Genomic DNA, 144,179 nt, shown 5'->3' on the forward strand with positions numbered 1-144,179 from the left:
CAGAATTTAGGAAATGCTAAATAGCAAAACTAAGGGATGGCTTACAAGTTTAGATGAGCCACTAGGCAACTGAATTTAGAGGTGCCAAATTTTTAGAATTTAGAACATCAGGCGGCAAAATGTGCAATGTCGGCCCCTTCCCACAACACTCGAAAGTGTGATTCTGGCAAATAGCAGTATAAAGTCAATTAATGCATTGTTACTGGCCATAGTGTGACCGTCTAGCTATTAGGCATTTGAAACTGACAACAGGAATCTCAGACCAGAAAAAAATCCCATTTTACTGCACATCTGCTTCCTTTTGCTTATTATATTCTCCATTCCTAAATTTGTAAGGGCAGTTTTTATTATTATTTTATTTGCAGTTGGTTCAGAGGTTTGGACACCACATGTCTGGATTTTGAACTCTGTACTGTATTATTTTTAAATAATTTTGGATGTTGTATTGTATTATTTATACTGCATTTATTTTTTTAATATTATGTAGATTTCCAAATACTCAAACTCTTTTTTCATATAAATCAATTGTAGCTGCTTTTCTTCTTTATACCATTTTAGTTTATGCAGGTTTCAGAGGAGCTTCCACTTTCATAAAGCAGAGCATTCACTAAAACAAGTATTTTAAGAAGCTCAGAAGACAGGGGCGTAGCTAGAGGGGGGGCATCTGTCCCCGGTCGCAGAATCCAAGGGGCGCCAAACTGATGTTACGACATTTTAGAATTAAATGTTTTCCATTCTTGGCAAGCAGTAGGGGGCACGAAACCTTTAGTTGTCCCTGGGCGCTGAAAACCCTAGCTATGACTCTGTCAGCAGAATTTACAATCTTAAGGAAACCAAAACGTAACAACGAAATTTCAATATTAACATCGATTATCTTTCATTAAATTTTTTCAAACACATAAAATGAACTTGCTTAAACAATTTCCTTCATGTATTAATACTTTTTCTTTAATCTTATAGAGAGAGATAATTTGTTGTTCAGTTCTGATTATTTAAGTCCTGTAATAAATCCATCTAGTAATCAATTGAAATCTTTTCAATAATTTCTCTATAATTCTATTCACAATCACTGCTGATATTTTCTGGACTAAAAACAAAACTGCAGGTTTTGCTGACCATTGACTAACTGATGACTGGAAGTGTCATGGCAATAAAGACTCCAGTTCAGTGGCGTAGCTAGGATGGAGCAAGGGGGGAACATCTGTCCCCGAGCGCAGCATCCAAGAGGCGCCAAATTGATGCTACAAATTTTAGAATGAAATGTTTCCCATTCTTGTAACACAGAAAGGGGGGCAAAATCTTTAGTTGTCCACGGGCATTAAAAACCTTAGCTACGCCTCTGCTCCAGTTACATCATCTCCATTTAATATATCTTCCTACATTATATCAACTGAAAAATTATACTGTTAGAAACACCTTTAGCACCTTTCCAAAAATTTTACGCCTTTAACCCTTCACACTGACAAGTGTTCCACAGGCATGAAACATAAGAACTTTAATTTATCTGTCATGCAACCTAATCGTTCGGTAGTGATTAAGAGTTTCCGACAGGAGGCGCTGCTAGTGCGTTATACTCTCGACCTACGTAATTTGAATTGAGTATTCTTTTGTTTTGTGTACTTGCTGTAACGGATCTTACAGCTTTGTGACTGAGAATTTGAAATGTGTTGGAGCCAGATCGCTCCTCTACAACAACAAAATGATTAATAAATACATAATAAAGTAAATATCTTTGTGATGATAATATATGTTATTAAATTATTAACTGTACTCAGGAGTCAACCAGCTTCTGAGTACAGTTCAAGTGGTCCGTCGTAGTCGCAGGTGAGCTCTCCCATTTTAATCTCTATCAGATTTGAAGAGTATAACTGTAATAAATATGGAAGCTCTAAAAACTAGAAAAAGAGTATTAAAAAGTTCACTGACGCGGCGTAAAGATAAAGTTGTTTCGTCATTAGATGTTTCAGATTCAGTTGCGTTGCAGCTGTTTGAAACCAAAACTAATGAAATTTCGAACAAACTTTAATCTGTATTTTATTCAATTTTCGAAACATGTAAACCCAACGAATTGGATAACTTTATTAAGGATAAAGAAGATACAGATGATATCGTTGATGAGTCGCTATTGATGATTAAACATAAATTAGTACAGTCAAAAGTCGTTAATCCGGACTCGTCGGGACTTCGGCGATTCCGGATTATCGATTTTTCCGGATTATAGATCATCAGTTTAAATCTCGTAAGATGGCATGCAGAAATTCTAAAATTAAAAATATGAAACCTTAATTTATGAAATAAAGAACAATTATGATCTAAAGGGTATCAAAATTTACAAAAAAAGAAGCTCAATATTAATTTGTTTACTTTATTAAACATTTCTTTCAATGTAAGTTGTTTCGTTTTATGTGATAATACTTTCTTCTTTAATTCTATAAACAGACACGATTTCTTGTTCAGTTACAAAGTTCCGCTGTTCAAGTCCCGTTAATTGCTGTGCCGAGAATACCGACTAACTTGTCAATCAAAATTTTTTCGTTTTCACTAACCTCTCTGTCACATTCTTCATGTCTTTATCCATTTTTTGCAGCAATTCCACTTTTTGTGTGATGGACATTGAAACAGACTTTCGTTTTGTACGATCCTTTGGGAGCTCCAGAAACGGAAATTCTATTTGACATAATCGAAAGTTCAAGTTTACTTTTATAAAATTGCTCTTACAGTCTGCAAAAAATAATAAACCGGATCCAATTCGAAGATTAAGTAACAATGCAATCATCAACATTAACTGAAATAGATAATTAGATAATTTTAGATTATACCATCCGTTATACATAAAACGCGCACGCGAAAACGTATTCTGCGTTTGCGCAAACGCATATGCGCAGTGGTAAAAAGTCTTACGTGCACGCGTAAACGCCTATGCGCATGTGTCAACGCGGCGCATGCGCAGAAAGTTTTTAGCTTTGAGGTCCGAATTATAGATCATTCCGGATTATGGGTGTCCGAATTAACGACTTTTGACTGTAGTAGTCAAAAATAGGATGAACTCTGAACATTCTGTTTCTTCTGTGCCGAGTAATAATAATTCAAATGTGTTTTCAGATGTTAAGTTACCGACGCTATCGGTACCGACATTCAATGGTAAAATAGAGAATTGGATAATGTTTAAAGCTAGAGTAATAGAAAACAAACCTATTTCGAGTAATGCAATGAGATTGCAATATTTAAAAGCTAGTTGTAAGGACGAAGCTCTGAGAGTAATACAATCTATTTCTATTTCGGATACAAATTTCAATATAGCATGAAAACTTTTAGAAGATAGGTATTGGAATAAACGCGAGCTTTTAAATGATGCTATAATAAAAATTTTTGAATCAGCTGAGTATTAGCGAGACATCTAGTTCTATTCTAAATTTAATTGATGTAACGAACGAATGTATTCGAACTTTAAATTAGAAAACTTATCGGAAATAATGATAGTAGTATATTTAATTAAGTTTGATAAGTTTGATAAATCGACTCGATACTGGTGGGAGAAGGAATTAAAAAACTCAGAAGAATTCGGTACGATTGAACAATTACTTTCGTTTTTACAAAATCAAGCGAGAACGCTTTAAAATAGTAAAATAAAGGAGGTAAAAAAAGAGTAATAATTCTCCACATAAACTTACGAGTATGATATCCACTTCTAATACGAAAAACATAAATTTTGAAATGCATCAAGTGCCGTGGTGAAGAATTCCATTCATTATATAGTAAGTGCCCAGTATTTATAAATCTTTCTGTCAATAACAGGTGTGAATTCGTGAAAAGAAATAAGTTTTGCTTTAATTGTTTGAAAAACCATTTTGTTCAAAAGTGTTCGTCTAATTATCGATGTCAAAAATGCTCACGAACGCATTCAACACTGTTAAATTTCGAAAATGAAAAACGAAATAAATCCGAAAGTGCTCATATTTCAAAGCCGGAAGTAGGGAAGGGGAGAAGACGACAGTCAGTCTTAATCCGAATGCTGAAAAATTTTTTTATGACTCTTCTACCAATAAAGAAAGTATTTTCTCCGGCACAGCTGTAAACGGAATGCGTCAGACCAAGAATGTTTTACTTTCTACTACGAATATTCTAATCTGAGATTGTTATGGTGAATTAAAATCAATTCACGCTTTGTGTGATGTAGGTTCGATGACATCATTCTTAACGATTTAATGTGCTAATTCGTTAAAGATTAAAAGAGAAAAAATATCTGTTGCGGTTTCTGGATGAAATAACACGAGAATAAATATTAATTCTACAGTATATGCATGCTTCTATTTCAAATAGTATTGACTTTGAAATGAGTTTAGAATTTTTGTGCGTGCGTAAAATCTCGGACTTTATACCAATACAGTCAAAAGTTGTTAATCCGAACCTCAAAACTACAAACTTTCTGCGCATGTGTCAATGCATAATGCATCCACTCATGTGCGTAATACTTTTACGCATGCGCATAATACGTTTACGCATACGCGTTTAATGCATAACGGATGGTATAAGCTAAGCTAAAATTATCTAATTTTCTATTTCAGTTAATGTTGCAGATTGCGTTGTTCTGTAATCTTCGAATTGGATCCGGCTTATTTTTTTTCAGACTGTTAGAGCAATTTTATAAAAGTAAGCTTGAATTTTCGGTTATGTGTGATTAAATGTGGAAAATTATTTAGTGACAATGCAAAGAATTATGTGGATGCAAGCATTGAGCTCAGAAAACTGCATTAATTGGTTAAACACCCAGATGAAACACTGACTAAATACCTGCTAACTGAAAACATCGAGTGGAGGTTTATCCCTCCTAAATCACCAAATCACTCCTAATAAAAAAAAAAAAAAAAAAAAAAAAAAAAAGGCGGCTTTTGGGAAGCCGGAATGAAATCTTTTAAGTTTCATTTGAAACGAATTATTGGCAATGCTCATCTGTTTCTTGAAGAACTTCTCACTGAAATTGAAAGCGTATTAAATTCTAGACCCCTTACTCCCTTATCATCCGAGTTTGATCATTTTGAAACCTTGTTTAACTTCTATAGCTGAACCCGAACTTATTGAGATACCAGAAAATAGGCTCTCAAAATGGCAAAAAATAATGAAATATAGTCAACAAATTTGGAAGTTATGGAAGAGAGACTATTTAAATAACCTTCAACAACGTAGTAAATGGATGTTTGCTAAAGATAATGTTAAGGTGGGTTCGCTTGTATTAGTCAAGGATGAGCATATGCCCAGTATAAAATGGTTAACAAGTAGAATTGCAAAAATAATTTTTGGATAAGATAAAAAGGTTCGAGTGATTAACATAGTATTACCAGGTGGGAAAATGTTAAAAAGAAATGTCCAAGACATTTGTGTTCTTCCTGTGAATTGTAATTAGATTTATATATTGTAATGTGTTTCTTTCCAGTGTTTATATTGCATTTATAATTTAATGTGTATTTTAAAATTTAACCATTGTATTGCTTACAATTATTTGTTATTATATTGTGCTTTAAAATAGTGTATACTAATTGTAATATTATTTTGAAACCCGTGAGGTTTCAAGGTCGGGAGTATGTTCAGTAGTGATTAAGAGTTGCTGACAGGAGGCGCTGCTAGTGCGTTATACTCTTGACCTACATAATTTGAATTGAGTATTCTTTTATTTTGTGTACTTGCTGTAACAGATCTTACAGCTTTGTGATTGAGAATTTGAAATGTGTTGGAGCCAGATCGCTCCTCTACAACAACAAAATGATTAATAAATACATAATAAAGTAAATATCTTTGTGATGATAATCTTTGTTATTAAATTATTAACTGTACTCAGAAGTCAATCAGCTTCTGAGTACAGTTCAAGTGGTCCGTCGTAGTTGCAGGTATGCTCTCTCATTTTAATCTCTATCAGATTTGAAGAGTATAACTGTAATAAATATAATCTAATTTAAATTAGTAAGAGAATTAAGCTGAATGAATGTAAGACAATTGCATGCTTCATCACAGAGAATGTCAGTAACTGCAGATGATTCAGAAAGACAGACACTTTAAACATAATGCATAAAATCAAATACAGCTTTCCTTTTTAATATAAAGTTATTTACAAAATTAATTACATAAAATTTATTATCAATTTACTACTTCTTTCTTGAAAAAGGATTCAATCTTGAAAGCCTAGACAAGTAGCCTTCCCTAAAAAATAAATAAAGTGTTTATTTTTAACACAAATTTAAAATATCAACATGGTATTTAAGATTTTTGTTAACTCCATTTTTATTAATTTCAGATTTAGAAGTGTCATTCTATAGTCTTATTTTAATATGCAACAAATTATTAAATAATTTGGTTTCATAATACAATCACCAAAATCTACAATACAGCTATTTTCATTGATGAAATATTTTCACTGCACAGATCTTAATGAAATACAAACCTTTTCATAGTGAACAGTTTTTTTTTTTTAAATAACAAAACAAAAATTAATTATATACACATAAATAATTACAAAATCGCAGAATTTTTTAGATTAAATTTTGAATAAGAGGAGAATGAATTAACTGAATCATCCTAATTCATCAACTCTTGAAAATATGATTTTTTTTAATAAAAAGTAACATATTCTTTGATTACATACAAAAACTAGCAGATCTGTTGAAAATATTCCATGGCAACTATCTGGTTGTAATAAAAGTCTTCTGCCCAAAAATGTGCTTAATAAAGTTAGAAAAGAACATGAAAGCAGTGTCTTTAAGTGCGGGTAGTAATCACCACCCAAATCTGTGATTTTATGCCAACGTTTTGGTAGCTTTTTAAAGCTTTCAGCCCAGAAACTTGGTACAACTAAGTCCAAAAACAGATCAACCTCATTTTGGATGTCCTGTGCAGAATGGAAGATAGTACCAGCAAGACGTAGCTGCACGTGTGAAAAAAGGCAGAAGTCCGAAGGGAGTGATGTTAGGGCTATATCATGGGTGTGTCAAAACATCCTAATTGTCTGTACAGAGACCAGTCAATGTATGCAGACACATGTGGTTTTGCATTATCTTGATGTCTTTATTTTTGCGCCAGAACTTAGTCCGATGCTTTACCTTGATAGCAGCGTCAACACGGACTAACATCTCGCTGTACAGCTTACTGTTGAGGGTTTTACTTTTCTGCAGATACTCTTTATGGATAATATTACAGCAATCCCACCAGATATAAAGTACGATTTTTTTGTTAGTCAAATTGCGCTTTGCAACTCTGCTGACAGGCTCACTCGGTGCAGACTAACCCCCTTTTCAACCTGTGTTGTTGAAGTAAATTCTCTTTTCATTACGAGTGAGGATCCAGTCCACAATTTTGTCATTGCATTGATATTCGAACAGATTAGTGTAGGCCCAAACACGTCTGTCCTTTATCTGCTTGAGTCAGCTCATGCAGCACCCAGCGATTGAACTTGTGCGTCAAGTTTTTGCGATGCATAGCACGACTAGCATACATGGCACTAACGTTTAACTCCTTAGCAAGCTCTTGAGTGGTTGCATACTGATCTTCTTCCATAAGTTCTCACAGGGTGGCCTCATCAACATGTGCAGGCTGGTCAGAGTGTTCTGCTTCTTGAATCAAACCATCACAATGTTATATGATACAACATTATATAATATAAAGCTATTCACATGATTTGGTGACCTTCTGTAGCTGACTTTTTGCAACAGAACTGGAAATAAATAATGGTTCTAATATGGTAGTGTGAAAGTTCCCTTTCAAAAAGTGAAAGTAGTGTTAAAGTGTGAAAGTTCCCTTTCACACAACTTGTACTTAATGACAACGATATTTTTTTACAAATTTCATAACACAGTGTTCTAAAGCAAGTCTCTTTCAAATGGTAAAAATCGTTTTTACAGATATGATTAAACATGAACTGTTTGCGCAGGCGATATTTGTGGTGGTGAGAAACTTTCATTAAAACCCGATATTTATGCAAGATTATACAAGGGCATTCAAATATAAATATGATAACCAACGAAAGCTGAATGGTTACATACTTGATAACGAAGCCATTATTCAATGTAATTTAATGAAATCTATTCATAGAAGGTAATTGCTAGGGTCTATATCCCCTCTCAAACTTTGATGACATTGGGAAGTAATAATACACTAGAATTCCCATAATCTGCCAAACTCAGGATCAAGGTTGTGCAGATTAGTGAACTTGCAGATTATAGGTCGTGTTTCTCTGAATTTTTTTTTTTTTTTTTTTTTTTTTTACATTTTCAAATTTTGCAGATTATGTGATTTTTTAAAATTTTGTTCCCATTTTCCCCCATCTAATTTTTACGTTAAATTCGGATTATTTGTATATAAACAGCTAACCTATTCATACTTACTCAGAAATTTATTGAATAAAAAACTACTATATTTTAAAAATACATTTATATACAAAAAAGTATGTAATAAGGAAAACAGTTAGAGAAAAGGATATAAATGAAGGGAATTCCTTTTGAGGAATTGAATAACTCTTTTGTAAAAACATCAGAATATATCATGTAAAAATATTACAATCCACCAGTGAAATCGCCTCTTTTATACTCTTAAATGAAAGAATAAATAAATAAATATCTAAATACATTGTTTGCAAAAATCTGAGCAGTATGGTTCCTAAACTGAATTCCTGTATTATTTACAACTACATTACGCATCTGTGCTGCTGAATTAATAACAACATGAACAGCTAATGAGAAATTTAAGCAGTCGTAAATTATCAGAACTCTACTATAATTACATTAGGAATGTGATAATATGCCCTATTTGCCTATACATAACAGGTGTTCTCCATGATATCTGGGAAGCCTGGTCAAAATTTGGTAGCTAGTGATCCTTTTCTTCACTAAAAACTCAGCAATAATCTTTTTTTAAGGTGGCACTAATCACTATCATAAGTGTCACATGCAAGTTTAAAATTTGACTGTATTACAGGTGATATGTGAAAGTAGGAACAGTCAAGTTCACTTGCTGTGCTTTGGGAATTACCACATTAAAAACTAACAGTCAGGTCATATATGAATGCCCTAATATTAAAATTACCAAATCTATAGCTTTAATCATATTTTTTCACACAAAAAAGTATTTTAAAAATGTTCACAGAGAAAGCAAAATTTTTTTTCCCCAGTGCCTCTAACATGATAACATAAATAAACCAATTCTAGAAGGGTAAGCCAGAGCTATATTATGAAATATTAATACAGGTTATTTGACAAAAGTGCTTACACACTTAATTTCTTTAAACAGTAGCCTCGACAAGCACTTTGAATTGCAAAGCTCCTCAAAATAAAATACAGGATTTTATAAAAATAATTTTATATAGTGAAGCTAGAAGACTTCAGGAAACACCAAATTTAACTATTTATATCATCCCTTATGATTAATAAAAAGTCCACTTAATAAATATTTATTTCAAAGTTCCCATAAACAATATGCTTAACGGACAAAATGTAATTAATGATTTAATAAATTAAACACAAAAAATTCCATACACTGATATGAAAAATCTACAGTGATACCAGTAATTTCAAAGAGCCAGCTATAAAATTATTAATACACATTATTTTACCCAATCTGAAAGTATTAATAGGTAAAATGAGCAATTTGTGTTTCTCCTTAAATCTGACCAAAATCTTAAGGAAACTGTTTAATAAATTAGAGATTAAAAAATACATATCAGCAATAAATCCATGCTTGAATATCTCCATAGATTTACTATTTAAAGAATCCTTTGATCACAAATACTGCTTTCACAAAATTCTTTATCTTACTTTGAGAAACTTTGCAACTGGAAATACATATCTAAGACCAACTGTATAAGAAAATAAAGCTCGAAGCCATCTTTTCTAAGCATTCTGAATAATGGTCAAAATTTGTAGTATTATCATATAAGGAGTGAAATTTTTGCATTCAAATTAGATTGAGGAAACATTGTACAATAGTTTTTCGTAATAAATATACCTTAAAAAAAAGTAACTCAGTACGTCAATATATAAAAATTAAAATCTTAGGAATTTTAGAAAACGATACACAGTACCCACCACTTATTAAACTCACTAGTTAATAAACTCAGCTATTTAATAAGTTCAAATTTCTAGGAACTTAAAACAAATATATATTATTTTAATAAAAAAACTACTATTTATTACACTTATCTGCACTACTTATTAAACTCAAATTGGCAAAAGACTGATTCTTCAATGCCAGAATATCCTATTTGTACCTATCAAAGCTTTTCACAGTTCATTCATTTAACGTATTGTGGGCCAAGGCTTTATATCATTCAGGTAAGTAGTGCTTTAATACAATGGGTTTGGCTGAAATATTCCTACTTTCCGGACCCTGTACCTGTGAGACACAGTTTTCCTCAGTCCCTGTACCTGTGAGACACAGTTTTCCTCAGTCCCTGTACCTGTGAGACACAGTTTTCCTCAGTCCCTGTACCTGTGAGACACTGTTGTCCCTGTACCTGTACCTGTAAGACACTATTTCCTGTGAGTTCTTAGTCAGCACTGAATTTTACAGTGCTAGAATTCCTAATCTTAAGGTCAATAAAAACAATATTCTAGAGCAGGGCATTGTGTTTTCTTTAACTGACAGGAGATGCAAGTTCAACTTTTGTATTCCATCTTTTAAGATTTCTGCATTCAAAACCTTGCCTTTGGGGTAGGCACATTATGTTCACAAACAGTTATAAAAAAATTAATGAAATGTTTCTAAGCATTAACATACATTAAGAGTATTAGATTGAAATAAAAGCAAAGAAAGTGTCAAGAATGCTTGCAATCATGAAGTGACAAATTGACTTGATAAACAAAATACAATCTCAGCTGATTAGAAATGCGAGTTTTGAAATTGTATAATGACTAGAAGAAGCATTCTTTTAATTTGTTGTGTGCTTGGTCTATAATGTGTTGAAAATGACTAAGAAAAAAGACCTAAGCCTGAAATTAAAGGAAAAATTTTAAAAAGATCTTGATGCTTTTCGTAAGCACAACTTCCCAAAAAGCTGTATTTTAAACTAAAAATTTCCTCAGAGCACTGTGCAATTTACTTAAACAAAGAAGTGCAATTGATGAAGAACTAATAAATAATGCAAATGTCTCAAGAAAATGTTAAAATGACGGAAAATCAATAAATGCTGAAATGGCTTTTCTAAAATAGTTTAAAGCTATAAAGCTCATTGCTTCTATTTCTAGAGATGTTTTTCATTAATTTGCTAAATGCTAATACAGAATTTTATATCAACTGATATATACTGACCACAAAATGGATGAAAATAAAATCAATATTGTTCAGCAGAAATTGCATTGTGAGAAGGAAGGAGATCTTAATGCAGCTGATAACTGGATAAAAGATACTTTGCTTGGGCTACTAAACGTGTAAATGTGAAACAGCAGTTGGTTTAAGAAACTAAAGGAATAAGTTATTGTGTTATTAACATATAATATGGACCCAACAATTAAGAAGACAATACTGGTTATTAGCAAAAGTAGAAACCTCAGTATTTGAAAGGAACTAAGAATTTACTTCTAACTTGCCACAGCAGTAAAAACTCATGGATGACAAATAGTATATGGTGCCCTCAAAGTTCCTGAACAAATTTAGCCTATTATTCTGTAAGAAATACTGCTGCTAATAGTGAAATAATGCTCTGTAAGAAACAGTGCTATTGTTATGTGCCTTTTAAAGAGACACAGTAACACACTAGAATTAATAAGCCAAATAAAAGAATATAACCAAACTTGTTGTGTAGCTCAAATTTTGAATAATTACAAATTAAAATTTTGATTTTTATGAATCAATTATATTAAATTCACTACACAACATTTCCTCCTATGATCGGGGAAAATTTTTTTGGCATTCAGACCCACAGACAATGGAAAAGGTTTACATAAGTAACTAAATACGAAGAGGAAAAAAAAAATCATAGTAAGTGTTGGTACCACATGTTAATCACAAAGAGGGATACATGTACCTATTTACAATTAATCCTACCATGAGTCATGGTTAGCAAATACAAATCCTACCAAAATCAATGGTTAGCAAATCTAAAGTCCTACCAAAATCAATGGCTAACAAATCCAAAGTCCTACCATAATAATTCGTTAGCAAATCAAATCCTACCATAATAAGTGGTTAGCAAAATCAAAGTCCTACCATAATAATTGGTTAGCAAATATCTATTCGTGAATCGAGCAAGAGGGTCAAGAAGTGTCCCTGGCACACAACTAAGCATACATCAAAACAAAAATAAAAGTGTTGTCAAACAACACGTGACACGCCCTAAATTAAAACGTAAAATCACGATACCCCCGAAGGCAAATCCAGAGAAAAGTGTGTAAACAAACCAAAATATATGTAAATAAACAAACACCACTGAGTATATACGAGTGTTCAAAGCAAAACAATTCAAGAGCTACTGGCGCTTGACACAAAATGTAAACAAACTAAGTTCTTGCAATCACCAATTGAAGTGACAATACCAACTCAAAAGTACGTTTAATGAAATGTCTACTGTATAAATCATAATTTTCCCTAACACACATAATTTCACTTCCCTAAGAACTGACACCCCACCAATACGAGAGGGCAACGAGTAAACACTGCGACTGTATAGCGCGTTGCACTAATATGAACAGAAGGCAATCACCACGAAGTGTTGGCAAGAGAACTATCTAGTCAAAATTCTAGCCGAAACAAATCCCGACTACCATGGCTAAGGGATTTCAAGAAGAGAGCAAAAAAAATTTTTGAACTTAAGAAAGTGGAGAAAAGGTGGGGACCAGCCTAGCAAAACAAAACAAAACAAAAAAAAAAAAAAAAAAAAAAAACAGGCTATTGAGACTAGAAAGTTCCAAACCAAGACAACTTGATCACAACTTCACATGCCAAAACATGTAAAATCCAAATGCAACACTCGACCAAGGATAAGCCAAGAAGACTACACAACTATACTAATTGATTACAAAATTTAGCTACATAGAATACGATTACCAGAAACAAATAACTTAACCAAAATTGTATACAAAACACATTACATATTCTCAAAATATACTGGTGTGCAAAAATTAAGGGCGAGACGGTTTTTTCAATATAACTTTGTACAAAAGCTTTCCAAATCAACACAATACCGTAAGATCCCCAATACGTAAGGACATGAGTAATGTAAGCAACACTTACTAAAAGAGAAATCAGAGGGATAAAAAGAAGCTTTATTGAAAAAGTAGCATGGAGCGCAATGCGACTGAAGGCCGAAACATCCCTGTGATGGGTGTCCAGCAAGAAACATCCGGTCTTTAATAGGGGATATGATCTCTCCTGACTGCTAGGCAGGTTTCACAGCGTCTGCCCATGCTGAGAATGAGGGTGTCAATGAGTTGTTGAGGCATTGCTGCTCATTCGTCTTGCAGTGCCAATCGAAGCTCTGGAATCGTTACTGGTGGTAAGGTACGAGCTGCCAAGCGTCTGCCTAGAAAATCCCATACATGCTCGATGGGATTGAGATCCGGAGATCGTGCCGGCCAATTCATACATTCAATATCCTCACTCTCTAAGAGCTGTTCGGCAGCTACTGTGCGATGACATGGTGCATTGTCGTCCATGAAAAGGAACTGCGGACCCATAACGCCTCTAAAAAGACGCACATATGGAAGAAGAATCTCGTTACAATAACGGGTCCCGTTGACTGAACCTGCATCGAAGATGTGAAGGTCTGTACGATTACCAAGCATGATGCATCACTGAACGAGAACACCGCCACCTCCATACCTGTCCCTTTCAATGATGTTCGAGGGATGATTGCGGCTTCCCCGTTCTCTCCAGATGAGTATGCGATAAAAATCGCTACTCAGACTGAATCTGCTCTCATCTGTAAAGAGTACTCGTCCCCATTCATTGTCTCTCCAATTCCGGTGTTCCCGGCACCACAGAGAACGCCTTCTCCGATGGGCAGGCGTTAGAGGTACACACCGTACAGAGCGTCGTGCAAACAGACCACCACCATGCAGTCTTCAGGCCACGGTAAAACGCGATATCGGTCGTCCAGTCGCCTGTGTCGTGTGTCTAGCGATTTCTCCCGCTGTCTGCCGCCTGTTTCTTCTGGCCTGTAAGACAATATACCAGTCATCTGCGGGTGTGGTTCTCGTGGACGACCACTACTAAACCCCCGGATAGCTGTTCCTGTAGTTTGAAATTGTCTCCAAAGTTGTAAAACGATGCTGTGAGCAATTCCGAACTCTGCAGCCACACTTGTCACACTGCGGCCTTCCTCCAACTTCCCAATGATTCGACCTCGGGTAAAAGCATCCAGATGTCATCACAGATTGATTATTCGCCATTTCTCGCTGAGGCAGCAACTCGGTGTGATTTTAACTGCTATACGGCGTGCAATCTCTTTGCCAGAAATACTGATCTTACACCGACAACATGCTTTATACTACTCGACACTCCCCCATTACGTCTACCTGCATATCTGCGCATGTGCTACCGTACATCACCTTACTTAATCTCCTGATTGGTTTTTCTGTCCGCTCTGCCTCTTCATTCAGCTGATATGCCAATTTTTCGACTTCGTCCTTTATTTTTGCGCACCAGTGTATTTCAATTCACTTTTTAGACACAAAACAATGTGTATCTCTAGGCCTTAGATGGTAAGGTGAATTGTGTGACGAGTTCTGTACATTATCTGTCAAAATTAAGTCATTCTTTTGAAGTGTGGGAAAAGTAATTCTCTCTGGTACCTTCGTGAGTCTGTCCACGTGTATCGTCTGAATCCGGTCAGGATTTGTAATTGAAGAAATTTTATAGTTGACTTTAGTCACTTGCTCAATAACCCTGAATGGTCCCTGATTCAATTTAGAGAGTTTTCTAGCCATACCTGGCTGAACTACTGGAGTGTATAAATACACCAGATCTCCCACTTTTATGTCCTTATCATGAGAATTCTTTGCACTGGAATTTTCTTGCTTATCAGCAGCCTCCATTAAATTCTGATTGACTAATTTAAAAGCCTTTTGTAATCTCAAAACCAAATCTTTAGAATAGTTGTTTGTGTCATCATAAGTTCTAAAATTGGTTTGCAATATTAAATCAATTGGTAAACACAAATCCCTGCCATATAAAATAAAAGCTGGACATTCCTGAAGTGCACTATGACGACCAGTTCTGTGTGCCAATAAGGCAAAAGGCAGATGTCTATCCCAATCCTCCTGAGTTTGAGAAACTAAGTGGCTAAGTGAATTAATTTAAAGTGGCGTTTAATCTTTCACAGACACCATCAGACTGTGGATGATAACTTGTAGTAGTATGTTTAGTAACCCCCAATTTCTTATAAACTTCCATTATAGCTTGAGAAATAAAATTAGTACCTTTATCTGTAACAGTGTGCTGAGGTATACCATGAGTTGAAATAAATTGTTCTAATTTCTCAATTATTGGATATGGATGTGGTGTCCTGCAAAGGATAAGCCTCAGGCCATCATGAAAAATAGTCAGTTACGACCAAAATATATTTGTTGCCTGCCAAAGTAACTGGAAGGGGACCCACTATATTCCTCGCAATTCGCTCAATGGGACGGGTAGCCATAGGCATTCTTATAAGGGGAGCCTTATGAGCAGGTCTATGACCCCTCCTCTGGATACAGGAGTGACAGGACTTAAATGTAATTGTGTACCTGTTTATGCATACCCTTCCAGAAAAAAGACTTTTGAACCCTATGAAGTGTTCTGGGATAGCCTGAGTGTGCAGCAGTAGGAGAATCATGATGTTCCTGCAAAATTCTTAATACTAGTGTTTTAGGAACAACTAGCCTATCTTGTTTCTGCCAACGTGACTTGGGTTTCTTGTATTTGCAATATAAAACATCTTCCTTTACAAAAAATATCTGAGAATTAGGTGTAGGAGACTTATTATTCTTAAGATCCTTTACAATCTGCTGGCAAGAAGGATCAGAAGCTTGTTCTTTTTTGAATAATTCTAACAATTCAGGAGTAATGGAAGTTTGAATTAACTGTGTAACATTTACTGCTCTAGATAAATAGTCTGCTGTTAAATTTAATCTACCAGGTTTGTGAACAATCTTATAATCAAACTGGGATAAACCCATAATCCAACGTACAATTCTAGAAGTGGGATCTTTAAGTTTTAAAACAGGAGATAATGAAGTTTGATCAGAATAAACTGTAAATGGTTTACCAAAAAGATATTGTCTAAAATGAGCAGTGGCCCAAACAACTGCCAAAATTTCTCTCTCTACAGCACTGTAACGTGTTTCAGGACCTTTTAATTTTCTACTAATCTATCTAATTGGATGTTGGAAACCGTTAGAATCTTCCTGACACAAGACAGCACCCAGTGCATAATTAGAAGCATCAGTACACAAGGAAAAAGGTTTAAGAAAATTAGGTAAAGCCAAAATACGTTCATTCAGAAGTTCAGCTTTTAGAATATCAAAGGCCTGCTGAGCTTCTTGTGACCAATAAAATGGAACTTTATCTTTAGTTAGCTGAGTTAAAGGAAGTGCCTTTTGGGCAAAATTTGGAATGAACCTTCTGCAAAAGCCAATAAGGCCTCAAAATCGCCTAACTTCCTTCCTATTTTTAGGTGGAATAAAACTCTGAATGGTCTTTAAATTTTTATCGCCAGGCTGTATAATACCTTTGGTAACTTTACATCCCAAATACGTAATTTGTTCTTTCAGAAAATGACATTTAGAAGGCTTAAGTTTTAAATTATGCTGTTTTAGTCTATCACAAACTAACTTCAATTTTTCCAAATGTTCCTCAAAAGTTTTAGAAGCAATGACAATATCATCAATGTAAATTCCTATTTTTAATGGTGAAAGATTGGCCAAAACTATAGACATCAACCTTTGAAAGGAACTAGGAGCATTTCGCATGCCAAAAGATGTTCGTAACCACTCATAGTGCCCAGAAAGAGTCGAGAAATCACTTTTGAAAGTGTCATCAGGATGAATTTTCATCTGGAAAAACCCTGAAGTTAAATTAAGTGTGGAAAAATAATTCGAATCTCCTAACTGTTCTATCAACTCAATCATGGAAGGCAGATGAAAACTGTCTTCTATCGTTTTCTCATTCAACTTGCGGAAGTCGGTGACTAAACGGTAGGTGTTATCCGCTTTCTTAACAAATAAAACAGGAACACAGTAAGGGCTGTCACTTTCTTGAATGATGTTGGCTTCAAGCAGCTCTGCCACCTGTCTATCTAGTTCATCCCTGAGATGATAAGGTACTTTATAAGGCTCTTGCTTAACAGGAATATTATCACGCAAGTTGATGTTGTGTAAGATGGTGTCACACCCTGTTAACTCAGTGACTGAGGCAGCAAAGATGTTACTATACTGATTGAGAAGGTGTGATAATTGCTGTTGTTGCTGCTCAGGTAAATGTGTAAGATCAAATTCACCACCCCAAGACTCGAAATCCTCACCTGTTTCTATGGTGGTATTGTTTACGAGTTCAGAGTTATGTGTGATGACATTCACAGGTTGGGCACTGGCCAATTTCATTCCTTTATTGAGATGTAGTGTATTCGGTGAAAAATTTGCAATTTTGACATAAAATTCCTTAGATGAAAGGGAACGGCACCAATTTTGTTATGTGCCTTTTAAAGAGACACAGTAACACACTAGAATTAATAAGCCAAATAAAAGAATATAACCAAACTTGTTGTGTAGCTCAAATTTTGAATAATTACAAATTAAAATTTTGATTTTTATGAATCACTTAATTATATTAAATTCACTACACAACACTATGAATTTTAGTGGTATTATTACATAACTGACCTGGCTATGGAAAATTTACTTTGAGCATGTTCTATTAAAGTTTCAATCAAAACAGTATTAGTAGTAAAATTTGCAGAACGAGCAGTGAGCTTAATGATATTTTCAGAAAAAGGTGGTAATTTATGTTTGGTTACAGAGTAACAAAATGACTGAGAAACTGAAGTAGAGAAAACATTACTATTCATAGCACTAGGCTGACTTAGATTCCATTTAAGAATTACATTTGATCCTAACAGTTGAGAAGCAGAGAAATCCAAATGCATATTATTGTCTGCAAGAAATTTAGTTCCTAATAAAGCACCATACTGAGATGAAAGAGGTGTGTCAGTAATCAAAAATTCTGTTTCAAAATAATGTTGTTGAAATTCTACTATTAAATTCATTTTCTTAGTTATTTTTACTTTTTCTGCAGCTATACCCTTTAAATATATATTACATGAGTCCAATGAGATTTTACTTCCAAAACATTTAATGTATTTAGCTTCTATGATGTTTACAGTTGCCCCTGAGTCCAATAAAAACTTTACTTTATTCCCCCAAATAGATCCCTCTACAATAGGCAAAGACGCCTCACTAGTGGATACTGTAAAAACCGATGGCACCTCCAAAAGGGTTTTAGGAGACGAAACGGAGACTAGTTTCTCCCCACCCTGAATTTAAATTAAAACTTGGTGCTTGGGGATTCAAAGCATTTGTAGCCACACTTGTGGTATTTGGAGTACCCGAAACAGCTGGTGTGGTGTTATTAAGATGTCTCCTGGCTGTTTGGTTATTTCTAAATCTCTGTTGACCCTGTCTAGAGCGCTGATTAGGCACAATATTTGCATAACAGTCTCTGCTAACATGCCTTATTCTGTTGCATCTGTAACAACGAGGCTGTATGGGTTTTGAGACAGTACTTTGTGATATTAAACTCTGCACCTGTGTTTGAAGAGAACCCATCATTTTAGTAAGCTGAGCTATATTTTCTTGTTGCATTTTAATAGCTGTAGTGAACACTGAGTTGGTTACTGATGGTGTTGTAACTGACTTTTCGTTTGCTGGCTTAGCAGCATTCACCGCTCTAACCTCAGCTGTTGCAAAATCACTACTAGCATGGCTCTTAGCCCACATGTCTTCCTCAATAATTGCATGCTGTTTAGCAGATGCAAAAGTTTTGTGATTCTGTGGCAGCAACAAGCGTCGCAAATGCAATCCTTCGATAAACACTGACAGAAGTAAATCCTGCCTCTGTGCTTCTGCTGCAGGGTCACTGCTTCTTTCCACTGGTACAATTTTGTACGAAAGAGCCTCTATACGTGCTGCAAATTGGAGCACTGACTCGTGTGGTTTCTGAAAAGCCTGAATAAGAGCACGGATGTTAGAGTGCAAATTGTGCAATGAACTGAACCTCTCCTTCAATGCTTTCACGACATACTCAAGACTGGCTTCTTTCTTTAACCTAGGATTATTCCTAATTAATTCAGCAGCCTCACCTGCCACCTTAACTCTGATCACTGTTAACTTGTCTTCATCTGACCAACCCACATGAGTGGCAATGAGATCAATACTATCTAAGAAGTCATTCAGACTAATTCCTTTGTCTGCACCTGAGAACAGAGGAAGAGAATCCAGAGGATCAGAACCAAAAACTGATAGAGCCATGACTTCTTGACTCTCCTCCCAGTCTATCAAAATATTACTAGCCGCTCTGGCTGCTCATTTTGACACTTTCTTTGGCATTTTAAAACTGCAATCAGCAATTGCCAGCACATAAAAGTAGGGATGTATCCCAATGTGTGATTAACAAGCATGCCTTCTAACCTTATGTTGTAAACATACAGTTGCAAAAATGTGAACAGTAATCTTCAAACTCAATATGTAAGAATGCAATACAAAATTTTTGCACATAAAGAAAAATACTTAACTAAACAAATTAAGGTACTGCGTGAAAATGTTTGTGTTTGGATACAATAGTTTCAAAGTCCATAAGTGTATCCGTAGCATACTGTTATGCTCCCTCAAATAATAAGTATAAAATAAGCACAGTAACACGACCACTGTGTAGGCCTGTCACTGTAACCCACTAACGAGTAGGGTTTCAGTAAAAAGCCTAGACATGTGGAAGAAAGCTTTCACATAAATATGCAATACTACACATGACAATCACCAGTCACAAGTCAAAATTAAGTTCAATTATAAGTGCAAGCCAAAAGGTGGTGCAAAAATCCGAGCACAAAAAAAATTGTTAAGTGCTAAGTTGGTTCGAAAGGGAACGGCACCAATTTTGTTATGTGCCTTTTAAAGAGACACAGTAACACACTAGAATTAATAAGCCAAATAAAAGAATATAACCAAACTTGTTGTGTAGCTCAAATTTTGAATAATTACAAATTAAAATTTTGATTTTTATGAATAATTTAATTATATTAAATTCACTACACAACACTATGAATTTTAGTGGTATTATTACACATACAACAGAGTTTTCTTTTCCAACAATTTGTTTTGGTTTAATATACACATAATGTTAGGGTTTGGGGATCCCCAAATCCCCATGCCACAAGGAAGTGGCAGACAGACAGCCGAAAGTGAATGTTTGGCATGGAATGCTACATAAAAAGAATTTAGAACTATTTATCTTTAATGAAATAACAATGACAGCCAGAGTTTACTTCGATTAATTAAATTTGTCTATAGCTGGAGGACCGTCATTCAGAGGTCACTTTGTCACATGCCAAAGTTGTATAACTTATGGCACTTTTCACAAAAATTTTAAACTTTGCTTGTAAAAGTGACCTGTGTCAAAGATATACATTGTTCCATTGCGAAGCAACAAGCTGTTAAAGATCTTCAAGAACTTGGTGAACACTCTGCATTTTTACCGAATTTTTTTTTTAAATGGGATAGCAAACTGAAAAATGAAATAATAGCTTTACTAATTAGATAACTGCACAGCACAGTCCTTTCTGAAAACATTAGCGGCTCTTTCTGCAAATATATAGTCTACCATTTAAGCTTTAGTTTTAGATTATAAAAACTTTCTAATTTCATTACAAAAAAAAAAAAAAAAAAAAAAAAAAAAAAAAAAAAAAAAGAGCTCAGTTAATGATTAACAGAATTGAATTTTGTGAAAATGCAAGTGCTTTGAAGGAGATAAATCAATATCTCAGTTAGAAGACATGCATATTATAGTAAGTGCAAGTGTTAATCTCTTAAAATCTGTTAAAAACTGTTTTAGAAAATATGGATTTATGTAGAAGAAGCCTTGAAGGAATTAGAAACTATAGCTAATGTTTCAGACATTAGTGAGGGAAGTTGTGAGGGTTCATATTTAGAATATGCGTCAGTTCATGACAATAGTAAAACAATATTTATAAAAAATGATTATGTAAATGATTATTGTATGTATTATATATACAAGGAGAACTGTGTTAACAAACTGCAAAAACTGACTACAAAAATGATACATGAAAAAGTGATGACATGCACTCATTAATCAAATCTAGAAAAGCACAGTAAGTTCTAAGAAAAATTCTTGAACTGAGAGCTGCTGATCTAAAGAGCTATCAGCAATTTTACAAAACTGAAAATAAAATTGAAAAACTGTTGATGAACAATATGAAATGCATATACACAGAATAATTTTTTGTAAAAGATAAAATTTCATCAAAAATGTAATTATAAAAAATGAATTTAAATATTGTGCAAATAATTGAATTTTAGTATTAGCTCTTAGTTATTGTTTTACAAGATAGGTTTAAAACTCATAACAAAGTCCGTAGTACATGAATTGCAGTTTATTTGAATTCAGCTGCATAATAAACTCAAGCATTTGGAATGGAAGTGATTTTTATAAGTGGTAGGTACTGTATATCTTATTTTTTTCCCATAAATAAAATACATCAGCCCAATTATTTATACTGTCAATAGTAAAACTATTATCAAAAATTCGATATGAGATGTAATTTTTACATCTTTTGATTAAATTTTTTATGGATGATTTTCAAAAGCCGGCTTACTTTTCTTCCACAGACTCTTCAGTTTGTCCCGCTTCTTCTTTTTGATAACCAGACTCGCTCTTTGCTATAAGACAGAGCAATAAGCAATACAGATACAGTTCAATGTGTAATATTTATTTTATTTTAATGTTTCATATAATAATAAATCTCTTTCATCATATACTTTACAAGAACAAAATACCGCACTATCAAATATCAATGTTAACAAAATCAAATAGCAAAGATCTGAACATAATCCTCCCCCCCCCCTCCTCAACTAACTTAACATACATTAATTTACCATTACATGTAGCCTTTTTCAATTACAGAGAATTTCTACACTGAAGAAATGTGAATATAAAGAGGGACAAAATCGAATGAGTGACAAAGCTAAAATAATTACTCTCAAATTCTGATAATTTATGTATATGGCAAGAAAAATTTTGTAAAACAATAATCACAACTGTAATGAATTAAAAAAAAATAGGATTAAGCAGAGTGAATATATCTGACCTGTATAATAATGGAGTATTTAGCATAGTCTAGAGATTATGAGTTTATCCACAAGAATACATAACGCAGTTCTATACTCTTTATTTCATATAAATAAATTTTTATTTTATTAACTACTTTGGACAAGGAAAAACTATTTAATGCTATCCTGGTTTCCTTGTGATAAATTCTATTAGGTGATGATATTATATAAGAGTCAACATCTAGAAGAACAACGAATATTATTAACAATTTTATTTATATTTTGAATTTTCTTAAAACAGGGCAACTTTGAAAATGTTATAACTCAAACTCAATAATTCAGTTTGATTACTATTAGTATCCAATGGTATCAATTACAATCCTTAAGAATGTTCTAAATACACAAAAGAGTACAGAAAAACATGAGTTTTTTAAAATTCATCTTGAGTTGATCAAAAATTTTAGTTTTATCACCTTCAGAGTGAACATCTTCATAATGAGGGGTAGTCATATGATTGGTAATATAGAATTAGATACATACAGGTACATATTTATTATTAATTTGTAAAAATTTTGTTTCATTTAGTTTGGATTTCATAAAGATGGAAACAATTCAAATTAATGAGATGGATGAATTTGCTTTTGCTGAACAAGTAAATCGATATCAGGTTCAATAGACAAGGTTGCAATTCTTAACCCTCTAAGCAGCAAGGCCATATATATATATATATATGTGGCCTAGAATATTTTTTGTGATATCTGTAAGAATGTATATATACGTGCATATTAAAATATGTCAAAAAAATTAAGGCAATATATCAAAAGTACACAAATACAGGTATGAAATGACAGCAGCGTTTTTACATTAAAATAAAAATAATAATTTGTTCTCATAGTAGTTTTGGGAAATTTGCGCTTTCTTAGCGAAAACCCTGGCCGCTCAAACGTTTAATGCATTTTCAAGATGTTTGTCAGTTATCTTTGTCCTATTTTTGTTTTTTGTATGCTTCATTCTTGAAAATAATTGTTAAAAAATATAGGTACTGCCAAAAGCTGAAGATATTATTAAAGCATGATTGTGAAAATTAGGATATTTATCACGAGGTAGGTAATCTTTATAAAACTTTTGTAAAGAAACATTTTCAAATTTTTCTTTCAGTTGAGTGTCACTTTGCAGTTCAATGCATTCCATTTGAAGATAATTTACTAATTTCCAGAGAGAATGGGGTAGAAAATATGTTGAAATACTCTTCATTTTTTTGAAAATCTTGAAATCTACTTTCAAACTCTTGAATTAAATCAAAAATTAATGCAGCACATTTTGTGCAAATTACAGGTTTATATGCAGCCAAAGTACTGAAATGTGTCAAATCTTTTATTATTATTTGATTTTGCCAAAATTTTAACTTTCTTTCAAACACTGTTATTGTTTGGAAAATATTAGTAATAACTTAATTTTTTTCTTTGAAGTCTCAAATTTAAATCATTCAAATGTTCTGTTAAGTCTACAAAAAAGCTAAATCTAAAACTCAATCTTCGTCTTCAAATTCAGTCACAGGTTCCCCTTTTGTTTCTATACATATTTTTATTTCAGTTCTTAAATCATAAAATCTTTTGAGCATTTTCCCCTTACCGAGCCATCTCACTTCTGTATAATAAATAGCATCTGCAAATTCAGTGCCCTTTACCAGAAGAAATTGTCTATGATTAAGTCCTTTTGCTCTTATAAAGTTAGCAGTTTTTATAACAATGCTAAATACACTTTCCATTTAAAAAAAATTTTCCACATTAATTGCCCTGATGTACAATACAATAATATGCCATTAATTGCCAGCAGCAACGGCTTCATTATTAACCATTTTAACGAGTCCCCCATTTTTACCAATTTTGGCAGGGGCTCCATCGGTTATGATAACTGATAAATTTTTCATAGGTAAGGAAAACCTTTTCATTGTCATTTTTAATGCATCGAATAAATCTACAGACTTGGTTCTGCCCTTTAACGATACTAAAGCAATCATTTCTTCCGATTGCCAATTGTGCCATATCAGAAGCATCAGTGCTTTCGTCCATGGCTAATGAATAAAATATAAAATTGATACATTTGCTTTTTAAAGACTTTTCAACTGAATTCCCCAACTCTTCAATTCTTGTTGCTATAGTTTGGTGTGATAAACTGATTTTAGAAAAATCCAACTTTTTTTCAGGGCAAATTATGTTTGCTATGCTTTCCATACATTTTTTTAATAAATTCGCTATCAATAAAGGATTTTGAATTTTTTGCTGTTAAATTTGCTATGACATAACTTGCTTTTGCAATGTTATTATTTTAAGTAGCTGTCTTTAAAAAAAAAAAATTGTTCAGATGACAGCCCTTTTTTTAGTTCTGTTATTTTACCTTTATGGCAAATGGTGAGATATAAATCATATTTTGCGGCATGCTTTTGACTATATAATGTCGTTTCACATTGTAGTCTTTAAAAACTACCACAAAGTCCCCTACACATTAAGCAAAGCGCTTTACTATTCTCCTCAATAAAAAAGTATTTCTCCGTCCAGTTTTCATTAATCTTTTTTATATTTTCATTTTCAATTTTTTTTCTCTTGTTTTTTTAATGACATGAAGGCTGTCTAAAAAAAATTATATATCTTTATTTTATAAGCAAATATCTATAATGAATACGAATTAATCATACCTTTTAAAGAATTTCATACAAGAATTAGGAACTTAAAATACAATGCAATATACTGCATACAAATATTGTAATTCATCGAAAATTTGTATACATATTTAAAATTTTTAAAAGTTTAACGAGGGTAAAAAGACATTGACAATTAACAGTTGATTATTTTTGGAAATACAAAATCGAGTGGATACACACATAATTCAAAACATATTCTGATAAATTCTGATGTGTGGTAAAACATACCACATGGAACGGCTTTAGAATGTAGTTAAATATTTTACAAGTTGTGAACTTTTGTGAATTGCAAAAGTATAAATTGAACTACAAGCTAACTAATTTGTACAGCTAATAATATTACTTCTAATTATGTATTTTTATTATTTATAAACCTGAAATTCTGGTCCCGCAAATGACAAAGACAGTTCCCGCCAAGAATAAAAGAAGCAACAGTACTCAGGGCCCAACTTAGCCTAATTGGGTCCTGAGCAGAAACTTCTTTGGGGCTCCCCCTCTGTTTCACTACTTCAGTAATAAAGAACCAAATTTTATGGAGGTATTTAAATTTTTCACCTCATTATAGATATATAACAAAAAAATTGACTAGAACCTAAAATAGCTATAAAGCTGCCCCCCCCCCCCCAGCGGTCAGGACGAAATATCGTTCTATCCATTTTATTGATTATTTGGCAATTCTATGTCCATCATTAAAAGGATATAGCACATCTGAAGAGCCAAAATTTGACAAAAATACTATATTTAAATTTATAATTAGAAAATGTAAAGACTTTTTTAGCAGTTTAAATTAATTAACGAAAAATACCGTACACAAGTCCTATGCACTTAGAGAATAGGCTAAAAAGCTTTCTCAATGCTTTCTGCATCGTCTTCATAACATAAATGCATCTGGTTCTGCCTCTTGTTAGTCATAGTATGACATATTTTTTATCTGATATTTTATTTAAAAAAGTTCATTACAGAAGGAAACATAAAATAAACTTTCTGTTTGATTTGGGGGCCCTTTTCTGATGGTGGGGGCTTGGGACAACTGTCCCGTATGCCCCTGCCTTAGTCATACTCTTATAGTACTTCTTTACAATCATATAAACCTGTAGCGCCATCTAGGTGCAACGAGACATGAAATATGAATATTACAATATTCTTAGCCTACATGGAGAAAAAGCGGGCTATGTATTGAAAATAAGAGAAATTAACTTACGCACACCATTTTCACATAACACGTATTACGAGACAGATTTCACATCCTGTGGAATAGCGGGAGCTGTATGCAGAGGGTTTTAATACATCATGACATACTAAGATATTTTTATTTTAAAATAAATGTCAACAAATCGAATATATATGAATCAAATCCAAACATTTATTTTTTTAATAAAAATGTGTGAATTTAAATACTTTCATTATTTGCGTATTATGCCGCGCTTTTGACACCCATGCTTTAAAGTATCATCTCCACATTAGTAAATTTAATTTCTTCACCTGATTCTTGCATATTCTTTTATAGTTAGTTAAAATAATTAAAAAAAAAAAAAAAAAAAAGAAAGAAAGAAAGAAAGAACTTTCCACAATAGAGATAAGCAAATTTCCTTATAACAAGAATTTGCAGTAAAATATAAAACTCCTCCTTAAAGGATTCCTTTTAAAAGGAAACTGCTCTCGTAACAACTTTTATATGTAGATACTAACACTAAGCTTTGAATTTCACTATCATGAGATAAACTATGATCCTAATCAGTAAGTTTCAAAAATTAAATCCACAAAATTATCTAATGCCATTCTGCTTTCTTAGGCTATTTCTATCTTAGCCATGCCTGCCATATTACCGATTCTCTTTCATTCTACTTTTCCAACTCAAAGTGCACATATTTGTATCAAATCATTGTTTTAAGCTATAACAGTTGTATCTATCATTAGTTGCTCTTTTTCACAGAATTTAATTGATGTTAGCTACTTACACAAGCAAAAGATGCAGTGTATGGTTTTTGTATCAATTGCATGATTTCTTTGGAATGAATTTCCAATACATATTCTCATGATTCATCTATATGTAGAGATATTGCACTATATAACACCACTTTTCATGATGCATAGTTTTATTTGAAGAAAATTATTGTATTCTCAAAATACCTGGTAGTGTTCCAATTATAGAAAATCATATGGTTTCAGTTTTATTACTAAGTTAATTCACATTAACTTAGTAATAAAAGTTATAATAAGTTATAATAACACAACAAATGCCATAAAAACTTAAATGCAAATATGTTATTGGCATGCTGTGGTTTTTACAAAAGTTAATTCACAAAAGTTATAATAACACAACAAATGCCATAAAAACTTAAATGCAAATATGTTATTGGCATGCTGTGGTTTTTACAGAACAGGACTAAGCATGAAGAAAAATTTAAATACTCTCTAAGATGACTACGCATGAATGAAGATAGTGGTCATCTTAGAGAGGTGAAATTCAGTACTAATGTTTATTTATGTTCTTGGAAATAATGGTCATTTTGAGAGGTGGTCGTAATAGCAGTGCTTATTGTATTCTGAATACAAAGATTAACGAGTACAATAATAATTTATGTGCTTTAAAAAATTTAAGAAAATCAGATAAAGAGGTGAAGTCAATGTGATCATACCATAATAAATAAACCATTTTTTTTAATCTGACAGGTGTTAAAATAACAATTAGTTAAAGCTTTTTTTTTATCAAAAAGAGGATGAGGTCAGCAAAACAGATTATTTCTTAATTTTATTACTGATCACTTTGAAATTATACAATATTCCACTTTGGAATGATGGGTATAATGTTTCATGCTTGTATGCACAAAGACATGCAGAGTAGATATCATTATTATTTCTTAGTCTTTTGAAAATAAATTAGTCCGAAGAATATGGCAGACAATCAAGATCACAGGGTTGGGATACTGGCAGCTAATGAGCATGTTGATCTGAAAAGCTTCAGAAGCTGCTTGTGCATGCTTTTTAATAATCTTTTGAATGAGGAGCAGTTTTTCTGTATCATTTCCCCCTTTCTAGCTTAAACTTCAAATTATTGTACTGATATATTTTACTCTAAATTTGTTCACATATCAAAGAACATCCTAATGAAGAAAAACTAAAATACAGCATTAAAAGTTAAATTAATTTTAATTATAAATAGCATGAGAAAAATAAAATATCTTAAATGACTTATCTTAATTTGTGACCTATTGCCAGCAGTAAACAATTTATCTACAATAGCTAGGGGAACAAGTGACCTAGTTCTTCCTGTATAAAGCCAACACAATTTGAGCTCCTTCTGACTACTCAAATGATAGACAGTCCCAAAAGCAGTAAAATGGTGTTCCTTTTAATAGTTTTTAATGCTATGTAAAAATATACATGAAAGTGTTCATGCATTAAATGTTAGGGGTATCTAATGTGCCTAGTCTCTCTAGTCCATTGACCACATGCTACTGAAATATGTATTACCTGCAACATGTTAAATAATTATCATTTGTTCTATTCTACTGAAAATTGAACAAGTGTTATAAGAACAAATCCAAAAAGGCAAAAATACACAGCAAGAATAAAAGTACACGGTTATACAAAACTGGTGATAATAAATACTGACAAGTTATTTGACAATCTAAGACACGTCTGCATACGAAAATTAACTACTTTTAAGGACCTTTAAGGACCACCAATGGAAAAAAAAATTAAGGACCTATCAGCAAATTGGAATTGAATAAATTAATGATATTATCTAGGCCCGAACTTCACTTTTGTAATACTATCCCAAGCATAAAACAAATCTGTAAGTAGGATGCACTATTATTAAACATAATTATAAAATACATTTGGGAATAAAATAAACTTTGTAAAATTTATCAAGCAGCATTAAATATTTTACACTTGTAATAGTTGGATATATTTTAAAGAAAATTAATGGCATTTTATTTACATTTACTAATAGTTAGCTTTATGTCTATTTTTTCTTTTATGTCTTATTTTGTGACGCACTTGCTCAATCTAGAGATTTAGTAAACAGCAGCTTGATGTTACGTCAAACAGAATAAGTTAAAATGAGAAGTAAAACTACAATCAGCAAGATTCGTAACAGAAGATTGGCCTCTGTTGCTGCTAGTCTAGAGAGAGACCTGATGATTCTGATGCAGTTACTGTGGCAGTTAGTTCCTGGAATTGTAACCCAGTTAATATAAAGGTTCCAATAAGCTAATAAAGAACCAGAGGTGATAAGTCGCTTTGTATTATTTTATGTCTCATTAGCTGTAAGGAATAACTTTTACATTAATTTTTATATTTTTGTGTTGCATTTTGTGATCAAAGTAAGGATTAACGAAAGGCAATAACTGGTTTTAACATACAGAGATAACTTTTAAGGGTGAACAATTACTTACCAACAATTAAATTAGGTAGTTAGATACTCTTAGTCATCATAGATTTACATGGTCACTATTAAATTTTATTTATTTAAAAAAAAATATTTGACAAAAAAGCACTATTAAAATTGCAATCTAATAACATTTTATAGTTTAAAACACATGTAATTTATGCCATTGATTGTTAAATGATATTAGGATAATTATACACTAAAAGCTACACATTAAAGCAACAACACATAAAATAGTTATGCGTCTTTTTAATTTGAAACCCAGAAATGTTGGCTAATTTATATCAATTTTCTTCTCTTTAAGCATCTTTTTTAACAATAAGAAGAAATTTGTTCCAATACACAATGAAATGATCCCACTAATTTCTGCTTTATCTCTTAACTTGTCAATTTCTCAACAATGTATCTATAAGGTTTTATGTGAGCTGGTAAAAATTAAATAGTCCCAAACTGCTGACAGACGTGAACCAAATTATTGCTATGTCAGAAAGTAACTACAAAGTCAGATAAAGGTTTAAGTAAACCTCTTATTTAAAAAGACCTTAGAACCTCTTTATTTAAACAGAATTCAGAATAAAAGGGCACTCTATGAATACAGAGACTTTGCCAGAGCATATAACAATGTACCTATAAGGTTTTATATCAGCTGGTAAAAATTAAATAGTTCCAAACCGCAGACAGACATGAACCAAATTATTGCCATGTCAGAAAGTAACTACAAAGTTGGATAAAGGTTTAAATAAACCTCTTATTTAAAAAGACCTTAGAACCTCTTTATTTAAACAGAATTTAGAATAAAACGGCACTGTATGAATACAGAGACTTTGCCAGAGCATATATTGATGACATCACAATTTTTTCAAAGGACTGGAAATTTCATATGGTTCATTTGGATATGATGTTTAATAAGTTGGAAGGGGTTTGCTTTACAGTCAATATCAGTAAGTCTGATTTCGCCAAACCGCAAATCAAATATTTGGGTCATGTAATGGGATCTGCAAAACATCAAGTGCATCCTGAGAAGATAAAAGCGATTTCCAGATTGTTAAAACCAACCGAAGACCAAGAAACAACATAGAAGTTTACTAGGCCTATGTAACTATTATAGAGACTATATTTTAAAATATTCTGAATTAGTATATCCACTTGCTGAACTTACAAAGAAGATACCTGAGAAAATATTATGGAAAGAAGAGCATGACATCGTTTTTGAGGAACTCAAGAATGCTCTGATTAAAGTTCCATCACTGTATACACCAGTTTTGGGGCAACCATTCATTACACATTGCGATGCCTCACAAATAAGAGTTGCAGCATGTTTATCACAAAATTTCAATCAACCCAATTATCCCAGTCAGAAGTTAACTCGAGCTCAGCAATCGTGGTCTACTATTGAAACAGAAGCATATGCTACTGTGTGGAATTTGAAACCTGGATTTTTGGATCCAAAGTTGAACTTTATAACCTACCATAATCCTTTACCTTACCTGACAAAACATGCACCGCAATCATCTAGATTACGGCACTGGGCTTTTGCGTTGCAAAAATACGAAATAGACATGAAACATTTACCAGGAGTCAAAATGGGTAATGCAGATGCTTTATCCAGACTGATAGAATAATGCAATTATTTTTATTTATTTATTTATTTTTTTATGGACCAGAAAACATTTATGGACATTTCATAAATATGAGCACCAGGCTTTGTTACCAGAATGCGTTTTTAAAATATTGTTAAAAATGAAAAAGTGTTAAAATTAGTAAACCCACTGAACCACCATCATCTGATTTGGAGATGCACAAAATTATTAAATGGTGCATCGGCGTAAGGAATTAAGGCTTTGTGAAGATTTTAGGTGTTCGATCCAAGTGTTTCGATTTCAATGGATATTTCATATTCAAGTGACAATGGAATTCCAAATAAAGGTAGGGAAATCTTAAATTAATTATTTAGTGATTATTTGTAGTACATTAGTAAGTATTTATTATTGCCGTCGTGGGTGTATTTAAATTAAATAAAATGGAAGAGAAGTTAGATAGATTGAAACGTAAACGTTCCACATTGAGATTGTCTGTTACTAGGTTAATTAAAGTGATTGAAGATAAATTAAAAATTGAAGGAGAGGAAAATTTGATTAAAGAATTACAAGAATTCTTTGAATTATTAACCGAAAAGAAAAATAATTTGAGAACGCTTGATGATGAAATACAAGAGTTAATTGATGTTAACTTAATTGAAGAAGATTGTAGTATAAGCGAAGAATACAATGACAAATGTATAATTGCTTGTAGTCAAATTAAGCAGTTTCTAGGTACGGTTACCGCAGTACCGCCAGCGAGGAATCCCCAAAGTTCTGATTTAAACCAGTCTAGTGGTAATGGAATTTTGCATGTAAGTTCCAGTTCTAGTGGGAGTAGTACGCTGAAATTACCAAAATTAATGATTGATAAATTTTGGGGAGACCCCAAACAATGGAATGAATTTTGGAATAGTTTCGAAAATTCGATACATAAAAACGAAACGCTTCCAAAAATACAAAAATTTGTATACTTAAAAACATTCTTAACGGGACAAGCTTCGAATGTTGTGTCAGGCTTTGAGTTAACAGAAAGTAATTATGATAGTTGTGTAGCATTACTAAAGGACAGATATGGTTGAAAACACCTGATCATTAATTCATTCATGAATAAAATTCTCAATTTAGAAGCCGTTAAAAATTCTGCTAATGTAAAGGCTTTACGTAAATTATATGACGAATTAGAAGTTTCGATTCGTAATTTGGAAACTTTAGAAGTAACTTCTGGCTCATATGGACATTTATTAATTCCAATATTATTAAAATTAATTCCGGACGATTTAGTTTTGGAATTTAATCGGCAAAGAGGATCGAAAGATAAAGTTGAAGTTTCGGAATTAACACAATTTATTAAAACGGAAATAGAATGCAGGGAAGTTTCAAATCTAGTATTAAGCGAAAGGAAAAATCCTGTGCCTCTGCGAGTCGATCAATCAAAATATGAAACTAGAAAATATGTAAAAAATACACCCACGGCAGTTAACCGAAAATGCATCTTTTGTGATAATTTGCACGAGTCATTTAAATGCAAAGCGAATGTTTCTGATAAATTAAAGAAACTAAGATCCGAAAACCGCTGCTTTTCTTGTTTTAAAAAATTCCATACATCAGAAAGGTGCAGAAATAAAACTAAATGTAATAAATGTGGCGGTATGTATCACAATGAATCGATTTGTACTAATAAATCCCTTGTAAACAAAAGGTCGGAACAAGGTTATTCCAAAAATGAAACTGAATCTCTGACTTTGAATTCTGAGGAAAGAAATAAAGTTCAAAACTTAAAATTGATTGCTTCTGTTCCTCAAGATGATAATAATAATGACTGTAATGCCAGGGAAATATTATTACAAACTTGTACAGTTTATGCTTGTTCTAAGTATAAATCAAAATTAACTAGATTAATTCTTGATCAAGGCAGTCACAGATCCTTTATAACGAAAAAATTGGCCGACCATTTAAAACTTACTCCAATCCGTTATGAAAGACTTTCTGTTTATTCATTTGGTGCAACGAAGGCAATGAATCATTCCTATCCGGTCGTTGAAATCGAAATTCAGAATTGGAAACAAAATAATAAAATAAAAATTGAATGTTTGATCTCGGATGTTATTTCCTCGGCGTCCATCAGTGTGCCTAGTAAGCAAATTGCACACTTCATGGAGCATATGGGGTTGCAGATCGCCGATTGCGCAAGAAAAAATAACATAGATGTTGAGATATTAATTGGAGGGGATGAATTCTGGAATGTAGTTTATTCTGAAAGAATTAAAATATCTGAAGAGTTGCACGCAGTCAGTTCCATGTTTGGTTGGGTTGCCACAGGAATCGAGAAAAATAAAACAAACAAAAATTGTTCTGAAAATTTAGCGGTAATGACAAACACTGTTGTGTTGAAAGATTTAAAAGGTTTTTGGGAATTAGAACATATGGGAATTAATGATTCTGATGATTATTCCGATATTGACTGCGAAATAGTAGACCAGCTTGAAAGAAATTTGCAGTTTAAAAACGGAAGATATGAGGCAAATTTAATCTGGAAATACAGTCCGAATAATTTAGGAAATAATTTTGAGGTAGCTAAGAAACGATTCGCAAACCTTCACAATAAACTCAGTAAAACTCCGGAGATTTTTCGGGAATATAAAAATATAATTGAGAACCAGATATTAGAAGGAATTGTGGAGGAATGTCCAAATAATGATACAAATTTGGGATATTTTATGCCGCACCGAGCAGTGATACGACCTAGTGAAACTACTAAGGTAAGAATTGTGTACGATGCTAGCTCAAGGACAGAGGACACGAATTCGTTAAATGACTGCCTTGAATCGGGACCTAATCTAAATCCAAATATACTAGACATTATGTTAAATTTTCGTAAGTTTAAGATAGCGTTTTGTGGAGACGTTGAAAAAGCCTTTTTGATGATAGGAATTGCTGAAGGTGATAGAAAATTTCTAAAATTTCTTTGGTTTAATGAAAATAATGACTCCTTTAAGATTATGCAAATGTGTCGGGTAGCTTTCGGTTTGACTATATCTCCTTTCATTTTGGCTGCCACTATAAAATATCACATTCGAAAATATAAAGATAAAATGCCGGACAGTTTCCAAATGTTAAATTCTTCTGTCTATGTCAATGACCTATATTTTGGAGCAGGAACGGTTGAAGATGCATATTGGTTATCTGTAGATGCGGTTAATATATTTAAGGATGCTGGGATGAATTTCAGAAAATTAAGAACTAATTCTAAAGCATTAAACAATTTATGGGTCTCAGATGGGATTAAGGAATCAGACAACAAATTAACTAGTGAATCGAATTTCTTAGGCATGATTTGGAATTCCATTGAAGACGATATAAAGTTAAATTTAAAAAATTTAATTGACTTTTTTACTGGAAACGATTTTGCTACAAAAAGGAAACTTTTGCAAAGCATCGCCCAAATATACGATACATTTGGATTTATTGCACCCTTTGTTATTCGGGCAAAAATTATTATGCAAGAAATCTGGTGTTCCGGTTCTGACTGGGATGAGGTCCTTCCTGCAGAGATTAAGGACAAATTCAACATTTGGCGGGAGGAACTTAATGATTTAACTGAAATATCGATACAGAGAAATTTCTTTGATGACGATCCAATGAATATAAGCCTTCACCTATTTTCGGACGCTAGTCCTAAAGCATATGGGGCCATCTCATATTTCAGATATTGTACGAGTGATTCTAAAATTAAAACTTCCTTTATCATGTCGAAATGCAGAGTTGCACCTTTAAGAGCAATCACGCTTCCTCGTTTAGAGTTAATGGGAGCACTTATGGCTGCTCGAATGTATAAATATTTGAAAAAATTGTTTGGTGATTTAATTGAGGATGTTTATTTTTGGAGTGATTCCGAAATCGCCATTACTTGGATTAAAGGTTCGTCAAATAATTGGAAACCATTTATCGCCAATCGTGTTACAGAAATACAGAGTATATGCAACAAAAAATTGTGGAACCATTGCGAAGGAAAACAAAATCCTTCCGATTTACTAACTCGAGGAATTAGTGCTCAGTCACTAATTAAGAATGATTTGTGGTGGCATGGGCCACACTGGTTACGTTTTCCTATTGAAAACTTTCCAAAACAAAAGAAATTAAAACCAAATTCAGAATCGTTGGAGTTAAGAAAAAGTATTATTTTGACTGCACCTGTAATTAACAATGAATCCCCAATTTTGCATATAGAAAAATTCAGTTCTTTAGGAAAATTACTTCGAATTACTGCCTATGTATTTAGATTTATTGGGAGGCTTCGGAAAAGGTCTACAGGGAATGGACCTTTAAGTGCTTTTGAGATTAAAGCAGCTGAACATTATTGGGTAAAAATTACGCAACGAGAATCGTATCAAACGGAAATAATTAAGTTATCAAATAAAAAATCAATTCTCGATTCTTCCATCTACTCCCTTAATCCAAGGCTTGATGAGGAGGGAATTCTTCGGTTGAAAGGTCGCATTCAATTTGCAGACTGTCACGAGAATTTAAAACATCCTATTCTATTACCCTCAAAATGCAAGTTTACCGAGTTGATCATCATGGATTCGCACGAAAGGGTATTCCATGCTGGAGTTAATTCAACACTAACTCAGATCAGAGACAAATATTGGATCATTAAGGGAAGACAGCGTGTTAAGACTATCATCAGAAAATGTGTGATATGCAAACGATATAGTGCTCGTCCTGGGGTACAGGATATCGCTCCACTTCCTCCAGACAGAATCCAAGAGTCGCCTCCATTTGCTGCGACCGGGTTGGACTTCGCCGGTCCATTTTTTACGAAAGACAGGCAAGGTAAAGTTTACATGCTGTTGTTAACGTGTGCGGTCACTCGTGCCTTACATATAGAGACAGTAACTGATCTCAGCACTGAAAGTTTTTTGCTAGCTTTCCGAAGATTTTTAGCTCGCCGAGGACTGTGTACCACTGTGTACTCCGATAATGCCAAGACTTTTAAAAGAGCTGATAAAGAACTAAAACATATTTTTAAAACTTTGAGTGACTCATCTGTGAAAGAATTACTTTCTGTTAGAGGCATAAATTGGAAATTTATTATGGAGAGGGGTCCATGGTGGGGAGGGTTTTGGGAGCGTATGGTACGAACCATAAAATCCAGCTTGCGAAAAATTATTGGTCGATCATCCCTTACTGTGAAAGAGCTTGAAACAGTGCTCATTGAAATCGAGGCAATGATTAATTGTAGACCAATTACCTACGTGTTTACCAATCCCAATGAACCTTCTCCACTAACACCCTCTCATTTTCTGGTTGGTAGACGATTGCTATCTCTGCCTGCTAATAAAATAACATCAAATAATTTGATTGGGTCAAGAAATTCAATTATTAAACAATATAAATACCATCAAGATATTTTAAATCATTTTTGGAAGCGTTGGAGATCAGAGTATCTTTTTAATCTGAGATCTGCCAATATTTGTCGTCCACACTCTAACGCATCTCAGTTTAAAATCAACGATATTGTCTTCATTCATGACGACAAACATCCCAGAAATCTTTGGACAATAGGTAAAATTTTGGAATTAATGCCAGGCAGAGATGGTAAAATAAGATCTTGCATAATTAAAACACCTACTGGTACCTTAAAAAGGCCTATACAATTGTTATATAATATGGAACTTAACTAATGTTTGTATTTGTATTTTTAGGTTTGATTCTCCTGACCTTGCTGATAGGTATCATTTAATGTTTTGTAAAATTTTTTGTGCTTATAATTATGTATGCATGTGTGTTATATTTAACCATTTCTCCAGGATTTATTGTCGAAATATTAATTGAATATTCTAGAATATATTATTGAAAGATGAACTCTCCACCGAGTTCAGGTGGGGAGTGTTGTGTAATTTGAAGAAAAAGGCTAGAGGGCGCTGTTGCTCGCTTAGTTGAAAGAGAATAAAGTTTGTTCATGTTGAAGGCGGCGGCCTAAGAATACGCTCTGTATATAGTAATTAAAATATTGTTAAAAATGAAAAAGTGTTAAAATTAATAAACCCACTGAACCACCATCATCTGATTTGGAGATGCACAAAATTATTAGAATCGTGCCCAACCACAATCTTAGAGGGAAGGTGTAGTGCCTGGTCCTTCAAAACTGTAGCCCTGAAAATGGTTAGCGCCCTCTAGGCGGAAAAAAGGGTAAGTTGGACACTGGCTTTCGGTGGAAGAGGCCGAATGCTCAGTGTGGTAATTTTATAAATTTAATAATTCTATTAACTGGTATATTTCTGTTTGTACAAAGTGTATATAATTTACATTGATTGTGTGAATAAATTAATAAGGTAAATCTGTGTCTATTAATTGCGTATAAGACTGCACACCGGCCACGGATGGATCTTACAAAAACACTAATAAGCTTTTTAACCAAATTACTGGAAAAAGTGAATACTCCAAAAATTATTCAGTTATAAACAATGGAAAAATATTTTAGAATAGATGGTTGAAGTAATCAAATTAATCAAAAAAGGCTTTAGAGGAGACAACCAAATTATTTACGATAAATACAATGGAAATTATTTACACTGCATAAAACTTTTAGTGAAATTTGACCCCATTTTACAATAATATATATTTAATTTTGCAATACTGCATTGGGTAAATCTCTTATTTATTAGCAAATATTTCTAATGAGTTTGTCAAAATATTGGTTAGGAAAGTTCAAAGTTTAATTATCTAGGAATTAAAAGAAGCAAAGTATTACTCCGTTATAGTAGATTTGATACCTAATATTTCTCATATGGATCAATTAACTATTACTGTTAGATACATTAACAAAACTGGAATAACCACTGAAAGGTTTTCAAAAATTTTAGAAATTACTGGCCAGTGCAGAAATGGAAGATTGTATTTTAAAGCTGTTATCTGATCTAAACATTAATTTGCAAGACTGTGATCAGAGTTGCCACTCAAACAGGAGAATGAAATTCCCTCGCTTTTCCAGGTGTACTTAAAGAAAATTCTATCTATCCATGTAGTACGTGTTGGCTGTGCTGAGAGGTAAATTAATTATGGAACCACTTGAAAACACACAAATTTGCCAATTACATATGACTTATGATTATACATATATAATCCCAAAGCATTACTATTATAACTATAATAGGAGTTGTTTTCTGCACTGAAGATTGAGATTAGAACCTGCCCAATTTGGATTAAAAAATGTATTTTTTTGCAGTAGAAAGAAATCTATTTAATGATATTTTAAAATAAATTCAGGTATTTTATATTTATTTAGCAGCATACATAAGCAAAAAATATGTGCATTAAATTTCGTGATAGTATGTCATTATACTGCTAGAATTATTTTCAGGATTATGCAAGAGAAAATAGCCTGAAGTTTGAAAGCGTTATTAACTAATAATAAATCAATTTAGAGGGAAAAAGCAACATTAAAAAATATGAATAACATTAAAATAAAGTTAATTACTTAACAATTAAATTACAATAATCAACAATTTTTTGGCGAATATAGTTATACTAAATAGTTAGCCTAGATGACTAATTACTATTTTTTTTATTTTACTGCAAAATGACAATTAAGGCAGTTATTAAAAAGGAAAAAAAAAAAAAAAAAAAGGTTTAAAAGGTTTTGCGATAAAATTCTTGTATATGCTACAGCCCAATTTCAAAAATTCTCACCAATACCAAAATGACCCGTTTACTGTTCCGCACAATGGCACCAAATCCCATGTACTGGGATTAAACTGATTTTGTTTTATACCAGAATGGAAAGGTATTTTCTTTTGTTCAACACGTACTGCACATGCGCATCTCTCGATTCTCGAGGTTACTGTAATTTCGCTTTGCCTTTCTAACAGACAATCTAGAGCTGCGAAAATTGGCTTTAGGCCAGCTGCTTGAATAATAAGTTCAGGAGACACAATTCACAAAAAAGTGGTTGCTTCCAATGTTGGCGCAAAACTCACATTTTGGGGGATCACTGTATGAAATTCCCTGACTTTTCTGGTCAATTTTCAAATTCTCTGACTTTTTCCAGTCTTCCAGGTAGTGTAGCAACCCTGTGTGATAAATAATCTTATGATAATGCCTCTAATATGTTGCATATATACAACAGTCTCTAAGCAAGCATTAAATATAAAAACAACCTTGCCATTTACGTATGGTGTGCAGAGCATTCTTTAAATTTAATTAGAGAAAGAGTGGCAGAATGCTGCCTACAAGCAAGCAAATTATTTTTATTCCTACATAATAACATATATCATTTCTTTGCCACATCAACATCAAGATGGGACATTTTGAAATACACACTAGTACCAAAAAACAAATTTCCCCAAAATTTAAGTAATACTCCTTGATCAGCAAGAGCAGTGGTTTTTGGTTTTGAAAATTTTAAATATGCTTTGAATAAAATTTGTGAAGATAAATTTTAAAAGCCTGTTACGAAAGTTAAACCTCAGGTGTTGTTAAATGAACTGAACGCACTTGACTACCACTATGTCTCCAAAGCAGACTTGACGGATTCATTCATATGCCTCGCTGAGATATTTTCAGTGGGTAGGTGTTGATCTCGCGTTTACCATGTTATCAAGGGGAATTACATAGAATATTTGTTATTTATGTAAACAGAATTTTGAACTTCCTTTTACATTCTGTGTAATTCTTATTGATAAATTATTTTCAATTAAATAGTTATAGCCATTTGTAATCGCTATATTCATTTTAAATCACCCTCTACTGTACTGCTTTTCTACTCGCACTGTTTGCAATAGAACTATCATGCACTCAACTATTAGCATTAATGATTACTTAATTCCTTGGAATTTATAGATTCCATAGTATGGAATCTGTTGCCATATTTCTGTATGCCAGTATCTCTACTGTCATGCCTCAGTATAATTCTACAGTAAAAAATTCTAGGTTACTGCAAATGCTAGATTCTTATTTTTCCCAAGCACACTATTTCAGAAATGGAGCGATTTACACATGAACATAGAATATACACATATAATACATAACATTCTCTCTAATATAAAACTTTTAAATTGTTGCATGTAAATTATATCCATTTATGGTGTTATGTAACAAAAATAATAAAAGTAATTACCCTACTATACTTACATTAATCTATTTAACATTATAATTTTATAAACCAGGAAGATTTTTGCAATCGCTCTGTAGTACAAAATATATCATTGATTCAAGACAAATCAAATGCAATAAATCCTGCTTAAATGACACTCATGAGTATCATACACTTTCATAGTGTGAGCATTCTTCCCAAATTATAAAATCAGTGTTAAAAACTATCCCTAATATTTTTCCTTTCACAACATATCTCAAAAATATATTTCTGCCACACCTTTTTATCAATCTCATATTCATATTTATAGCTTTCTTCCCATTTAATGAATATAAAACACTATATCTTACTGATATGTTCATTTCAATTACCTTGCTAAATTTTTTTGAAACAATAACTTTCTGACATCAGTTTTATGTTTCAACAAATACACAAGACATTATTAACAAAGTTCTATGTCTTCAGAATCTCAATCAACCTCAAACACTGCCAGTTCCATAATTTTTCAATTATACTAAATCCTTTTAGACATTGCATTTAATAATAATAATAAATTCTGTTGGCTTTCTGGTTAAAAATAGTCTGCAATATTTATTGCCTCCATACCAAGACCCTACAGAAAAACATTACACAATCAAATACATCAAAATGCAATTAAAAAAAAAATAATGATAAAAATCAGAAATAATCCGAAAACAAAGACAGTAAGTAAAATATTTTTAAACACTATAAAAAGTAAATGAAGAGAAAATCACATTAAAGTCATCGTCCTCCCCACCAAAAATCTATCTAATTTTCATATACAATTCATAAACGGTATATCATGCTTCACATCATTTAACTTGATTAGACTTACCATAATATTCTTTTGGTGGAACTGGGACAATTTTTAGAAAATACAATAAAAATTAAACCACCCAACTGGTACAGTGGTTAGCACCACTGACTGCTGAGCCGAATGGCACGGGTTTGAATCCCAGAGAAGGGATGCATATTTGTAAATGTATAGTGTCGGTGCAGCATGGTGGCACTCTAAATATGTGGCAAGCTGCAAGTCCTCTCGTGTGGTTTGGTAAAAGGGGAGATGGATGGGAGACCCTTGGACCTATCTCCCACCAGGTGCTGTCCATCAAAACTGGTGGCTGAATTGAGCTAAATCGCACTGTCACTTGAAACGTGCTCAAGGCTGTGTAATCTAGCACTTCTTGCCACGAGGAATTTTGTGTCTTGGGCTGACTACGTCAGACAAGTGAGCATAAGCAATGAATAAATAAACCTACAGGAATAAGTACCTATGATTGAAAAGGCTAAATAAAGAAGTTGTTAACAAAAAAAAAAAAAAAAAAAAAAAAGAGAGAGTTAAAAGAAAATTTTAGTAACTTAAATTAACATACCTCAGAGAGTTATTAGCATTTATTGCTAGATTTAACTTTCTTTAAAGTGTGTGTGTGATTATGGCAAAGCCTCGAGGGCTATCTGCCTAAGGGGAGGGATGCCTTCGTGGAGGACTTTCTAAGGGAAACTGGCTCGTATACACGTTACACGTGGGGAAAACCACGAAAAAGCCCATGCAGCCAGCCCATTCGCGGGATTCAAACCTCGGACCGAACTACCAGTGTTCAGCGACTTTTACCGCTCGGCCGCTGGTGGGCCCCAACTTTCTTTAAAGAGTCTTTCTTCTTTTTAACAGCATTGCAAATCATGTTCATTAGTTAATTGTTTTAATTTTGCAGCTTAATAAAGCTTTTAGGGTTGATTCAGCCATTCTACCTCTTTCTTCAGACCATATGATATTCATTATTAAGAATGCTCTTTTGACTAGTTCCTGGCTTGCTGAAAATGTATTCTATTATTTAAACAGGACTGGGCATTGAAATCCCACCTCCTTTTGAAATGACTGAAAAGCTGTACCCATTTTTCTTCAAAACTGTTTTCCCAAGTTACATAATTAGCTGACCAAATAGCTTTTGAAATCACTGTTTCATAAAAAGGTTTGTTAATGTTTATTGTATTATTTACAACAGTTTCATTAATACTTTCAGGTGCAGCTTTAATTTCAGACCATGTATATTCACCATTGTTTAACCAAATAAAAAATTCTATTACAACACAACTGTTCTCCTATAGCTCAATGTAAGAATCAATGCTATGTAATCTCGAACTGATATTAATAGTTTCATTGCTTTCTACTATTCTAAAGGTCCGCCTACACGTAGCGATTTTCTCGGCAGACTTTGCCTTACCACGATATCCGAGATAGCTCGCCTGTCCACAAGGAACAATTTTCTCAGTAGTACAGGAATTCACTCAACCAATCACTGTGAAAGGAAGAATTTCTGCCCTCTACAGTGTCACACTGTCAACAATTGTGTAAACAAAGCTTACAGTGTTGTCAAATAGTCAAAATAATGGATGAAAATTTCCCTTTAATTGCTGTTTTAGCAACATCTGCAAATTTTGATCTTTGCTGCTGGCACAGAAGAAGAAAAAAAAGACTGGTTTGAACCAGAAATTGGTTCAAATGAGAAAAAATTCATGGTACACATAATTCCCTGTTCCAGAGTTGCATATTGAAGATACGGTAGAATTAAAAAGGTATTTACAGATTATGTCATGTGATTTTGATTTTTTGTTAAATTTAAATTGCAGCAAAATTGAAAAAACTGATACAATTGTGCGTTTCTTAATTTCGCCATCTGAGAGGCTGCACGTTACTCTATGCATTCTAGCTGGTGATAAGTTAATTTTTATAGTATTAGAAATTAACTAGTTGATTTTATTAAAATTGGTATGTCCCAGTCACTAAAACTAAACTATATGTGTAAACAACAGTTTTAATCATTATTATTTTCGTTTCGAGAAATTTTCAATGAATTTTATAAGTATTTCATTGCATCATTTTTAATGAAGTCATGTTAATCTTCTTTATTATTATGTTACAGGATGTTTCTATTCACATTATTACTATTAAATAACTAATACAGTCTGAAAACTATAATCATATGGTTATATCGGTTAATCAGCTAATGAAATTGAGCAATATTATTTTTAATTGTGCTGTAATTTGTTTACATCTATTAACACAAAACTGGTTTTTCTGCAAATTTTAACTTTTGAAAAGATAATATACATAAATACATAAAATAATTTTCACCATAAATGCAAAATATTTGTATATATAAAGTAACAGGGAAAATAAAACTTATCAATATAAAAGAATCTTTTTAATTTTTTATTGGTACTTACGTATTAATGCAACCAGGCCAAAATTCGCATAAATCGCCAAATTTGGCGACCCTACTTACGGCAACCCTACGTGTGTGAAAATAGACGAAAGTTTATTTGTAAAAAGAAAAAATAACACTGGGCGTGTACTACCACAGCAATGGGTTTTTGGCGGAATTTGCCGAGAAAAGAGACTTTTTTTGTTACTGTACCTAACAGAAGCGCCGTTACCCTCATGGAAAAAATTTGCGAAAATATCAAGGAAGGAAGCATCATTTATTCGGATTGCTGGAAAGGATACAATACAAGTGAGTTCGAAAATGCTGGATTTCTGCATGGAACTGTTAATCACAAATATAACTTTGTGGATCCCAACACAGGCGTTCACACACAACATGTAGAGCGCATGTGAGGCTCAGCCAAATGGCGCAACAAAAAACAGAGAGGAACAGCCCGTCATCATCTTGACTCATACCTTATCGAATTTATATGGCGCCAAGCTCAAGCTGTTAATGGCGAAGACGGTTTTCAATCAGTGCTAAAAGCAATAGCCAAAAGATTTCCGCCGAAAAAATAATTCTGCAACTTATTCAAATTCAAAACCGGAAGGGTTTAATTGCTATTTTATATTTTAAAACAAAATAATATAAAAAACTGTATTAAAAATTATCTGTAATTAATAAATGTACATTTTCTTTCTATTCATACTTTTTTACTCAAACTTACAAATCACGCCAACCTGGTTGCGATAATACGTAAGTACCTTTTTATTTTTAAAATTTACATTACTCGCGTCCCACAGCACAACATTTTCCCTATAAATATCTACCAATTGAAAAATTTGAGTTTCGCTCCAACGAAACAGCGGCATGTCTATTATTTATTCCAAAATGAGGAAAAAAGCAAGTGATCGCTCAAAGCAATCTTATTGGCTAGAAACAATGATTTTATCGTATGCAAGTGAGCAGTGAACACTGGATCAGAAATCGTGGGAGAGAACGTAACCGATTTTTGGCACATGTGCAGATCCTTAAAATTGTTGCTCTACGAGAAAGTCGGCCGGGAAAATCACTACGTGTAAACAGGCCTTAAAACTTTTTTTTTTTTTTGCTTCTTGAAGCATAAATTTATTATCATGCCTTTCCTCAAGGCTTGTTTCTAATTTCACGGATATATCAATTACACTTGTTTTTGTACTTTTCATAATCAAGATAGCTTTACTAAATAATTTAAGCCAACCTTCCACAAATACAAGTCAATTGCCAAATCACCATTGACCAAGACTGTACTATTTTTATTTCTTGCACAGTGGCACTTTTAAAACTTTACCAAATCACTGGGAGAAAATGACAAACTGGTTCGGATGCAGGGACAACATCATATCATAAAACCAGGATAAGCTCAGCCAAAGCAGGATACGTAGTAAACCTAAATCAAACTTTAGATAAAATAACTCTTAAACTTCTAAATTGCATTTAAAGAAGCCAATATTGCCTTTACAAAGCCTTAGTTACATGCAATTGTAAAATTCTTAGGGACAAATATTACTGGATTACTACATACAACCGACTCTAAAGTTAATGTTTAAGATGTTAAAAATAAATAAATAATTTTAAAATAAACAAAAAGTATGAAAGCTTTCAGATTTTATATGGATAGAGGGGCTTTTTTTTTCATTTACACATATATAGTACATGTTTCGAGAGCATTTGGGCTACAGCCCCTTTCGGCTAAAAATATTTAAAACTAGCATGCTTTAGAATTCCCAACAGAGGATCTCGTATGCTGGAAATAAAAATGTTTTATTCTGTATAGTGTTACCACCGCTTGCCATTGAAATCATTTGAGTTTTTTAATCAAACCTTCATTAAAATTTTACAAAATAAGAAACAGATAATAAAACAAATTTGAAATTCAAAATTCAGGCTCGCGGGTGCCCATGTTCAGGTGATAGACAACATTATGCAAAATTTGATGGCTCTAGTTATTGCCGTTTTTTCACAATGCAAGAAACATATATACATTCATGCAGATTATTCATTATTTAATTTCTTTAAATATCATACAGGGCAATTATATTCAATGACAACTATTTGCAAATAAAGCTTTTAGTGATTTGACATAAAATGCTGTATCGAGGCTAAAAGCCTTTCTAAAGAAAGCGAATAATAATAATTTTATGAGGGGGGGGGACGTTTTGGATGCGGTCATAAAAAGAGTCCCTTATAGTGTAACAATAATTTATTAACAGGCTTGAGTTACACACGGACATTACACTTTAAGAAAATTACATAACTAAGAACTAACTTTAAGAAAATTACAGAACAAGAGTCTGATGCAACCTATCAGGTTAATCACTTGGCTTTTATTGAAATATTTCTCTGGATGCTCACCATAGGTCATCCTCATTGCTACATATGTAGCAATGAGGGTCCAACAGTTTATATTAGCAGCAGAGTTTGCATTAAAGGATTGGTTACAATTTATAATTTAGTTAATAAACAAAAGTGAATGTAGTTGTCTTCTAACAACAACATCCACTGGCAACAGTGAATGTTGATGTTATTAGAAGATAACATTCTGCAATGCTGTTATTCTGAATATGTAATTCTAATTTAGTTCATAATTTCAATTAAAACTTCCTATTTCTCTTCTTTTTTATTCTTTTTCCATTTTAGCTCTAAAAACACTTTTTTAGATAATGGGTCAAGCAAGCTCACATACTGTGTCAAGTGCTTTTTATTGATAAAAACAGAATGAAACTTGTTAAGCCTAAACTAGCAAATGTTTGCTTTTCATCATAGCAATCAACAGCGGTTTAAAAATCAAAGGATGGAATTACCTACGACCCAAGTAAAGGCTTTAGCAGGCAAAAGTCTTTTGCTTATATGGAAATATAAAATAGAATTTATTTTAAACTATCATCCTGGCACTTTAGAAATTGTGGAAGGAACTTTTGACAGACCAGAAAATATTCCAGCAGATGTTTCAATTGCTCAACAAGAGAAATATAATAAAGCTGTTAAGCCAAACGTAAAGTGCTATGATGGCATTAACGAATTCTATGTCAGAAGAAATTCTTCAAAAGGTATGAGATTTTAGACTGCTAGAGAAGCATATTTGGAGTTATTTGAATCATTGTTGAAAAATCAACTGTATAATATGTGCATGCCATTTTTTAAATTCAAATGGAATGAGAATGATAATATGGCAGCTCATTCTTCCAAATTAAAAAAAAAAAAAAATTCTGGAAAGAGTTGAATTTAAGACTTGAAAAACGCAAATAAGTTACCTGTCATGCTACTCAACTACAAGATATTTTATGTCTTGCCCAAACAATACCATTCATTTAAATCAAATTCTTACTCTTAGGTGAAGACAAGTGAACATGAGTAACATGATGAGTTAACAGAACAGCTTTGCACTCATGAAACAGACTTTAAAAGTCAAGAGAAAGGTAATAGAATAGAGCAATTGGCATTATTAATCAAGTGAACAAGTGACAAAATCTGAAAAACAAAAGCAATATAAAAAAGATAAATTCAGAAGAAAATCAAGAAAAGATGCTTCTTGCAGTAGCCCCAGGCAAGAAACAATGTTAGTGATCCTGACTTCCATACCGAAGGGCCTACGTTTGAATCCCAGAGAAGGCATGATTATAAATTGTCTGTCTCTTCGTAGGAGGCAATGGTGACCCACCTATTAGGTACCTCCATAATAACAAAACCACCGCTTCCAACATTAGTAGTGTCCAACGGCTGTGACAACTAATGTCCGCCATAGGAATTTGCAGTTACTGCAAGCAGAAAGAACACTGGGTAAAAGAGTTCAAACAGTGGATAGTTGATGGAAGACCACCCAAAAATAAGCCAATAAAAAGCACTCAAGAAAATACAGACAGCGTAATTCATGAAGAAACCTGTACAGCTGAGACTGATCCAACATCATTTCGGATTGACAGTGGAATTACAAAGGAACCTATGATAAACAGAAATTTATTTTCTTTATTTGCTGCTCATTGATAAGAATAGTAAATTTATCACAACAGCTACAGAATACTGGTTAAAAGTCAAGTAGTGCTGTTTGGAACTCAAAGTGTAACATGGTACTTTATATGAGGCAGCTATTGAACCAATTATGTCTAACAAAATTATAGAAGAGTATGCTGCCATAGCTGACAATTCTTTGTTACAGTTATATTATCCAAGTTGAGGACACTAAAAGATCAACGTCATATTAAGGACATAAAGAAAGAAATTGTGTGAACTATGCATTTTTGGCAAAGCACATCGTTTATCATTTGGCATAGGAAAGAAAGCCAGCAAGCCTAATGAATTAATTTCAGTTGATTTCTTTGCAGAAGAAAAGATAGTTAGCTGTGTTTAAAAGCTCCAAAGGCTTATTGGGTATGATGGAGACAAAAGACACCACATACGGATCAAAGAAACCAACAGCGTGATCTGTTCATGTGATGTTACATTAAAAGAGGAGCTCACAAATTGCAAAGAAAGGGTGCAGCTGCCTATTCAAGATGAAGATAGATTCATTTCTGGCTCTGAGTACTGAGAAGATTAAAAAAAAGTGAAGTCAAAAGAATTTGTTAGTGAAGAATATAATTCAAAAAAAAAAAAAAAAAAAAAAGAAGAAATATATATATAAAAAATCTGAAAATTTTCAGATTTTAAATTATGTCCAAAGTTTTTTTTTTTTTTTAACTTTCTGTGTGTAAATATCATGTTCTTTCCACTTAAACCATAAAATTCAGTTCAATAGCAATGTCGAAAAATAATTTTAAAATGAGCATATCTTTAGAATTTCCGATACACAGTTCTGCGCGCTGGAGATAAAAAGACTCCTTCCCCGTAGAGTGTTGCCAAATTCAAGGCTAAAATGTTGTCAAAAGGTTTACTCAACATTTCAGAGTTCATTATGATCAAGCTCTAGTCCAGTAACAGTGTTATGAACTGTTCATTCAATTATCAATATTGCAGCCAACGAGGAAATGCGTCTTTCTCAGTCTGATGTTTATTCAACAATTTTATATGGAATACTTAAAGAATCCATATACATGCAGCAATCAGAAAGATATAGTCATGGTTCTGCCAAAGACTGCAAGCTGAAACACAGTACATATGGATTAAAACATGCATCCTGCTGTTGGAATAAGTATTTTGGAGACTTTGTGTCAAAACTTGGCTTTAAGAGAAATAAAGCAGATATATAAGAACAAAAATGGCAAGAAGCTAAATCTATACTTATATGTAGATGATGGCTTGGTGGCATGAATAGATCTACAGGAATCTGAAAATCTCTCAGAGAATTAAGTCACTTAGAATCACAACTAAACCAGTAGTACACTTTCTTGGACTTGAAATTAAGCATCTTGATGGAATTATTAAGACAGAAGTGTTAAGATGGAAGTATCAAAATAAATCAGCAAGCTTATGCAAGAAAATTTTTTCAAAAATCTGGGATAGAAGATTGCAAACCAGTGTCAACTCCTATCCTGAAGGAAAGTTTAATTGATAAGAAAAAGGAAGATTAGCCAAACAGAGAAATTTTCTATTACACAGAAGCTGGAGGAGCAATGTATCTCATGTTAGGCACGAGACAAGATTTAGCTAACTGCATCAGCATTCCTTCAAGTCACCTTGAAAGTCCTTCGAAAGACACTGGAGCAAAGTGAAACATATATTCAGACTCATAGCAGGTTCTCTTACTAAAGCTGTTACTTACAAGAATAAATGCAATACTGGAGTGTCATAGTGACACAGATTTCGAAGGATGCCAAGAAACTAGGAAATCTACAAGTGGAGTAGTGCTATTATATAGTGGTGAAGCTATATCATGGATTAGCCAAAGATAGTCAACTGTTTCAAATTCTTCAACTGATGCAGAGATAATTGCAGCTAGTGGATGTTCTAGAGAAGAAATCTGGTTAAAGTGACTACTCAGTGTTGTTACCGAGTTATATGAAGTTCCAGTAATTCAAGTAGATAACATTGCTACTGTGAGACTGTCACAACATCCAGAGTCTCATCACTGTAAAAAACACATTGATATCAAGCACTTTTTTATGCATGATAAAATTCTAGATAAGCAAATCATTGTGCAGCAGATACCTACAGAGAAGCAAGTTTCTGACATGAGTAAACCTCTATTTAAACTGAGACTTAATTCTGCATTGTAAGGTTTATCCTAAGTTTTTAACAGTTACTTTTAGTTAAAGCTACTTTTCCTGTCCATCCTAATTTCAACTTACAATTTTCTACCAGAATGTGTTTTTAGAATCGCATTTAACGCAAATCAGTAACAGTAGTGCTCATGTCAAAGTTCAACTGACTTCAAGAGAGAGAATCAGAGTTTCTGACTAGCACGTGTTTGCCTTTTGGCTACGATTCTCTAAGCTGTTACTATGCTCAGCTGTATTACAGGCCCTTGATAGCTATGCTAGCTTATTCAATATTTAGGGGCCAACTACTTGGAATTTTGATAGCTTCGGCTATATCTCTTTATTAAGCATTAGTTAAATCTTATTTTTTATTATTTTGAGTTCAAGCCCAAGTGGAGGCTTTGCTGTATGCCCTGAGAAAGGGGCCATCTGTTAAACTCTTATTTTGAGCAATAAAGGGTGTTAACCCTTCTCGAGTTTTCGTCTCAATTCCTGAACTACAGCGATTATTTGCTTAGCTGTTCACTAGGTTCCTCCATGTTTAGTTGTTAGATAAAAGGGTGGAACCCTACAGCATGATAAGATGGGACACTTAGACTTTCTCTTCTAGTTTATTATTATTATTATTGTTCTTTTAATTGACAAGAACAGCTACACCATGTTAAAAAAAAGTGAATAATAATATAGAATTTACTTAATAAATTCTGGCGTCAGTGAGTGTTGTTATTAGGAGATCATGTTTCATGATGTTGTTGTTGTTGTAAAGATGTACATCTACTTTAAGTTATTAATTCCAAATAAAACTTCTTATGTTTTGCTCTGCTATTTATATTCTGTTTTAGTTCTAGAAACACTTTTTAGAAAAAACCTTACTGAATCACACAGTATTAAATGTGGATATTTAATACTAGTACATTAGCTACATGAAAATTATTTTAAATGCTTAGAAACAAGAAATGTGATGAAACACACTAAGTATGACACTCTTGTTAAAATAAGTAAGAAACTAGGATGCAATATATGTGGCCAACAATTGATATCACATTTATGAAACTGAGCTTATAACTGATTCTGATATTTTCAAATGTACTTGCTTCTAACAACATTGTGCAGATTTCCAAGAATCTGAATACATATAAACAATTTGTTATATGGAAAAAAATTTTCTTATTAATTTTTTAGCAGATACTGTTGTGAAATAAACAGGTATTTTAATTTTTACTCAAACACATTTTGAACAACTTCTATAATCAAACACAAACCGTTATTTTTATTTATTTTGTTTCATTCTTTAATGACAAAGCATAGACTTCACACAAATTAGTTCAGGCTACTAAGGTGCACTTATTATTTTTCACATTATTTATGTTTAATTTGAAGTTACTAAGCTCTTACGATTACTTTTGACCTCTCATCAACCTGAGTGCATCATCTGCATCCAGCTAATAAACAAGCATACCGCAGCATGCAAAAAAAATGGGCCTATTTACCTGGCATGAACCTCCACTATTGCAATTCTTTGTTGAAAACTATACTTAGCTTCTTCATATGTGTTAATGGCTTTTGTACTGGCATTTATAGATACAGGTTAAAGCAAGGCTGGCAGCTGTGCATTACCATAGGTATAATAGGTACTGCCAGGCATTGCTGTTAAGTACACCCTAATTTTGATGGAGAATATCAGAGAGAGAGGTCTCAGAGTCTCTCACTTCTCTTCCCCTATCACCAATCACTCAAGAGGACTTTTGGTTTGCCACATATTTTGAATGCTCTGTTACTACACAGACACTTATAAGCATCCATGCCTCTTTTGGTATTCGAATTTGAAGAAGAAATGGTATGGGTGTCAGTGTCACTAACCACTATACCGGTTGGGTGACACGGTGTACAGCAATCGCAACAGTGAAGCAGAAGAAATGAATCAGCATTTGTACACGCACACTAACCAATTTTTTTTAGCACCTCACAGTATAATTTCTTATAATAATATCTTTCAAAAAAAGTGAAAGAACAGAAAAATTTTCATACTTTTAAGTTGTTCAATAAATTTCAGACGAAGCTCATGCTTTAAAGGAATAGGCTTAATATCTTCTTCAATTAACCTTTGTTTCTGGATTGCCTGACGAAGAGTTAAACCAAACCACTCAGCTTCTTCTTTCTGCACAAGGAAATTATTTCATACATATAGCATGAGAATATAAACGAAAAATTTAATATTAACACATATAGAAGCATAAATTAAGCAAATGCACATCAATATGTAACTGATTATAAGCACTTGAATATAAGGTAAATATACAAATTATTCATAAACATATAATTATTAATAAATTAAATAATTAAAAAGTTATAATAATTTTATTAATAAAATAAAAATGTGTACAGCAATGTATTATCTACAGAAAATTTTATTCACTTCACTCTCTCAACCCAATTAATCAACGTTTAATGCTGATTTAACCCTTCGCTTACTACTGCTCGATTTTGATACAGGAATATGAGGAGGCCGCCCCCTTTTTAAAAACTTTCTCTAGTTTAATATATTACTATTCACATCTCCCTACACAAAATTAAATTAATATAATGGAGGAATTGAAATAGTTTAATTTTTAAAAACCATATAATATGACTCACGCGATTTTAGCATGCATGGAATAAAAATACAGAGGAATATTTTGATAAATATACATACTAACTAATTTGTAGAGCTAATAATATTACTTGTACTCACTAATTATTATACGAGGGCTATCCAGAAAGTAGATTACGTTTTGGAATAAAAAAATAAACAAAGTATAGGAAACAAATTTTATTATATACAGATGAAAGCCACACTCAAATACTACTTTTCTACATAGTCACCATACAAATTAAGGCATTTATCGTAGCGATGTACGAGCTTGGAAATTCCTTCGTCGAAAAATTCGGCCGCCTGCGCCTTCAACCACTTCGTTACCTCTTCTTGCCTTCCATCTTGCACAAAACTTGTGGTAACCAAGCTTTTCGCTGATGATTTCGTGCAACAAACTTCGCGAAATTTGTGGAAAACTCAAAGAAAGTTCCGTTATTGTGAAATTTCGATTTTCACGGACTTTAGCATCGACTTTTTCGAGAAGTTCGGCGGTCACTATGCTGGGTCTCCCACTTCGATCTTCGTCGTGAACATTGGTTCGGCCATTTTGAAATCTTATGACCCACTGACGCACTCCACCTTCAGTGATAATGTTGTCCCCATACACTTCACGAAGCTGCCGATAGATTTCTATCGGTTTACAGTTTTTTGCAGTCAGAAACCTTATTACTGAGCGCACCTCGCGGGATTTTCAATTAACGCAGACATTTCAAACCGTCACAGTATCTGAACGGAGCACAGCACGAACCTCTCACTAGCACGGCTAGATGCAGACTGAGCTGCGCAACGCTCTGACCCCAAGATGGCCGCGCTAGCCCCGCCCCTAGCGGACACAGACGGAAACGTAATCTACTTCCTGGATGGCCCTCGTATAAAATTTTTTTAATGTGGTCAACTTTGAAACATGGCTCTAACAACATAATCCAACTTTACATTCTTCACACCAAATATGAATCTCTTTACACATTTTTCCCTATTGTCTTTTTTGGAGCGATACACAGCACATTGCCTTCTAGGTTCCTTTTTTATATAATTTGGTGGAATGTCTGCTTAATTTCTAACTAACTTTAAATAATATTTAACTTATAAATTATTACAAATTGGTGGCCAGAAGGGAAAGTGATTTGTGACCCTGACTGCCATACGGAAAAACCCAGATTCAAAGCCCGGATAAGGCATGGTGGAGGTGCTGGCCCGCCTATCAGGTGCCTCCATAAAAACGTGGCCACAGCTTCTGGCTTTAGTAATGGCCAATGTCTAAAATGGCTAGCACCCATCATTGAAAAAAAAATATTGAAAACTAGTCTTTTATTAACATAACACATACTTTCAAAAAATAATTAAATGCATTATTTACTTAGAAGTGAAAGTACTTGCATGAACTATTTTCCGCAGTTCCAGTTAAAAACAAATAAAAGTATACTTTTCTTTTGCATCTGTTAATGTTATATTATTTGAATTATTGTAAAGCAACCTCCAGATGCTTCTGTGGAGGACATTCTAAAGAAAACTGTTTCCTATTCGCCTCACTAATGAGGAAAAGCAGAAAAATGTCTTTATTTAATTGAATGAGGCAAATTTAAGCAGAATAATGAAGAAGCATTTAAGAAGAATGATGCATCCGTGGAGAATTTTCAAGAGGAAACTTGTCTGCATTCATGTTACACACAAGGAAACCCAAGGAGATGTCCAAACATTTAGATTGTTTGCTGGAATTCGAATCCAATTTGAACTACCACTATTCAAAAGACGTTTTATTTACTCAATTACTGCTGAGACAAAAATCTAATTGTTTTTGCAGTTATATTGTAATTCAAACAGTCACTGTATTAAAAATACAGTTATAGCTATGTTAGTTGTAGTTTTAATGATAAATTAACTAAAGGGAATTACCAATGTTTGTAAGTCAACAACAGATAGCCTCCTGTATTTATTGAAGCCCAATACTGAATATTTTAATATCTTTGGCATGGAAAAGATGTTTCACTACTCTCTTAAAATGTATATTTGATAATATATGTGGTAATGCGCTCCTACAACTCAACCTTCCTCCTTCCTAAATCTGGCAACAGCGACAGCAGTGAGATACTTCTTCAAGCTGCGTGAGGAAATGGACAGACTTGCATTCCGATGATGATATAACATGGCGTTGGATGGAGCTGAACTATGCCGCTCGAAAACATTGATTGATGATGTGATTCTGTTTCATGATGAACTTTTTATCTTACTTCCTTTCACACTGTAAATACCATAATCATGTTTATTCTTTCATCATTAAATACCCTTAAAATGCTACTGCCTTCCTCTATTTTAATCCTAACCTCATCCTACATGGGGGCTCGGCCCCACGAACTCTCTCGACTCCTTGAACTAAAATCTGTTCTTCTCTTCAACTTTTTAAACCCCCTAGACTACCATATCAGATAACAAGTATAATTATACATGATGGAATACTTTGGAAATGGAATAATATCACAAGATTCCCGTTGTTGTGATTCGTCAGCACGTTAAGTACAGCTAATTTTATTTGATGAAGTAATGCTAATCAGGAAGTAATATTCTTTCAAATTATGAATATTTGAAGACGCCTTTTTATGAAATTTATTTGAAGAAGCGAAAGGCATTTAATTTTGATGAAAATTCATTTATTTTTGAATGATTTTTACTTTGAAGAATTAACACTTCCGTTTTCGAATTTGATGCTGATGATAATTAATTAAACAGTTTTGATGAAGTTTAATTGAATAAACTAAAGGTATTTGATTTTGATGGAAATACATTACTGACTATTTACAGAATTGTGATATATTAAAGTTACTTTGAAGAATTACTTTCGTTTTCGAATTTGGTGCATAAATTTCTTATTTCTTGTGATGCCTATATTTTACAAGGACTGTAGAATACTATTTTAAGTTTATAATTTTTATATCATATCTTAACGTGAAATTCTATTTTCCATTCTTAACATAGTCTTATATGAAGATTTGTTTGATGATATATTTTACCATTTGTTTGAATCATATGTTCACAACTTCATTTATGATTTTTGAGTGTTTTAACATCATAGTTATTGTGTAATATACTAAGAAGAATTAATATTATTGTGAAGAATATGAAAAATTAAGAGTATATTTTGGTATACTAATTTCTGAAACCAGATGAATAACATTTGATGAAATCGAAACATACATATTTTATGAATTTCATATTTGGTAAGAACAAAACTGATAAATAATGGCTACACTTAACGACTATCCCAACATTGTACAGTCATTAAACACTCCCAGTACAAAGCATATCAAGCTTTTACATCATTTAGTTTTTGGCTCAGATGGTGATCGGCAGAATCGTGCTAGGTTATTCAATTTTTCTGGTTTTCCCAAACCATTTAACTTTGAAGAAACGAAACAAAAAATTATAAAAGAATTTTCTCTCACAGATTTAATTGCCATATGTAACGTACTGCATTTAAAATTTTCCACCGATATTGAAAATTGTGCTAATAATATTCTTAGGAATCTAACTGATGTATCCTTATTAAAATCAGATTCCGCTGACCACAGCGACCTTGAAGAAGATGCTTTGGTGCAAAGTTCACCCTCATGCATAGCGTCACCCAAACAGCCATTAATCACACTCCAGATGACTCTTTATGTAAACAAATAGAGGCAAAAATCTCTCTTGAACGTGCGCCTGGAAATTTATTGCTTTCACAAATACAGAGTGTTCCGTTTCAATGTTTTGGCTTAACCCTAGAACACTAGCGTGTTTATATATGCCGCTATCACTAGCGATACGTACGTGCTCGTTTAAAATTCATTTTTTTACTTATATTACATTAATGATGTTTCTAAATATGTTTTTATTTGCTGTTTTACCCAATATTACTAAATTTTAACTTGATAATTAATTGTATTTAAAAATATAATTGAAAACTATAAAAATGTATACTGATAGATAAAATATAAATAAAATATAGTTTAGCACATTTTATTTTAAATAACACATATTAAAATATCAATTAATAATAGACTTAAAAACCACGAAAACAACAACAAAAAAACTATAATAAAAGTTGTTCGCCTTTTAAATTTAATATAATTGACACAATTAAAAAATAAATTTACATAATAATTAGTTACCAATACAATTATGTCTACACACAAGAAGGACATGACTTCATCTGGTGCTCTCCACATATAGCTTTTCCACATTTGCAGTAGGTGGTTGTCATTCTCTTTTTTTTTTTTTTTTTTTTTTTTTTTTTATAGTCACAAAAGCTGCAATAGGTTCGAAGACCTTGCTGATTTTGGGGAAGTTCTAAAATCTGTGGTTCCTGTCCTAACGCTTTTGTGATTATATCTTTCAATTCTCTTGACAGATTTGGAACATTTAGACTTGAAGTTGTCATTTTTCACATAATTGTTGATGAAGTTTCAACATGAAGTTCAATCTTGATAATGGCATTCCATTTCCAGTTCGATCTCTGTAAAAATTATGCAGATAAATTATGTATGCATTTATTCCTGCTATATTTATAATATTATAGAAAAAAGCCATTGGCCATCTTTTGGTTTTTCTGCCACAGTTCATATGATTACACAATTGATCAAAACAGTCAACTCCACCTTTTGTAGAATTGTATGTCATAACTATTTCTGGTTTTCCGGTTGACTGGTTAACTTCTGAGTTAGAATGCATCATTGATATTAAAGTCACAAGTTTTTTCTTTGCTTTGTAAGATACTGCAATGACTTCATCGTGAAATAAAAACAAACTAGAACCATTCTTTCGCTCTTGATACTTTACATCAGTAAATTCCGGAGGAAACTCCCTTTTATTTTTCTTTATCGTGCCAACCACTGTTAGTTTGTCTTCTTTTAGCATCTTTTCAGCAAGAGGCACGTTCGAGAACCAATTGTCCATTGTTACGTTTCTGTTACTGTTCTTGATAGTTTCGGTCAGTTTGTTTACAAAATAGTCTGCTGCAACCATTCCTCTAGGTACACTTCCGCTTCCTAAATATGGAACCGCATTCATCATGTATTTAGTGCTGTTGTCGCATATCATTATCACTTTTATCCCGTACTTGTTGGGTTTTGACGGAATGTACATGCGAAAAGGACACCTTCCCCGAAATCCAATCAACTGCTCGTCTATAGTCGTGTATGAACTGGGTTTGTAATATTTTTTACAATTTTCAATAAGAATTTCCCATATTTGGCGAATAGCAGCTAATTTATCAGTTTTCCCTTGTGTCTTTTTCATCAAATCTTAAGCAATCCAAAAGAAATGAAAAGCGTCTCTCAGAAAATGTTGCTCTATACCTTCCACCAGAAAAAGTTACATCAAACATAACTTTTGTTGACAAATGGTTATCTTTTAAAGCTGCAGAAAGTATTAATATTCCAAACAAGGCATTCAGTTCATCATAATTTAAATTATTTAGGGAACCATCCGTAGCATTGGCATAACCTATCTTCTTTCTGTTTATCTCTGCGTTTGTGTGAGTAAGTATTTCTTCCTTTACTACATCAGAAATAAGCAAATTAAAACAATCAATTGGTTCCTTAGCAAATCGAGCCTCAGCAACTGGACCTGGTCTCTAATATGAACTATATTTTTTGCGCTGGTTTTCTGTTTAGTGGTGTCATTAATTTTCGTACACCACTCATAACCATTTATTCCTTTTACTAAGTCAGCATCCAGAAATATAATATGTCCTTGTTCATTTGTATCTTCAATACTTGTAGTCTTTCTATTTTTCTTTTCAACATTTAATTCAACTTTCCTTTTCTTACTTTCGTCCATATCACTACTGCACTCAATATCTTGTATCGGGTAATCAATCATTAAATCAGGATCAATCTCTATTCTATCATCAGGAATATAATCCGGATCAGCATCACTGTCATCAATATCTTCATCAAATTCAACATTATCACCACTTTCACTTTCATCAGATTCCAAAAGCATTGCTTGAATTTCTTCATTCGCTAAATATTTGCGGCGTTTCGCCATTTTTTCAACACAGTATGAAATAAGATTTGAAACACATTTATATATGCCGCTCACAAATTTAAAAATAACAGGCACTATCACTAGGACTACGTTAAAATTACATATTTAAAAAGTCGTGTATTACTAGTGACACGAAAAATTTACGTGTTCAAAACTTCAGGTATTACTAGCGACACGTAAAATTCACGTCTGAGCTCTAGCTCATGTAACGAGACAAATGAACCGCAGACGAAAAAATCAAACCACGTGGCATGCAGCCAACTACATGACCCCTCGAAGCACTTAAGGTCAAACAAGTGTATAAGGTGAAAAGGAAAGGGCAGAAAGGAACCAATAAAGGATGACAGCACGTAAAATTTACGTACACTAGTGTTCTAGGGTTAAAGGACATTGTTGATTTGATCAAACCCTTTTCCTCTCGGGATAATTACAGCATTGAAACTTTTATTTCAGACATTGATGACATTTTTAATCTCTATGAAATCACGAATCCTGTACACCAAGTACTTTTTGTGAAAAAATGTCTTACAGGTCCAGCTTTAACATTAATTAGATCAATTCGTGGAATTACTAATTGGGAACAACTAAAACACCATTTATTAGATGAATTTTCGAATAAAATTAATAGCCTTCAATTACATAAAATAATGGAATCTCGTTACATGAAACCATCTGAAACCTTACAAGAATATTTTTTAGCTATGAGAGACCTCGCACACAAAGGTTCTATGGATGATTCTTCTTTGATTGATTATATTATCAACGGTATTCCTGATTCATCAAACAACAAAATAATTTTATACGGTTGTAAATCCATTCCTGAATTTAAAGAAAAACTAAAGATTTATGAAAAACTCTTTAACAATTCAAAACATTTGAAGTAAAATACTCCAAAGAAATTTACAAATTCCTTTCCCAATGTTAAAATTGATGCTAAACGTACATCAGACACTCAACCAGTATGTTCTTCTTGTGGTTTAAAAGATCACAAAAGCAGTACTTGTCCTAATAAATCTAATGGCAAATTCTGTTATGGCTGCCAAAATTATGGCCACGTTCATTCCAACTGTCCCAAACGTTCTGGTTGTTCGACCACGGAATCTGCTCCTAATTGTTCTACATCTGATAGTACTGTAAATGCACTTTCCACTCAAAATTTTTCTAAACATCCGATGCATATTGATATTCAACTTAAAGGAACTCAGTTAACTGCTCTCTATGACACTGGTTCACAAGCAACACTTATTACGGAGAAAACATACCGCAAAATTGGTTCTCCACCATTACATCCTTCCAGAATTACATTCTCAGGACTTGGCTGAGACACAGTTCACATTATTTTACCTGCTAAAATCCATGTAGTAAAAGAGTATATAATTCCTCTTGATGCCATTATCGGAATAGACTTTTTGCAACAAACTCGATTTACATTTGATAAAGATGGTATTCATTTATGCAGCAATAATAATGATCCAATTTTTGTTAATGTTGCTAATGTAACTCATGATCACACATTTCCACCTGATCTTTCACACATCTCAAAATCGGAAATTTTCCAAGAAGTTCAACATATCATTACTCCTCACAACCCACACGAAGTTAACTGCTATGGAAGATTTTCAGAAAATAACAGAAAATGAAATTCAGTTACAGTTAAGGAAAATGATAATGATGCTGCACATGACAATTTAGAATTGGATTTAGATAATGAAAATTTGCATTTGGATGATCACGATGACAAAGATGATGCTGATACCAATCATGGAGCTCATGACGATGATATTGATGAAGACAGTGATGACGCAGACGACGACATGGATCAAGATCATGATATTGATGATGACGACAATCATAACGCTAATGGTGCTGATGATGGCACTCATGGAGCTAATGAAGATGATGTTAATCATGTTGATCAAGATGACGTTGCTGTTGTTGATGAAGATCATGTCAATATAGATGATGATGACAGTCATGAAGCTAATGATGATGATGATGTCGATAATGATCCAACCATGCAGAATACTGAAGAAACTGCGAAAAATCAGCTGAATCAATTTGAACAAGCATGTGCTGATCAAGCAAACGAGAAAATACCTTCTAAAAGTGCAGAAATTCCCAAAGAACAGAAAAATAATCTAAGGAAACAATTTGTCTCTGACATTCCAGTTGAAGCTTTTGAGGCAAAAAAAAATTACTATTTCATACACTTTATCCGCTTCACACCCAAAGATAGGCAAGAAGAGAGCCTGGAAGTATAAACGAAAAATATTTAAACAAACTTCAAAGACAATGAAATTGCAGACACAGCATGAGGATGAAAAGGCTGCATTATACATTGAAGCTCAACGGAACTTCCTCCGTTTACAGCAAGCACATATACGACAGTATAAGAAACGTCGCAAACCTGCCTGCAAATACAAACTTGGACAACAAATGCCAATCCAGCCTGAACTGAAACTTCCACTTCAACTGAATCTTGGACTTAAACTTCATCCCAAATTCTTCGGTCCTTATGAGACAGTACATCCCTCTGATTGTTACGAAGTACGAAAGATACGCCATGAACACACCATTATGATGTCCACCTGTGCTGATAAGACGAACTGGTGGTGCACAAAACTAACATTCGCCACCTGGACATTGATTTTTTTTCCACTTTCTCTGCTTTTTGTTTTTTCCTTTCTTTTCAGATCAACCCCCAGGCGAGGACGCCCGGCAAGGCAGAATGGCCGTGTGGTAATGCGCTCCTACAACTCAACCTTCCTCCTTCCTAAATCTGGCAACAGCGACAGCAGCGAGATACTTCTTCAAGCTGTGTGAGGAAATGGACAGACTTGCATTCCAATGATGATATAACATGGCGTTGGATGGAGCTGAACTATGCTGCTCGAAAACATTGATTGATGATGTGATTCTGTTTCATGATGAACTTTTTATCTTACTTCCTTTCACACTGTAAATACCATAATCATGTTTATTCTTTCATCATCAAATACCCTTAAAATGCTACTGCCTTCCTCTATTTTAATCCTAACCTCATTCTACATATATTCTTATTGTTGTACATATTACGAGGCGTATTCGGAAACTAAGTACCATTTTGAAAAAAAAAAAAAAAGTAAAACAATTTTTTCGAATCCAATTTTATTTTTACATGAAAATACATGCCTAAACTATTTTTCAACATAGTTTCCACCAATGATCAAACACTTGTCATAGCGGGTGACCAGTTTTTGTATACCATCGTCAAAGAAACTTCCCGCCAGTTTCGATACACGACTCCACAGCACTTTTCGTGTTATCGTCAGATCCAAAGCGCTTGCCACCAAGCTCGCGCTTCATGTGCAGGAACAAGTGATAGTCGAACGGTGCCAAGTCTGGGCTGTACGGCGGGTGATCGAACTGTTCCCAATGAAACTGTCGAATTAACGATTGAGTGACACCAGCAGTATGGGGCCGAGCATTGTCATGGAGCAACACAATTCCTTTACCGAGCATTCCTCTTCGTTTGTTTTGAATGGCACGCCTTAGTTTTGTTAAAGTCTCACAATATCGTGCCGCATTAATGGTTTCACCTCTGAGAAGAAATTCAGTAAGCAAAACGCCTTTCCTATCCCAGAAGACAGTGCACATGATTTTTTGTGATGACATTGTCACTTTGAACTTTTGTTTTTTCGGAGAATGAGTGTGTCTCCCTCCATCCATTGTTTCGATTCTGGTGTGAAATGACACACCCAAGTTTCATCACCTGTCACAATTTGGTTTAAAAAGTTTTCTCCCTCTGTACCGCGTGAGAAATGTCAGGGCACTACCAAGTCGCTTTGTTTTGTGAACATCAGTGAGCATTTTTGGAACCCATCGGGAACACAGTTTGCAATAATTCAAGCGGTCAGACACAATTTCGAACAAAACAGTACGTGAAATTTGTGGAAATGCCTCTGAAAGAGTTGTCATTGTGAAGCGTCTGTTCTCATGAATTGCTTCATCAACTTTCCTTACCAAATCATCGGTGACAACAGAAGGCCGACCACTCCGAGCCTCGGCGTGGACATTTGTTCGACCTGCATTAAACATTCTTACCCACTTTCTCACCATTCCATCACTTATCGCATATTCAACGTAAACTTCTGTCACTTGATGATAAATTTTGGCTGGTTTAACATTCATCGAGTTCAGAAATTTAATCACGGCATGAATCTCACAGTCAGCAGGAGAACTAATTGTCTTAAACATTTTGAATGTGCACAGCAAACTGAAAACACAACATAGAGCAACGAAAATGGCGACAATTGAAAGTCAGTGAACAAGAAAAACTAGTGCGCATGCATGGGACGCCTACCACAGCGCTGCGATGGCGCTAGTATTATTTTCCGAATACGCTACGTATTATACATTTTCCTGCCCAATTCATAAAGCTCTACAGTGGGAATACCAGGGTTCGTACGCATTTCTGCACACAGAAGTTAAGTACTTCTAAAGACTTTTAAGGACAATTAATGAAAAAAATTAAGGACCCATCAACAAATGGGAAACTGAATAAGTTCAATTAAAGATATCAGTTATGCCTGAACTTCACTTGTGCGACACTATCCTAATAATAAAATAGATCCACAAGTAGAATGCATTATTATTAAACATAATTTAATAAATATAATTATAAAAAAAATTTGAGAATAAAATCAACTTCATAAAATTTATCAGATAGCATTAAATATTTTACCCTTATAATAGTTGGACATACTTGAAAGAAGATTAGTGATATTTTATTTACGTTTTACTAACAGTTAGCTTCATGTTGATTTTTTCTTTTATGTCTCATTCTTGCTCAGTCAAGAGGTACTGTAAATAGCAGGCAGATGGTATATCAAACGACATAGGTTAAAATGAAAAGTAAAATCATAATCAGCATAATCCATAACAGGAGACTGGCTGTTGTTGTCACTGCTGCTGCTTGCCTAGAGAAAGGCCTGCTGATCAGAACAGACCTGAATCCCTGATGCTGGCAGGGTTAGCAAGTTTTTGAAAGTTTGTTATGCTCTGTCTGATGCAGTTAAGTGTTGTAGCTTCATGTAAAGTTCTTGGAGTTGTAACCCAGTTAATATACTTTAAGGTTCCAGTAAGCCACTAAAGCACCAGATGTGATAAGTTATTTTGTATTATTTTAAATCTCACCAGACGCAAAGAAAAAGTTTTACATTGATTTGTACATTTTTGTATTGTATCTTATCACCATGCAAGAATTAATGAAAGGCAATAACTTGCTTTAATATGCAGAGATAAATTTTAAGGCAGTTAGTTACAAATAATTAAATTAGGTAATCAGATACTCTTGTTCATTAAAGATTTACATGGCCACTATTAAATTTTATTTACTTTTTAAAAGTATTTGTTTAACTACGTATTAAAAGCTACAAAACATTTACATTTTGTAGCAACAATACTCAACAAAATATTTACGCATCTTTTTAATTTGAAGCCTTTCCAGACATTCTGGCTAATTTATATTTATTTTTAATAATTAATTTATTTAATTTATATCAAACATTTTCTTTAAGAATCAGACATTTGTTTCAATTATGCAAACCAATATTCCCATTAGTTTCTGCATGTTTTATCTAATATTCTATCAATCTCTCAACTATGTAACTATGAAGTTTTATTTGATGTGTTAACCCTTTAACTGTCAAGTTATCTTGAAGATTTGGGTGCTCAAATTTTTTTATTGCAAAAATCAAATGTTTAGTACAAAATAAAATATACTTAGTAGTTAAAAATTGATATTTTGAAGCACATGGGTAAAATATTTAAAGTTTTGTAGACACTGCATATTTGCTTGAGGCGGCTGCCACTCAACATGGCAGTTGTAAAGTTCGCTTCTAGTGAAGCATTATTTTCTAAAAATAAAAAAAAAATTAATTATTTTCTAAAAATAAATAAATGAAAAAAAATTAAATAAATAAAAGTGAATACCTTTCAGTAATTCAGTCTTGTATGGTATAACTGGAAACACTTTTCCAAGCACAAACCAACTCCACAATCACTACACCAGAATCGTGTTTCCTTCCTTATCTTTTTCCCATTTTTATCCTTTTTCGAACAACACACTTTGCACTGTCTTGTAGGCTCACATTTCGCTGGAGTAGGAGGAATATGGGATATAAAATGTCGTTCAGTAAGACGGGCAGGGTTATCTATTGTAGGTGCTCTGCCAACTTTCTTTTGTCCAGAAACTGCATCATCATATTTATGTAAAAGCTCTTCTACAACTTGGATTCGAAATTCTAAAAACGTAATACGTTTCCCAACTACATTTTTATAGAGCAAATATGAGTTCCAGAGTACCTTGTCTAGTAAATGTAAAAATATCTTTTTATAATATTTTTTCTGACGTTTTTGGATTGTTGGATGAAAGGATATTTCCTGATCACAGCGATCTACACCACCAATAGTTAGATTGTAGTCAGAAACAATCTTCGGCTTGAGTATTTCTTCATTTTTTTTTATTTTTGAGGCTGACCATGGAAGTATCATGAATACTGCTCATGAAACACACATCCTTCTTATTTTTCGCCATAATCTTACCTCTTTGAAAAGCCATGATTTGACCTTTTTGCAATTTTCTTTTAGCGAATTCTGTAGGTAAATCTCGTCTGTTTATCCTTACTGTGCCATAAATATCTGTTTTTCGGGCTATAAGTAAATCTGCAAGCTAGGGTGACATGCAATAGTTATCTACAGTCACACAATAACCATTTCCAAGAAAGCGATGCAATAGGTGCATCACGACTTTTGTAGAAAGTCCATAATTTGTATACAATTGATTGAAAACAGTACTATTTCCCGTATAGATAATGAAGTCACAAATATACCCTGTTTCCGCTCACAAAGCATAAAAAATTTGATTCCAAATCTTGCACGTTTGATAGGAATATATTGTTTCCACGATAACCTTCCTTTATAAGGTATCAAGCTTTCATCAACCGATACATCTCTTTCCGGTATGTAAAAATTACAAAATTTTTCCCGTAAATTTTCTATCAGATTATACAACTTCCAAAGTTTTGGATTTGGAAAATCATCTTTTTTTTTTCAGCTTCATTATTGCAAAAATGTAAATATCGAAAAAGCAAAATAAAACGATTTACGGGCATTACTTTTGAGTAAACTGGAGTATGCAAAATCCTTCAATGAGACCAGTACATAGCCTGATTTGGTTTTCGGACAATACCTTGAAGAATTATTAGCCCAAAGAATAGCTTCATTTCTCTGTCATTTGTAGGGATCCATTTTTTACTGTGAGAGCACCTTGATATCTTTGCCCTATTTGCTTTTCTTTCTTGTTCTGCATAGTTGTTTGTTTCTTTGACAATTATATCCATTAGATTTGAATCCAGAAACATTTCTAAAATATCTAAGGGAGTGTAGTTTATGTTTACAGGAAAAGTTACACCTGTAGTACCTGTAAAAGGGAACCTAGGGGGTCCTGATCGGCCAGAAGCAGTTATTTCACACCAGTCTCTCGCATTTCCTATATCATCATCACCGCTATCCGTTGATTCACTGCTACTTTCAATGTCACTCTCCTCAGTTTCACCTGCTTCACTAGTATCGATGCCTTCAAAATCTTTATCTTCGGTTTAAGAATCTAAATCATCTATATAACGTTTCAAAGAACTGGATGCCATTTTACAACAAAAAGATCCCGCGCACTTTGAACCAAAGACCATCTAACCTCTAACCTTTGAAATCTTCCGTAGAGTGCTGCCATCTATTGAATTGAGCACACATTAACTTTTCCCGAGAAACAGTCATGTTTGAAAAAGAGATGAAGCCGAAATAAACGTCTCCCGATATATATTTGGGTACAACAATACGATGCACTCAAAAAAAAATTACCCCGAGTAATACTCGGGCGTGACATTTTCGAACACCAGTGCTGTGCCCGAGATTATCACGGACACGACAGTTAAAAGGTTAAAAGTTAAACAGTCCACAACCCCTGACAGACGGGAAGCAAATTATCACTATGTCTGAAAGCAACTACAAAGTCAGATAAAGGTTTAAATAAACCTCTTATTTAAAAAAGGCCTTAGAACATAAAGACATGTTCTTATGCCAGCAAAATCAACTACAGCTTATGGTTATCCAATTAAATGGGAACAGTCAAATTCAAACTAAAAATGTAGACTAGTAGTCCAAGACTACACAATTTAATTTTAATCTAAGCTGGCTCAGGAACGCATCATAATGTAGTTATCGCATAACAAATTCAAATAGCAGCAGCAATAACGCAAAGACGAATAATTACAAGTCAACAGAGCTGTTAGGAAATAATGCAGCATGCAAGTAGAGCCAGAAACAAATTCTGTCTTAAAATCCCAAAAATTTAGCTAAAAAACTATCTATGTGATTTTCATTCTGATGAGAAAACGGAAAGGGAAAATTATAGCAAAGGCTGAAATTATAAAAAAAATAGCTAATAATAATAACTGTATATATCTTTGAATAATAATTTTCAATTAAAAATTAAATACATTTAGAATGTAGGTGCTAATTTTATTTCTTTAGTAATATGAGCATTCAGAATAAATATAATATAATATATGGTTAGGGCCAGTTACAGAGCCAGTGTAGCAGAATTTAGGATCCACAGATAAGGTGGGAAAATGCGTAGCACCAGCCTTATGTATGTATGATGCACAAAGTTGTACCTAGGGTTTTCAGCGCCTGGGAACAACTGAAGATTTTGTGCCCCTTTCTGTATGCCAAGAAGGAAGACCATTTTATTCTAAAATTTTTTGTAACATCAATTTGGCACACCATGGATGTTGTGCCCAGGGACAGATTCCCCCCTTGCTCCACCATGATGATACATTGAGACATACAGGATAAATCTTTTAAATTGTCAGTTTTCAATTTCTTTATTAATAGAAAAATTCATTTCTGTAAATGCCTGTCCATGTGATAAGATTAGAAGCATTTTTGATATTTTCCAGGCTTGAGTCTAGTGAATAGTAAAGAAAACAAAGGAAAGATAAACAGATATTAAGAAAAAGACTTCTAGTAACAGAAGTGAAACATTTAAATATTATGTTTTCATAATTCTTCCGAAAATTCTCCAAAAAGGAAACGTTCATCAAAAACTTTCTGTAAAATACATCCATTATGTGTTAATACCATGAAAAAATTTTTCTGGAATCTTTCAGATACGTGGGTCTATACATTTTACCTTCAAATCCTTTTAAACTTTCCAATGTGTAGTGTCTAAAATCCTAACGAAAAATTACCCCTACCAATTCTGTAATAGCAAAAAAAAAAAGGCAGAAACATGTTGGAAAAAAAAAAAAAAAAAACAGAGTGAAAAATTGTAAAATTAATTTTCTAGAGAAAACTGAAGCATATTGAGAAAATTACATGGGAAAAACTCTTACCATGAAAAAATTAAAACGAAGGCATTTTTGGTTATATAGCTATTTTGCTTTTGCTGAGAATTATTTCGTAATTTGTGCCAAAGTGCAATTTAAGCATTTATTACCTTGTTTATTTTTCAGATTTTAAATATTTTATAAGTTGCCAAAATGGAAAGCAATGTCACTTCATAATATGATGACAAAAAATAAAAATGTTTCATTTTAATGTTATTTCTTGAGTACAACTTCAATATATATTAGCATTATTTTAATGAAATTGTTTAACGTTATAATGTTTTAAAAAAATATCATCGAAAAATTCCAAAATTTTCTGTGACATTATCTTGTCTGTATAGAGAAAATTTTTTACCAAGGTTGTCGCATAAAAATACGACTGAAATTTCTTTCAAAATATTCACTATTTTATTACTTCTGTCAACCAATAAATTAGATAAAGGAAAAATACCCTTTTAAAAATATGAAAAATGGTAAATGAAATAGATTATAGTAAAATGAACTACCGTAATTTCGGGTAGCTAAGCTGCCCTGGAGTATATGCCACATACATAATAATTGACTGAAAAAAATCAAAGGTCATCGAATAAGCCACACCGCCGTATACGCCACAGCTAAGCATTCCGAAGTATGGCGATTAATATTCATTCATTCAGTAATTCCCTGCCATATTGGTGTAATCATCATTGATAACATTTTCAACATAAAAATAATCAGTAATATAATAAATAAAGAAGAAACATCTTACCTTGAACTTGCCAAAAACGAACTCTGATGATTTCTAATATATTCCTTTTTACATTTTCGGTAAACTCCGTTTATCAGCATAAATTACCACATTACGAAAAAGAATACATAAATTAGATGAACAAACAGAATTTTCTTATTAAATTAGACTACATTTATTTATACAAAAACTTCAAAATCCGACTTATCGAAGTCTGATTTAAATAAATTTAACAAATGACGATCAAGGTCAGTTTCATCATTCTGTTCTAAATCACTCCTTTCAACATCACCACTTTCATTTTCTTTTTCAATGATTTCCAATTTAATGAAAGCCGATACAATCATATCAGCTCGGACTGACCTTCACTTTCATTTTCTTTTTCAATGATTTCCAATTTAATGAAAGCCAATACGATCGTATCAGCTGAGACTGATTGCCATGCTTTATTGAACAATAAAGCAGCCTCCTCATACGAAGCTTTTCTCATTCGTCCGGAATTCGTGAAGGAATGGAATCCACTTTGCATCCAATCCTCCCACTGCTTTCATAGTTTGTGCTCGAAAGTTCTATTGATAGTGAGATCTAGCGGCTGTAAAATTTTTGTAAGTCCACATGGTATCACTGAGACATTGCTGCTAAGTTTTTTTTGCTTCAGATCTTACCGTATCCACTAAAAGGGATCGCATTGAATCCAAAGCAATGAGTTCTTGGGGTTGGAAAAAAGCACATTTTCTTTTCTGATAAATTTCTCTCAGCAAAAACAACATCACTTTTTCGCACATCCATCCTTTTTCGTTGGTACAAATAATAACTCGTTTTGGGAAGTTTCCTTTCGGAATTGTTTTTGTTTTGAAAATTATCAAAGGGCTTAACTTTTCTCCATTGGCGGCACAACCCAAAACACAAGTAAAAGAAGTCTTTTCGTTCCTGATTGTTAACAATAAAATAGTTTTTCCCCCTATTGAATGAATAGTTCTGCTCGGAGGACAGTTAAAAGTAACGGGCAATTCCTCCACATTAATTATTTGCCCTCTTTTCAAACTTTGAGCCCACCAGTGGCCGAGCAGTAAAGTCGCTGAACACTGGTAGTTCGGTCTGTTGTTTGAATCCCGCGAACGGGCTGGCTGCATGGGTGTTTTCGTGGTTTTCCCCATGTGTAACGTGTATATTAGCCAGTTTCCCTTAGAAAGTCATCTACAAAGGCATCTCTCCCTTTAGGCAGATAGCCCTCGAGGCTTTGCCATAATAACACACACACACTTTTTGAACTTTGTTCTTTAATTTTCTTAGATGTGTACTCCAAAAAAGCTATCTTTTTTTCAAGCCAGTCCACTGGAAGCTTTTGTCCAACTGTTGTTTTGGTCTGGACGGATAATTTCTTTCGCTTCATGAACCTGAAACACCAATTACGTCCTCCAACAAAATTTTTAATGCCCATTTGTTGAGCAATTACCTTTGCTTTAAGGCGAATTCTAATTGTTGATACTGATAATCCACTTTCTCTCTGCTCTATTGTCCATTTCTCTAAATTGTCTTCCAAAAATAGCCAGGCTATGACACCAGTTCGACGAGATCTTTTATTCTTAGGCATTTTCTCTAATTCTTCTTGTTCAGACTTCCACCACCGAATGCATCACTCGTCAACTTGAAATTCTTTAGCCGCAGCGCAATTTCCAATTTCGAAGGCTTTCTTAACTGCCGAAAGCTGAAAAGCAGCTGTATAACTTTTTCTTCGAGTAGGAGCCATAACAATAATAATATTTTTAAAGCGCAAATGCTAAGGCAAACAAAAAGCAAGCTACAAAGCAGTAAAAACTTGTATGAATGAACACAGCACTTGGCAAGTAAACATAGCTGTTGCCAGTAAAACAAAAAGTCAAAGGAAAACGCGGGAAAAACCATGGAGTTTACAAGTATTACAGTGTCTTTACAGAGAGCACTACCTACCTTAGGGGAGTTTGGACTCATTGCATGGCCTTAACGCAGTCTGAGGTTAGAATATTGCAGCGAATTCTTACTGCCTCGCTTTTGCATTACTTACGATCTCAATTAGCTCAAAGTGTTAAGGACAGGAAAAAAAAAAAAAAATTTTTTTTCCTCAGATACGCCGCAAACCTAAATTTTCAACTTTTAAACATGTATAAGCTGCGGCTTATCTACCCGAAATTACAGTACAAGCAATTTCCCAAAATGACCGACACTAAGCAGGGGTTTGTTCTTTAAATAATGTATTAATTATCACTTACATGTAACATTAAATAGGTATTTTAAACCTCTTACAAATTTTAACTTATAAAAACTTGACAGCTTGAATCAAAAGCAGATAATTAGTTAAGCTACACCACTTCACTGTACGATTTTATGACTGCAATATGCGTATCTATACAAATTGCAATTTTTTTTTATTCCATTTAAGCTATTTGCACTGCTCTAATATTCATTTTTGAAGGACTTTTTATTAAGCATTTTCGAAAAATTAACATTTCTCTAATTTACTCAAATTAACATTCTAAACGTACATTAATCTACTCAAACGCAATGAAATTCAATCAAATTTTTACTTGATAAGCAATTAAAATCAGTAATATGCACAAAACTAGCAGCAAGGTAATAGGGACCTCCCTATTCTGTTTTTGGTTTCCTAGGAAAGCCATTAGTTAAGTGAAATGACTTGTTGATCACCCTAGAAAGAAGGAGGAAAGAAATCTTACAATAGCTGTTTTCAGAACCATTTTAGTTTCAGCTAAGTGAAAAATTTTTGCTAACATGGTTCTTTATTACTGCAGTTTTTGGAATGTAAATAGAATCGAATGCGGGTGGTTCAGAGGGTTAACATTGTCACCAGCAGGCAAGCCCACCAGATGATCAGGCTGTACCCAAAGCAAAATTTATAAGTTCTATATACACTTGAAAAGAAAATATATAAAAACATTTCAATACGAATGAAATCAGCACTATACATTTTAACAGTAATAAATGGCCACATGAGTCCATAAAAAATTTTACTCTAACCCTGTTTAAGACAGATGGATGGCAATTTTAAAATTCCATCTATTACACTCTTCCATGCACTTTCCACCGAACAGCAACAGTGAAAAAAACACCTGCAGGATGTGAAAATTAGCATTTTCAGAGTTTTTAATTAATATATTGGATAATTTCAGAGTTTTTAATTAATTAAGTAATACAAAGATGAGAATGACTGAAAAGGCTTCCCACAAAATTTTGGAATCCGGGATACCTCTCTGGAAAAACTCAACTCCCTGATGTTCCAGATGAGATGATGTTTTACAAACAGACAGACGTGCACAGATTTTAAGAGTATACATGAGCTTCTTATCACCTACAAGTGTCACCTTTAATTTTTCACTTCAGTAATTATGGCTGATAAGTCATAAATTTATTATTATGACCTGCAAGAGGTTGAGGGAAATGCTTGGAAAGAAACCCCATGAGAAGATATCTACACAATCCAAACAGCAGAAGTCCACAAGCAAATGATGATGACTTGTTTCTAGAATAGGAAGATACAGATATGTACAGTTGATTTTATTTTATACAGATGATAATAAATAACTACCTACCCAAAAGACAGACTATAAATAGCACTTACTATGGTGAAATGATTGGCCAGCGGTGTCAATCCTCGAAGGATAGATTGCCATTCAAACTCAAGTGCATAACAATGCAACCGCACACACAAAATCACTGCCTAAACTGCCATTCCTGATGCTGCATTTAAACTACTCAGTTACCCACCCTATTCGCAAGGTACGATCCCATGGGCTACAACGTGCTTTTGAACAGGAAGAAGTATTTTTACAGTCAAAGCTTTGAGTCAAATGATTAAGAGATTGCTTTCATTTAAGCATTCTAGATGACAAAAAGGAGTTGTTTTCTGCTGCTGGTACTGATTGTTTTGCCAGAATGATAGCAATATGATATTGATAACCATGGAGAGTATGCAGAATTCCCAACAATGTGAAAACTTGTTAGATTGCCAATGGCTGCTTGCTTTACACAGAATTTCATGAATTTTTTGACAACTTGGTAAAGCTAGAAAAAAATTAGCTGCTCTATAACAAAATTATACTCCTTCTCAAGATTACAAACTACTGAATCAAAATAAACTTAATTTTTAAACCTTAAATAAAAAGGCAAAGTAATAACAATATTACAAGGGCTAAATAATACCAAACTGATTTTGATACGCGACAAGAATTGAAACAGCATAAAAAATAACTTATATATCTAAATGAAACAATGAGATATTAAAACATAGGAAATAGCATACTGGTATCATATACTTCTTATATTTCTCAAAGACTTCATTATTCTTTTCTTCACTTTCATGATATTTTTCTCCATTAACAAGAGCTAGAAGCATTTTCCTCCTTAGAGTTAAGGCAAGTTGAGATTTTAAGTCTTGAACTGGAGTCTATAAAAAACATTACAAATAAAAACATTATAATTACCAATATTATTTCTAAAATAACCATATGCACAGATAAGAAAGGAAAGAAAAGATATAAAACCTTCTTAATAGTTTAGTAATAAATGTACCTGTATCTCCAAAAAGTATTTAAATAAATGCATATAAGTTGTGCACAAATTCAGACAACAAACAACTTAACTGTTTTTATTTCCCCCAAAATGGGACCAAACTTAAATTGGTTCCCTGAGTGGAGCTATTTTAAAGAACATTTTCTCATCCTATGTGAAATGAGTTAAGATGTAATAAATGGATTACAGTGATGACCGTAAAGAAAATAAATATCTGCCTAAGAAAGTTGCTTCATATAGATGATATCTGGAAAGCAGCTGAGTAATTAAAATAGAAAACACCAATAATACACTTAGGCAAAATAGCATAGATTTTAACAAAGACAGTCGATTTCAAAGGGAAACAGACACAGAAACTTCTTCATGAGGGGTAAATAAATCGTGCAATGAAGGTAGAAGCCACAGACGTATTTATATATTAAAAAAAAAAGGGGGAAGTAAAGCAAAAGAGAAGGTACAACCATCTGTCCACAAAAATAGTAATAGGAAAAATTAAATTAATAGAATTTTAAAAGCATTAGGGTAGATCGGTTTGGAATTAAAGTCATTAACTAAACAAGATAAATTTTTGAAAATGTGAAAATGTTCAAGGAAATCCAGTTCACAAACTAAAGAAGCTTTATGAATAATTTTTGCAGACCCAAATTTAAAACATCATTAAGATTCCAACTATGATTTGCTAATAAAGATTTATTTTTTTTTTCTTTTCAGACATAAGATTCATTCTTTTAGTTTGGCTGAACTGACATATTTCAAACCACACTGCCAAGATACACTATAAATTCCCCAAGAAATGGAATCTTTAAGAATTGAACCATGGATTTTTTTGATAGCTGAGAAAACAACCTGTGGAGAATCTATGCAATTTTGTAACTGACAGAAGAATGAAATGGAAAAACAACAAGGTAATTACTACTATGTCTAATATTGGAATGTCTAGTTTGAATAGCAAAATGAAAATTTTTATAAATTTTATAAAGTCTTTATAAATGGCCATGGGAGAAAATCCGTGTCATTGGCAAAATGATTTCAAATATTTCAGTTCATCAGAAAGAAAAGATTCTGAGGATCAAACTTTGAAACAGCGAAATATATAACAGTTAAAAGAAGCCATTTTTTGCTTAGTCGGGTAACAGTAGTACTACATACCTAAACAAGAAAGCCATGATTTACAATACTATATGAAGGAGCTACAAAAATCTTCAGGTACAAGCAGGATTTTCTGACAATATGAATGTAATTAGCGTTTGATTTCATTAACCAGTGAGTTTAGCAAGCAGCAGATACTGTAATTTATGAATTTTCAAATATCAAAAATGCATTAATAATATTTACATGTATCGATTTTTACAGAGGGTATAATCCAATAGTCACACAAAATCTTCACTCACAAGGACAAGAAATAGTTTCCATTCTTAGATGATGCCACTAATATAACAAGCTGGCTATGTACGAATACTAAAACCTACTGCTATTTTCTAGAACGTGAATTCTGCTCCAAGGATTATTTCACAAAAAAAAAAAAAAAAAAGTCGAAGTGTGCACTCAGTGCTTCTAAGCAATTGTATAATCTCTATAGTATGTATGTTAGCTAAAAAGGAACATCAAAAATCAATACTGCGAAGTGAACACTGACAGACAGTATAATCAACGTGCATAAGAAGCCACATGATGATATTCAATGAAATTTGATATGAACAGTATCTGATGGATATAACTATTTTAAATGTTGTAAAATGTCTGTGAGAAACTGATAGCATGCAAAATTGTCCTTAATCAGGAAACTTAAGAGCTAGATATAATAGACAGGTCAAAGTTCTTCAGTATGCTCTTGCTAATTGCTAGCCTAGTATCAAAATGAAGCAATTGGAAAACTAAAATTCAGTGCGTGCCAAATTGTACATAAATATCAGTCATGTTCGTTTCACTCAAGAACTGTTCAAGAATTTATGCTTGGAGACAAAGCCTGAGGATTTGATTATAAGAATTTTATTTTAAAGAAGTTATTTGAAGAAGTGACAATTCATCCTTTACGACATAAATTCTTTGGATGGATGAATGACAGTTTTCTAACACTGGCATAATAAACTTGCATAATAGTCACTTATGGACTTCTACAATCAACACTTTATAAATAACAACAAAAGGGGACACAGGACCTTTTTGCTCGTCGCAACGATCATAAAAATACTCACTCGAAACACAAAAACTCGTATGATTAAAAGGTTATACATTTTTTTACTTTACACTTTACATAGATATGCCTTATTATACTGTGTGTGAAATGAAAATTGTAAATAAATAAATAACTTGTAAATTAAAAATTTAAAAATGTACATAAGAGATGTAAATAAAAATTATCAAATGTTACACACATCATAATTTTGAAAACATTGCATATAAAAAACAATTTTTGGTAAAAATGCATTTGAAATACATTAGCCTCTAATGTAAAACCAAAATATATTATAAAATGAATGCTAAATTTTAAAAATTCAGAAATAAATTTTTTAATTTAAAATTATGTCATTTTTTTAATCATTTTTTAAAGGTAAACATATGTAATTTTTTTTTGGTTTTAGCATGCAGAGTAACAACAGCAGCATACACAGTTAAATTTTTATGGGCATAGAATATATGGTTTGATAATAGCACTGAGCGCAAACTTGAAACTTACCAATTTGAGAAAATGCAATTTAAATATACAATATCACTTTTCTCCAATTTATATTTTTCAAAACAAATTTAAAATGCACCAGAAGAATAGACTACTCCTTCATTTTGTTTATGAAGCGCATCAGCTTCCTTTTTTCCCCTTCTTATGGTAATTCAAGTCTCGAAAGTATTGTCCTGGGCTCGTTTCTGTGCGACTTTAATATGAATTCTATTTGCTTCTTCCACAAATGCTACACAGTTAGAATGTATAACTGAGGTATACATTCTAATTCTTTAATGATGAACAGCGTTGCCTGTTTTCCATCATTAAAGCTGGGTACAGCTAAATTTGCAGAAATTTCTACAATTTTCCTACTAGTGTTTGTTGTTTTCTGTCCAGATCAAAGAATTTAGTGACTCATTCACATTTTGTATTACCACCAATGCATCTCTTTAGCAAGTCTAGGTGGGACAAATCTTCAAATACGGGTTTTATAGCATCAATAACTGCTATAGGAACTCAATTTGTGTGTTTAAAGTTTTCATTTGTTTCATTTACAACTGCTCTTTTGTATGCGCACCAAGAATCAACATCATCGAGGTAAAAGTCATGAGTTGCTTCATTATCATTTGAACATTTATGATACCAAATAGCCTATATAGCTTTTTGTACATCGTGGTAATTGTCAAAATGCTTCCTAATGGCATTACCATAATATGTTGTAAGTTGATCTATCAACACATCTGTAAGTCGACCTTTATCGCTAAGAGGTTTCTTGTCATACAAGTTTCTTGCCCTGGAATTCTTGTTTTAGTTTCCTCAAACGGGCACCCATTCGTTTTTAAATATGGCCCACACATTCTATCTTCGAAATCAGAACATTATACGAGTTATCTTTCGTAAAGGCTAAGAAAGTTTTACAATCTCCATCACCAATATAATTAACGTAATGAACGTCATATTTTTCTTCGGATCACGAAAACATACTCAACGTACCATTCACTTCCATTTGTGCAGATGAGCGTGAATGATTCTTTTTGCATACTTTGTTATGTTCCATTTTCCATTTCAAATAGCTTTCGTTTGAGGATATATTTTTTCCAGTCTCACAACCTTTGCAGAAGGAACTTGAAACATAACTTTACCCATTTCATCACCAATAATGGAAATGTGAAGAATGTCCTCTGGTTTTCCAAGTGCCATCTTCGCTGAAGGTCAAATCTGAAGAACCAGTCACTTTTATTTCTTCGCCAACTGCTATCTTCATACTATTTTCCGCAATATTACATGTATCAGCCTGCATACGACTTACAATTTTGTTGTATGACTTCTGTGTTACAGGTGGTGGTAGATCCATAATTCCACAAAATGTGCTGGATTCTGTCAATCCTTTTCCAATATACCTCATTGCTAAAGTAAATCTTCTGTTTAAATCAGAAGTTTTTTGTTTTTCATCTACAAGTTTGGAATTTCTTACAGATGTTAAGTACTCCAAAAGAGCAGCATGAAATATTTATTTTTATGGTTAAACCATATACTACTTCAGAAGTAATACTCATTTTATTATCGCAAATATGACAGCATAAGTATTCTTCTAATCCAGAAAATAATAAACTTTTATCAATGATTGCATACCCTTCAAATTTGCTGTCACCAGATACTACTAAATGATCTAGAAGTTTTTTTGCTGATGCAGAGACATTTGAATCTTTATCATTACTTCTTGTGTACTGATTTCCAAAAAAAAATTATTCCTTTTCCTTTTCTTCGGTCTTGACCTGAAGCTCTTTTGATATTATTATTCATTTTAAAATTTCAAAACAAATATCTTTACATAAACATTTACTCTTTAAAACAAACTTGGTATGAAAGACCGAAATTGAAAAGTGTGGAAATAAGAATTATCATGTAAACAAACTACCAGCAGTGAAGTTGAGTACTTGCCATCCTTCTTCCCCTCTGAGGAAAAAACTTTTTTTTAAATAAATAAATAAATAAAAAATAAAAAAAACAGTATTAAATATTTTTGTGTATAATAATAAAAATATGAGCTCATATACAGCGTAACCAAAATGTAAACAACCACAATATTTGTCCCTTTAAACGAGCGTCGCTGGTTTTACTATCTGATATAAACTTTCATAACTCACGAATAATGCGAACTTTACAACGCGATTTTTTGCATTTTGTTCAGAAATGTTTATATATTCATAAAATATAAAAATCTGAAAATCAATTTTTTGAAGATTTATAGGTCCTGTGCCCCCTTAGTGTGCTGGAGTATAAATGTAGCGTGGGTTATGAAACAAAACACAGATTGGAACTTTCATTTTTGATAGCACTGTAAAAGTACAGACATATTTTAAATGGACCATTGTCTGACTTCTTAGATGATAATGTCTCATTCAAATATCTGTCAGCTATGCAGTTACAGTATATGGAGGTGCTCCAACTCATAAATTCACAATGCCACACAGTTTTTTAAGAAGTACATTTGGGAACTAACATTATTTAGACAGGGTTCGTACACATTTCTGCACATGGAAATTAAGTACTTTTAAGGACCATTAATGAAAAAAATTAAGGACCTATGAGCAAATGGGAACTGAATAAATTCAATTAAAAATATTATCAATGCCTGAATTTCACTTTTGTAATACCATCCTAAAAATAAAATAGATCTGCAAGTAGTGTGCATTATTACTAAACATGAATTAATTAACATAATTATTAATAAGTTAGAGAATAAAATACACTTTATGCAATTCATCAAGTAGCATTAAATATTTTACACTTATAACAGTTGAACATATTTGAAAGAAGATAAGTGACATTTACGTTTTACTAGCTTTATGTTGATTTTTTTAATGTCTCATTTTGTCACATACACTCACGCTAGTTTCTGCGTGTTTTATCTCCTAACTTGTCAACCTCTACACAATATACCTATGAGGGTTTACTTGATCTGGTAAAAGTTAAATAATCCCAAGCCCCCGACAGACATGAAGCAAATTATCGCTATGTCTGAAAGTAACTAGAATATCAGACAAAGGCTTAAATAAGCCTCTTTTTTTAAAAGAACTTAGAACATAAAGGTATGTTCTAATGCTAACAAAATCAACTACAGCTCACGGTGACGTAATTAAACAAGAACAGTCAAATTCAAACTAAAAATGTGAACTAGTGGTCAAAGATTATACAATTTAATATTAATTTAATCTGCCTCAGTAACTCTATCATATGAAGAAATAGAAAAGGGACATTATAATAAAGGCTGAAATCATAAACATTTGGGTAATTTACATAATAATAACTGCACATATTTTTGAAGAATAATTTTCTTTATGTATTCAGTTTCTTTCTACAAAGTTTTCTTTTCATTTTAGGATTTAATTAAGGATTTGTGTTATTCTAAAAAACATTGAATGCATTTAGAATGCATTAAAAAAAGTGGCTAATTTTATTTCTTTAGTAATATGAACATTCTGAAGAAATATGAAATATATATGGTAAAGGAAGGTTACAGAGCTGGTGCTCAAAATTTTTAGAATTTAGTGACACACCGAACAACAAAATTTAGAAATGGCAAAACTTTTAGAATTTAGAGCACGCACTGGAAACAGAATTTAGAAAGACACTAGGCAGCAGAATTTAGGATCCACAGAGATTATATCAGGTGGGAAAATGCCTAGTGCCAGCTCTGTGTATGATGTATTAGGACACATTAGATGAATCTTTTAAATTATAAGTTTCTCAATTTCTTTATTAATAAAAAAATCCCTTTCTATAATGCCTGCCCATGTGATAAGATTAGAAGCATTTTTGATGTTTTCTATGTTTGTGCCAAGTGAAAAGTAGAGAAAATAAAGGAAAGATAAACATGTTAAGAAAAAGATTCTAGTATCAGGAGTAAAACATTCAAATATTATATTTTCATAGTTCTTCCAGACATTCTCCAAAAAGTAAGAAATTCATCGCTAACTTTCTGTTAAATACATCCATTATGTGTTGATACCATAGAGACATTATTTTATTTTGTCACATATTTCTCGAATCTTCTAGAATCATAGGTCTATAAATCTTACCTTCAAATCCTTCTAAACTTTCCAAGCTGCAATGCCTAAAATACTAAAGAAAAATTATCCCTACCAATTCTGTAACAGCAAAAAGCCAGAAATATTTTGGAAAAAAAAAAGGGGGGGAAACTGTAAAATTAATTTTATAGAGAAAACTGATGCATATTCTGAGAATTTTGAATATTCTGAGACAATTACATGAGAAAAACGCTTACTATGAAAAAATTAAAAAGAGGATATTTTTAATTAATTGCATAGCTAATTTTGCTTTTGCTAAGTGCTGTTTGCTGTAAAGCATGCTTTATAGCATTATACCTTGTTTATTTTTCAAATTCAAAATATTGTATAATAAGTGGCCAAAATGAAACTTTAAAATATGACAGCAAAAAATAAAAATGTTTTATTTTAATGTTATTTTTAAATATAATTTCAATATATTACCATTATTTTAATGAAATTTATCAATGTTACAATGTATTAAAAAAAATCGTCGAAAAATTCTCAGATCTCGGAATTAAAAAGTTTCTATAGAAACTGATCTTAAAATCGCCAAAATGTTGATAAGTTGCCAAATTTAGAACCATTTAATAAAAGAATTCACATCCTCAAAAGTGAAAAATTGTTTAAAAGCTCTTTATTAGAAAAAATGAGTTTCAAAATGCTTATGTTTCAGTCGTAAAAACAGACAGAAATTTCAGATGATTAAAATTAAGGACCTTCTGCTGATTGTGGCCAAAATTAAGGACTTTTAAGGACAAAAAATCGATTCCAAAAAATCTAAGGACTTTTAAGGACTCTTAAAGACCGTACGAACCCTGTTAGACAAGGAGTTCAATGGAATGGCTATTATGATCACCAGATTTAAATCCGCTAAATTTTTTCTCTCTCCAGTTTTTGAAAAAACAAAGTTTATGGAAGAGGATCAACAAATTATACAAATATTGTTCATTCATGTATCAGCTGCGACTGCATGTGTAATACCAACTGCGTTACATAGATTAAGAACGCTTCATTTTAAAATAATTGTTATATTATCGCATTTTTCATTTTGTGATTTTCTTTTGAATTATGAGAATGTCTATTTCTCTTAATATTAGCAAAAATTATATTTTCTGATTTCATGAATTATTTATTTATTTGTTTTCTGTTTTGTTATTGCATACTACAAAATACAGAATATAGCAAGATTTACTTTTCCTTATTTGTAATACCTGATGTTACAGCACCTAAAAGTTATTTCCCTCACAGTTTTAAAAAGTAATGTTTTGATTATTGATAAATTAAACAGTTTAATTCCCTTCTTAATTCTTTTTTCTGTACAAAAGAATAAGCAGACTGATACCTAAACTAAAACTGATATCAAGACTAAAACCTTTTCTTTCTTTCTTTTTTTTTTTTTTTTCTTTTTTTTTTTTTTTTTTTTTTAAGTATAAAATAATAATATAGTCAAAAGTCCTTAATTCGGACACCCATAATGCGGACCTCAAAGCTACAAACTTTCTGCGCATGCGTCGGCATGCACGTGAGACCTTTAAGGCTGCGCATATGCGTGTGCGCATAATATTTTTACGCATGCGCATTTAATGTATAATGGACGGTATAAGCTAAAATTATCTAATTATCTACTTCAGTTAATGTTGCAGATTGCGTTGTTCCTTAATCTTCGAATTGGATCCAGCTTATTATTCTTTTGCAGACTGTTAGAGCAATTTTATAAAAGTACGCTTGAACTTTCGATTACGTCAAATAGAATTTCCGATGCTGGAGCTCCCAAAGGATCTACAAAGTGAAAGTATGTTTCGATGTCCATCAAACAAAAAGTGGAATTGCAGCAAAAAATGGATAAAGGCATATCCTTTGTTTCTCTAACCATTCCAAAATCTGTTTATCAATTTTACGCTGCTCTGCAAGGGGGGGGGACACCCCGGCGCACAATGAATTGGAAGTTGATCTGTCAGCACTATCCTTATCTTCAGGGCAGATGTTTTTATTTTATTTGGCTTATAATTCCTTACTAAATGCAGTATTTCATCTCGATGTACTCCGTCTTTGATATGATTTAAATCATATTCCTCGTCATTATAATTCGCTTCCGATAGTTAAGAAAGTGACACAGAGGTTATTGAAAACAAAAAAATTTTGATTGACAAATTAGTCGGTATTCTTGACACAGCAATTATAGCACTTGAACAGCGGAACTTTGTAACTGAACAAGAAATTATGTCTGTTTATAGAATTAAAGAGAAAGTATTATCACATAAAACGAAGCAACTTAAACAACTTACATTGAAAGAAACGTTTAATAAAGTAAACAAATAAATATTATGCTTTTTTTTTGTAAATTTTGATACCCTTTAGATCATAATTGTTCTTTATTTCATAAATTACGGTTTCATATTTTTAATTTTATAATTTCTGCATGCCACCTTACCAGATTTAAACTGATGATCTATAATCCGGAAAAATCGATAATCCGGAATCGCCGAAGTTCCGATGAGTCCGGATTAACGACTTTTGACTGTATAGACCTACGATAAAGAAGAAATCAAAATAATATTTGGCATAGAATATATACAAATATGATTTTTGTGATACCTAAAAAAGATTATTTGTAAAGAAGTTTTACCCAGTATATACTATATCAGGGGTGGCCAACCTGCGGTTCGCGAGCCACATGCTTTTTGAAGGATTATTTGTGGCTCTCGATAAGCGCACCCGAGTTCCCTTTTCACTTTTGTGTTATTATATATTTAAAAAATTATTATCATTTCATGTGTGTCTCAAAATGTTTTTTAAATTATTACTGACAACAAATATGAAAGACTAAGTGCACCATTGTAACAAATTTCACATCCGTTTAATTTAAGAATGATATGACTCATCGAAAAATGCACGAATGAACACAAACAGTGGTGTAACAGTTCAGTTCCTCGCATTTACTTCCTCTTCGACTGCCTCGTGAATTTTGAGAAACATATGGGAGTCAAGGCCTTGTCCGGCCGATTGCTTCTCTACGAATGATGATCTACGTAATTGATTGACTCCAGACGGATTTTTGAATTTGTAAACTTTCATTGCAGCAGACAGTTAACTTTGTGCTTTGGAGGAAACAATTTGTATCACTCTTGCTACGGATATAATTTGTAATCTGGAATTTGTGGTATGTTAAGTATAATTTGTTTCGCAGTATGTAAAACGTGCTGTTATTGTTTTAATAACACAAAATTTGTATTTTCTAAATTTCTTTATTTATTTCCAGTTCTTTTAAAAATATGCCAAGAGAGAACGAAAATATAAAAAGAAGATAGAAGTTTTAATAATGAGTGGGAGAAGAATTTCTTTTTTATTGACAATAATGGAAAAAACATTATGTGTTATTTGTAATTCTACCATCAAAAGTTATAAAGTTAGCACCTTACATCGACATTATGAAAGCAATCATCCTCAGTTTTCTAGTCAGTATCCACTAAAATTAAAATCAGATAAACTTGCTTCTTAAAAATCAGATTTAAATGCGCAACAGTCAATTTTGATAACCTTTAGCAATCAAGCTAATAATGTGGCTGAAGCCAGTTTTGTTATTGCCTGGAATATTGCTCGTGCAAAATGCCCGTTTCATTGTTAAAGAAGAATTATTAGATTTAGTAGCACTTCAAGAGTCAACCCACGGTGTTGATATTAAAAATGCATTAGATTCCATAATTTTTTATGTGCCTCTTAATAGCTCCGGCAATGCTGGATAAAAAAAAAAATCGGTCTTATTGGGCTTTTAAGAGATGATTATGAAAGTACACAATTCATACGGATTCACTACATGATTCACTGAGAACATCATGTTACAAAATATTTAAAATATCCTGATGTTCTGAAAACATTGCTACACATTGTAAATTACATTCGCACCAATACAAAAAAATCATCGACAAGTCAAAAATTTTTCAGAAGAATTAAAGTACGAAGAACTTCCAAATGACATTAATTTCTTTTCCATTGTTAGAACGTATTAAATCGATTTGTAGATTCGTTTGATCCAATGACTGCATTTCTGAAAGAAAAGAAATTCAGAACCTATTCAGAATTAGAAGATGACGAGTGGTTGCAAGACTTGATGTTTTTGACTGATGTCATGGAACATTTGTAAACACTAAATTTATAATTACAATTGAAAATAATATCTGACCTCTCACAGTGTATATTTAGTTTTCAAACTAAATTACAACTTTTCAAAAGGGCTTTAAAAATAAAACATTTTGTCGCTTTCCTCGAATTAAAAAAATGTGTTCCAATATTAAACAAGAAAAACTGAACAAGTATATAAAAAAGCTAGAAGGATACTGATGGCATTCTAAAATAGATTTCAAGACTTGAAATATTTTAAATCGTGTCTTGATTTTTCCTGAATCCATTTGAAATTAACATAATTCAAGGTGAGTTTTCCATTTCCAATATAATTATGACCCAAAAAACATCTGGAGAATTAGAATTAACAGAGATGCAAGAATATCAAGCTCTACAATTATAATATAAGTCAACACCGATTACCGAATTTTGGAAATTTGTACCAGAATCAAAGTATCCTGGATTAAAAAAGGCTGCTTGTGGAATTATTTCAATATTCGGAACAACATACTTATGTGAATCATTTTATTCCACTTTAAAATCCGCGAAATCCAAACACTGATCAGTATTAACTAACCAGCATCTCAAAGAATTACTGGGAAGTGATGTCACCAATTATTCACCAAATTTTAAAGAATTATCAAGAGAAGTAAAATAAATGTGTTTAATTTTTAAAATTTAAATTCAATACACATATTTCGTACTTTTATTTATATGTTTTCAATAACTATAATTTCTGTAAATTTTTTTAAAAACCTTTCTTGCAAACTTTTTAAATATGTTTTTAATTGCGGCTCGCAAAAAATTTCAAATTTTGAAAAATCGCTCGGACTGTCAAGAAGCTTGGCCACATCTGTACTATATTAATTTCTGAACTTCAATAGCATATGGCTTTAATTTTTTAATCTTAGCATCTAGTCTTAGTACTAAGAAATTCTTTATATTTTCATGGTTTGATTTTTAACCCTATGAATGACATGACTGCCTTTAATCCAGTCATGAGATTTTCTGTTAGTTGTTATATACTAGATAATACTGCTTTCTTACTTCCTTTAATAAGATAAATATTATCTTAATGCAAGTCTATGAAAACAAAGATTAAAATAAGTAATTATAAAAATTTAGTTAATAATTACTGTTTAAATCCAGGTTTTCATAAACAGATTTAAAAAAAAAAAAAAAAAAAAAAAAAAAAGCCACTCAGAGAGTTAATTACAGTAAAACACACAAGAGAGCTTTCTGAAAAAGAATGCTTTCATGGAAAGCATTTTACATTAAATTTGTATGCATTCACATTACACAAATTAAAAATCATGAAAACGCTCATTCATTAGAATTCAAGTTTGGACCGAACTACCAGTATTTAACAGTTTCATACATTCAACCACTAGTGACTGGGCTGTTCAAAGCAAAGAATGTTATTTCTATAACCCACTCAAAAATTTCAAGCATTACTTATATGCAATGAAATTTTTATTTATATGCAGTATAATCAAACTTTAAAGCAAATGGCCTCTATTCCTTTAAAGATCATAAATAAAATATAAGCAATGCATTCCATAAACTTATAACTACATGAAAAATAACTTACACTCAAAATATAATGATCAAATCCACAGTTTTCATCAATCAATCTAAGAGTTCTTTCTGTGACTGTTACTTGCATATACTGGTTTAGAATTTCACTATATACAACAGTCTTCTTTAAATTTGGAACCCAGTAGTTAGGAAATCTAAAGCATGAAACATAATTGAACAGAAAAGTTAAAAAAAAGAAAAAAAAAAAAAAAAAAGAAAAAAGCACAAGTCTTTTTATGATAGTCGATTATAGAGTATCATAAAATAGCAATAATAAACTCACAGATTATGGTTCACAAATAATTTTTTTTTATTAAAGCTGCCCAGTGAAATCTCTGAAGGACTTGAATTCTAAAAATTTCGCTGCTCCTAAATTCTTCCACCCATTGCTTCTCCTGAACTCTAAAAATTCAGCCTACCCTAATTTTTGTTGCCCCTGTATTCTGACACCCAACTGCACCAGTGCTCCTGCTCTGACACCGGTCCTGTGCATGAAGTAGTATTTTTCTATCTGGCCTGCAGAATAAGTGAAGCCTCAGTGTTCCACGCCAACATGTCATCTTACTAGATTTAAACTGATGATCTAAAATTTAGAAAGCTCCAAAATTCCGAATGATTCTGGATCCTGATGATTCCGATAATTCTGGATCTCAGACTTTGTACTGTATTAAAAATTTTGTACATTATGCATGTAAGACATAAAATGCAAATTTTTAAGGGAGGCATAAGGTTGAAATACATTTTAACTGAATTAAAAGAGTGCTTAGTTCAGATTTTTTTATTAGTTCTAGAGTTTCCATCTGTAATCAACTCGAATTCTTCAACCCTATTTAGAGTCAGGTAAGTTATCATCCTAACTGAGAAATTAATCACTGAAACAGAAGAAAATCTAAGCAACCTTTTACATTCAAAACTTTAACTTGAACAAATGCACAATTTGTGTTTACAATTTAAATCTATGAAGTTTATGCTATATCAGTAACAGAAAGGTGAACATTAAATTAAGTTGATGCTGGGGAATTAATGCAAACAGCCTAATATGTCTTGGTTCAAATTATCTGGCTGTAAAGAAAAATATTTGCCAAAAATTGTTCTTAATAAAGTTAGGGGGATATGAAAGCAGTACCTTTAGTGTGGGTAGAAATCACCACCCAAATCTATGACTTTCTGACAATGTTTTGGTAGTTTTTCAAAGCCCTCAGTCCAGAAACTTGGTCACCTTGAGTTCAAAAACAGATCAACCTCATTTCGGACATCCTGTGCAGAATGGAAGATAGCACAAAGCAAGATGTAATTGCAGAAGGTGTGAAGAAAAGGTAGAAGTCTTGTAGGGATTTATATTTATTTTAACTAACAATTTAAAGTTTAAACTTTCCTATAAGCCTTCATTCCCCTAATTGTTAGTGCCAGAATAGTTAAATGTTGTAGCACACGTGAAGGAATGCAAATTTCTACTTTGTAGAAAGTATTTAAAAGGCGAGTTTCGATAGGGGAAAGAGAGAGTTAGGCTCTAGTCGCCATCTCTGCCGTAGGTTTGCCTATTGCTGATTCAAATAGCGTAATTGCATTTATTTGCTGCCACTAGCTTCGAAGGGGGTTTACGTTACGGAATCTTGCTGAGCCCTGTAGTCTAGTAGTCCCTTTAGTTTGTTAATATCTTCAGATTTTAGTTTCGTTACTTGAGTTTTCAGTTACCGCCCAAGCAGAGGCGAAGTTTGTTAGCGCGAGTTGACAAATTGTAAATTTTCAAAGATTTAATAAAGGGTACTTTAATCCTTCTTGTGTGGTTTCCTGCTACTCCAGTTTCAGACAGAAGTTCATCTATTGGACTCTACAGTCTAAAGGAGTGATGTCGGAGCTATATGGCGGGTGTGGCAAAAGATCCCATTCGAGTCCGTACAGAGTCCAGCCAGTGAATGCAGACACATGTGGTCTTGGATTATCTTGATGGAACATTATCTTTTTGTACCCAAACTCAGTTAAGACATTTTTCCTTGATAGCAGCATCAACACGGACTAGCATCTCACTATACACCTTACTGTCAAGGGTTTTACCTTTTCCCAGATACTCTTTGTGCATAATACCATGGCAATCCCACCATATACAAAGCGGGCTCACCGTGTGCAGACCAACAACCTTTTTGGCCTATGTTGTTGAAATAAATCCACATTTCATCACAAGTGACAATCTGGTCCAGAATTCTGTTCTTGCGTAGATATTCGGGCAGATTAGTACAGGCCCGAACACGTCTGTCCTTATCTGCTTGAGTCAGCTCATGCAGCACCCTGCAATTGAACTTTATGCAATGTGGACATGGAACTAATGTATAACTTCTTAGCAAGCTCTCGAGTGATTGCATACTGATTTTCTTCCACAAGTTCTCGCAGGTGGGCTTCATCAACACAAGTAGGTCGGCTAGAGCGCTCTGCTTCTTGAATGTCATAGTCCTTGTATTTGAACTTTCGGTACCAAGCCTTCACAGTGTCATGTGATACAACATTAGTACCTAAACCAGTAATGTGATAATTCCATTTTACACACCTTGTACTTAATGATAACAATACTCTTTTTACAAATTTCACAACACAGTGTTCTAAAGCAAGTCTCTTTCTTTAAAATGCCAAAAACTGTTCGACAAAATATGATTAAACATAACAATATGAACTGTTTGCACAGATGATATTTGCGGTGGCAGGAAACATTCGTTAAAAACCTGATACCAAGTGTGCGATTGACTTCTAGAAAACAACTAATGTCAGATAAGTAAATAGTACAGTTGAACAAGGGAAAAGTACTACAGTCAGTGTCATTGCCAAAACCTCTTTGTCTAAACTTTCAAGAACTCGGTCTTAAATACTTATATCGGTTATGGTAGACTGAGGGTACCCCTTGTATTATCGTGAAGCTGTTGTTTTATTTATCGCCAATTTATTTCGTTCATAGCCAAGTTGTTTCATTTATGGTAACCTGAGTACTTGAATATTCCGTAAATATACTTTTACCTAGAATTGGGTGCGCCTTTGACTTTTTAAGTGAAAATATATCAATGTGTACATGGACAAGTCAAGGGAGTGCAATTATCTGATTTTTTTAAGTGAAAATAGGTTGACGTGTACATGGATAAAGGGAGTGCGCAATGCCTAGTTTGTGCAATTCTGTGATATTGTTTTAAGTGAAACTAGGTCAATGTGTACATGAATACCGAGTTTGTGCAATTCTTTGACTTGTTATTTTGTCTTTTGATTTTTAACCCAAAAATCGGCGCTACACAAAGCCAAAATAAGAAGTCAAAGAATTGCACAAACTCGGTATCCATGTACTGCCAAAAATCAAAAATTTTCGCCAAGGGGTACCCGTAAATATACTTTTACCCTTATATATTTTCAGATCCTGAGGAGTGAAAACAAAAAGTGATAATACACTTCTAAATCATACGAAATTCAGTTAATTAACATAAAAAATACTTTACACTGTTTCTTAATTTCAGATTTTGTACATTTATTTATTAAAAATTTTACACGTTTCTTTAGTGCTTCATGATAGTCATAACCAATAATGGGTCACTACTTATTCATTTCAGAAACAATCAAAATTTAATTGCTTATATGTTTATTTTTCACAGTCAAAAATGAAAGATAATTTATATACAATTTTGGGGAAAGAAAAGAAAGAAACCAAAGCTGTGAAAGGTAAATTTTAAATAAAATACAATTTAAATCCTGCTCAGAGTCCTTTTATAATACTTTTTTATACAGCCATTACAACTTTAAATTAACCTTTCTTATGCACATATTTTAAAAAGTATGTTAAACATACAGAAAAATATAACTCTTTCCACTTTAAATCTTAAGTATTTGAGAGACCCAATTTACATGAGAATACTATAGATACATCAGGAATTTAACATGCATAACTACTAACGTATAAAAGAAATTCAAATTTTTAATTTTCAGTAAAATTTAGAATATTTTGTTTGCAGTTTATGATAAAAGTGTAATGGTGAAAATCGTATTTGTATTAATTTTCTCAACGAAAATTGCAGAAATGCATTTAAATGGTCCACTACTGTTATGCTCACCTTGGTTAAATTACTAATTTATTGCATCAAAGCAAGCACACGCAATCTGACTTCCTGCTTACCTAAAAGAAATTAGATCATGTTTACAATTATACTAGGTGAGACTTTTTTATCAATGGTAATTAAAGCCAGAATGAAGCTACCAATTACCAGGTGATCAAATAATGATCAGTAAAGGACTGTATTTATATACACAGTATATATATGTATACCAAACATAACACTCTCTTTATAATCACTGCTTTTCAATTATACGATATCAAAACAAATATATTTAAAAAATTACAGCTATTGAACTCTGTAAAAATTTCTGGCAATCTGTTAATAGTGGAAAGCTCTAATGACATACAAGAATTTCTTTCTTTTCTTTTTTTTCTTTTTTCCCCCAACTGTCATTAATTAATATTTTAAAATCCTTGTGCACCACATAATATTACACAAAGTTTACAGAGCTAAGTAAAAAAAAAAATAAAAAAAAAAAAAAAAAATACAATAACACAACACAAAATAAAATGATAAATTCACAGATGACACGTAAGAGATAAATTTACAGAAGAAAGAGAAAGCCATTTTATGTTGGACAAATACGTGAAGAGGGTTAGGAAATGTAATATTCACAGAGTTTAGCCTAGAAATGAGTTCCTTCCTTGAGCTTTGAACAATAGAACAACAAATGTTTGACATTTTGCACTCCTCCGAAACTGCATGAACACAAGTCTGTACTAAATAATCTAAATCTCTTCAGATACGAATTGAATTTACCATGTCCAGTTAAAAATTGAGTTATTTCAAAATTGCAGAAAAATGCTTATTATTCAATCTGTGAGGAATGGAAGGAAAATATAGTTTCGTCAAGGAGGCAGTAGTAGAATTCCTGTATAGTTCATTCCACTTGAGTATTTTATCATCCCTATTTTTGTTCTTGAAAAATGACTTGGGCAGTATCACTAGAGAATTTACTTGAAGATTAATTAATATTAAAAACCATAACGACCTCAAAAACAGTTTATCACCATAAACTGGTATGATATTCTATAAGATACTAGAATTGATCATATTACAGATCATATCTCACCTATTGAAACATGAAGCAATACAAAACATGGCAGAATACAAAGTGGACTTATGTGAAAATACATAATATGCTTAGAAATATACCATTAGATAATAACTTGCAAGCAATAAAAATGTTATCAATACAGGGGGGAAAATCTGTTTCATGAAACACATTTCTCACAAACATTTGTATAAAAAATTAATAAATACCTTCTACGATTACGTATTTCTTTAATGAAACCTTGAATGACACCTTCTCCTCCCCAAATACCTTCATCAGCTTCTTTAGGAAATTTCAAAGGGATAGCTCTATTTTCGACACGCTTCCTAGAAAATACATAATAATAATTTAATAGAACTAGAATATATTTATACATTTAAAAAACAAATAATTAATAATTTCAATTAACATTAATAACTATATAAATAAATTAAATATTCTGTATTAAAGGATAAAAAGTTACATTTGAGAAAAAATAGGCTAGGTTGGTTTAATGTGTATTATACAAAAGCATTTGAGGAGGTTCTACACTAGGAGGGATATCTTCATAGATGACTAGTTTATACTATATATCTATAAAGGTGATGCAACAAGTGCTGCCATACCAGAAAGCAGAATTTAGAGGCTGCTAAATCTGGAAATTTGAAGAACTGAGCAGCAAAATTTTTGAAATTTAGGAGAGGCCTGGGCAGTAGAAACTTTATAGAATTTACGGAAGACTGGACAACAGAATTTAGGGCATGCAGACTGCAGCGGGTGGCAAAATGCCTAGCACCATCCAGATCTTATTATCATGTTACACACAAGACTAAAAAATAAATAAATAAATAAATAAATAAATAAAAATAAAAAAAAAATAAAATAAAATAAAATAAAATAAAATTAACTAGCTCATTCAGCTACCAAAAACCAAATCTGCATTTGACTTTATGCATTCACCATTTGGTAACACAAACTATGGCATGTGTACTCACAAGGATATAAAATACACCTAAATTTAAGTACAGGTGACATGAGGAAGAAGTCAGAAGCCCTACTTAGAACTTACTTAAAACATTCAACAAATAAGGTTATAGAAAACATCTGGCTCCATACACTCTCGTTAACAATTCCTACAATTCTTTAACATGACGGCGTTTAAAATGGCCAGTTATTGGAATGTATGCAGGATTTACACATTATTAGTTAGATGCACTTAATGTTTTGTTATTCCAGTATACTTCTTTCAGTTTATTACCTATTCGCATTCTACAGTAACAAAGATATACATACAGTATAAAGTCTAGAATGATCTAATATCTAAACCATCAGGGCACCAGAAACTTTTTTTTCTAACAACGTGGAATGGGGATTATTTCTTACAAAAAACAAAACAAAAAAAAAAAAAAAAAAAAATGTACCAAATGTTCCAAAAAAGAGAATTTTTTCTTGAATAAGTGAGATTTCTTTGAGTCACTTTCAAACACCTGCTAGCCAAAGAACACTGAATAATGACAATATTATGGTTTAAAGAGCCTTAAAATCCGGTTTTTAATGTAAAATTGTCACATTCGAAAATGGGTTTAACCCTTTGACCCGCGCAATATTATTTTTTAAATTTGTTTAACTAAAAACTCTAGAAATTGAATATTATGATCCTAGAGACAAATAATATATGAATTAAAAAAATCTACTCTTGCCCATTGTTTAGTGGGTGGTGGTCGCACTGTGAAACCACCGCGCGTAGTAGGAAAAAAAACCTTACCTTTTTCCGTGCACATTTCCAATAAATGACATTCGTTTATTCATTTATGACCGCTTCTCCACATTTCTTTACAAAATTCGTTAACCCTTTAACTGCTTAAGACGTGTTTAAATGTTTTTGGAATTTCTTTAAAAATGCTTAAGACGTCTTTACACGAATTTCAAATCGCACGAAAAATGCTTAACACGTGTATACACGAAGCCCGAATTTCGGGAAGATTGCTTAAGACGTGTTTAGATGACGCGATCTGTCTTCCTTCCCCTACCTCTCTGCAGGCGGCTGTCAGTTGACAAAAAGGTCTTAATATGATGTGAAGTCTCTTTCAAAAGAGCACTTTAGGAAAAAGTCCTTAGAGTGAAGTATCTTTGTCAGACAGCAGGTATGTATTATCTGTGTGCTGACTAAAAGTGTGCGAAAGAAGATAAATCGTTTTACAACTGTTTGCCTTGTGGTACTTTATACAAATGAAAGTCAAACAGGATCCGATGTTGTTATAGTACATTGCCGAATTTTAGTAGAAACAAGAAAAAATAAGAATTGTAACGGAGGATGCCTTTATGCCTATATGTTATAGAATCAAATATTTTATTTTTGTATTGAAAAATGATTCCAATTTCTGATTTGTCAGGAAAAAATATGAAATGTTGCAACCAGCTTTCTTGTTAGCCTTCTTATTTCAAATGCGCGTTATTATAATGGTATATTCTTCTTTTTACATTCTTAAATGTTAAAACTGTACTTTCAGCATGCCTGAGTTTTGTACTCGTATGTGTGGCTCTATGCTCCGTAGAAATGGCGAACTGACATATAAAAATTATATGAATGTTGAAAGGAAGATATTCTACTCGAAACTTCAACTAAATGGAATACATGAATACGCCGAAGGAATTTCTAGAAATATTTGTTTTAAAAATTTTATTATTAAGATTTTAAATCCAAAATGTTTTGAAATCTAAAGAAAAAAATATGTAAACCTTGAAACATTTTTGGAAAGAAATCTATCGATATAAAATCTCTTAAAATTAATGTAGTGTAAATTAATTAAAACAGTTAGTGTACGGAAGGGTTAGATATACTGTGCACAAAAAATTACAATCAGAAGATCAATTATTTAAAGATATAAATTAATTACATTAAAAGAATTTAAAATAAATTAACATCTGTCCAAATGTCAATGCTAACAGCAATAGCACGAATGAAAGTTATTCTTTAAATTCCGAACTTAATTCATCCGTCAGTACGCAATGATTGTGTCTTTGCGATTACTTTTCTTATAGATACTACAAAAGGCCGCCAACGAAGTAGCGGTAAAATCGTTGAATACTAATAGTTTGAAGCGGGTTCATATCCTGACGAATGGATTGCCTGCATACCAGTTTTAGCGAATTTTTGCTGCCCATGTTTAATGTGAATATGAGCCAATTTTAGTTAGCTTTTCATGATGACGTGCCTTGACTACGAGTCCTCGCTCGGGTTGTGTTTGGTTTGGCTTGTTAGATTATTAAGCACGTGAAGGCGATCTGTCTAAGCGGAGGTATGCTTTCGTGAAAGATTTTCTAAGGGAAACAATGTTGCACTACAAAAAGTTAAAACAATAAAAACGCCCATACAATCAGCTTGTTAACGGGGGTTTGAATGCAGGTCAAACTACCAGTATGTTAAGAGAAGCGATTCCAAAAATGTTTAATTATTTTATTTAGTTTGTCATAAGCTAAATAAAATAATTAAACATTCTTGAAATCTCTTCACATTACTGAAATGGCAATAACTTCGAATTATACTATGCTACCACTTTTCCTCTAATATGAAAATTTTGAACTTTTCCGTTATCGGACAGCCCACCAGCGACTGAGCGGATTCTAACGGAACAACTGGTGGTTCTGTCCGGGGTTCGAATCCCGGCAAACGAGCTGGTTGCCAAGATGATATTCTTAGTTTTCCATATGTGTAACATGTATGCAAGCCAATTTCCGTTAGGCAGTCCTCGAACAAAGGCATCCTTCACCTTAGGCAAATAACCATCGAGTACTTTGCCATAATCAAATAAACCTTTATCCATAACATGCTTCAAATATTTTTATGTTGAAAAGTTCATGCTCCAAAATTGGCCTCCATTGAATGAAATATGTTATTTTTTTCTTTGTTTTTTATAACAACAATGTTCTTGTATTCAGAATCTGAATTATCAATAAAATTCTTTTAATAATATGCGATTCTATTTTGTCTTTTTGTTTAATGAAAAATTAATTTAAGCGACAAATCTCTTACATTTAGAAAAATTTTCAATTTTCGAAACGAGTTGCTGTCAAAAGCGCATCTTCTCGTTGCTGCATATATTTATTTAAAGCAAACAGCTTGGCGCGTGTGCTTTTATATTTGAAAAGATTCAGAGAATTTTCAACAGGGAAATAAAGTTATTAGTTTTACTGAATTTTGTGGATTCTTTTTGTTTTGAGGTAAAAGTAAAACCATCAGATATGTGATAACCTTAAAATAAGGGTATATATAATCAGGATTTTGCGGATTAATCTATATTCCGTTTAGTATTTTAATTTATCAGTGTTATTACACATCAGTTTATCAGTGTAAGTTATATCGGGTTTTAGTTGTGTTCGATATAAGAATTTTATTTGGTTTATATAAATCCGATTCGTTTAATAATATTATATTTATTAAATACTGTTTATTAGGTTTCCAAATCTGTCAAACCCAATCAATGCCCTCCTGGCTAAGATATCTGATTATCGCTATTTCGACTCATATTCGAACCCAAACAAATGAACTGGTTGAATTTTGTGATTTTCCCTATGTGTAACATGAACATGAGTACGTGTTACTTAGAAAGTCGTCCATGGAGACATTCATTTTTTTCGGCTGATATATCTCGCTTCCTTTGCCGTACTCAAAAAATCTAAAAATTTTTCAAAACGACTAACAGATGCATATAACAAAATAAAATTAAGTAAATGCATATAAAAAAACTGAAGTAAATGTATAGAACGAAAAAAAAAATGAGGTAAAAACAAATTTTCAATAATTTTTCAATACAGTAGTTTTTAAATTGCTTGTTTTCAAATTTTGTTTCATTTTTATGTATGTACTAATATACACTGTATGTGTGCGAATGTGTGCTTGTTCGGCATAGCCATATATATTAATTAAATAAATCTGATTTGAAAATGCATGCACTAACGCGCTATTCTCGTAATTTGAAAAACACTAAAGTATTGTCTGAGAAAAATATTTATAAAGAAAATTAAATTTCGTCTCCTTACTCGGTGCTGTGTAAAAAATTTAAAAAAGCTTATTAATTTTTTTCTTCTTTATTAAAAACAAATTAGTTTCTTTTTATCTATATAAGAAAGGTAAAAAAATCTTGCTGTCAGAATGGAAATTCTTAAAAATATAAAACTCGTCTTTTTCGAACAAAAGTTTCTGAGAAATTTCTCTAGGTCAGCAGGTAGTAACAGGACCACTGACTGCTTTGTTTGAAAAACCAGATGAAGTGGATGATTTTACCCCCCAAAAGGTTTTCTTTAACAAAGCAGATGCGGTTCAAATGGCTTTGCTGAGAAGCGTTCGTATTTGAATAGCTTGAAGCTTGAAAGCTTGAGTTGGAAGACTTATTGTTCCCGAAGCAATCAGTCAGACAGCAATAAAATTTGTTATAGATATTTCTCTCTCTCTCTCTCTCTGCGAGTTCTTGAAATCTTGGAATGGGTGAAAGTTTATTTTGTTTTACATATATAAGGAAACTGCATGTAAAGCAAAATAATTCAAGGCACCCATTGTATGTTAATCATTGTACGCCCCCTTAGCTCTTCGGTTGGGTATTAAGAAAAGAAATTCCTATACCGCTTTTGTATTACTTGTATAGTGAAAGATTTGAAAAAAATAGCTTCATATGAAAAGTTTTTCTCCGATGAACGAATACAGCTGAAACATGTTTCTGTCTTCAAGTATATCCACAAAACATGAAACAGTATTGTACTCTTTTGTATTCTATTGCATTTTTATATTACTTCGTGGTAAATTTTTTGATTCTTAAATTTCTCTCTCTCTTTTCTTATACACAAGTACTCTTTCAAATATGGCTGACCTATGAACCTAAATTTTTATATTATAACATTTTATATAAAAATTAGCCGTAATCATTAGACACAGCTTTGTGTATATTATATTCTTGAATACATGCCTACAATTAATACTAAGAATACTATTGATAAAATTCGTGATATAATTATTAATGAAAATACTGTTTAAGCTAAAAACCGATTTGAATCTTTTTTCCATTATAGGGTAACATGAGCCAAACAATTTTCGTTAGAAATATACAATTATGCTAACTTGACACATCAGATAGAAAATATTTTATCGTCATCATCGGCTAGGATAAAAGTTTTTACGCTTAAGATTTTGGATTATGATAAAGCACACAGGACCTATTTGTCCTAAGGGAAAGGAAGTCTCCAGGGTAAATTTTTTTTTTTTTTTTTTTTTTTTTATGTGGGAAACAAACTGTTAATTCACAATCAATTGTACTTATGAAAAACCCCTAAGCCTCCCATGCAGCTGCTAGAATTTACCGTACTCAGCTATCTTACCACTTGGACACTAGTTGGCTTTCTGAACTTACGCAATATCTATCTGAATTTGAATATTTGCACAACAAACGAGCAAAATAAAATGACACATTGTAAGTAGTACATTTTACTAAAATCAAACTTTCTTTGAAAAAGGAAAATTAATTGTAAAGAATAAGATGGATGCATTTAATTAAACGGCGGGCAATAACAGCGCTGATCATATGTTTCGTATAGGAAATCATTTTCTTCGTGTTATCGTATAACGGAAAATATCCACACATTATATTTTCCAGTTTTTAAGAAGTTATGGGTTATCTACTTTAAGAGAACACCTTCGTGGGCAATTTTCTAAATAAAATTGGCTTGAATTCACGTTACGCATTGGGAAAATCATAAAGACCACAAGCAGCTAAACTGTTCGGTTGCCAACAACAAACTACCAACATCCAGCAATCTTATTCACTCAACTATAGTGAACTTAAACTAATGTTTGTATATTATTAGTAATATTAAAATAACGAAAATATTTATTCTAATAAAAATTTTTGTTTGAATATCCTCCCTAGTAAGGTATTTCCTTTGGTTGGAGATTTGTCAACAATAAATGCTATGTTCAAACAAGACATTTATTTAGAGCATAATGCTTCAAAAATGTATGCTGGGATCCCCAAAAAAAGAATATCGCCGGAAAATATATCTCCGAAAAAATATTTAATTATTCATATTCTTATGATTAATTATTAAATAATTAATAACTTTTATAATTATTAAATGAAATGCTTATTTATACTTTACCAAATGTGCAGCAACACTCTTTCTTTACAAAAATACCATATTGAATAAATTATATTGTAAGCTAATAAATAAGTAACAACATTGCTTTGTTAAGATACAATAACAAGTCGAACAAACATTAAATTGGAAGTCAAAGAACAAAAATCAGCGTTATATTTTCAAATTTTCACAATCTAATTTTCATTATATCTTGTCTCGTTCATTTGCGCTTTTGCAGCTGAAGATGATGGTTCGGTAAAACCATTGAAACTAGTCCTGTGAAAATTTCAAAATATAACGCAGACTTTAGTCCTGTGAAAATTTGAAAATATAACGCTGATTTTTGTTCTTTGACTTCCAAATTAATAGCTTTGTTTGTTATTAATATGTCTCATCTTTCCTATTTCAGATAAAATTTACTAGTGTTTCTTGGACAGGAAAGCAAGAATTTTTAATTTGAATTTAATTGAAGAATATAGGAAAATGCTGAAGGTTTTAAAGATTTTTAATTAATGACAAAAATACAGAAAATCGGAAATAATACGAAATGTTTCAGCAATATCTCAGAAGGAATGAAAATTGCACCAGATATTTGTCAGAATATAATTTTAGTGATAGCAGTTTAATCAGTCTGCATTGAAATTCCAGTGGTAATCAGTGACATACAGATTTAGGTTACTTATGTTAAAAATGCGTAATAATTTAAAATTTAACCGGGTAAATTTTAAAACCAATTTATTTGAAAACTATCAGCTTCGCTGCGAGCCTTCGTCTGGCTTTTAAATGTACCGGAAAAATGGCTGAAGGGAACTCCAAACGTTAAATTTAAAAACTGCGTAGGATTTCACTCTGCAGAACAACTTCATAAAAAAGTTATTACGTATAACAAAATTAGAATGAAATAAGCAATATCCCTTAATACAAATATTAATTATCCTAATAAATAAATTAACCAAATTCCCTTTGCAAAATCTTAAGAACTCAAATGGTATAAAGGAGGTTAAGAACTTTGTTTCCTAAAAAAAACAGTCAAAGAGCAATAAATAAAATTAAGGAATGCAAAAAACAAAAAATTCTGAAAAGCAAAGTATAATTAATGATATTTTATCTTATGTTTTCAAGGGAAAAAATTACAATGAAATAAGCTATATCTCTTAATACAAATATTAATTATCCTAATTAAAAAATTAACCAACTTTCCGTAGAAGAACAAAAATCATGCAAAACTTTTCAGTATCTTATAAACAGTGAAATAAGCAAAAAATAACATGAAAGCAACTCAAAAAACAAAATTCTGCACAGAATTTTACTCCACAGAACAACTTTATCAAAAAAAAAAAAAAAAAAAAAAAAAAAAAATCAATAAAAATATATTTATATAAAAATGACAATGAAATGTGCCAATCTCTTAAAAACAGTGACATAAGAAATACGATGAAAAATTGTTGCCAAACCCATATTTCTAAAAAAATGAAACTATTCAAAATGATGCAATTTCATCAAAAGTCTATTAACAACAATAAGACAGGAAAATTGTTGCCAAAATCACATTTTTAAAGATGTGAGATGTGAGAAATGTACTCGGAAGCTTCATTTAAAAAATCTTTTAAAAATACAAAATATTATCATTTTTCCAAAATTCTTTTTGTAAAAGCATTCGCAAGGAGGAAAGTTTAACGTGTCCAAAAATCAAAGAAAAATAAACTGTACATTTTTAAAAATAAACTTTTTTAGAAAAATCCCATTGAAAAAGTGTTGAGCTCCCTTTGTTAAATAAATTCGTATTTAATCGATTTATTGAAACACGAAATTTATTTTAAGTTCGTAAAATAGCTAAGTGCCTACGTTTCATGACGATGGGAAAATGGAGTGTGTAGAGTAAAATCTCGCTTTCCTATAGCCCATTATGTTTCAAAATGACACGATTTCGTCACAAAACATGAAATAAAAAAAATTCGAATTCGAAAAAATCGCTTCGAAGTGCACTGGCTCTTGTGTAGATGTATCTATGTACCAAATTTCGTAGCCGTGGATCTATTAGCTTACGCGCAGCGCGAACGAAAGGCGCACACACACAGACAGAATCTTTCTTTTATTATATGTAGAGATAAGATTGTTTAAGGGAAGGAAACTTTCAAGTTTCGCAGCTGTAGCCTGCGGCATTAAGACGATCATCACGGAGAGTTTAGCCTTTTGCAATTCTCTTGACAGCTCACAGCTACCGAACAATATCTAGTAATCAATGTCACTTAGCGGAATCATTAAAGTAAAATTCTGGGAGGGATGGGAAATAACAAAAGAACTGCTTGACAATTTTCAGAGGTTTAGGGTTATTTTTGCAACATTTTACGGGAAGTTGGGTCCAAAACTAGCAACAGTTTTAAAAGAATTCGCAGAAAATCACTCGACAGGCTCAGGGTTAATTGGAAAACTTTACCTTTGTTTTGCGATATCCGAAAACCTTTAAATTAGTGGCTATTATCATCAAATTTAGCTACCCTTCAATATACATATTTGGCTATGCATCATGAGCTTGACAACTAACGACAAGCTGTTCCGTTAAATTTTATCTTGCTTCCATCACACACTGAGACAATCAGACAAGCTAACAAGTCCGTCATCAGGAATGATCTATAATCCGGACCTCAAAGCTTCAAGCTTTTTTTGTATGCTTTACACATGCACATAATGCGTTTACGCATGCGCATTTAGCACAAAAGACGAAACAACTTAAACAATTTACATTGAAAGAAATTTTGGTAAAAGTATAGTTTAGGGTACCCCTAGGTGAAGCTTGGCGATACATGGATACCGATTTTGTGCAATTCTTTGACTCGTTTTTTTTGGCTTGCGATTTTTGCCCCAAAAATCCCCGCTACACAAAGGCAAAATAACAAGACAAACAATTGCACAAACTTGGTATCCATGTACACATCGACTTATTTTCACTTAAAAAAATTCCCCGAATTGCACAAAAATGGCATAGTGCAGTCCTTTGACTTTATCCATGTACACATCGACCTATTTTCACTTTATGCACACTCTTTTAACTTTATCTATGTACACGTCAACCTATTTTCACTTTATGCACACTCTTTTAACTTTATCCATGTACACATCGACCTATTTTCACTTTAAAAAAATCTCAGAATTGCGCACTCCCTTTACTTTGTCCACGTACACATCGATATATTTTCACTTAAAAAGTCAAAGGAGCACCAAATTCTACAATATAGGTAAACAAAAATACATAATCTCAATAAAATACATTTTAAACCAAACAATAAAATAACATAAAAAAGGAAAAACATGTTATACATTTAAGCACTACCAAAAGCAAATATCCACTTACCATGATTTTCGAATTTGCTTCGTACATTCAGAGCCACATAAAAATCAAAATATCAATCATACTCAAATGACTTTTTTCAAACCAGGTACTCTTTCTGATCGAACACTTTACATAGTGAACATCTGAACCTTTCTTCCTACAAACCCATTCAAATCCATCTAAACGGTTTTTACGGTCGACTAGATGCATATCCTTCCTACATACAGGACACTTATAATGGCTACTAAGTAAATCTTCATTTACACACCAGTCAATTAAAGCTCTTTTCACCTTTCACTCCAAATCGTACAGAAACTTCAAATTACAAATTAATCTTACTACATTCGGCCATTCTACTGTCTAAAGAATCAAACCAACATACACCACAAAAACGCTTACAAAACATCCCATGATTCAAAATTTCCCAGAATCATGCACCCGATTACGTCACAATAGGGTTTCCATAGCATTCAACCACTCAGGCTACCATAAATAAAACAACAGGTTGGCGATAAATGAAACAACAACTTCGCTATAATACAAGGGATACCTTAAAGTCTACTCTACCCAAAATGTTTAATAAAGTAAACAAATAAATATTAAGCTTTTTTTTTTTTTGTAAATTTTAGATTTTTTGTAATGCTCTTTGGATCGCACGTAATGCGTTTACACATGCGCGTTTAGCACAAAAAACAAAGCAAACAACTCACATTGAAAGAAATGTTTAATAAAGTAAACAAATAAATATTAAGCTTTTTTTTTTTGTAAATTTTGAAACCCTTTAGATAATAATTGATCTCTATTTCATAAATTACGGTTTAATATTTTTAATTGTATAATTTCTGCATGCCATCTTACCAGATTTAAATCTATGATCTATAATCCGGAAAAACCCCTAATCCGGAATCGCCAAAGTCCCGACTAGTCCGGATTACAGACTTCGTATTGCAGTTAGTTATTTATTATAGTTATGTCTATTTCTTGCACATTCTTAAGGCTTATTAGAGTTCTGAATAAATAAATTCCCACATATTCTTAAGCCTTATTAAGGACCAGCATTAGATACCTTCCATGCCTATCTCTGTGGGTCCTAAATTCTGCGACTGGGTACGGCCATACGAGCCCTGGCACTGGTTCTGAGTTTATGTGAATAATAAATCAGTTATTCTTGATTCAAATAGCCCTAAATGCAATCTTTCGATCTATGAGTATCATCAGCAAAATCTATTTTTAGCATATGGAAAAAAAATTTTGGTAAATTTTTCCTCGTCAACATTTTTTAGCGCATTTAACTTAAATCTGTAATCATCGCCAAGCGTAATGTCAATATGAAATGTCACCATACTCCTTTATTACTAACATAAAAAAAATTGTTTAGGCATCGCTACATACGTCATTACTCAAGTTGTCATGTTTTGATAAACATGCGGTGTTGAAAGGAAAATATAATAAATTAAGATTCGCCAGGTTGGCATCACATCAACGATGTATTTATGTGGAATGTTTCGGTTTGAGATGTGTGCCAAGCAGATACGCAGCAACGGAGTCCAATTGCTGATCGTACAAATTTATGCTAAAATGATTATTTCTTCAATAAGAAGGTACAGTCAAAAGTCGTTAATCCGGACTCATCGGGACTTCGGCGATTCCGGTCCCAACATTAACTGAAATCGATAATTAGATAATTTTAGCTTATATCGTCCGTTATACATAAAACGCGCACGCGAAAATGTATTCTGCGCTTGCGCACACTCATACACGCGGTTGTAAAAGGTCTTACGCGCATGCATAAACGCCTATGCGCATGTGTCAACGCGGCGCACGCGCAGAAAGTTTTTAGCTTTGAGGTCCGGATTATAGATCATTCCGAATTAACGACTTTTGACTGTATTTTATTTAGTGCCGAAGTGAAATTAAGAATCGGGACTCTCCAGATGTTTTATTATGCATGGAGGGGGGGGATCAAACACGCATGCAAAAAAAAACTACAAGAAAAACATTGAATGGTGGTTTTGAGGTCCAGATTTTAAATTATTCTGGATAATGTACGTCCGGATTGCAGACTTTGTACTGTATAAATGTTATTTGAAATTTTTGTTTGAGTTTTCCTATTTTGTGTAAGTAATATGTAGATGTAATCCTTAATTTTTTTTATATTTTGACTTTGATCGCGATTTTTGTTATTTTATATAAATTAAGTAAAATAATCTACCCCTTTCTTTTGACAAAAATTCGAAAAATGGTTAAAACCAGTTTTTTGGAAATACTGAATTTGAAAACCAGTTTTTCAAAAAAGTCTATTTTTGTATAAACCCTAGTCCAGAGATTCTGAACCAGTGGCATGCATACCACTGGTGATATGCAAGAGAAAAATAGGTGGTACGAAAAGAAACAAAGTATTTTTAACTATTAAATTCAAAAATCTCGTGAAGGAAAAAAAAACATGACAGAAATTTCCTCTCATCGAACTCTAACAGAAGATTTACAAAATAACACATTTGTTAACTTTTGGCTAAACCCCGAAAAGGATTTTAAAGGCGTTTCACATTAAGCTATTTTTTTTTTCCTTTTTGCAGAACATACTTGTGTGAACGAGAATTTTCTTCCACGTTTTATTTTAAAAAGAAATACAGAACAAAATTAAGTGGATCCTAGTTTAAAGTGAAATAAGAACGGATAGAAAGTAACTGATCTTTCCTTAACAGGCTCAAATTTCACACTAAATTTTAGAATTAAAGTATTATAACTTAGATTTTGATAATTAAAATGGTAACTAATTTTTAATCTAATATTTTTTTATGTGTGCATATTTAATACAAATAGCCAATAGGTTGTACAAATGACAATATATATATATATATTAATGTTTCTATAAAGAAATGGAAAAAATAATCATTGTAAAATGTAGTGGTGATACTAAAGTTTTTCAGTTTTCGACTAGATGGTATGCATATGTCAAAAGGTTGAGAACCGCTGTCCTAGACAAAACATCGCTTGACATTAGCCATGACATGCTTTCAGCCTTTGCATGGTTGTAGAGAGGGGTTAACATTCTTGTTATCCGATCTAAATAGTAAGTGAAGCTCCACATGTATTTGTGGAGTGGGATAGTGCCATGACCTTGTAATGTTGCTTATACTACTTTTCTTTTGTTGGCATAGCAGCAGGGAAGAGAGAAAGAATTAGATTCCAAAGACCTTAATTTAGCAAATTTCTAAATCAAGTTCTTCCTTAACTGTCTAACTGGGAACTACACTTTGGAAATGCTACTTACGTTTTATCCCATCAACCATCGAACGCTGGTTACTATTGAAACATGAATTTTGGCAGAGATCCCGCTAAAGTTGCTCCAGTCTTTGCTACGGACTTCTGAAGGAACTAATGCCTTTTTATCTTACAATCAATCAGTATTACACTCCCTTTTTTTATGCCTTTGTAGACTTCTACTACTTTGTTAAGTTCTCGGATTTTACCAGAAGCTGTGTTTAGAATCTACATCTTTTACAACTAGGTCTTCCCAAATTATTAAAGTTTACTTCTATTTTATTAGCTAAAGACTTTCCTTACAGTTATTCTTTTATAACAGCTAGTTTTAAATGATTACTGAGGGCATATACATTTACTTACAGTACTGAGAGACTGCACATTAACCCTTTACAGTCATATGCCTACTATCAGCCACCAAAGTTTTTTTTTTTTTTTTTTTTTTCTTTCTTTTAAACCATTCCAGTCATATGTCTGCACTAGAGCAATTAACCATACTGATCTTATATTATAAATAGTCAACATGCTTCATAACCTTTCATATTATGTATTACTGTTCATTCAAAAAAAATTAATTCCAACCAGGCACTTTCCTTTCTCTTTTTCCTTTATTTTCAATCAGTTATCTTTTCTCCTTTTCTACCCTGCATTTCCCCCCCTTTTTTTTTCAGGACATCACAATGGCAGTTATAGCATTAGCAATATGATAAAATATATCCTTCTTTAAAGTCATAAAATGCACTGTCTTATATCAACAGAAATTTATTTTTAAGATCTCATATAAATTCCTTAAATTCTCATCCAAAATAGCCAAAATGAAATATATTTTACAAATATGGAAGTCTCTTCCAAATCTTTTTAAGAATTTAACTTACATAAAGAGAGTTATAAAAATGATGAGGAAATTTCAGTGAAATGCAATTTCAATTTTCTTTTATATTAAAATGCACCTAAATATATCGTCACAGTTCTTGATTAATTGTATGAAAATTATTACACATTAGTAATCAAATATCTGGAAACTTCTGCATAATCATTAAAATTTAAAACAATCTACGGCTTTCCTAACTAAAGCAAAATATTTAGATTACAAAGTATAACTTTAATTTTTAGAATCAGTGTGCATATATAATAGAAAAAATTAGTTAAGGGATTAAATTTTCGTAGAAAAACTTGTTAATAATAATTTTTTTTTCCATTAACAATTATTACCTCATATAATTCAAAATTTTGTTTCTGCGGTATAATAACAGGGATATTCTTATAACACTAGTCTAGTGACTGTCATTTAGGAAATTTTATATCATAAAATATCACATCAAAAAGATAGAAGAGTAATTATAATTTGAGAGAAATTGTCCCACAAAAGACTAGGATTGAAAAATAGCAAAGAATGAGCACAATAAATAAAAAACATTCCGTCACAGATGCAATTACTAAGTGTCCCCAAAAAAGAAATTAGCCAACAGAAACCTAAAATATAGTAATAAAATAGGTAAGTAATAACAATGTTTTTACTTTTGCTTGGTTTTGGGATCAAGAACATATTTCTCTGGCTCAGGTATATAATGCACAGGAGCAGGAGGCAACTTAAGAGAATCTAAATATTTTTTATATACCAGCGGTAAGCGTGCTTTAACACTATGTGGGGAAGGCTTAAGCTCTTTAACATTGTAAAATTTAAACATTTTAGTTAAAACTTGATCACAGAGTACAGTCGCAAGTTTTAAAATATTTTTTCAAGCCCGTTGCCAACAAGAAATAAAGTCAAAAGACAAATCAAGGCCAACTTATACTGAAGGCCTGCCAGTGTGAAAATATTCTTTTGTGTTTTCGGTGGCTTGCGTGATATTCCTACTGACCGCAAGATGACAATTCAGCTACAATTTGCGATGTTTACGAAGATCGCAAATGTAGCAAAAACGAATTCTGTCTTGTTATATTCAAAGCTTAAAAAAAAATTAATCCGTAGTAGTCAGAAATTGTTGATTTCTTCTTAATAGAAATATTTTTAATTAGAAGGAAAGCATGAAATTTTAAGCCATCCCACCTTTTTTTAATACATAAACACCAGCTATTTGATCTCGATTATAATTTCAGCTTTCTTCTATATATGCGCTATTCTGAATTGTACGCATTACATATGCTCTGAATTACCTTTAAATTTAGGTAACTCAGAACATACACCTTTTTTTTTTTAATTATTTATATAGTAAGAATTTCTATCGGCTGTCCTGAGTTTAGTAGCCCCTATCACAGATGTAGTTAACATATTAATAATACACCGCAATCTAAAATTTGAATATCTGTTTCCACGACATAAGAGTAAAATTATTGGATATTGTTCTGAGATCCAACGCCAAAAAGGGTCTCCCCTTATTATGGTAGACTTACAGCTTATTATGATAGACCAGGGGCCGTATCCTCCTTGCGTGCGACGAGATCTCGATACGAGAGTGACGTCACATATGACGGGTTTTTCGTGCGGAGAGACAATTTGCAATCCTCGAGTACCGATCGAAACCATTTCGTGCGGCGTAGCGATCGTCTGGTTTTCGGCTGCTTATATGCAACCGTTTAAAAATCTTGCGATCGAAAAGTAATGGCGTCGGATGAATGTTTAGCAATGTATCTTTTAAATTGAATACATCATCGTAATTCAATTCAAAGAAGAATGTTCCGAAGCATACTGGATACGTTTGCATTATCTGTTAAGCAGTTTATAAAGTTATTTAGGGGAGATAAACAGTAGTATTCTGTTCTGAATTAACAGCTTTTGTTCGAAGGACTCTTACATTTTACTAGATTGCCGCCTGAGCTAAGAGTAAGTTACTTATTTGAATTAAAATTGTAAATAACTTAATCAATTATTCTATAATTTATGTTTATATATTCTACATGTGTCGTGATTTCTGGTTTTCTGATCAATTTCAGTTGTAGAAACATTTTTTATGAATTCGTCTATACTTAACGAATAATTTTCTGCTTAATATTTTTTATGTATCACCTGAAACATTCGAAAAATTAAATTGGAATTAAGTTCCGAATTATATAATAGTAAACAGAGAAGAATATGTTAGTTTTCATAATAAATTACATCTTTGGTGCATAACATTCTCATTTGTGTTTTGTTGTCAAAAATCAGGATCTGAAAAAAGTTAGTTAAAAGTTAGTTTAAAAACTAGTTGGATTCGGAACTACTCTGATATGCGCCCTCAAGTCGCCAAATATTTTTGGAGAGAAACTTTACGTTGCCATATTACTATCTAAATTTTTTGTCTACATTTCGAACTTTAAGCCTAAAATGTCTCCAAAAACACGGTTTTCGCACATGCAAAAACTACGTTCTGAACACACGATTTAAGCTAAAAATCCGAAACAAAAACAAAAAATTTAGATAGCAAAAACGTAAAGTTTCTAACCAAAAATATTTGGCAAGAATCCATGTACACAGCGACATGTTTTAACTTAAAAAAACATCTACGAATGGCACACTGTAGGCAACGAACGAATCTACGAACTACGCACACCTCGCTTTAATAAATTAACATAACAACAATAAATTTCAAAGAATACCATGTACACAGAGTTCTGTTTCAACTTTAAAAAACATCTACGAATTGCACAATCTACACTAAAAACAAATCAAGAATATAAATAAAAATAAATTTCAGACAATTCAAAAAACAACAATAAAAACGGAAATTCATACAAAAAACAATGAATATAACATTCTACAATATAAAAACAATAAAATAAAATGCACTTACCATAATGAAAGCTTCTTTTAAAAGCAGAAATATCTTTCCCCCCTATCTTCTCAGATACAGAGCATGCAAAGTCCAAAATACATTCGTTAATAAAATTTCGCCAGTCACACAACGTCTGTGAAGAAAACTTCCACGATTTTGCTATATCACATGCCTTCCTACGATTCAAAATTTCGAAAGTAACAATAAAAACTTCCTCCAACGTTAACTTGCTACACGAAAACCAAGATCCAAACCTTAAACTCCTCTGACACCCACATACTCTATTAGCAACAATTTTACTGCAAACCCACACAAGTCTATCAGAAACACCATTTTTCGTCCGAGTTCCCATATCAGCTCCGCATTTCGGACACGTCAAACTCCGTTTTAAAAGTCCGACTCCCACAGAAATTCTAAAAATACACTACGATCCCCATAAATACATCCGTGAACAAAAGACTCGTTAACAACTACAACATCGTACCTTTTCATACTAAATTTACTCTGCACATAATTTAAAATACGCAGCTGAAACCTTCCCACCACGTCTGTCTTTTATCGCAACACAGGCCATTTCAAAAACACACGCGACACGAACCAACTAGCAATTAAGAAACTACTCCACCAAAAGACTTTTCGACGTCGACATGGTTGCCACACAACACGCAATCGCGCCAAAAACCAGCGCAAAACACATATCGTCACATTTGGTGAAATTAGGGCGTTTATCAGAGTTGTACCTTGGATTCATTTGCAGTAATATTTAAAAACGAATTACAGTGTTTGTTGGGATTTTAGATTTTGATATTATTCTTGAAGTCATCTGTTAATATTTTATCTAATTATAGTGCTTAAAAATTCATGTGAAAAGGGATTGTAATTCTTTACCTATTGATGTAAAATACCCTTTTTCTTCTTATGAAGGATATGTTATGAAATTGTTAGAAAAAAGAGTATTCTTTTCTCCATTTTACTTTACTAGTATATTATTATGCTATTTTAGAAGCATCATGTGAAAATATTGCAAGTTTCTCATGTGATAGATTAATACAGTTTATAAAACCAATTAGTAGGTGTCAGTAGGTCATTTTAATATCTTTTGGATCTTGATTTTGGACACCACAAATGAGAAGGTTATGTTAATTTTATGAGATTGTACTCATAATTGTTACATATATGTAAAACTATAAAACTGTGTATTGAGAATTTTCTGAAGTAGGTTTAGTTTTGAATAATAACTCAGCTTTCATAATGTTATAAACATGTATCTTTCCATAAATTTGAAATAAGATTTGTATAATGCTTATGTAATTTATTTTCTTAGTAAATCCAAGGATTTTAATTAACACTCTTCAATAATTTTATATTGTAGAATATTATTTTATATTAAGTAGATTATTATCATTTATCTAATAAGTTTCAAAGCATTTAAAAGTTATCAAACATATGTATTTCTATAATCCTGATAAACATTATATTTCCTGTTATTGATAGCATATAGTTCCTTTATTCTTGTTTAAGCCTTTAAATAAGATCCTTATGTACGACAGTAATATTTTGCAGGTTTCTGATTATAATATGAAGATCTTGGCAATAAATGCAAAATGTTCTTGTGTTTATGACACGTTCATATGGAGACAGTGCAGTTCATAACTTCTTGGCACTGCAGGGAGGGACAAACTATTGGCTTATAGATATGTGCCCAAAATTTTATAATAAAATTATTTAAGGAAGGAAATAAGCACATTTTGTCAAACATATTTGTACTCTGAGAAATTAAATGAAGCGCAAATAAGTATTTTTCAGGGACAGGGGAAGAAACTGAACGTCAGTTATCAATACTTCCTCAATTCTTGTAATCCTGAAATAAGATTTTTCGGTACTCTTCTGTAATCGGAACTGGATTCAGAAATGAGTGTATATGTATATTATATGTACACTGCTCAAAAAAAAAAAAAAAAAAAAAAAAAAAAAAAAAAGGGACAGTCCTATATCTCCCGATCTACTGGGCCGATTGACAAAATTCAAATTGCAATCTTCATGTCTCGAAAGCGCAACTTAGGATATATATTAGATTTATATATAGCACTATTCTAACATAGGTATTTTGACACAAAATCGTACTTTTTCTGAAATAACATGCCAATTTTTTCCATATTTCGATTCTACGTCTCAAATTATGCCAGAATACCAAGTTTTGTAAAAATCGTACGAGTAGTTTTTAAAATATTAGCTCTCAAAATTTTAGCTCCTCAATGTTAATTGAATTTGGCAAATATTTATTAATATCTCTTTTTTTTATTAAACTTTTTTGATTTTTTTCTCTCACATTTCGAAATTTAGGTTCATTCCAAATAAAATTTACCCATTTTTTGTGTTTTATTTTTTAAATTTCTATTTTTAAATAATTTTTATAAATTTTTCGAAAAATATTTTGAATTATAACCTATAAAATTTTTACCATCATCTTAAAGTAGGTGTATTTTTAAGCATATCTGCAAAAAATTAGACTTTTTAATTCAAAATTTTCTAAGATATACATGAATTTACATATTTTCGAGTTTTGAAATTTGGCATCTTTTTTATTGAGCGATAATAACGCCAAATGTGGTCTATGGATTTTTGTTACAGTGAATTGTCACAGCTATTTTTAACCTTAAATTTCAAGTAAAATTTTACGGAGAATTAATTATATGACATTTTTTCCCTCAATGATGCGTAATAAATATTTATTAATACTATATGAAAAGCTATTTTTTTAATTATAGATGATATTATTCAAATTTTTAACTATTTTTTAAAAATTTCTCTTTATCTTCCTTTTTTTCAAAAAATAAGAGTAAATTTTTACCTTCGGCGTTTTATCGTCTGCTACTTTACTTCGTTTAAATCGAATTGTCTAAAACTGAGAATTTTCGTTTGATATTTATTTGAATTTTATGACATTAACTGCATAATTTATTTCTAAACAAACTGTTGCTTTTCAAGTGGCTGAAAGAGCGGCTGATACTATCATCCACATCTTTAAAGCACAGTATATTTTTATAGAAACATAATATTAAGAATAATTATTTTTATAAAAGTCAAATTATGATATAAACCCTTAGCCTGTCGAGTGATTATCTGCGAATCTCTTCAAAACTGTCGCTAGTTTTGGACCGAACTTCCCGTAAAATGTCGCGAAAATAACCCTAAACCTCTGAAATTGTCAAGCAGTTCTTTTGTTATTTCCCATCCCTCCCAGAATTTTACTTCAATGATTCCGCTAAGTGAGATTGATTGCTATATATTGTTCGGTAGCTGGGAGCTCTCAAGAGAATTGCAAAAGGCTAGACTCTCCGTGATGATCGTCTTAATGCCGCAAGCTACAGCTGCGAAACTCGAAAGTTTCCTTCCCTTAAACAATCTTATCTCTACATATCTTCTCTACATATAATAAGAGAAAGAGTCTGTCTGTGTGTGTGCGCCTTTCGTTCGCGCTGCGCGTAAGCTAATAGACCCACGGCTACGAAATTTGGTACATAGATACATCTACACAAGAGCCAGTGCACTTCGAAGCGATTTTTTCGAATTCGAATTTTTTTTATTTCATGTTTTGTGACGAAATCGTGTCATTTTGAAACATAATGGGCTATAGGAAAGCGAGATTTTACTCTACACACTCCATTTTCCCATCGTCATGAAACGTAGGCACTTAGCTATTTTACGAACTTAAAATAAATTTCGTGTTTCAATAAATCGATTAAATACGAATTTATTTAACAAAGGGAGCTCAACACTTTTTCAATGGGATTTTTCTAAAAAAGTTTATTTTTAAAAATGTACAGTTTATTTTTCTTTGATTTTTGGACACGTTAAACTTTCCTCCTTGCGAATGCTTTTACAAAAAGAATTTTGGAAAAATGATAATATTTTGTATTTTTAAAAGATTTTTTAAATGAAGCTTCCGAGTACATTTCTCACATCTCACATCTTTAAAAATGTGATTTTGGCAACAATTTTCCTGTCTTATTGTTGTTGATAGATTTTTGATGAAATCGCATCATTTTGAATAGTTTCATTCTTTTAGAAATATGGGTTTGGCAACAATTTTTCATCGTATTTCTTATGTCACTCTTTTTAAGAGATTGGCATATTTCATTGTCATTTTTATATAAATATAATATATTTTTATTGATTTTTTTTTTGATAAAGTTGTTCTGTGGAGTAAAATTCTGCGCGGAATTTTATGTTTTTTGAGTAGCTTTCATGTCATTTTTTTGCTTATTTCACTGTTTATAAGATATTGAAAAGTTTTGCATGATTTTTGTTCTTCTACGGAAAGTTGGTTAATTTTTTAATTAGGATAATTAATATTTGTATTAAGAGATATAGCTTATTTCATTGTAATTTTTTCCCTTGAAAACATAAGATAAAATATCATTAATTATACTTTGCTTTTCAGAATTTTTTGTTTTTTGCATTCCTTTATTTTATTTATTGCTCATTTCACTGTTTTTAAGATATTGAAAAGTTTTGGCTGATTTTTTTAGGAAACAAAGTTATTAACCTCCTTTATACCATTTGAGTTCTTAAGATTTTGCAAAGGGAATTTGGTTATTTTATTTATTAGGATAATTAATATTTGTATTAAGGGACATTGCTTATTTCATTCTAATTTTGTTATACGTAATAACTTTTTTTATGAAGTTGTTCTGCAGAGTAAAATCCTACGCAGTTTTTAAATTTAACGTTTGGAGTTCCCTTCAGCCATTTTCCCGGTACATTTAAAAGCCAGACGAAGGCTCGCAGCGAAGCTGATAGTTTTCAAATAAATTGGTTTTAAAATTTACCCGGTTAAATATTAAATTATTACGCATTTTTAACCTAAGTAACCTAAATCTGTATGTCACTGATTACCACCGGAATTTCAATGCAGACTGATTAAACTGCTATCACTAAAATTATATTCTGACAAATATCTGGTGCAATTTTCATTCCTTCTGAGATATTGCTGAAACATTTCGTATTATTTCCGATTTTCTGTATTTTTGTCATTAATTAAAAATCTTTAAAACCTTCAGCATTTTCCTATATTCTTCAACTGCAGGCAACTAATAATTATTTTAAATAATTTCTTTCTTCCTTAATTATTACGTAGTTTTAAGAGAGTAATAAACGAAATATTTGGGTGTTTTTAAGGGTGACAATATTAATATTAAATTTGCATTTTACTTTTTCATATACATTCAAGATATTCAGAAAGGGAATTATAACATGAAACCGTTTTCAGTGTATCATAAATTTATGGATTCAAATTAAAAATTCTTGCTTTCCTGTCCAAGAAACACTAGTAAATTTTATCTGAAATAGGAAAGATGAGACATATTAATAACAAACAAAGCAATTAATTTGGAAGTCAAAGAACAAAAATCAGCGTTATATTTTCAAATTTTCACAGGAATAGTTTCGATTGTTTTACCGAACCATCATCTTCAGCTGCAAAAGCGCAAATGAACGAGATAAGATATAATGAAATTTAGATTGTGAAAATTTGAAAATATAACGCTGATTTTTGTTCTTTGACTTCCAATTTAATGTTTGTTCGGCTTGTTATTGTATCTTAATTAAACAAAGCAATGTTGTTACTTATTAGCTTACAATATAATTTATTCAATATGGTATTTTTGTAAAGAAAGAGTGTTGCTGTACATTTGGTAAAGCATAAATAAGCATTTCATTTAAGAATTATAAAAGTTATTGATTATTTAATAATTAATCATAAGAATATGAAAAATTAAATATTTTTTCGCAGATATATTTTCCGGTGATATTTTTTTTTAGGATCCCAGCATACATTTTTGAAGCATTATGCTCTAAATAAATGTCTTGTTTAAACATAGCATTTATTGTTGACAAATCTTCAACCAAAGGAAATACCTTACTAGGGAGGATATTCAAACAAAAATTTTTATTAGAATAAATATTTTCGTTATTTTAATACTACTAATAATATACAAACATTAGTTTAAGTTCACTATAGTTGAGTGAATAAGATTGCTGGATGTTGGTAGTTTGTTGTTGGCAACCGAACAGTTTAGCTGCTTGTGGTCTTTATGATTTTCCCGATGCGTAACGTGAATTCAAGCCAATTTTATTTAGAAAATTGCCCACGAAGGTGTTCTCTTAAAGCAGATAACCCATAACTTCTTAAAAACTGTAAAATATAATGTGTGGATATTTTCCGTTATACGATAACACGAAGAAAATGATTTCCTATACGAAACATATGATCAGCGCTGTTATTGCGCGCCGTTTAATTAAATGCATCCATCTTATTCCTTACAATTAATTTTCCTTTTTCAAAGAAAGTTTGATTTCAGTAAAATGTACTATTTACAATGTGTCATTTTATTTTGCTCGTTTTTTATGCAAATATTCAAATTCAGATAGGTATTGTGTAAGTTCAGAAAGCCAACTAGTGTCCAAGTGGTAAGATAGCTGAGTACGGTAAATTCTAGCAGCTGCATGGGAGGCTTAGGGGTTTTTCATAAGTACAATTGATTGTGAATTAACAGTTTGTTTCCCACATAAAAAAAAAAAAAAAAAAAAAAAAAAAAAAAAAATTTACCCTGGAGACTTCCTTTCCCTTAGGACAAATAGGTCCTGTGTGCTTTATCATAATCCAAAATCTTAAGCGTAAAAATCTTTTATCATAGCCGATGATGACGATAAAATATTTTCTATCCGATGTGTCAAGTTAGCATAATTGTATATTTCTAACGAAAATTGTTTGGCTCATGTTACCCTATGTTAAGTCGTTAAGACTATTTAACTGTAAGATTACGTCATTTTTTCTCTGGCGCCTTGCATGGCGCAGATGTTCATTACAGCAACCCTGTAAACGCTTACTCAGTTTTATTTTTTATTGCTGTTGTTGTTAGTAGTAAGTCATCGCTTGAAAGATGGCACGCATTTGATTAAAGTTGTCGAATAAAATATTTAGTACAGTCCACTTCTAGTTTATTTGAAATTGTTGTATAACAACGCACGCATCGCATGAACACTTTATGGCCCGCTGAGCCACAGGTAAAAGACATCGTTGCTAAAATTAACTTTTTAGAACATTTGTAATACTTTCGTTTGGTTGTATTACGCATAACTTCATATAGAGTGTTTGGAATGCTTTCGTTTTCGTGTGGATTACGCAATTAAGATTGGATACTGTGTCATCGTTCATTTCCGGTGTTGCTGTCGAGAAATCTGCAATCACGGTAAGTGATAAATTATTTATTTGTTCATGATGAGTGAATTGAAAGCAATTAAAGCTAACAAAAAAAGTTTAAAATGCAGTATCAGAAAGTTTGAAAATAAGGTAAATTCTACAGTGGATGAAGCAGATATTTCCTTATTGGAGTTATACGAATCAAAAATATTAGAATTTAAAAAGGAATTAAGTAACATTTTCGATTATTTATTTGCACATTGTGAAGAAAAGGACACTGACGAATTCATTAAGGAAAAGGAAAATGTAGTAGATAATCTCGATGAAATTCATTTGAAAATTAAAAGAAAAATTTCTGAGATCAGTTCTCAAAGGAATAGCTGTTCAAATGAAAACGGTTCGAGTAAAGACATAATTGTTTCGGATATAAAATTACCTAAATTGTCTCTTCCAATATTTAGTGGGAAAATCGAAGAATGGATTGAATTTGAGGATTTATTTTCCGCAGCTGTGCATAAAAATAGCAAATTAACTAATGCGCAAAAATTGCAATATTTAAAGAGTTCGTGTAAGGCAGACGCTTTAAATATTATTCAGTCCATTCCAATTTCAGATTCGAATTATGACGTAGCATGGAATCTGTTGGTTGATCGCTATTGCAACAAAAAAGATTTGATCAATTCTATCATAAAGAAATTAATTTCTATACCTCAAACGAGTGATTCTACTTCGTCACTTTTAAAATTTATCGATAAGGTGCATGAATGTTTACGATCCTTGGAAGCATTGGAGCAAAAGGTGGAAGAATTTTCAGACACGTTAATTGTTTATTTATTAGTTGAAAAGTTGGATAGAAATACTCGGTGTTGGTGGGAAAGGTCACTTAAAAAAGACGAGATAGGAACGGTTAAACAACTGACATGTTTTTTGAAGGAACACGCTTGCACCCTATCACATTACAAACCTCCGCATGGGGAATCGAAACGTTCATTTAATACCAAAGCTCTTACATCACTTTCGGAAAATTCAAAAAATTGTCCTTATTGTAAAGCTGATCATTTATTGTTGAAATGTGCGCAATTCTTAAATCTAACAGTCAAGAAACGATTGGAATTTGTAAAGACAAAAAAACTATGTTTCAATTGTTTATCTTCGGTCCACACGATCAAGGACTGTAAAAGTTCTAATACATGCAGAAAATGTCAGAAATTTCACAATTCGCTCTTACATTTTGATCGAAATGAAGAAAATTTCGATAAAGCAAATGGCACATCGAATCAAATCACAAACAAGACTAATAAATTAAGCAGTAATCTTTCTCCAAATGCTGATACATTTACTCCAATGGCAAGCAGCCAAAAGGTTAGTGACACTAATGAAACCAACCAAGCAAAGTCCATTAACGGTACTGCGCTGAATATTTCCAGTTCTTTTAATAAACAAGTTCTACTTTCAACTGCAATTATTTTCGTTAAGGGTAATGATGGAAAATTTATCTCGCTGAGAGCCTTGCTGGATTCCGGTTCTCAAAATAATTTCATTACTAAAGAAGGTGCTGAGTTATTGAATTTGAAGAAAAGAAAAATAAACGCTTCTATTTCAGGTATCAATGGTACAGTTATGGGTGTTAAGGAAAAAGCTATAGCAACCATCGCTAACGCTACTAGAGATTTTATTCGTACCTTACAATTTTTTGTTGTTCCAAAAATAACTCGCGTAACGCCTGCTAGATATATAAACATTCCTGATGTTAAGCAGTTGCAACTCATTGGTTTAGCTGATCCAGAGTTTTATAAACCTGGTCAAATACATGTTTTATTATCTAACGAAATATTTTTTGATTTACTGGGAACAAATAGAATAAATTTGCAAGACCTGATTCTCCATCAGTCAGTTTTTGGATACATCGTTAGCGGGTCAGTGCGCATGCCGCAGCAAGGCAGTGTTGATAATTTTTGTGGGTTTGTGGAAAATGGAGATAATTTATCTGACAACATGAGAAGGTTTTGGGAGATTGAAGGTATTAATGAAGCAAAAAAAGTGAAAAGTCAGGAAGAGGACTTTTGTGAACAGCACTTTCTTCGTACACACGCGAGGCAAGGTGATGGCAGATATGTAGTGGAAATGCCAATTAAGGAGGAAGGACTTAGCCTTTTAGGGGAATCGAGAGAAAACGCTAGCAAAAGACTGAATTATCTACTTAAACGCTTCACTCGCAATGAAACACTTATACGAAGATTTCATTAAGGAATATAATGAATTAGGCCATTCCGAAGAAATTTATGAAGGGGATAGCTCTAGTTTCTCATATTATCTTCCTCACCATGGGGTTTTCAGGCCCGAGAAACCTAGCACTAAACTTAGGGTAGTGTTCGATGCCACTGCTCCTACGACTACTGGAATTTCGTTAAACGATATTCTGCTGAATGGAGGGTTAGTTCAAGACGAACTATTTGATATTATTTGCAGATTTCGAACGCATAAAATTGCCTTCACAGCAGACATTGTAAAAATGTATCATCAGATTTTGATTAAAGAACATCAAAGAGATTTATTACGCATCTTATGGAAGAGTAGTGAAGAAGAACCAGTTAAGGTCTATAGACTGAAGACTATAACTTACGGTACTTCCAACGCACCATATCTAGCAACACGCACACTTAATCAATTAGCAGAAGACGAGAAAAACAATTTTTCGTTAGCAGCGCCAATAGTACAAAGGGATTTTTATGTCGATGACGTACTGACAGGAGCCCATACTCTAATAGAGGCTAAAGAATTACAGTCGCAATTGATTAACCTATTATCACGTGGAGGAATGCGTCTGCACAGATGGTGTGCTAATCATTCTGATCTTTTGCAGTTTCCGGATGGACAAGAGGAATATTCTTTCAGTAATTTCGATGACGATCAGAGCATCAAAACTTTAGGATTATTATGGAATCCAAAGATAGATTGTTTTTCGTACAAATCAACCATCAAGAAACCAACTACTTACACAAAGAGAACAGTGTTGTCTGATATTGCTCGCATTTATGATCCATTAGGACTGCTTGGTCCAGGGATAACAAAAGCAAAAATCTTCATCCAAAGACTTTGGTTATTGAAGCTTGATTGGAACGATCCGCTACCCGAAAGGATAATTAAGGATTGGCAACTTTTTATTGATTCAATGCAATCTATCAACAATTTGAAAGTCAGTAGATATGTTTTACAGGATAGTTTTTCTGATATACAAATTCATGGATTTTCAGATGCATCAGAACACGCATACGGAGTAGCCATCTATTTACGCTGTAGAAGTGACAATAATTTATCTTCACATTTGCTTTGCAGCAAGTCCAGAGTAGCTCCACTAAAACCGCTGACAGTACCTCGACTGGAACTCTGTGCAGCTGTACTGCTAGCACAGCTTGTTGCAAGGGTGGTGCCTTTATTGAAATTGGACATCAGCAAAATATGTCTGTGGTGTGACTCAACCATAGTGTTAGCATGGCTTCAGAATCCCCCGCATGTACTAAAAACTTTTGTTGCTAATCGAGTGTTGCAGATCCAAGAGCTAACACATACATGCCAGTGGAATTATGTGCGTTCAGAGGAGAACCCAGCAGACCTTATTTCCCGAGGACTGAGTTTTGACAAGCTGCATGATGCTGATCTGTGGTGGAAAGGTCCTCCATTCTTGAGTGAGGGTGTCATACCTAACAAGAACATTGACTTTGAACAATTAGAAAAAACAGAGACATTTTCTAATGAACTGAGAAAAAGAACTGACATTGCTTGTTTATGCACTTTGCCTTCAAAATTTATTGATAATGTCCTAGATATCACTAACAATTATTTAAAATTATTACGTATTGTTAGTTATATTTTCAGGTTCATTTGGAACTCTAGGTGTTCAAAACAGAAAGGAGCACAGAGAAGAACAGGAGGAGTAAGTTCAAAGGAGTTAAATGAGGCAGAATCCTTTTTAGTAAGAGAGGTTCAAAAATGTAGTTTTTATTCAGATTACAACTCCCTCGCACAAGGTAAACCCATTAATAATAAAAGTAATTTACTTTCTTTGAACCCTTTTTTGGATGCAAATAATGTAATGAGAGTAGGAGGCCGATTACAAGGGGCCAATGTAATGTTTTCACAAAAACATCAAATAATTTTGCCTGTTAAATGCAAACTAACTAAGCTGATTGCTGAGCATTATCATCAGAAATATTTACACGTAGGTTCGCAAGCATTATTGTGTTTTATGAGACAGAAATTTTGGCCATTACAAGGTAGGAATTTAACTAGAAAGATTACCCATGAATGTATAATTTGTAGTAAAAATAAACCAGTCACTATCGAACAAATTATGGGGTCATTACCTGCAGAGCGCGTAAATCCAAGCTCACCCTTTAATCATGTCGGCACCGATTTTTGCGGTCCATTTTTTATTAGATACAAGGGACAGAGGAAAGGAACTCTTCATAAGGTATATTTAGCTCTTTTCATTTGCCTTATAACAAAGGCAGTGCATCTCGAACTAGTGAGTGATCTCACCACTGACGCATTTATTGCCAACTTAAAGAGATTTATTGCTAGGCGCGGAAAATGCTCATTCATTTTCTCAGACAATGCAAAAAACTTCGTTGGCGCAAATGCCGAATTGCAAAGAATTAACAATTTAATTAGAAATCCTGACAAAAAATTAGCAGATTATTTAGGTGAAGAAGGAATAGTATGGAAGTTTATTCCCCCACGGACACCTAATTTTGGTGGACTATGGGAATCTGGAATAAAATCCATGAAATATCACTTAAAGCGGATTGTAGGTAATGCAAGGTTGACTTTCGAGGAGTTATTAACTGTAGTAACTCAGATAGAGTCTGTTTTAAATTCTCGCCCTATTACTCCCTTATCTTCCGATGTAAATGATTTAGAGGCATTAACACCAGGTCATTTTCTCATTGGAAGACCCTTGAATGCTATAGTAGGACCCGAATTAATTGATATACCTGAAAACAGACTCTCAAGATGGAAACGAACTACCAGATTTGTCCAGTTGATATGGAATTGTTGGCATAGGGACTATTTAAACACACTACAACAGCGTTCAAAATGGAAGGTAGAACAAACGAATATTAAAATAGGTATGCTAGTACTAGTTAAGGAGGATGAGCTTCCTGTCTGTAGATGGGTGTTAGGGCGCATTACAAGAATTTTTCCTGGAGTTGACGGTAAGGTTAGAGTAGTAGAAATACAGACAGCAAAGGGCACCATTAAGCGTGGAATTACAAAAATTGCAATTTTACCCCAAGAAGAAGCTTCCTAAGTTAGTTAAGTGTTAGCTTATTATTATAAAACTTGTATTGTACATTGTATTGTGCACAAAATTTTGTATTGAAAATTGAATATTATTATATTGAATTAAGAGATATTATTCGTATTGCATTATTGTATAAGGTAGTAATTGTACAATTTTGTGGGTTATTATGAGTATTATCGCACGAAATTATTGAAGTAACCCTTCAATGCCGGGGGGTATGTTAAGTCGTTAAGACTATTTAACTGTAAGATTACGTCATTTTTTCTCTTCTTGGCGCCTTGCATGGCGCAGATGTTCATTACAGCAACCCTGTAAACGCTTACTCAGTTTTATTTTTTATTGCTGTTGTTGTTAGTAGTAAGTCATCGCTTGAAAGATGGCACACATTTGATTAAAGTTGTCGAATAAAATATTTAGTACAGTCCACTTCTAGTTAATTTGAAATTGTTGTATAACAACGCACGCATCGCATGAACACCCTATAATGAAAAAAAGATTCAAATCGATTTTTAGCTTAAACAGTATTTTCATTATTAATTATATCACGAATTTTATCAATAATATTCTTAGTATTAATTGCAGGCATGTATTCAAGAATATAATATACACAAAGCTGTGTCTAATGATTACGGCTAATTTTTATATAAAATTTTATAGTATAAAAATTTAGGTTCATAGGTCAGCCATATTTGAAAGAGTACTTGTGTATTATAAGAAAAGAGAGAGAGAGAAATTTAAGAATCAAAAAATTTACCACGAAGTAATATAAAAATGCAATAGAATACAAAAGAGTACAATACTGTTTCATGTTTTGTGGATATACTTGAAGACAGAAACATGTTTCAGCTGTATTCGTTCATCGGAGAAAAACTTCATATGAAGCTATTTTTTTCAAATCTTTCAATATACAAGTAATACAAAAGCAGTATAGGAATTTCTTTTCTTAATACCCAACCGAAGAGCTGAGGGGACGTACAATGATTAACATACAATATGTGCCTTGAATTATTTTGCTTTACATGCAATTTCCTTATATATGTAAAACAAAATAAACTTTCACCCATTCCAAGATTTCAAGAACTCACAGAGAGAGAGAGAGAGAGAAATATCTATAACAAATTTTATTGCTGTCTGACTGATTGCTTCGGAAACAATAAGTCTTCCAACTCAAGCTTTCAAGCTTCAAGCTATTCAAATACGAACGCTTCTCAGCAAAGCCATTTGGACCGCATCTGCTTTGTTAAAGAAAACCTTCTGGGGGTAAAATCATCCACTTCATCGGGTTTCTCAAACAAAGCAGTCAGTGGTCCTGTTACTACCTGCTGACATAGAGAAATTTCTTAGAAACTTTTGTTCGAAGAAAACGAGTTTTATATTTTTAAGAATTTCCATTCTGACAGCAAGATTTTGTTATTTTTCATATATAGATGAAAAGAAACTAATTTGTTTTAATAAAGAATAAAAAATTAATAAGCTTATTTAAATTTTTTACACAGCACCGAGTAAGGAGACGAAATTTAATTTCCTTTATAAATATTTTTCTCAGACAATACTTTAGTGTTTTTCAAATTACGAGAATAGTGCGTTAGTGCATGCATTTTCAAATCAGATTTATTTAATTAATATATATGGATATGCCGAACAAGCACACTTTCGCACACATACACTGTATATTAGTACATACATAAAAATGAAATAAAATTTGAAAACAAGCAAGTTAAAATCTACTGTATTGAAAAATTATTGGAAATTTGTTTTTACCTCATTTTTTTTTTCTTTATATACATTTATTTCAGTTTTTTTTATATGCATTTACTTAATTTATTTTCTTATATGCATTTACTTAATTTTATTTTGTTATATGCATCTGTTAGTGTTTTTGAAAATTTTTTAGATTTTTTGAGTATGGCAAAGGAAACGAGATCTATCAGCCGAAGGCAATGAATGTCTCCATGGACGACTTTCTAAGTAAAACGTACTCATGTTCATGTTACACATAGGGAAAATCACAAAATTCAACCAGTTCGTTTGTTTGGGTTCGAATACGAGTCGAAATAGCGATAATCAGATATCTTAGCCAGGAGGCCATTGATTGGGTTTGACAGATTTGGAAACCTAATAAATAGTATTTAATAAATATAATATTATTAAACGAATCGGATTTATATAAACCAAATAAAATTCTTATATCGAACACAACTAAAACTCGATATAACTTACACTGATAAACTGATGTGTAATAACACTGATAAATTAAAATACTAAACGGAATATACATTAATTCTACATAGATAATTTTTTGTAATGTATTTCGCTGGGAATGTCTGGCCGCAAAATCCTGATTATGTATACCCTTATTTTAAGGTTATCACATATCTGATGGTTTGACTTTTACCTCAAAACACAAAGAATCCACAAAACTCAGTAAAACTAATAACTTTATTTCCCTGTTGAAAATTCTCTGAATCTTTTCAAATATAAAAGCACACGCGCCAAGCAGTTTGCTTTAAATAAATATATGCAGCAACGAGAAGATGCGCTTTTGAAAGCAACTCGTTTCGAAAATTGAAAATTTTTCTAAATGTAAGAGATTTGTCGCTTAAATTAATTTTTCATTAAACAAAAAAAACAAAAAAAACAAAAAAAAAAAAAAAATAGAATCGCATATTATTAAAAGAATTTTATTGATAATTCAGATTCTGAAAACAAGAACATTGTTGTTATAAAAAACAAAGAAAAAAATAAACAACATATTTCATTCAACGGAGGCCAATTTTGGAGCATGAACTTTTCAACATAAAAATATTTGAAGCAAGTTATGGATAAAGGTTTATTTGATTATGGCAAAGTACTCGATGGTTATTTGCCTAAGGTGAAGGATGCCTTCGTTCGAGGACTGCCTAACGGAAATTGGCTTCCATACATGTTACACATATGGAAAACTAAGAATATCATCTTGGCAACCAGCTCGTTTGCCGGGATTCGAACCCCGGACAGAACCACCAGTTGTTCCGTTAGAATCCGCTCAGTCGCTGGTGGGCTGTCCGATAACGGAAAAGTTCAAAATTTTCATATTAGAGGAAAAGTGGTAGCATAGTATAATTCGAAGTTATCGCCATTTCAGTAATGTGAATAGATTTCAAGAATGTTTAATTATTTTATTTAGCTTATGACAAACTAAATAAAATAATTAAACATTCTTGGAATCGCTTCTCTTAACATACTGGTAGTTTGACCTGCATTCAAACCCCCGTGAACAAGCTGATTGCATGGGCCTTTTTATGGTTTTAACTTTTTGTAGTGCGAGATTGTTTTCCTTAGAAAATCGGTCACGAAAGCATACCTGCCCTTAGAGAGATCGCCTTCACGTGCTTAATAATCTAACAAGCCAAACCAAACACAACCCGAGCGAGGACTCGTAGTCAAGGCACGTCATCATGAAAAGCTAACTAAAATTGGCTCATATTCACATTAAACATGCGCAACAAACATTCGCTAAAACTGGTATGCAGGCAATCCATTCATCAGGATTTGAACCCGCTTCAAACTATTAGTATTCAACGATTTTACCGCTACTTCATTGGCGGCCTTTTGTAGTATCTATAAAAAATGTAATCCCAAAGACACAATCATTGCGAACCGACGGATGAACTAAGTTCGGAATTTAAAGAATAACGAGCTATTGCTGTTTCATTCGAGCTATTGCTCTTAGCATTGACATTTGGACAGATGTTAATTTATTTTAAATTCTTTTAATGTAATTAATTTATATCTTTAAATAATTGATCTTCTGACTGTAATTTTTTGTCCGCAGTATATCTAACCCTTTCGTACACTAACTGTTTTAATTAATTTACACTCCATTAATTTTAAGAGATTTTATATCGATAGATTTCTTTCCAAAAATGTTTCAAGGATTAAATATTTTTTTTCTTTAGATTTCAAAACATTTTGTATTTAAAATCTTAATAATAAAATTTTTAAAACAAATATTTCTAGAAATTCTTTCGGCGTATTCATTTATTCCATTTAGTTGAAGTTTCGAGTAGAATATCTTCCTTTCAACATTCATATAATTTTTATATGTCAGTTCGCCATTTCTACGGAACATAGAGCCACACATACGAGTACAAAACTCAGGCATGCTGAAAGCACAGTTTTAACATTTAAGAATGTAAAAAGAAGAATATAACATTATAATAACGCGTATTTGAAATACGAAGGCAAACAAGAAAGCTGGTTGCAACATTTTATATTTTTTCCTGACGAATCAGAAATTGTAATCAGTTTTCAATATAAAAATAAAATATTTGATTCTATAACATATAGGCATAAAGGCGTCCTCCGTTACAATTGTTATTTTTTCTTGTTTCTACTAAAATTCGGCAATGTACTATAACAACGTCGGATCCTGTTTGACTTTCATTTGTATAAAGTACCACAAGGCAAACAGTTGTAAAACGATTTATCTTCTTTCGCAAACTTTTAGTCGGCACACAGATAATACATACCTGCTGTCTGACAAAGATACTTCACTTGAAGGACTTTTTCCTAAAGTGCTCTTTTCAAAGAGACTTCACACCCTATTAAGACCTTAGTGTCAACTGACAGCCGCCTGCAGAAAGGTAGGGGAAGGAAGACCAGATCGCGTCGTCTAAACACGTCTTAAGCAATCTTCGCGAATTTCGGGCTTCGTGTATACACGTCTTAAGCATTTTTCGTGCGATTCGAAATTCGTGTAAAGACGTCTTAAGCATTTTTAAAGAAATTCCAAAAACCTTTAAACACGTCTTAAGCAGTTAAAGGGTAAACATACAGCCCTCTAGAGACTGAATTAATGGAAGTTCAATGGTTATGTAGAAATGATCTGCAGCTACTTAATGGCTGGATAAGTCAGCAGATTCTTTAGACAAGTAAGAATAATTATATAAACGCCACCCAAAATTCTGGATTCAATTCACAACGAGAATACGATGTTTATTAAATGAATTTAAGAAGTTTTAAAACATAAAAAATCAACTCATTTTTATCCTAAAATGTATTTTTGTGTGTAGCGTATTTTCATTATATCCTTAAAATTCTAATTTAGAATGTAATTGTCAAGAACTGAATCCTAATCATCAGTAATATAATAAGTAATTATTAAGGTTATTAATAAATCCTTTTTATAAAATAATTGCAAATATTTCAAAAAACTTTCTGTCTGAATGCAAATATTTTTCTATGCAAATATTTTTAATTTTATATTAATCAAGATTGCACACGATATTATTTATTTGCACTTCAATTCTTATCGTCAGTTGTAGTAGAAGTTACGAATCAATTATATTTAATTAAGGATTGGATTGGATTATTTAATTATGGCAAAGCACACGAGGGCTATCTGCCTAAAGGGAGGAATGCCTTCGTGGAGGACTTTCTAAGGGAAACTGGCTCGTATACTCGTTACAGATGGGGAAAATCACGAAAACGCCCATGCAGCCAGCCCGTTCGCGGGATTCGAACCTCGGACCGAACTACCAGTGTTCAGCGTCTTTACCGCTCGGCCGCTGGTGGGCCTTACAAGCTTAGGATCAAAACGATTCTGCAATTGCCTGAGTAGTTGACTTGTAAATGGCTGGGAATTAAGCAGATGACTTTTAATCTTACGTTTTCAGTCAGAAAACGTATTCCAAATGTTTTGTATTGCATGGCAATGCATCTTTTTATTATTCAATAACCAATCGGAGAACCGCTTGTGCTCCGAAAATAAGTATGCGTACTCAATTGTCCTGCATGTTCTTCCAAATTGTCTTCTTATGATTTTTCTCCCCAAAACTAAAGGCCTCTCAAAGGAAAGTTTTTTGACATTGAAGAGACAAAAGGAGTATGACATTTACTTTAGAGGCATGTCAAAAACAGATCTCTACAAGCCTTCTCTTCCATTACATGTTGTGCATTCAAACAAATAGTTGCATCAGCGTAAATTCTATAACTATCTTTTACACTCTTATTACTTTAACATACAGTGAATATATACTAAACCATTTACTTCAGCTTCAGTAATTCGGAATTTTTGACGGAATTGTTGTCGGAACTGGTACTTAGAAGATAAGTCAAATTGAATATTTCGATAATTCAATAAATTCATGGTCGAAGTTTCAATATTTTATTTTCGAAGGGAGGGGAAATTTTTTCAGTTTTGGTCTAATATCCTAAGTATATTTGCTTCGATTCTTTATTTTTTCCATAAAAGCGAAAATCTTACGCATGGTATACATATAACGCATAGCTTCAAATTAAAATTTAATAATATACAGGGTGGTTATAATTAAAGTGTCACTTTGAAACGGTCATAAAAGGAAAACTACTGGATCAAGTGTTATCAAACTTTGTAACCGTGTAAAAGATGTCATGGGAATTTATTTTTCGCGAAAAAAAGAAAGTTGGAAACCTCACCACCAGGGAGAAATGGCGCTGTATGCAATATTGTTAAACGAAATATGGGTCGGAATCTAACTTAACCTTTTGTTACACGGGTTAAATATGTTGTATACCCTTAAGAAACTCTGAAGTAGGCAAATTACCATTTAAAGGCGTTAAATTCGATAAAAGTCGAGTGCGGCATCCGTGTAAGTGAGAAATTCGTCCGTGAAATCCACGAATTAGCGATTAGAAAATGTAAGATCGCAAATCACTCGCACAAGTGCGTACAATCTGGAAATCGTTTTCTTACAGATCGCTAATTTGTAATTTTTGAAGACTGAATTCGGCACTAAAACATGAAGATACTGATTCAAAACGCTTTTAATCGATTTGCGCCAAAGAAATCCCTCATGTTATCTGTCTAGTTCCATTGCATTCTCCTACTGCATTCGATTGCATAGCAGTCATTCCACCCCGTTTAGTGTTGAATGACAGCTAGTATTATAACTGAACCATTTTTCTCTGAAGAGCAGTCGCTGGACCACTGTGATTGCAGCTCACTTAGAGTCAATGTTAAAATGTTTCGTGATACATGAACTGCAGTAACGTGGCATTTTAGATACTACGATTTTTATGCAGGGCTGGGCCCCACCTCACGTGTGTCGCAGTTACTTAGGCAACATTTCACGAATGAAAGTCTTATAGGCCAACACTTCCCCTCTTCCCACCAGACCTCAACCTCTGTGACTTTTGGGTATGGGGTTATCTCAAAAGCACTGTTTATGGTGATAATCTAAACAATTTGGCAGAAATGAAAAATGTGTTACACTGACATGTCCGTAACATTCCTCCTGATATGCTAAGAGCTGCTGTTGAGAATGCAGTAACAGGATTTAACTTACTTTCAGAAAATGCTGAACGCTACATTGAACATGCTTTGTAACACGTTTCGGAAAATATTAAACGCATTTTAAACAGATGTCTTCGTGTCTTATTTCATTTAACAATATTGTATACAGCGCCGATTTTCCCCTGGTGGTGAGTTTTTGAACTCTTTTTTTTTTTTTTCAAGGAAAATAAATTTTCATAACCTCCTTTACACGATTCCCAAGTTTTGATAACATTTGGTCCGGTAGTTCTCCTTTCATGACCATTTCAAATTGGAACTTTAATTATAACCACCATGTAAATTAAACTTTAAAAGTTTGACAGTTTGGTTCAAGTCCCAGCTTTAAAAATATATATATAAATATAATATTTTATATTAATCTTCTTAGAAAGAATGTTTTAAGAAGCTAATTTTTCTCTCGCGTTATAGATTGTATAAAAAAGCATGATCTTTAATATGATTTAGATTGTTTCAGCCGATATAAGAATCAGGTCACTCGGTGGTGAAGAATAAACACTGCTGGACTGTTTTATTTCTTTGTCATTTAGCAAAACATTTTTTAATTAAAATATTTATCCTTTGGACTTTTCTCTATACTTTGTTTATAGTTAAAATGTCTAGAAAATGAAAAGCTGTCTTCAGCTGAAACACAGTTGACGCAATTGATATTTTAAAAAATTGACAAGAATGCAAAATTTATGGAAATCTAGCAATCGAAAAAATCTTAATTTTCTTGTGTGAGCACTTAAAATAACCGTAGAAGGAACGAAGAAAATTAGGGAGAAAAGTAAACAAAAATTTGCAGAGAAAATTTGGCTCTCAGACATACCAAGATGTTTAAAAAAGTTGGACGCTTTTGAATATACTTTCAGGTTACTTCAAAGAATTTAGGCGTTCAAAGAGAAAAGACTTGGACGTGTACACCAGCAAATACCATCAATTGAGCGTGTGTTATCAGAAAAAGACAGAAACGATATCATTGCAGATTAAAGTGAAGAGCGATTGGTTTTAGACTATATGGTTGTATAAATTTAAATTACGTTATAGAACATCATATCGTACCATAAATGGAGAATTCCATGATTTTCTCAGTCGAATTATTTGAAGATTCAGGAGTTTATCCAGTATTGGATATGTGAATGCCACCTAAAGGCGTTTTTTCCCCTTCTGATGAAACAGCGGCCGAGCGGTAAAGTCGCTGAACACTGGTAGTTCAGTCCGAGGTTCAAATCCCGCGAACGGGCTGGCTGCATGGGCGTTTTCGTGCTTTTCCCCATGTGTAACGTGTATGCGAGCCAGTTTTCCTTAGAAAGTCCTCCACGAAGGCATCCCTCCCCTTAGGCAGATAGCCCTAGTGTGCTTTGTCATAATTAAATAAACCAAAACCTCTTGATGAAACCAGTCTTTCCTTTCATCTCATACCTTCAAAATGTTTAGCCTCTAAAGACTGATAAAGGCTCTGACCAAATATTGATGAAATGGATTGAATTGGATTATTAAGTTAAGTCAAAGCAGGGCTATCTGCCTAAAAGGAAGGATGCTTTGTGAAGAACTTTCTAAGGGAAACCAGCTGGCATACACGGTACACATGAGAAAATCCACGAAAACGCCCATGCAACCAGCCCGTTTACCGGGATTCGAACGCTGGAGTGAACTACCAGTGTTCAGGGACTTTTGTGGCTCGGCCGTTTGTGGGCCTTTATGAAATGGAAAGCGATAACTTTATTTAAAATGATTGTCAGAAATATCAAGATTATTTCGAAAAGTTGGATGCTTTTTAATATACTTGCGGAATGCCTAAAGAAAAAGAGCAAGAATAAAGTAGAATGCCTGAAGAAAAAGAGAAGAAAAAATAAATTTTGGGGTAAAATTTGTATTTTTTTTTAATTTAAAACTTTTTAATCTTATGATATTTGATTCTTACGATTTCAAAAATAAAATATTTCACTAAAATATGAATAACATTTAAGAAACCAAATGTAGGATAAAATTGTGTAAAGCTATGGGCACAATGATAAAACTGTTTAAAGCAGTGTATGCAAGTCATCCTAAGTTAAAATGTCGGTTATACATCTCTCTTATTTATATATATCTTTTCTGAACGGAACATTGAAAGGCGTGTTAACTATGCTTTACTGTATTTGCTCTTTTAATATATGCAGTTTTCAAACGCATCGTATTCTGGGTTACAAAGTATTCCTCCGAAAGGCACGCAATTCAAATAAATAAAATCAAATTCTGGAAAATTTATATTAATAAATATATTTAAAATGTTCAGTTCGAAGGAATAAATAGAAAATTTTAAAACAATTATCTGAAAAGAGAATGCAACACAAACAATTAAAATAAAAGTATAAGAATTTAAAAATTACCTAAAATAATAACTATGACAAAAAATATATATAAAGAAAATTATTTGAAAAAAAATAAAGCCGCACCTTTATTTACGCAGTTCGAATAGGTAAATAGAAATTTTTAAAACAATTATTCGAAAAAAAACAATGCAACTTAAACAATTAAAATGAAATTCGAAAAAGAAAAAATTACTTAAAATAATAAGTTATAATTAAAAATACAATATAAAGAATATTATTTGGAAAAAAGGAACGATGGTGACTTTTTTTCCTCTCACGGGAAAGGAAACTAGGTTGCCATATATTAAGAAGTTCGCCAAGTGAACTATTCTTGGCGCAAACTGAGAAAAAAGTGCCAACATAAATTTGTGAATTTCTCCGTAAATTTCGCTCCAAATTTTACAAAATTTCATATTTAGGCGTAATTTGAGTCGTAGAATCGAAATATGTAAAAAAAGTGGTATGTTATTTCAGAAAAAATACCATTTTGTGTTAAAATACCTATGTTAGAATAGTGCTATATATAAATCTAATATATATCCTAAGTCGCGCTTTCGAGACATGAAGAACGCAATTTGAATTTTGTCAATCGGCCCAGTAGATCGGGAGATATAGGACTGTCCCATTTTTTTTTTAGCAGTGTACATACGTATGCATATGTGTACGCATATAGACACATACATACATGCATACATACATACATGCTTAATCCAGTCCCGATAACAGAGTGCCAATTTTTCAGTCTGTAGCATGTTTTGATTAATTTTGTCTGCATTTAGAATGTATTTGATATTATTGTTATAATATTATTCTTTCAAATTATAGATGGATTATTTATATCTGGTTATAGAAATAATAAATAAATATAATTTTTTATGTGCTAGTATTTTTATACAGTATATTATACTAAGTATGATTTCATTTTTAGTTCTTTAGTAGTATTTACCCATACCCTTTTTTTTTCAGTAAGTAGTAATTAAAATATTGGTGGAATGTGAAAGAAATAGATTACGAAATATTATTAAACATGAAATGTACACTGCTCAAAAAAAAAAAAAAAAAAAAAGGGACAGTCCTATATCTCCCGATCTACTGGGGGCCGATTGACAAAATTCAAATTGCGTTCTTCATGTCTCGAAAGCGCGACTTAGGATATATATTAGATTTATATATAGCACTATTCTAACATAGGTATTTTAACACAAAATCGTATTTTTTCTGAAATAACATACCAATTTTTTTACATATTTCGATTCTACGACTCAAATTACGCCTAAATATGAAATTTTGTAAAATTTGGAGCGAAATTTACGGAGAAATTCACAAATTTATGTTGGCACTATTTTGTCAGTTTGCGCCAAGAATACTTCACTTGGCGAACTTCTTAATATATGGCAACCTAGTTTCCTTAGGAAAAAAAGTCACCATCGTTCCTTTTTTCCAAATAATATTCTTTATATTATATTTTTAATTATAACTTATTATTTTAAGTAATTTTTTCTTTTTCGAATTTCATTTTAATTGTTTAAATTGCACTTTTTTTTTTCGAATAACTGTTTTAAAAATTTCTATTTACCTATTCGAACTGCGTAAATAAAGGTGCAGCGTTTATTTTTTTTCAAATAGTTTTCTTTATATATATTTTTCGTCATAGTTATTATTTTAGGTAATTTTTAAATTTTTATACTTTTATTTTAATTGTTTGTGTTGCATTGTTTCTTCAGATAATTGTTTTAAAATTTTCTATTTATTCCTTCGAACTGAGCATTTTAAATATATTTATTAATATCAATTTTCCAGAATTTGATTTTATTTATTTGAACTGCGTTTCTTTCGGAAGAATACTTTGTAACCCAGACTACGATGAGTTTGAAAACTGCATACTATATTAAAAGAGAAAATACAGTAAAGCACAATTTTACACGCCTTTCAATGTTCCGTTCAGAAAAGATATATATAAATAAGAGAGATGTATAACCGACATTTTAACTTAGGATGACTTGCATACACTGCTTTAAACAGTTTTATCATTGTGCCCATAGCTTTACACAATTTTATCCTACATTTGTTTCTTAAAATGTCATTCATATTTTAGTCAAATATTTTATTTTTCAAATCGCAAGAATCAAATATCATAACATTGAAAAGTTTTAAATTAAAAAAAATACAAATACTAAATTTTACGAAAAAATTTATTTTTCTTCTCTTTTTCTTTAAGCATTCTGAAAGTATATTAAAAAGTATCCAACTTTTCGAAACATTTTGGTATTTTTGACAATTATTTTAAATAAAGTTATCGCCTTCCATTTCATAAAGGCCCACAAACGGCCGAGCGGTAAAGACGCTGGTCACTGGTAGTTCGGTCCGAGGTTCGAATCCCGCGAACGGGATGGTTGCATGGGTGTTTTCGTGGTTTTCCCGATGTGTAACGTGTATACGAGCCAGTTTCCCTTAGAAAGTCCTCCACGAAGGCATCCCTCCCTTTAGGCAGATAGCCCTCGTGTGCTTTGCCATAATTAAATAATCCAATCCATTCCTTAATTAAATATAATTGATTTGTAACTTCTACTAGAACTGACGTTAAGAATTGAAGTGCAAATAAATAATATCGTGTGCAATCTTGATTAATATAAAATTAAAAATATTTGCACAGAAACATATTTGCATTCAGACAGAAAGTTTTTTGAAATATTTGCAATTACTTTATAAGAAGGATATATTAATAACCGTAATAATTACTTATTATATTACTGGTGATTAGGAATCAGTTCTTGACAATTACATTCTAAATTAGAATTTTAAGAATTATTAGAATTTTAAATTAGAATAATGAAAATACGCTACGCACAAAAATACATTTTAGGATAAAAAATGAGTTGATTTTTTATGTTTTAAAACTTCTTGAATTCATTTAATAAACATCGTATCCTCGTTGTTAATTGAATTCAGAATGTTGGGTGTCGTTTATATAATTATTCTTACTTGTCCACGGAATCTGCTGACTTATCCTGCCATTAAGTAGCTGCAGATCATTTCTGCATAGCCATTGAACTTCCATTAATTCTCTAGAGGGTTGCATGTTTATATCATAATTTGACTTTTATAAAAATGATTATTCTAAATCTTATGTTTTTATAAAAATATACTGTGCTTTAAAAATATGGATGCTAGTATCAGCCGCTCTTTCAGCCACTTCAAAAGCAACAGTTTGTTTAGAAATAAGTTATGCAGTTAATGTCATAAAATTCAAATAAACATCAAACGAAAGTTCTCAGTTTTAGACAATTTGATTTAAACGAAGTGAGGTAGCAGACGATAAAACGCCGAAGGTAAAAATTTACTCTTACAAAAATTTACTTTTATTTATTATTTTTTTTTTTTAAAGATAGAAAGAAATTAAAAAAAATAGTTAAAAATTTGAATATTATCATCTATAATAAAAAAAATAGCTTTTCATATATTATTAATAAATATTTATTACGCATCATTGAGGGAAAAAATGTTATATAATTAATTCTCCGTAAAATTTTACTTGAAATTTAAGGTTAAAAAAAGCTGTGGTTTTCACTGTAACAAAAATACATAGACCACATTTGGCATTATTATCGCTCAAAAAAAAGATGCCAAATTTCAAAACGCGAAAATATGTAAATTCGTGTATATCTTAGAAAATTCTGAATAAAAAAGTCTAATTTTTTGTAGATATGCTTAAAAATACACCTACTTTAAGATGATGATAAAAATTTTATAGGTTAAAATTCAAAATTTTTTTCGAAAAATTTATAAAAATTATTTAAAAATAGAAATTTAAAAAATAAAACACAAAAAATGGGTACATTTTATTTGGAATGAACCTAAATTTCGAAATGTGAGAGAAAAAATCAAAAAAGTTTAATAAAAAAAGAGATATTAATAAATATTTGCCAAATTCAATTAACATAGAGGAGCTAAAATTTTGAGAGCTTATATTTTAAAAACTACTCATACGATTTTTACAAAACTTGGTATTCTGGTATAATTTGAGTTGTAGAATCGAAATATGGAAAAAAATTGGTATGTTATTTCAGAAAAAGTCCGATTTTGTGTCAAAATACCTATGTTAGAGTAGCGCTATATATATATCTAATATATATCCTAAGTCGCGCATTCGAGACATAAAAAACGCAGTTTGAATTTTGTCAATCGGCCCAGTAGAACGGGAGATATAGCACTGTCCCATTTTTTTTTTTTTTTGAGCAGTGTACCTAATTTATATGCATTTAGATACACATGCAAGTTAAAAAATTGTGTGTTCTCAGTAAATGCAGATAAAAGAGAATTCTTTTATAGACTTCTATCTTCCATTTATCAAATTGTTGTACTTAAAAATTATGCATTTTTTCTTTCGGATTAATGTTTAAAATGATTTTGCAATGTAATGGGTGACAATTTTTTTTTCTTTTTGAAATCTGATATTATATTTCTCCAACTGTACAAGGAATTTTATTTCCATATATTTATTTTTTAATATTTCAAGTGATAAAGGTTATCCGTTGGAACTTTGGCTTTTGACACCATACATATAAATCCCTCTTCATATATAGAAGAAAATTATAACCAGAAGCATGCAGTAGCAAGGAACTGTGTGGAAAAGTACAATGGTGTACATAAATCAAGGTTTCGTTGCCTACATCATCACAGAGTGTTGATGTACAGCCCAACACTATAAAGGGGCTTCTATAAAAGGGAGCTATCCATTTTGTAGCCAACAAAGCACACTTGTTGCTATCTGCCATTGGATCAACATTATTATGTTGACATATATGTTGATTGATTCCGACCTACTTTTGAGAAACATGGGTGGATGTGCTGCACCAAATTGTTCCTGTCATTCTAAAAATAGCATAAGGATATTTCGTTTTCCGAGAAATAAAGAAAGACGAAGAAAATGGATAATTAATTCTTGTCGAGCTCAATCGATTCCCAGCCCAAGAGCGTGTATTTGAGAGGTGAGTTCAGCTTGGTATTTTTCCATAGAATGTTAGAAAAATTACTCTTCGTAATTCTTCAAAATATATGTTTTCATTTAACTGCCACTTATTGATGATCATCTGATTTTTTTAAATACAAAATCAATTATGGAATGTGTGTGTTTGTGCAGTAAAATATTGCTAATATTGTTTGTGATGTTATTGTTCCTTTTATTATCACGAATAACTTATACTGTTTGTAAAATTGTTATTTTTGTAAACAGCACGTAGGAAAGTGATTTTTTTATTATTATTTAATTCTACTGTACGATTGGAGATTTAAAGCAACATTCTATGTTTTGATTATGATGTATTGTCGCCAAATCTGTTAGTTGGTGCCAATGTTAAAAACTGGATAGTATGATCTAAATTATAAATGATTTTGCTTTTTCTTTATAGTAAGATAAATATATTATGTATTTTTAAGGTATTTTGAAGAAGTTAAATATTAATTTAAATATTTGAGAAATCATTTTAATCCCATTACCATGCTTGATCTAGTTGTAAATCTTCATGTTGTATTTTTAACTACAGTTACTTTAAATTTATTTTCATTGTGTGGAAGTATGTTTTAAGTAGCTTTACAAACTTACTTTTTCTTAATTTTGTTCTATTTTCGTATAAAAATTAAAATTTACCAGAAAATTGCATTCTTAAAAGCGTGATTAAATTCATTTAATACCTGTAACTGTAATTAAATACTAGTGCTTTAAATGTTAACGTTAAATTTCATGCATGCTTTTATGAAATTTGCTGGTACATTTTGAAGAGAGTCAATTTGTTCATAAATGACATAATTCATAAATTTCTCATGGTCTGCTAAATCAAATTTACTTTTGTGTGACCTTACATCTGAGGCATCGATCGTAAATTTGTTTTGGCGTTTTAAGAATTTTGCATAAAAAATTTATTGCTGCTGTAAAAGAATGTTCACCTGATGTTTACCTTGCTAATCAATGTCTTATAGTATTGTAATGACTTGCAAGATTTTTCATAATGTGATGTTGCATATGTTTTACTCTTCTTCGTTATCAAATAAATAAAAAGAGCATATTCCTAATCACATATTTCTTCTTTTAAAGAAGAATTTCTTTACATATTTCTTATCTTTTTTTTTTTTTTTTTTTTTTTTTGGTAAGAGTTTTATGTATCATGATCTGATATTTGGGATTTGTTTTTAGAGTACATAACAGTACTTTTTTGAGGTGTTAATAGAACCAGTGTATTTTATTTATATACTTATTGCTTTCAAACAAGCTTTAATTTGAGGCCTTTTTCCCCCTCCTTTCCATATGCACAAAAAACTTACTTAATTTATATTTTTAACATATTAATGAGATATATGTAAATGAAATAAGTCTCTTATATTAGCTACTTTACTAGAAAAAGAACTAAACTAAAATGATATACTTTGAAAACTTTTTGAGTTATTTTTTTTAAGTATTAAAAAACATGCTTTATCTTCTAACACTTATTAATTAACACTAATTTTTTATTTCTTCAGTATTTAATATTTTCTTGTTTCCTCAGCACATTTTCATTTAACATCGTCTTTTTCACATTTGCAAATTCCAATAACATATTACTTGAACATCTGCTTCTTGTTTTGTCGAAACACGTGAATCATTCTGTTGAACACAAATAGATTCAGAGTCTCTAACAATCAAGCAAACAACCCACAACAGAGTTATTAAAGTTGCCTTACATGTAAAATTTGCATTTCGATTTAGGAATTCATAATTAAATTATATATTTTTAACCTCAAATTTTTTAGTCATTCAAATTATACATAAATTATTGGAATGTATCTTCAGATTGTGCTGCAAGATATTGCTGTTGATGAAAACTATAAATAATCGAATTTCTATTCTGAGATCCGTTTTAAAAATATGTAGATATTTTTAAGTAACCAAAAAGTGTATAAATCTGATCTAAATTCACTGACCTAAATTAAAAAAAAAAAAAAAGAATAATAAACAAATTTTGTATATCTTAGATTAAAAAACTTAAAACTGCATAAAGAATTTCAAATGAACAAGATTACAAAAAATTTAGTTATTTAATGATCCTAAATTTCTTGAAAGAAATGTCGGTTGATCTTTACATTATGGTAACTTGGCGATTTTTTGGCGAAAATTTGGCGACCAATTCTCCTACAGCAACCCTCTATTTTTTTTTCCCGCCGCCATTTTGTCTTCACGAAGTAAAGACCTGTTTCTTTTCTTTTTATCTACTGAACACTTCTTCCAACAATCTACTAGCCGAATTACACTTATGATAGAAATTTTATCTAACAAAACTGCTTAATCATGACAAATATTCACTGCAAAATTGGGAAAAAGTGCACAATACCATACTCCTTACGCGTTTTTCAAAATAACACATACACATAAACCATGTACACGTCGACTTATTTTACTTAAAAAAACATCCCAGAATTACACAAAAATGGCATTGCGCACACTCTTCACTATATACATGTACACTGCTTTTTTCTCATTAATTAGAAAAATTTCACGAAAGTACATGACAATTTTCTGAATCTTTAAACCCGGTAAAAAGAACATATATGAAATTACCTGATCGCGAAAAAGTATATACCCTTTCCAAATATGAACATTTCCACATATAAAATAAATAAAATATCCAAAAACTTTTACCTCTAAATCATCTATTATATTATAAACGTCACCAACGAATTCATACCGCAAGCATTACAAATACTTAGTGTCAAATATTTAAATTATTTCCATGCACGTTTACTTCAACTAAAACGTATACCAAATTCCTACAAACATAAAATTCACAAAATAACTATAATTTAATTAAAATATAATTAAATTCAAAAACACTACTTAAAATATAAATAAGCACATACATTAAATTAATAAAAATTAGCTTACAATCCTAATTACTTTAAACTAAATCATTGCTAATAACAATATTCCCAATAATACCAAATTACTTTACTTCCACCTTAGATTTAGAACAATGCATAAAAATAATATCCTCAAATAATTAAAAATACTAACTTACCTAATCTTCTTCAGAATCTTGATTACGTGTCCGATAAACTTTTCTTATTTCTGTTTCAGGATCTTTAAAATCATACTTATAGTTCACAGCAAGGTACCAGGTAAAATAAATAACTTAATAAAACAGCTTTACTTCTATCTCGCACAACCTTAAAGAAACACTTATTATTAGCCCTTTCAATCCCACTAAATACCCATTTCGAATTCACTTTAGTTAGGGCCATGGGATCCAAAAATTAACGAACACTGTTTCACACAACACAGAATAAAACCAAATACAAAATTTCCAGATTTTTTCCCGATTTCCCCCCCCCTTTTCTGATTAAAGAACCGTAATTCGTCCATTAATATCACATGACATATCCCATGATCTCTCATTTCCCTCACACAAAATAATGCGTAATCGGAACTGAGTACTGCTCACATTATTACCAAAGTCCCAGGTACCTTTATCGCCTCCAAAATGTCGCCAAACTACCAGTTACCATATTCTAAAGATCAGCCGAAATGTCACGGTGAAAATGAATAACAGCAATCTAAATAATAATACATAAATATGCATGTGTGTGATGTGTATAAAATAGTATCTTTCATGGTGCTTTTCCATGAAAGACACAAATGTCTCTAACTAACGAGAAGTTATCCGGGATGACAGCTTATTCTAAACAGAGATGGAAAAAGTTACGTTGTTTACAAATCTGTTTACAAAAAAAAAAAAAAAAAAAAAAGTTACGATTATTTTTCAACTTCTCATTGGTTGTTGTACTATCGTTTGACGTCAAATTGTGGGCGGTGCGAAGGAGGAGCTAATACCTCTTTCGATCGGCAAAAGCCTTAACGTTTCGCACGGTAGACGCGCTTAAGGATACCAGTTTTCTCTCAATCGTTAGTAGCAGTCGAACGAGAAGGAATCGCTTGCTACGTCACTCTCGTATCGAGATCTCGTCGCGTATCCTCCTAGCATGTAAGGCTACTATAAAGGGGAGCTGAATCATCATCCATTTTGAAGCTAACTTGTTGGTATTCGCTATTGGATTAGCACTGATTTCTTGACATATTTGTGGATCGATTTCGACCTAATTTTCAGAAAAATGGGTGGTTGTGCTGCACCAAATTGTTCGAATCAGTCTAAAAATAACTTTAGGATGTTTCGTTTCCCTAGAAATGAAGAAAGACGAAGAAAATGGATAGTTAATTCTCGTCGAGATCAATGGATCCCGGGCCCAGGAGCGTATCTTTGTGAGGTAAGTTCAGCTTCGTATTTTTCCATAGAATGTTAGAAAAATTACTCTTCTTGGTACTTTAAAATATTTATTTTCATTTAACTGTCACTTATTGACGATCAACTGATTTTATAAGTACAAAATCAACTGCGGAATGTGTATGTGTTTGTGCAGTAAAATATCGTTGTTTCTTTTGTTATCGTGAAAAGTTTATACCGTTTGTAAAATTTGTATCATACATTTCATGTAAACTTTGTGCTCAGTTAGAAATGTGATGTGCCTTTTTCTTTTCTTTAATTTTACTGTACGATTGGTGATTTAAAGTAGCATTCTATGTTTTGATTCTGATGTATTGTCGCCAAATCGGATAGTTGGCGCCAATGTTAAAAACTGGATGGTATGATCCAAATAATAAATGATTTTGTTTTTTCTTTATAGTAAGATAAATATATTCTGTATTTTTAGACATTTTTAAGAAGTTAAATATTAATTTAAATATTCGATGAATCGTTTTGATCCCATTATTATCCTTTATTGTAGTAGTAAATCTTAATGTTGTATTTTTAACTATAGGTACTTTAAATTTATTTTTAGTGTGTAAGCAGGAAATATGTTTTAAGTAGTTTTACAAACATGATTACTTTTTAAAAATTTTGTTCTATTTTCATAAAAAAATTTAAATTTATCAGAAAATTACATTCTTAAATTATTATAATATATGTAACTGTTATTTAATACTAGTGCTTTTGATTTTAATGTTAAATTTCATGCATGCTTTTGTTAAATATGCAGGTACATTTTGAAGAAAATCAATTTGGGCTGATCTTTACATTATGGTAACTTGGCGTTTTTTTGGCGAAAATTTGGCGACCAACTCTCCTACAGCAACCCTCTATTTTTTTTTTCCCGCCGCCATTTTGTCTTCACGAAGTAAAGACATGTTTCTTTTTTTTTTTATCTACTGAACACTTCTTCCAACAATCTACTAGCCGAATTACACTTATGCTAGAAATTTTATCTAACAAAACTGCTTAATCATGACAAATATTCACTGCAAAATTGGGAAAAAGTGCACAATACCATACTCCTTACGCGTTTTTCAAAATAACACATACACATAAACCATGTACACGCCGACTTATTTTTACTTAAAAAAAATCCCAGAATTGCACAAAAATGGCATTGCGCACACTCTTCACTATATCCATGTACACTGCTTTTTTCTCATTAATTAGAAAAATTTTTACGAAAATACATGACAATTTTCTCAATCTTTAAACCCGGTAAAAAGAACATATATGAAATTACCTGATCGCGAAAAAGTATTTACCCTTTCCAAATATGAACATTTCCACATATAAAATAAATAAAATATCCAAAACCTTTTACCTCTAAATCATCTATTACATTATAAACGTCACCAACGAATTTATACCGCAAACTTTACAAATACTTAGTGTCAAATATTTAAATTATTTCCATGCACGTATACTTCAACTTAAACGTGTACCAAATTCCTACAAACATAAAATTCACAAAATAACTATCATTTAATTAAAATATCACTAAACCATGTACACGCCGACTTATTTTTACCTAAAAAAACATCCCAGAATTGCACAAAAATGGCATTGCGCACACTCTTCACTATATCCATGTACACTGCTTTTTTCTCATAAATTAGAAAAATTTCACGAAAATACATGACAATTTTCTCAATCTTTAAACCCGGTAAAAAGAACATATATGAAATTACCTGATCGCGAAAAAGATTTACCCTTTCCAAATATGAACATTTCCACATATAAAATAAATAAAATATCCAAAAACTTTTACCTCTAAATCATCTATTACATTATACACGTCACCAACGAATTCATACTGGAACCATTACAAATACTTATTGTCAGATATTTAAATTATTTCCATGCACGATTACTTCAACTAAAACGTATACCAAATTCCTACAAACATAAAATTCACAAAATAACTATCATTTAATTAATATATAATTAAATTCAAAAACACTACTTAAAATATAAATGAGCACATACATTAAATTAATACATACATAAATACCCATTCCGAATTCACTTTAGTTACGGCCATGGGATCCAAAAATTCACGAACATTGTTTCACACAACACAGAATAAAGCCACATACAAAATTTCCAGATTTTTTCCCGATTTCCCCCCTTTTCCGATTAAAGAACCGTAATTCGTCCATTAATATCACATGACATATCCCATGATCTCTCATTTCCCTCACACAAAAGAATGCGTAATAGGAACTGAGTACTGCTCACATTATCATCAAAGTGCCAGGTAGTAACCTTTATCGCCTCCAAAATGTCGCCAAACTACCAGTTACCATATTGCAAAGATCAACCTCAATTTGAATGCTCTAGGCAAGATGGGCGTAAAAAACTCAAGCCCAATGCTGTGCCAACTCTTTTCACTGTGCCTAATCCCCCACAACTGTTGACCCCACAGCGTCTAAAAGGCATTGGTTTACCAAAGCACCGTTCAGTTACATCCAATTTTTGTAATGTATGTGTTTTTTATTTTTATGGTTTTTCATAAAAAATATGTTTTTATTACAAATGGACTAAATTGCTTTATAAAAGAATCAAAATATTGAAATTAAGGCGTTATGTGATAAAGCTGTAATTACAGTCCCTAAGATTAGATTAAAAAATTAAAATTTTGCTGTTGTTATATATATAATTAAGTATGTACTTTGTTATTATAATCATATATTGAAAATTAAGCATAAAACCTCAATTTGATATAGTTTTTATATAAAGTTTTTGTAGTTTTTCGAGGACGGTCATACATGGGTCTGGTTTCTTCAAATTTGCTCCTAAAAGAAAGAAACCGGTATCTGATTGCCTTCAAAGTCAAAAGAGTTTAAATCAAAATTTGTATTAAACTAAAGTTGCTTTTTTGCTTAATTTTAAATTCCAGATAAATAGAGAAATATATGTATGGAGTAAGTAAAAGAAATAATATTGAAATTAATAACTTTAATCTTGAGTAATACAATAATATAGTTATAATACATTGATTTAAATGTATATTTATATGTCTTGTCTGAATGTTGTTATTTTTTGTTTAAAGATTTACAAAACTTATTAGGATTATTTATATTATTTATTATTAAAATTACATTAAGTATATTTTATTTATCAGCATTTTCAGGTATCCTTACTTATATGTGTTTCATAATTTTTGCATCTTCAGGGTGGCTTGCTGCACGGTTTACCTTTATCAACTGAAGCGATTTCTGTTGCTGAACCATCTGTTGTAAGTCTTCATTTGAACAGTTATTAAATATTTAGTATTATAAACTTTTTCTAAAAAGTATTAACACTGTTTCTAAAATTAAAAAATATATTAACGTAATATTTACTTATGTTTAAGAAGTATGAATGCTATGAACAGTCCAATGTATTTATGTTTTTTTATAAGTTGAGTTACTTTGAAAATGGTAATGATTATTTGTATTTATTTTTATCCGATCAGAGTTTATAATTTCTTTCACTTCCACATATTTCATATATTATAGCACAACCTTCAGCTTCATATTTTGGAGAAATAAATTTTGCTGCCGAAGTATCTGATGTAAATTGCCATTTTGCACTTCTAAAAAATTTTAATAGTTTTTTAACATCTATTCGTAAACTGTACTATGTTTTTTTAAATGTTTCCATCTTCATAATCATGCACTTTATTTCATTTCACCAGTGGTTGCAAATGTGTACATTACAGTACATCTCAGGTGTGTTTGCAACAACATTTAGCATTACCTTCTGATTAAATAACAGCTGCTAGTAAAGAATCTATTCTATGTTTTCATTTGAGCAGCTATTAAATGTCATATGTTTTACATATATTAATGAATTTTTATACGATTTCTGAAATATGAAATTGTTTGTCTTATGGTTGCTAAACAGCTGTACTATATCTGGCTGTTGTGCTATGGAATTATTTTTGAATTTTGAGTAAATTTTAATTACCCGAATTGACTGGGTATTATCTAGTAGCGGAACACGGGATGGCCTTGCCTAAATTCACTCTATAACGCTGTACACACAGATGTAGTCACTAATTTAACTGAAGTTTATTAGTTGAGTGTTAACAATTTATTATCTATTTATGAATTATAAAATGTTATGTAAAATAATTATTTCTTAAAATGAATGTAGTTTATATTATCTGTATTTCTAAATTTCTTATATATATATTTCAGGTTTGTTTGCAAGAACAAGCTTCAACTTCATCTTGTGATAAAATGCCATCTATTTGTGAAGGATCTCATGTAAGATAATTAGTGTATTATTAAATTGCTTGCTTATAGAAAACGTTTCTATTAACTTTTTTTGGGGGAGGGGGGTAAAAGGAATGTAATTAATTTCATCAGCATTTACAAATTCTTTGTGTACATTTCAGGTTTGTTTGCAAGAACAGCCTTTAGCCTCATTTTGCAATGAAATACCATCTATTTGTGAAGGCTCTGATGTAAGTTGATAACTAATGTATAATTAAATTACTTCCTTATATGCATTTAAAATGTTCTATAAAGTAATTTTTTGGTAAAAGGAATGTAATTAATTTCATCAATAGTTGCAAATTCTCTATGTAAATTTCAGTTTTGTTTGCAAAAACAACCTTTAGATTCATCTTGCAACCAAATTGTAATTAATTTTAATTAATTTCATCAGCATTTGTGAAGGCTGTGATATAAGTTGATAATTTGTGTTATTAAATTGCTCATGATTATGGAGATAATCGATCCCTTGAAAAGCTGGAAATAAATTTTAAAAATCTATTTTTAAGTGAAATAAATTTTAAATATTAGAAAATAAAACAAAAATAATCTAGAAAATGCTGAAAACAATAGAGTCAAAT

At 32.1% G+C, this 144,179-nt stretch overlaps 1 protein-coding gene and 1 long non-coding RNA gene across 3 annotated transcripts; one reads left to right on the forward strand and one right to left on the reverse strand.

The window, feature by feature from the left end:
- Positions 1-6,057: 6,057 nt before the first annotated feature.
- Positions 6,058-105,876, reverse strand: mRpL28 (mitochondrial ribosomal protein L28). 2 transcript variants are annotated; one of them, XM_085817006.1, is made up of 8 exons: positions 105,611-105,876; positions 90,603-90,719; positions 85,271-85,412; positions 72,560-72,703; positions 51,483-51,612; positions 38,943-39,035; positions 21,833-21,896; positions 6,058-6,192 (listed from the first exon to the last, which is right to left on the reverse strand). In XM_085817006.1, exons 1-8 carry the CDS (start codon positions 105,778-105,780, stop codon positions 6,138-6,140), a joined length of 915 nt encoding a protein of 304 aa, XP_085673132.1. In that variant the 5' UTR covers positions 105,781-105,876; the 3' UTR covers positions 6,058-6,137. The 2 variants fall into 2 exon arrangements, with proteins under 2 accessions (XP_085673132.1, XP_085673133.1); XM_085817007.1 differs by lacking the exon at positions 38,943-39,035 and having other exon boundaries at positions 105,611-105,867.
- Positions 60,929-78,263, forward strand: LOC118205385 (uncharacterized). The gene is made up of 2 exons (XR_015041208.1): positions 60,929-61,065; positions 73,540-78,263. It is a non-coding gene; the product is annotated as an uncharacterized LOC118205385 (long non-coding RNA).
- Positions 105,877-144,179: the final 38,303 nt, after the last annotated feature.

This window comes from Stegodyphus dumicola, chromosome 5 (genome assembly GCF_044657685.1).
Source record: "Stegodyphus dumicola isolate Sdum_Otavi_A_Nest chromosome 5, ASM4465768v1".
NCBI classification, from domain to species: Eukaryota; Metazoa; Arthropoda; class Arachnida; order Araneae; family Eresidae; genus Stegodyphus; species Stegodyphus dumicola.

Coding starts and splice junctions, on each gene's coding strand:
- mRpL28 (XM_085817006.1), bottom strand. CDS start 105,780: ATGTTTAAATTTTACAATGTTAAAGAGCTTAAGCCTTCCCCACATAGT. Junction 21,897..38,942: donor ATACAGTGATCCCCCAAAAT/GTGAGTTTTGCG, acceptor TCTGTCTTATAG/CAAAGAGCGAGTCTGGTTAT. Junction 6,193..21,832: donor GAAGAGTCTGTGGAAGAAAA/GTAAGCCGGCTT, acceptor TTTATTTTTTAG/GGAAGGCTACTTGTCTAGGC.